Source organism: Dreissena polymorpha, chromosome 9, assembly GCF_020536995.1.
Source record: "Dreissena polymorpha isolate Duluth1 chromosome 9, UMN_Dpol_1.0, whole genome shotgun sequence".
NCBI lineage: Eukaryota > Metazoa > Mollusca > Bivalvia > Myida > Dreissenidae > Dreissena > Dreissena polymorpha.
The window spans coordinates 101353602-101477879 of NC_068363.1; the positions used below are offsets into that span (position 1 = coordinate 101353602).

The 124278-nt window shown below is 36.6% G+C and overlaps 3 protein-coding genes and 2 long non-coding RNA genes across 21 annotated transcripts; 1 reads left to right on the plus strand and 4 right to left on the minus strand.

The window, feature by feature from the left end:
- Nucleotides 1-4801: 4801 nt before the first annotated feature.
- LOC127843623 (uncharacterized) lies at nucleotides 4802-21458 on the minus strand. 3 transcript variants are annotated; one of them, XM_052373313.1, is made up of 3 exons: nucleotides 21300-21458; nucleotides 12129-12307; nucleotides 4802-9038 (listed from the first exon to the last, which is right to left on the minus strand). In XM_052373313.1, the coding sequence occupies exons 2-3, from the start codon at nucleotides 12264-12266 to the stop codon at nucleotides 5544-5546; spliced, it is 3633 nt and encodes a 1210-aa protein (XP_052229273.1). In that variant the 5' UTR covers nucleotides 12267-12307; nucleotides 21300-21458; the 3' UTR covers nucleotides 4802-5543. The 3 variants fall into 3 exon arrangements, with proteins under 3 accessions (XP_052229273.1, XP_052229275.1, XP_052229274.1); XM_052373315.1 differs by having other exon boundaries at nucleotides 12129-12323; nucleotides 21300-21423; XM_052373314.1 differs by lacking the exon at nucleotides 21300-21458 and adding an exon at nucleotides 21120-21241.
- A 2990-nt stretch (nucleotides 21459-24448) lies between these two features.
- On the plus strand, nucleotides 24449-31637 carry LOC127843676 (uncharacterized protein KIAA1143 homolog). Of its 3 annotated transcripts, none has more exons than XM_052373390.1 (4): nucleotides 24449-24608; nucleotides 25920-26085; nucleotides 28619-29745; nucleotides 29780-31637. In XM_052373390.1, the coding sequence occupies exons 1-3, from the start codon at nucleotides 24507-24509 to the stop codon at nucleotides 28819-28821; spliced, it is 471 nt and encodes a 156-aa protein (XP_052229350.1). In that variant the 5' UTR covers nucleotides 24449-24506; the 3' UTR covers nucleotides 28822-29745; nucleotides 29780-31637. The 3 variants fall into 3 exon arrangements, with proteins under 3 accessions (XP_052229350.1, XP_052229351.1, XP_052229352.1); XM_052373391.1 differs by having other exon boundaries at nucleotides 28619-29711; XM_052373392.1 differs by having other exon boundaries at nucleotides 28619-29677.
- Nucleotides 31638-34473: 2836 nt separating this feature from the next.
- On the minus strand, nucleotides 34474-121301 carry LOC127843675 (hydrocephalus-inducing protein homolog). 10 transcript variants are annotated; one of them, XM_052373379.1, is made up of 46 exons: nucleotides 121170-121301; nucleotides 118148-118328; nucleotides 117632-117783; nucleotides 116845-117117; nucleotides 115851-115895; nucleotides 112346-112528; nucleotides 110596-110715; nucleotides 110198-110357; nucleotides 109615-109787; nucleotides 107656-107857; nucleotides 106648-106747; nucleotides 105525-105624; nucleotides 104616-104867; nucleotides 103395-103562; nucleotides 100247-100318; nucleotides 98175-98246; nucleotides 97183-97230; nucleotides 91861-91950; nucleotides 89790-89912; nucleotides 83306-83438; nucleotides 80408-80578; nucleotides 77950-78210; nucleotides 75660-75677; nucleotides 74094-74327; nucleotides 73822-73912; nucleotides 73356-73619; nucleotides 72710-72984; nucleotides 71853-72145; nucleotides 70947-71213; nucleotides 66294-66518; nucleotides 65030-65168; nucleotides 64192-64357; nucleotides 58184-58331; nucleotides 57231-57441; nucleotides 50161-50382; nucleotides 49172-49341; nucleotides 48390-48588; nucleotides 46978-47247; nucleotides 44366-44535; nucleotides 43633-43768; nucleotides 42812-43111; nucleotides 41528-41691; nucleotides 40397-40547; nucleotides 39390-39620; nucleotides 36574-36798; nucleotides 34474-36080 (listed from the first exon to the last, which is right to left on the minus strand). In XM_052373379.1, the coding sequence occupies exons 2-46, from the start codon at nucleotides 118262-118264 to the stop codon at nucleotides 35595-35597; spliced, it is 8070 nt and encodes a 2689-aa protein (XP_052229339.1). In that variant the 5' UTR covers nucleotides 118265-118328; nucleotides 121170-121301; the 3' UTR covers nucleotides 34474-35594. The 10 variants fall into 10 exon arrangements, with proteins under 10 accessions (XP_052229339.1, XP_052229341.1, XP_052229343.1 ...); XM_052373381.1 differs by lacking the exon at nucleotides 115851-115895; XM_052373383.1 differs by lacking the exon at nucleotides 100247-100318.
- Nucleotides 45065-46852, minus strand: LOC127843678 (uncharacterized). Of its 4 annotated transcripts, none has more exons than XR_008032280.1 (3): nucleotides 46578-46852; nucleotides 46110-46265; nucleotides 45065-45433 (listed from the first exon to the last, which is right to left on the minus strand). It is a non-coding gene; the product is annotated as an uncharacterized LOC127843678 (long non-coding RNA). The 4 variants fall into 4 exon arrangements; XR_008032281.1 differs by lacking the exon at nucleotides 46578-46852 and adding an exon at nucleotides 46318-46432; XR_008032283.1 differs by lacking the exon at nucleotides 45065-45433 and adding an exon at nucleotides 45578-45953.
- On the minus strand, nucleotides 67566-68781 carry LOC127843677 (uncharacterized). Its single transcript, XR_008032279.1, has 2 exons — nucleotides 68326-68781; nucleotides 67566-68169 (listed from the first exon to the last, which is right to left on the minus strand). It is a non-coding gene; the product is annotated as an uncharacterized LOC127843677 (long non-coding RNA).
- Nucleotides 121302-124278: the final 2977 nt, after the last annotated feature.

Here is a 124278-nt window from a genome sequence, read left to right on the forward strand (position 1 = left end):
CGGCCTTTTTTTTCACCGATCCCGACCATTTTCAAACTCGTCTGAGATATCAATAAAACCAATGTTTTGACCAACTTTCATGATGATTGGCAAAAAATTGTGACTTCTAGTGTTCACAAGGTTTCTCTATAGCCTATAGGGAAAACTGCCACTATATACATATAGAGAAAAATGCCCTGCCCACTGGCGGCCATGTTTTTTCACCGATCTCGATCATTTTCGAACTCGTCCGAGACATCAATTGAACCAATGTTTTGACCAACTTTCATGATGATTGGACAAAAATTGTGACTTCTAGAGTGTTTACAAGGTTTCTCTATCGCCAAATAAGGAAAACTGCCCCGCCCACTGGCGGCCTTGTTTTTCAACGGATCGGAACCACTTTTGAACTCAACCAAGATATCATTAAGACAAACATTTTGACAAAGTTACATTTAGATTGGGTATGAAATGTGACTTCTACAGTGTTTACAAGGTTTTTCTTTTTTTTTGACCTAGTGACCTAGTTTTTGACCCGGCATAACCCAGTTTCGAACTCGGCCGAGATTTCATTGGGACAAAGCTTCTGACGAAGTTTCATGAAGATGGGACAAGAAAATTGGCCTCTAGAGTGTTTATGAGCAAATGTTAACGGACGGACAGACAAGACCGGTCACAAAAGCTCACCTGAGCAATCAGGTGAGCTAAAAAGTTGACCTAAACACAAAACTTAACCAAATTTTCACTTTTCCAAGTATAAAAAGGGCACATAATTCTGTCAAAATGCCAGTCAGAGTTACATAACTTTGCCTGCACAGTCCCCTTATGGTAGTAAGTGTTGCAAGTATGAAAGCAATAGCTTTGATACTAAAGGAATAAAATGGACCTAAACACAAAACTTAACCAAAATTTTCAATTTTCTAAGTATAAAAAGGGCACATAATTCTGTCAAAATGCAAGCAAGAGTTCTCTAACTTTGCCTGCCCAGTCCCCTCATGATAGTAAGTGTACCAAGTTTGAATGCAATAGCATTGATACTTTATGAGAAAAGTGTACCTGATGATGACAAAAGCTCATACTTTTTTTTCCAAAAAAAGATGAGCTAAAAATGTTCAGCGCATGTTGCATGAAGGTTTCCCAAACAAAGGTGACTTCTTCTGTTCACATGCTTTGTCTTTAGTTTGACCAAATGATCTAGATTTTAGCCCCACGTGACCCACTTTCAGACTCATCCAAGAAATCATTGTTTCCATTAAGTTTAATAAAAATATGGCAATAAATGTGGTCTCTAGGCAAGCCTTTTATTTTATCTGACATTATAACTTAGCATTTTTTTGAGAGCACTTAACCCTCTTAAGAACTAGGCTACAATACCATTGGAAAAAATGTTCCGACCAAGTTTCATTTAGATTGAGCATTAAATATAGCCCTTAGTGCTCACAAGCTTTTTCTTTTACTTGACCTAGTTACCTATTTTTTTACCCCATGTGACCCAGCTTTTTTATTAAGTTATCATTGTAACAAATATTACCACGTGTCTAAAAGATTTGGCAATAAATGTGTAAACAAGCTTTTTATTTCATTCAAGCTAGTAGCTTAAAGATTTTGACCCTTGGTTACCCAGTTTCAGACAAAACTGAACATTTGGCACTATATTTGGCTTCTATGTATTTCACGTTTTTTTTTTTTTTATAACTTTATTCAGTGACCCAGTTTTTGACTCATTTGATCACAAACGCGCACAATTAGCACATTGTGATCAGGTGAGCTAACTAGAGCTTTGTCACAGACTTTACGAATACCCCCACATGAAGAGCCGATGAGAAGTACTTGAAATAGGTAACACCATGCTGAATGTGTAAAACAAACTAAGTGACCCATTGACCTAGTTTTTGGCCCCGCATGGCCCATGTTTGAACATTGCATAGAGATCATCTAGATAAAATTTCTGACCAAGTTTGGTGAAGAGCGGATGAAAAGTACTTGAAATAGAGAGTGGACACCTTACTGAATGTGTAAAACGCATTACGTGACCCAGTGACCTAGTTTTTGCCCGGCATGGCCCATGTTCAAACATGGCCTAGAGATCTATATAAAACTTCTGACCAAGTTTGGTGAAGATCGCAAATTAACTACTTCTATTAGAGAGTGGACACCATGCTCAATATTTACAATGCACTAAGTGACCCTGTGACCTAGTTTTTGACCTGTCAAGGCCCATGTTCAAACTTGGCCTTATAATCATCTAGATAAAACTTCTGACAAAGTTTGGTGAAGATCAGATGAAAACTACTTGACCAAGCAAATTTGTTGAATTGATATCCACCGCCATTATAATTCTGGACACAAAAGTTTTCTGGACGGATGGACAACACCAATGTGCATCATCCTCTTATAATATTATATGCTCATACCAAGTTTCAATGAAATTTGTCAAAGCACTTCCAATATATGGCTCTAGACACACAAAAAAAGCATTTTTTCAAGATACAAAGGGCCATTACTCCATTATTATCTGATGGTGTACAATGCCATTTGGTGTGCATCATCTTCTCATTCATATATATACTCGTACCAAGTTTCAATGAAATCCGCCAAAGCACTTCCAAGATATGGCTCCGGACACAAAAGGGCCGGACGGACGGATGCCAAAACAATATCTCCGCCTATGTTGTGGAATAATTAGAGTGGACACCATGCTGAATGTTAACAAGAGCTGTGTTTGTGAAACACAATGACCCACCCATATCTTTGACCTTGAAGCATGACCTTGACCTTTCACCACTCAAAATAAGCAGCTCCAGCAGATACACATTCATGAAAAAGATCAAGTTGCTATCTTCAATCTTTGACCTTGAAGGATGACCTTGACCTTTCACCACTCAAAATGTGCAGGACCAGGAGATACACACGCAGGCCAAATATCAAGTTGCTATCTTCAATATTGCAAGTTATGGCCAAGGTTAAAGTTTTGAGACCCCATAAACTTCTTTGTGGGGGTATAAAAAGCATTAAGTCTGGGGAATATCTGCATGTGTTTAAGATCTGAACATGTGGACAATTAAAAAAGAATATATTGGACGTGCTCTGTGAAAAGGGGGTTTAATGCATGTGCATAAAGTGCCATCACAGATTAGCCTGTGCAGTCTGCACAGGCTAATCAGGGGAAACACTTTCTGCTTTTATGATATTTTCCTTTAAAGAAAGTCTCTTCTTAGCAAAATCAAGTTTAGGCAGAAGGTGTCGTCCCTGAGAAGCCATGCGCAAGCTAATCTTGGATGACACTTTACGCACATGCATTAAAACCCCTTTTCACAGAGTGCAGCTCATATATATATTAATGTTGAACACCATTGTCTTATACCAAAGATCACCCTATTCTGCTCCATTCAATCAAAAACTGGCCAGTAACATTACAAGTCTTGGTGATCCCAAATTAAAGTTTTGATGAACATGTTCCCGATTTGAGGACATGTGCAAGCTACCAAGGAGTGAATTGAATCTACTGAAATTGTTAGCAGTAGTGGAATTACTTTAATTCTTCTTCGAAAATGAAATAATGTAACTTTGCTATGAAGTTGTTAATATGGCATGGCACTTTATCAACAAAGACCTATGACAAATTTTGTTAAAAATTTCAGACAGATTTTTTTAAGCTCACAACAAAGACTTGTATATCAATTTCAACTAAAGCAGGTGTAAAACACTGAAGAAAATTAATTCCTTAAATTAAAAATTACTAAATTTTTACACTTTTCCAGTATTTGTTAATTTTATTTTTTTGGATGACATTTGATTTGATAGGTACCTAATGCCTGGAACACTCAGGTTTATCATTATAAGAAACAAGAGCTCTGCGGTCGAAGACAAATGCCCCCCAAACAGGGCCTTGACCCACGATGGTTTGCAACAAAACTGACCATAAGAGTTAATCTTATCATATTAAAGTGGCTTAGTAAAATAAGATTTTACTTGACACAGAATTATGCACTTATGTTAAACCATTGTGATAGTAAATGGGTTGCGAATAACTTATTATTATAATTAGTGGTGTCACAATGATGGAATAAAATGGATTAAGTGTTGTTGGATGAGAATGTCAGCGATAATCGATTCTCTTTCCAGAAAATTAATGTCGCTGATTTAGTATATAATAACTGAAGACTGAAATTGAGATAAACTCAGTTAGCACTCAGTGCTTAGCATCTGTGATCTTTTATTACACAGTTTGAAACACTTCCCTCTATTTATATTGTAATACATATCACCCATTTATTGTGATATGAATCTCATTTTTCAATATTAAGTTATAAGAAATTATGTTGGCGAGATATATTTCATTTCTTCTTCCTCTTTATAGAGCTTGTTACATTCAGCTTTACATGTGTACATGCTAATACTCTGTGAAATTATTTTGAATATTTAACAATTTAAAGCCAATGCACATGTAAAGTATCGAGCAAATTGGTCAATTCATTTAGGAGTTATTGATCGGAAACAGTTTTCACACTTATTGTAAGTGACTTTTGACCTAGTGACCCCAATTTCTATAGGGGTAATCTAATGTCCAAGGCCTACGCACATGGGAAGTATCAAGCCAATTGGCGAATCAGTTGACAGTGACCTAGACCTAGTGACCCCAAATTTAATAAGTTATCTACTGGCAAAGGTCAATGCACATGTTTAGTATCAAGCATATTGGTAAATCCGTTCATAAGTTATTGATTGGAAACAAACCGGTCTACCGACAGACTGACATCCAGCAAAACAATATACCCCCTCTTCTTTGAAGGGGGGCATAAAAAACAAGTAAGGTACAGTGCAAGTGATCAAAGTTTAATTGAGACATTCAATACAACACTAACAATCAGCAGTACTTGAAAAGAAATGATGTAGTTCTACCATCATCCGATGTAAGTTGACAAAAACATATTTACATGGATTTTACTATGTACCATATACTGATAATTAAAACTATACAAATGTAAATGTCTGGAGTGGCACATTTTACTCGAAGTGAGTACTACTACAGCTACAGATGTGTGAAAACTAAGTAACATATTGCAGATCAGATGAATAAATTAAGATTCATTAAATGGCTATTTGCACCTTATAAATGCAGAGGTTGAAATACAGAGTTTTCAGGAAAACGAATATTATACTTGCAAAAAACAGTATTGTGAACAAGTGAATGATTTGTTGTTGTTAGTTTTGTAAGGAAATACATTATTTATTCATATTTTCAAGCATTTCCTTACCAAAAAAAAATTGTATTTATGTTCAATTAAATTGAAACAACATGTAAAACAGATGTGAACACAGAGCTAGACAAGTTAACAGTAACGGCTGTAAGTGTAATGTTCAGTTATACTTAGTATACATTATAAAGTAGAAAATATTTCGAAATCGAGAACACGTAATCTATAAATACAACATAGATCATTAACCATAATATAAACAAAATATGACACCAGTTTCTCATAATAATATAAATCTTTGCATGTAAATAAAATCATCATATACAACTTTCATCCATAATCACATAATCATGAACCCAATATAAATCATTCAGTGTCCATTTTGGAATTATCAACAAAACCATCTGTTGATGAGCTGCCATCGTCTAATTTAAGTTTCTTTGATTCAGCACCAATATCTGAAGACGAGCCATCTTCTGACATTTTTCTTTTCATCAACATTTGCCCTTCCTCAGTACCCAGTAATAAGTCCTCATCTATTTCTTTCTGGACACTGCCCTGGCTTTTCATGTCTGTACCAATGTTTTCGTCTATAAAATCCTCATTGTTATCATTCACAACTGCGTCTGTATTTGCATCATTTTTAACTGCAGTCGCTGAACTACTTTCAGCTTTTCCTTTAGGAAATTTCTCATCAGAAATGTCAGTTAAATCTTCATTGAACTTTTCTGTGTCCCCAGTAGTAGATTTACTTATGTCAATTGTATTGTTGTCCTTAGTGTTTTGCCCATTTTGAGACTGAGACCCCACTATTTCTTTCACTTCTTTACGATCTTCATTATCGATTTCAATATTTGAAATTTTGTAAGTATTTGAATTAATCTCTTCCCTTCCTGATTCTTGATTATCATCATCTTTAGCTTCTTTTGTAGTATTAGTAACTTCCTCTTTGGAATCATTAAGATCTTTTGTATCATTTTGATCAGCGCTCTCGGCCTTTTCAGCACTCTCCCCCTCTTTTGTGTCTTTACCCTTCCCATCAGGTTCATCAGTATCCACGACCTCAACATCAGAATCTTCAGAATCCAGACTTATAACGGCCGGTTTGTATTCTCGCTTCAACTTCTCCTTGGCATCATCAATTTGATCTTCAGACATATTTAATATTTTCACGTGGCTGGGCTTGATATGTCGCTTCAAATGCATTGCATAGCTGTCTGGAGTCATGTTCCTCAGACCACAGATGCTGCACTTCTTATTTGCCTTCATACAATTGGCATCATGGTTGGTGAGGAAACTCGCATTTTGTACCACCATTCCACAGGTCTTGCATGTTGCGTGCTTTTTCAGGCAGTGTACAGTAAGCTGAATGTTATCCGGAAACTGAATTTCACAAAATACGCAGTAATTGATCTTTCCTATGTTCTTTGCTGTCTGAGGCACACTGGGTGAAGGAGTTTTTTGGGGAAGAACTGGAACAACTGTTGGTGGGGCATTGGGCGCATTGGGTGCCTTGTCAGGTACATAGTCACTCGTCTTGATAACGATCCCGTGAATGGAAGCTATGTGCTTTTCAAGAGCTTGTCTGTCTGTGGAAGTGGCGCCACACATGATGCATTTCTTCATGAGCACTAAGTCTTTCATCGTCATGCCATGGGTCTGTTCCACGTGGGTAAAGATGTTGCTCACCTTACGAAGGCACATGAAGCACTGATTGGTCGCTATGTTTATCTCTGTGGCACCTGTTGGGGCAAAGTGGCGACTGGTTGTCTTATGCTTGGCGAGTCCTTGAGTGGTCCAGAAGTTCAATTTGCACACCTGGCATGAAAGAGGGGCATTCTCTTTGAGAAAAACCGCCAGGGGCAATTCGACTTTATGGGCGTAGTAGAAGTGGATTCGTAGGGCCTGTCTGTCTTTGACGTACCCCCCACAAAGCTCGCACACTTCAAAGCCAGCCATTTCTGGTCTCGGTGGTCTAGGAGCCTGCTGTGGCGCTGACAAACGCATGGCCAGGTTTTGTGAAAGCATTGGTCTGGTCATAGTGGGTCCTGCAAAAGTCGGTCGGATGATGTTAGCTGCATGATTTTGTAATGGCGGTGGAGATGGAATGGTAATGGCAGGCCTCTGTTGTGGTCTAGCAACAGGCACTAATTGCCTAGCAACAGGAACTGCCATTGGCACCATGCCCTGCTGGCGAGTATTCATCGTCGGAGATGGCTTTGGTACCACTTTTGGTTGTGCTGGTGGTGGAGGGGGTGGTCTGACCACGGGTTTCTTTGGCTTGTAGTAGACCGACTTCATGCAGAAGTTGACGTCGTGGTAATACGGCTGGAGATTCATGTTCAGTTTGAAATGCTTCGTGCATTTGGTCTGATGCTTCTCAAGCTTGTTCTTCGTGGAAGCGTTCATGGGACACAGGGGACACTGAAACGGAGGATCACGCTCCATAAACTTTGCCTGTCGTTTGTGCATGTCGTTCATATGAAAAACAAACTGGGCAATTACTTTAGTCCTATATTTGCAATGTGTGCACACCATCCAGCCTTTGTTGACATCCCACTCAGGTTCAAAGTGTGGAAAATCAAAGTGATTTTCCAACACAAGGTTTGATTCAGACTGAAAGTCACACTTTTCACAATTTACTTTTCCCAACTCCAAATGTTCCACTTTCTTTCTGGTATTTTCATACACTGTCTTCATTTTCTCCAAACTTTCGACTTCTTGGTCCTTCAAGTCCCCATTTTCCTTCTTCTTGGTCTGAATCTGAATAATGTCTTTATAAACCTGCTCTTTCACAACATCACTGCCAAGCTCAAGTAGAAAGTTTGTTACCGAGCTAAGCTCCTCTTTCTTTTGGTGAAAGGCTATGGACCAGTTCCAGTTGTCCGCTATCCTGTTGGCTACCTCCCATCTCATCATTTCCATCATCTCCCAGCTAGATTTCGGCTGTGGAAAACCCTGATTGATGACAGCCTGAGCTTTTCCAGGCTGCGAGCTGACAACCTGCCCAGACTGTTTTGCCACCTGGGACAGCTGACTCATAATTGCACTGCTATTCTGCAAAGTCGTATTCTTGATATTTACTGCCGCAGACAGTGGCACAAAGAGCGTCTGATTGCCGATCTTAGTGATGTACCCCAACTGCGAGCCTTGCTGCACCACTGGGGCTCCATTAACCGTGGCACCAACTTGTTGAGGAAGGCCAGTTCCAAGGCCTGAGCTACTGACAAGCATTGGCATACTGGATACAGGGTGTACGACCATATTGCTGCTCCCTGGCAACCGCACTGTCATCCCTGAGGCTGTAACTCGCACCCCTGGGGCGGGAGTCAAAGGAGGTGGGGCAGGAAGGCTGCCAGCAACACTGGATGCTTTTGAGGAGTTATCGGCATTAGAAACACTCTTCTTTTTACTTTCATTTGTTTCCACATCGGTGCCTGACACATTCGCTTGTTTTTCAGCATTGTTATCCTCGTTGAGAGTTATCAAAATATCTCCACCATTCTCATCCTTAACTGTGTCTAGCAGTTTATTGGTCTCGCTTGAATATTTTTCACTTTGTTTCCTATTATCCTCAAGCTTTCCAATATTCAAATCTATTGAATGTTCATCATCACCTTTATTTGAACTAATTCCATTTTTATTTTGATCTTCATTCAATGACCCTGCTTGCTCGTCATCTATTTTGTCATTATATGACTGAGCACTCAGTTCAATTTCTTTGGTTTTCTCAGAGGAATTCGAAGAGTTCATGTTTGCTTTCTCATTGATGTTTGTGACAGAGTCTACCTCCATTTCTACATCCTGGTTATCTGCTAACCCGTTGGCAGATACCTCATCCACGCCATTGACCTTTGAGACCTGAAGGAATAAAGACAATAATATCAGAATACAAGTAGCAGTAAATAGCTCAATATAAATAGTTAACCATATTACAATTGAACGAAACAAATTGAAATGATTCATTTAATAATTTTTTATTTGATTTATATAACTGTTCAGAAAGAGGGAATTTATAGCTTCAAACAATCTCACACAAATATTAAATTGTTTATGATGATGAAGACTTCCAAAGAAAATTGGATCTTTTAAATCTTTTAAGGGGTGTTGCGGCAGTTTATTTAACCGAGGATATATTTATAGCAACACCGATGCTATTATCACAACCCAATAATTTTGTTATCAGAATCATCACAAATTAATGACCGAGTAGGTTCATAATAGGTACTCAGTGGTTCGATCCCAGGTGCGGTTAACTTTTTTAAATTCTTTTTTTTCTTTCTTTTATTTCATTATTGTTTTTTTTCCTTGAGCTCTTTAGTCCTGTTGTTTACATTAATCAATTTAAAGTATTTAATCAGAAACTTTAAAGCATGCCGAAATCTGTCAACAAGTCCCTGTTATTGATGATTAAGGTTCGAGTTTGATACTGTATGGTCTTATGTTTGTGATTAAATATTGTATTAGTGTTGTTGTTTTTTAGTAAGCCGTTGTGATCCCAATTAAGATTGTAAACTATATATAATTTTTTTCATATCTCTAACAGTCTATGTACCGGTACTTGAGTTTCGCCTAATTGCTGTATTGTATGAAATTTGACACAGACGGTAGGGATAGTTAAAAAAAAAAACTCTGTTAAAAGTACGGTGACCCCCTTTTTTTATTTTTGTTTTAGGATAAAAATACGTAGATGAACATATTTGAGCAGTTTCGCAAAAAGTTATTAGATAGAACTTTTTAAAATTCCATTTTTGTGGTTAAAATAGTTAAAAATTGATGTTTTTTTGGGTGACATAAACATTTTAAAAATTAAATTACTTCAAATTTAACTTGCGTTCTCCATTTTTTTGGTTGTTTGTGGTTTAATTAAATGGTATATGATATATATTAGCTTATATAATATCTACATGTTGCCAATTTCATAGGTTATTAATTATTTTTATGCAATTAGAGATTTTTCAGTTTTAATGAAAAAGTACATGTTATATAATGGTGAATAAAATCAAAACAAGGCCGGTGACCCTATGTTTTTATTTCATTTTTCATATAGTATTTGTATGTAGTACTTGAATAAAAAATTTGAGCAAAAGTTATTAGATGGAAAAAAAATCAGCAAAACTGCAGCAACACCCCTTAAATCGATAAAATGGCAAATTTGAGCATTTTTTATCAATAAAATGGACCAAATTGGAATGGTTTTATCAACAAATATTGACACAATATAGATACATGTACATCAGGCCTTTTCCTCTCCATTTTGGGAGAAAACTGCAATTAATGTGAAAAGTCCACTGATTTGGGAAAAACTATTTAAAAATAACTCTTTATAATAATTCAAAATAATATAAATTATAGCTATACACTTTGTGCATAACATAAGATTGGTTAAAGTAAAAACATTATTTTATACATGGACAATTTACATATATCAACAAGGGCTGTTTGTGAAACATGCATGCCCCCCATATGGGCTGTCAGTTGTAGTGGCAGCCATTGTGTGAATACGTTTTTTATCACTGTGATCTTGACATTTGACCTAGTGACCTGAAAATCAATAGGGGTCATCTGCCAGTCGTGATCAATGTCAATATGAAGTTTCATGATCCTAGGCCCAAGCATTCTTGAGTTATCATCCGGAAACCATTTTACTGTTTTGAGTCACTGTGGCCTTGACCTTTGACCTAGTGACCTGAAAATCAATAGGGGTCATCTGCCAGTCATGATCAATGTACCTATGAAGTTTCATGATCCTAGGCTAAGCATTCTTGAGTTATCATCCGGAAACCATTTTACTATTTTGAGTCACTGTGACCTTGACCTTTGACCTAGTGACCTGAAAATCAATAGGGGTCATCTGCCAGTCATGATCAATGTACCTATGATGTTTCATGATTGTAGCCATAAGCGTTCTTGAGTTATCATCTGGAAACTATTTTACTATTTCGGGTCACCGTGACATTGACCTTTGATATATTGACCTGAAAATCAATAGGGGTCAACTGCAAGTCATAATCAATCTACCTATCAAGTTTCATGATCCTAGGCATAAGCGTTCTTGAGTTATCATCCGGAAACCATTTTACTATTTCGGGTCACCGTGACATTGACCTTTGACCTAGTGACCTGAAAATCATTAGGGGTCATCTAAGAAATATGATCAATGTACCTATGAAGTTTCATGATCCTAGGCATAAGCGTTCTTCAGTTATCATCTGGAAACCATTTTACTATTTCGGATCACCGTGACCTTGACGTTTGACCTAGTGACCTGAAAATTAATAGGGGTTTTCTGCCAGTCATGATCAATCTACCTATCAAATTTCATGATCCTAGGCATAAGCGTTCTTGAGTTATCATCCGGAAACCATTTTACTATTTCGGGTCACAGTGACCTTGACCTTTGACCTAGTGACCTCAAAATCAATAGGGGTCATCTGCGAGTCATGATCAATGTACCTATGAAGTTTCTTGATCCTAGGCCTAAGCGTTCTTGAGCTATCATCCGGAAACCATCTGGTGGACGGACATATGGACCGACATGAGCAAAACAATATACCCCCTCTTCTTCGAAGGGGGGCATAAATATTATTTTTAGAAAGAAGTGTCTAATGCGTATTTTATCTCAATCTTTATTCAATTACATCTAACAAAGTATTATATGATTTTGTTCGTTTAATTTGAATGATTATAAAGAGTTATATCAAATTTAGTATTTCTCTAATCAGTGGACTTTTCGTGTGAAAAAAAAGGCTAATGAATTTATTTTCCCAATTTCATGAAAATGACAATAAAATTCCCAATTCCAAAGCCATGGGCTATCTTCCCAAAAAGTGAAGAAAAAAAACAACCTGGATCAAGTTGTTAAGTTTGCTGTTTTCTAATAGTTAAGAAATTAAAATAATGTTCAAACTAAATTCAGTTGATCAGCAATCGTTTTGAGAATTACAATACCTTTTCATTGTCAATGTCATGCTTGGCCGTCAATTTGTCCGCGCTGGTAGGTCCTTCCACTTCCATGGACTCGGCAGCAATGTTCTTCATTTCTGAAACCATGGGGCTGCTGACGAAAGGGGCTGAATCGCTCGACATTACAGGAAAAGGCTTCCGGGCCTCACATTGTCAGTTGTGTCCTGAAGAATGCATGGACTACATAAATTTAATACAAACCAAAAATCGAATTCTATACAAGAGCTCCGAGGTGTGTTAAACACACATATGAATTGTGTCAACTGTAACCAGATCTCAATCCTTAGTCACCTACAAGAAGAAGCACTACAGAAACAGTTATTTGATACAAGAAATGCTTTGTTTATTTGTAAATACATTTGCAATAAAATTTTATAATTGACATTTCCTAGGGTTAGCGTTTTGTGTGTCAATTCATCTCCAGCTTTAGTCCATATAAACGTACTCCCAGAGCCTTTGATAATTTTTAATATGGCCGTTCTGTGAGTACATATGCACCCCTTCAGAAACACAATCACAGTTTTGCGCACAGATTTAGTGCGCATCACTTAACAGACGTTGTTGGTTACCAATTAAAGACAGCGATGATTAAACTTCAAAAACACATTAAATTCACCGGATTGTCAGCCTACAGCCGTTATCAATTGCATGCAACCTAAAAAACATAACATTTCAACACACTATTCACGTGACATTTTCATTTTGAAATTTCAAACACTGTTCATATTCGATGACTGTTTGACATCCTTATGGACTTGGTTACATCAAATATCGTGATGTGCGCAAGATTGTTGTACTGCGACCTTATAATAGCGAGACTTTTAAGTTTTGTCAGCAACATTACAACAGTTCCCATTGTGGTGGATAGTGTACAAAGAATAACAAAGTAAACTAGAAATGGCGCGGCAGAGGCCAACGCGTATCCACACGTCGCATGTTTGACCCAGGGGCGCCCCAGGGTTGGTTATGGGGCCATGCATAGTTGAGATTGACCGTATTGTCATAAGAGAAGTTCAGTATCAATTAAGAGTGAATCCGTGTAGAAATGAAGAAGTTAAGTAAAAGGCAATTTTGGGTGGGTGAGACCTATGTGGGCAGGGCGCCTCAGGGTTGGTAATGGGGCCATGCATAGTTGAGATTGACCGTATTGTCATGCATAGTTGAGATTGACTGTATTGTCATAAGAGAATTTCAGTATCAATTTGAAGTGAATCGGTGTAGAAATGAAGAAATTGTAGAAAAAGGCAATTTTGGGTGTGTGTGACTGTGGTCTATGTGGGCGGGGCGCCCCTGGGTTGGTAATGGGGCCATGCATAGTTGAGATTGACCGTATTGTCATAAGAGAGGTTCAGTATCAATTTGAAGTAAATTGGTGCAGAAATAAAGAAGTTAATGTAAAATAACATAAAAAATGAGTGAAATTCTCTGACCCGGCCCCGCCCCAACCCCCATAACTTTTGACACAGGGGTCAGATTAAAATTCCAAATAGTGCAGGATCGCACATATGCTCATAGCTACCATGTGTGTAAGTTTCAAGGTTCTAGTGCTTATAGTGTAGGAGGAGATAGTGGCCAGGACGGACAGACAGACGGCGGAGATCAATACAATATCCCCACTTTTTCTCCGAAAAACGTGGGGATAATAAAAAGCAATTATTTCTTGCTTTCATGGTACCATTTTAGACAGGCAAACGTAGTATCAGTGTTCCTAAGCTTTTGCAGTGGCGATAAAATTTTGCACCATTGGACAATAGACAGCGCATTGCATCTCTCAGCAACCCTTTGGGTTATACAGTTGAGGGTTGACATATTGCAACTATCCCAGCTTAAGCGAAAGCATTGTGTGGCGAAATAAGGTCAATTGTCCTGTATTGTACAACAACAGCAGTTTGAAAAGAGAATTCAAAAGTTTTGTTAGCCCAATATTTTATACCATGACAGTTTGATGTGCTGTTTGTAAGTGTATGCAGCAAAATCCATCCCCAATCACATCTTTTTTATTACAACTGTAACTTTATATCGTACGATTCCCTAATTTCAAGCATAAACTAATTTCGATCACTTTGTTTACAATAAGAAGGCAGCTCTCGTGATTACATCACAGGCATGCGCTCGGAGTATTTTGTTTTACTTATATTACTTCGCTTGAAAATAATTACAGACACGACTAAAATAAGGAAAAAACCAGTTTAATTGTATTTACAAATCTTACTCTAAAATAATCCAAATGTATGCCTATTTCGTGCATGCTTTCAGTACTCTTCATTAAACTTGCACATAAATTGAAGACCACTGCCCTAGTTTAAACTTAACTCTTTCATGTATTTTATTTATTTAAATGAAAATTCTTTTATTTTTTCACGTTTTTCCTTAAAATGTTGCATGGAACGATCTGTGTAAACACATCGTGAAAATAGGTTACATGACGATATACACACGTTCAGAGAGTAAACCCTGTCCCGATTGGATGATTATTTCATCAAATCTTTTAATAGTAGAGCTGGACAAATCACATTCTCTAATAAACTTAACAAAATTCCAACAGAAATAGAACTACTTTTCTGGCTCGCGACTTCAGTTGTTGCACTTGTGCGACCTCTTAGTCTTGCTAAATCAACGTTATGTTTGCGTTTGACATGTTGCATTAGATTAGTGGTTGAGCCGGACTTAGCGTACGCCACATCCGTGGAGCACAGTTTACACTTTGCTTTATCGGTAGGGCAACCATCCTGAAACCCAAAATACTGCCACACTTTTGATTTTAGCTTCTTAGGCGCATCTGATAATTTCAATTTGTCGGCAACAACTTGTTCAGCCATTTTGACGCTTTTTCCTAAAGTAGACCGTAACGCGCTTATTGATTGGATGACTTAAGTAATAAGCAACCAATCGCGCGCGTCGTAATTACAGGTAAAGATTAAACCTTCATCTTCCCGTATCAATAGTCAGAATACAGCGTGCTTTACGTATCTATGTATATATATGTATATATGTTAAAGAATCGAATCAAATTTGGTAGGTTTGGCATCGTAATCGAATCGAAGCATTTCGAATCGATTTTCGATGAATCGGATCGAATCGTTGCAGCTCTATTTAATATTAGCATATATATGCCAAAATTTTATTTGAACAAATTGCAAACGTTATTTCTTGTTCAACTCTTGAGCACTATTTTGTGTCAATGTTGCTCAAAAGAAGATCAACCAATAAAACAGAAACTTGTTAAAAGGTAAATAGGAGTTATGAAAAGTTAAATTAATCTTTCAGTTTCTCTAAAATTGTTCAGTGAATCGAATTTTCGACGTTTTGTTGACCTCCTGCCTATTGCTTTCGAGTACTTTTGCTTTTCTGATGTGTTCGCTGGACTAAAGGTAAACAACGTGCGCAGTGTATGTCATTTGCGGGTGTGTTTGGAACTGTCAACTTTGCGTGGTTAAACACGCTGTAAACAAACATTTTGACATGAGTTGAACAGGAATGAAATAAATCTTTTAAGGTAGAACGTTTATTGCGGCATTGTTTGAATTAATCACAGGAGTTTGAAATTCTATCAATATAACCAATCTAATGGCTAAATAATTTTTTTATACCCCTATATAGTATAAAGACTACAGGAATGCAACGCAGCAGACCCCGGACCCGCCCACTTTCCAGTATACAAGGGAAATTACTGGAAAAACAGGGTACCCTACATCGACCCATGGTATAATAATCAAAAAGCCGGTGAAAGAAACTACGAACACTGCTTACCGTTAACTACCTTCCTCTTAATTCACAATAAGTCAACACTTTCCGCTCATCGTCGGATCCATTGCGTGTTGTTGTTGTTTTTTTAGGCTAGATTGCACTGTACCGGTACGCAGTTGTTTGCCACTATCGACCAAGCGGGGGTTTGGGGCGATAGCTCCCGATACTAAGGAAATATATAGGATAAAAAGGATTATTAGGTGTTGCGTTAGGTGTTAGGTATTGGGCGCTCAGCAACGATACAATTATACGCTTTTCCATTTTTTTTACGTTCCGGTAACGTGCAATCGTCCCGTTTTTTATTCACTGCGAATCTGCCATGTACTTTCACTTTGATAACAAAAACAACAAGAAATATATTCTTTATTTTATATGTTATAATAAATATTCCTATAAATTAATAGAATGTGTTTGTTTTTATTTGTCAGTTAATTAAAATGTTTATTTTATTCGAAGATTTGTTGTTGATGTTGTATTGACGTAAACAAAAGACACGTAACCCAATGATCATGAAGCGGGAAATTTGAAAATTGGAAAATTTCCTAGCGAGTGGTATTTTATCATGGCCAGTCATCTAAGCATAGCGATATGGTATGTTTTCTATGTGTTTTATGTCAAGTTATGTGTAAAACTGACCACTTCTGTGTGAAACACAAAGATATGCCATAATTGGGTCACACTCTATGACTTAATTCCGGGGGGGGGGGGGGGAGGCGAGAATGGCCACCTTTTTTAGCGTTCCCAGGTATATGAATAGCTTCTTTTTTAGACTAAAGAGGCCTCATTTTCTTATATGGGTGCCTGATTTTCACATTTGGCAAACGATATGAATCGCCCAACTTTCGGACTCGGACTGGCTGCGACCTTGGTAGTCTACTAGAACCACCGACCTTCCGCCGCTAGTCACATGGATGTCTTCAAAGACCACTTCGGCTTGGCACATTTTACTTGACTGTATTAACTTACCTTATGATATGTCACGAATTTGATGATTAGTGACTGGGAAATGATATAGTTATTTTTAAGTAAATAATAACGAACACCCTTAGTAAATATCACCACAGCTTTAATGATTACTATACACGCAAATACTTTGCGAACATACTAGTACTCGTATTCGTGTACATAATGCATCATCAACATATAGAGTATATCCTGTCCAACAAAGCGTTTATAGCCACTAAACAGTACATGTATATTGATGCAGGAGTTTGAAATTCTATTCATAAAGTTTGTGTAATGGCTAAATAATAACAAGAGCACCGCCTTGCGGGTGCAGACCGCTCATCTATTTTCTTTTTAAAGGTGAAGGGACTCTCATTTTCAATCACAAAGGAGGGAGGAGTGGAGTGAAGAGGGGTGTATAGTGTGGGGTTGTGGACATTTATTACACTATCTTCCAAAAAAGCGAAAAAAAAAAAAAAAAAAAAAAAAAAAAAATGGGGGGGGGGGGTATAGTGTGAGGGTGTGGTGATAATTTGTGAGATGATCTTAAAAAAAAAAAAAAAAAAAAAAAATCAAAAAAAAAAAATTTGGGGGGTGGGGTGGGGTGGGGGGGGTGGGGTGGGGGTATAGTGTGAGGGTGTGGTGGTCATTTGTGAGATGATCTTAAAAAAAAAAAAAAAAAAAAAAATTAAAAAAAATTGGGGGGGGGGAGGGGGGAGGGGGGAGGGGGGGGAGGGCACGGGGGATGGTTTGGGTGAAGTCTATAGTGGTATGTCAGGTAAGAGTAGTTTCATCAAAGTATCAATCAAATCTAATCATAAATAAAGAAGTTATGGCAATTTTAGCAAAATTTAATAATTTGACCTTGAGAGTCAAGGTCATTCAAAGGTCAAAGTAAAATTCAAGTTGCCAGGTACAGTAACCTCATGATAGCATGTAAGTATTTGAAGTTTGAAAGCAATAGCCTTGATACTTCGAGTGGATCGAAACACAAAATTTAACCATATATTAAAAGTTACTAAGTCAAAAAAGGGCCATAATTCCGTAACAATGACAACCAGAGTTATGCAACTTGTCCTTTTACTGTACCCTTATGATAGTTTGTGAGTGTTCCAAGTATGAAAGCAGTATCTATGATACTTTAGGGGTAAAGTGACCAAAACATAAATCTTAACCAAATTTTCAATTTTCTAAGTATAAAGGGCCCATAATTCCGTCCAAATGCCAGTATGAGTTACATAACTTTGCCTGCACCGTCCCCTTATGATAGTTCATAAATCTTGCAAGTATGAAAGCAATAGCTTTGATACTGTAGGAATAAAGTGGACCTAAACACAAAACTTAATCATATTTTCGATTTTCTAAGTATAAAAAGGGCACATAATTCTGTCAAAATGCCAGTCAGAGTTACATTACTTTGCCTGCACAGTCCCCTTATGATAGTTAGTAAGTGTTGCAAGTATGAAAGCAATAGCTTTGATGCTTAAGGAATAAAATGGACCTAAACACAAAACTTAACCAAAATTGTCAATTTTCTAAGTATAAAAAGGGCACATAATTCTGTCAAAATGCATGCCAGAGTTATCTAACTTTTCCTGCCCAGTCCCCTCATGATAGTTAGTAAGTGTACCAAGTTTGAATGCAATAGCATTGATACTTACTGAGAAAAGTGGAACTAAACGCAAAACTTAACCAAAATTTTCCATTTTTTAAGTATAAAAAGGGCACATAATTCTGTCAAAATGCACGCCAGAGTTATCTAACTTTGCCTGCCTAGTCCCCTCATGATAGTAAGTAAGTGTACCAAGTTTGAATGCAATAGCATTGATACTTTCTGAGAAAAGTGGACCTAAACGCAAAACTTAACCGGACGCCGACGCCAACGCCAACGCCAACGCCAACGCCAACGCCGACGCCAAGGTGATGACAATAGCTCATAATTTTTTTTCAAAAAATAGATGAGCTAAAAATAGACCCCCCCCCCCCCCTATATAGTCTCTATAGACTATGTAGGCTAACTCCTGTGGTATTATTATTGTCATATATTGTCTTCAGAGGATATAATTCCAAGCACGATCGGACATTTCCCTAGAACCGCTGATCGTTCAGCTTGGTTACACCAGCACTTAAACCAGATAGACACAATCGTAAGGTCTACATCATCGGACATTGTACTAATTAATTAAGCAACATGTATGTTTAAATGCATAAAGTAACGACACATCTAAACTGCCGAAGACAAACTGATAACTAACTGCTGTGGTCAATCATTATAGCCTTTACTGGGATCTGGTCAGGTTCCAAGCAGTTTGACGATTTAACAATAATTCTTCTGAATTTAGATAACTTGGAAAAAACTTAAAACATAAATCTTAACACATTTTAGAAGAAGACATGGAGTTGATTAACACATGTATGACGACACACTGTGATATATGTATAAATATTACGATGGGAATAAAAAATGGGACGATTGCATTTTACCGGTACGTAAAAAATGGAAAAGCGTATAATTTTATCGTTGCTAAGCGCCCAATACATAACACCTAACGCAACACCTAATAATCCTTTTTATCCTATATATTTCCTTAGTATCGGGAGCTATCGCCCCCAAACCCCCGCTTTGTCGATAGTGGTAAACAACTGCGTACCGGTAGAGTGCAATCTAGCCTAAAAAACAACAACAACACGCAATGGATCCGACGATGAGCGGAAAGTGTTGAATTATTGTGAATTAAGAGGAAGGTAGTTAACGGTAAGCAGTGTTCGTAGTTTTTTTCACCGGCTTTTTGATTATTATACCATGGGTCGATGTAGGGTACCCTGTTTTTCCAGTAATTTCCCTTGTATACTGGAAAATGGGCGGGTCCGGGGTCTGCTGCGTTGCATTCCAGTAGTCTTTATACTATATAGGGGTATAAAAAAAAATAATATTTAGCCATTAGATTAGCTATATTGATTAGGGCTGTCACGATTCACCGGTATACCGGTATATCGCGGTGCATGTCGTGAAAAAAATCGCACCGCGGTACGGCGTTGCCGCACCGGTTTTTTTAATATTATTATATTAGCACAGATATAAATACATTACATAATTATTTTGATATAGATATCGTTTTGAAAACTGTAGAAGCGATTCAAAATGGCTAAATAAATAATCCGTTAATATCCAGGTCAAGCAAGCGCTTCCACTGGTAGATGTTTAACTTTCACGTTTAAAATACGGCGATGTATGGGTCCGTACCTTTTTTGGAATTTGGGACAGATTTCCTTTGCAAATAAATTCATAATTATCCAAAAGATGTTTACTCTATTTTTTATTTTCTTTCTTTAGTATATCGATCGTTCAAAGCATGCCACTTCCGAATCATGTTATCTTAAGATTATGAATAAGTCGAGGAAGAGTCAGAACGCTGCGGATTTTCAATACTGGGCCTGCTGACTCCGCATTTTAAACATGCCCTTGAAGCGTTCGATTTACACAGATTGTAGTCACAGCTATTGTAGACAACATGGCGGACATTTTAGAAAAAGACGCGAATAACAATAACAATAACAATGACTACTTCTATCAAGTTTATTACAGTTTCTTTTACAGTTTCTAGTCAAACTATGATACCAGTGTTTTCTGATTATCGAGTTTAATAAAGTTTGTAAAACTTGTTATTCTGCTGTTTTCTTCACAGATACATATTCTGTAAAATATCGCGGTACGTACCGCGATACAGTGTTACCGTACCACGATATACCGCGGTACGCTCATGGCGTATCGTGACAGCCCTAATATTGATAGAATTTCAAACTCCTGTGAATTAATTAAGGAATTATTTTAGTTGTTTCCCTAACCGCTCGACTCAAGGTAATTTGAGGATATTCTTATAGCTTGACAACACACCAGATCCATTTTTTTGTAAAACCCCGACATGTTTTCTATTTAACCAAAGTGGTCTAATTGTGTATTTTTTACATGCAATTTACCTCAACTACAAACCACTTAAATTAGGTACAATTTATATTGGACACATGACATTAAATTGCTTTACATACAAATTTGTCCAAAAGTACCCATAATTGTGAAATTACAAAGACCAATCCTACTTGAAACCAGAACATAGCAAAAATACCACATTACCCCACCCACTTTACAACACTGTTTCTAATGAAAACTACCGCCAATTCCAATACACAGTTTTCCCAATAAAACGAAAGTAACTCTCGTTGTTGTCGATCCTGTGTTACGTGATTATGTTAAAGATCACAATAGAATCGACAACCGATGATTACCATTATCAAAAAAGACACCTAAATCTGCGAACCCAAGGGTCGGCACGGACTCAAACTCAACCAGACCCAGCACTTCCTCTTGAACAAACAATCGTGTTCGGGTTTTCCAACAACCACAATCAGCCAAACAAACCAAAAGCGAAAATAAACAAAACATACAAGTTCTCATACAACATTTACCTGCACAGTATGTTGTTTGGTGTTTAATTCTGTGATTTTGGCAAACAAAAGTGGAAACAATTTTTATTTGAACCCACACTCGGCAGCAGTCGGGAACCTACGCAAAGCGCCCTCTATGTCACGTGACCGCTTGGTGTGACGCAGATTTCCGTATACATTTACCGATTGTAGAGCGCGACGGGGTCTACATCTGCAAAATCACGGCGTTTTCAGCTAGCCAATGAAAATTCCTTTAATTTGCACAAAAAGTTTGACGGCAAAGTGTGCCGTCCGCGATGACGTCAAAAGTGAAACATATATTTTGAAACATATGTATATGTATAAAATTCGTCTGCTGGTGCAACGTCTTTTCTGTATTTTAGTCATTTAAGTAGCCTGTGCAATCCCATACACTAAGACACGTGTATTTAACTTACAAACCCCTTTTAGACAATTAAAATAGACGTTAAGCCCATGTGTTTTATATTCTGATCTAGATTTACGAAGATTTTATACATCGTGCCATGCGTATTTCGTTGGTACCCGTGGCTTTTCAAAACAAGACCACTGATAACCATTGCACATGGTTGGACCATGTAATATTATTTCAACTTCAGTATGCAAATAATGTCAGAAATAACGTGATTGCAAAGATGATATAACATACAACTTTGATATAAGTCGAATTCCAAATACTACTTATAATAATAATACAAGAGAATACTATGAAATTATTGTGGAGGACGTACTATCTTTGTAGAATCTGCATGAGAAAAAAACACGTCCATAATGCAGATCCTTTTAATAAGCGTATATCTAGATACTAAAATCTATAGTTTTACTATATTTTTTCTCTATAAATAGTTAATTACTTTCTTTATTTTCTCAGGAGTCATTGACCAAAACACCATTCGACGAATTATAACTACTTTTACAGTCACTTCAATGTGTGTATATATTAAGAACTGTATTTGTTCACGAAAAACTAATGCACGTCTGAAATGATGCTATATTTGTTTATTGTACATATCGAACATGTTGATGAATAAAGATTTTATTATGTACATGTATTATAAATAATAAAAAGTATCGTAAGAAAGCTGAAAGCGTCTATATATATAGTTGCTAGGTGTTTACATATATTACGCAATCTGTATTGGCGTTTTAGACGATAAACATGACAATTATATTAGTGATTTTCATGACTGGTATTCAAGAGCAATTAAATGTTGATTCGATGATATTAACAAAACATTACAGCTTGAAAAAACATATTATTATTATAACAGTTCATGTCATAATGAAATGACATAATTTTGATACATACAAGTAGCCTTACACGCCTATATCGTGAGGTTTTAGACCGTTTCAAGACTTTTATATTCTATAACTACTGAATCGCCAAAGGACATTTAGGTACGATGCCTATCAAAACTGGATTTGTTATTGTTAGTTATTGTTAATAATCAGCCTTGTGTTCGTTATTTACGCGTTGACATAAATGTCTTCATCATTAGCCTGGTGATGCCGTCTACATGTGTTCTCCAATATAAACTGTTTAAATAAAGCTGTCAATGGAATTACATTATATTGACATAACTTTGCCCTTTTCAGTCAGATTTATTGTTACATTTTTGCCAAGATATCGGCTACATTCCTACGGTCCGCCATCAGTTTACTTGTTATGAAAAGACACCAATTCTTAATCATAATCCCGGTGGATACAGGTAATTGCTAAAATTTATCTCTGTTTTGTCATAAGTTTAACCGACAAGAGTAAAGGTTACTTGACCAAAATACACTTAGGTTTACGTGTTATTTTATTTTTATATATATTATTATTGTATTTTTCATAATACAAATAATTGTACATTAGATAAACAATCAAATGCATAAATTAACATCAGAAAACATTTTGACAACAATAAATAAACAAAGTGTTTCCAATTTTTTTTTTATCTTATTTTCCTTTTTGACCTTCAATTGTGTGATGATAGAGAACTTAAAATAAATAGTTTCAATATAATACATGAACAAAATCATTTACATTACATTTACAAATATGAAACTTAAGCCAGTAATCTTGGTGGCATGTTGATATTTTGAAATGTTGTTTCATCTGACAAGCACAGTGACTTGTAACGTAAGTATACAGATATCTAATGTTGTCAATTTGAAAATTTGGCAGCAAAAAAAACAAACAACACATTTCTTTCTCTATTCTTAGAAAACATATTATACTGTGTATATATATCGAACATTATATCATATTTTGTATTAAAAAACACTTTGTACATACTTTCCGATTTTGAATATTTTTTACCGTGATATATATATATAAAAAATATATATAGGAAGTTTCGGATTACATTGGTACACATGGTACCCACTTAAAGACAGTCCTCGAATTATGTATTTATAAGCGTTTTATTCGATAAGAAGATAATGGCGTGTATGCCATGGAGTAATTCCCTATTTACACGTTATAAAATGCGATTAATACTTTGCACTATCTACAGATTGAGCACAACAATTTTACAAAGTTTCTGTTTCAACTGGTGAACTATACGCAGTTTTCGCTGTAACACTTTTCGACGACGCTTGTCTAGAATTTTCAACCATTGCCATAACTATTCCACCTGTTATCATATGCAATATTTACAGAGAAATATGTCTTGAAGCTAGTGTTTAAATCATACAAAATATTTCGTGTTAAAAATGACTCACGCGGTTTTCGAGGACAATTGAAGGCATATTTCGTCAACCAACAACTTTTTATCGTTGTGTGTTAAGTAGAGTACATCGAGTGAACCGAAATTTCGCATGTGGCCCTTGTTCATTGACCACTCATAATTGGAGTTTCAGGGATAGTGCGAGAAACAGGAGTTTTTGAGTGCTCAAGTGTGAAGCACTCGGTACCTGTACACTGCACCTTATGCACAGGACGAATAAGTCGGTAAGGCTTGAGTATTGGATTGAACGTGCGATTCCAGATTTATGGCGTTATTGGTTTAACAGCTATACCACGGATGAGCAAATGCGCTCTGTATTTATGCAAAATAAATTCACGGCCTGGAGTAACATGCAGAAGGAACCAGCATCCAGCATGTTCAGAACCAACGGGATCATAATTTTACCGCAGTTCGTCTGTTATTCCATTACTGTAATGTAACCAGTGTGCATCGTGCACAGTCGTCCCCCTTAGTATTTTATTCGCCAAACAAAATAATGGCCAACAAGATAACATATGTTAAAAATGAAGAACCGGCATTTATTAAAGCATTCAAGCAGCAGACGGGTTACACAGAAGGCCCTACAGTAGACTCTAAGGTAAAACGATACGGACGTTTAGTCATAACGCCAAATACTACTTGTTAGTAATAATTGACATATATTCGGATAGAGATTTCGGACATGTAGGTTTAACTTGACTATCGATTACGTCGAAAAAGTAAAACTCATCGACATATCTTGTGACCATTTCCTGATAAGAACGAAAGGTCTGTTAATAAGTAAGTTGTTCAAAACTATGATTACACTTTAAATCCAAGATAATGCGCTCCGTTATAATGCAGGTGTTTCACTTCATTGTTATTTGTAGACAATATATATTTAAATATTTTCTGATAAAATGCAATTGAAAACGTAACAGGCAAAGATAAAATAAGAATATACATAGTTTTTTACAAATTTAGGCAAACATTTTCTCATAGCGGAAACGCCAGGACAAACACTAAAAAATCATGACTATCCCTCTAAGATCAGGACATCTGGCATGTATGGTAGTATTTATATAGGATTATCAGATATATGATTATGCACATTAGAAAAGTGGTATGTATACAGTTATCAATATGGTAGCAGCGATTTTTTTGCCATATTGGGAAAAGTACCTGTACCAGCCTAATTGGGAAAATTGTGCGCGAAAAAACATGAATTTGCGGAAAATTTGCGTTTTGAAGTCTTCATATTGGGAAATTGGTGTATTTGAGTTTAAAATTGGTTTATCGGCGTTTTTGCTCCAAGCTACTTTAAAAAATTTATGTTGTCAATATTATATTTACTTAGGTTCAAGCCATAAAGCTGCATAGGGAAAATAACTAAATATTGCACTTAATTAAAAAACAACAACAAAAAAACAACATTATTGGTTGTTTTTTTTACAGCCATTGGGAAATTTGAAGTTATTTCCTCATTGGGAACGTGCTGTTTTCCCGTAATTTATAAAGAAGGAAAAAAATTAATGGGAAGGTTTTATATGCATTTTGTACTGGCAAATGATATTACATTCTTGCAAAAATTTATGAATGAATGAGCTCAGAATATATAACGTGAATACGTTTATAACGCTGTCTTGTGGCTCAGACTCCGTCATTTGCGTTATATTGCAGATGCAGTGTATCATATTTTGTCTTGACTAGTCAGTTACATGTAGCAACGTAGGAAATTGAGTTTCAATTTAATTTAATGTATCAAATATATCACTTAGTAATTTTAATTTTATTATTTAAAATAAATTGTTAAAACAAATTACATGTTAATATCATTACATAAGTAGTTTATACAGGTGTAATAACTTTGATCTATGAATATTTCATTTTGTTATGTCCTTACAACAGTTTTTCTCATGACATGATACAGCGTGAAGAACTTAAGTATGAGGAAGATGACCGGTCTGATACAGAAGAAGAGAAGCCCACAGTCGTTGTGCTAAAGAGTGGTGACCTTACTGCAGAGGAAGCTGCAGAGCTTCTATCGAAATCAGGCGATGAGGAAACAAGCTCATCTATGTACACAACTGACCCAGGTATAAAGGGCATGACTTTTTCAGAGTCTGGTGATGGAGCATGGGCCCTAGATTATACGAACAACTATTCAAGGGTCCAGCCAAAAATCTTGGAAAACTTTTTATTTATGATTTTGTCAAAAATTTGAGTGTGAATGATGCTTTTGTTAGGCTCCTGTTATACGAGGCAAAACCTATCTTTTGGTAGGTATTCATATTGTGGAGGTCAACATTAAATACTGAATAATTGTATCTGTTTATCCCTTAAACTTTCCATACACAACGTTTAAACTTCGATATTTTCACTTTAACATAAATCACTCAGTTAGTGTTTAGATTCAAATTGTACGTAAAGCTTAATCTTTCACATAAATATATTGCTTTTATTATGTGTAAATGCGTTATTTTTCTGTTTAGTGCTATCATTTTTAAGCTCACCTGAGCACAACGTGCTCATGGTGAGCTTTTATCCGTCGTCCGTCGTGTGTTGTCCGTTGTGCGACGTCAACATTTGCCTTGTTCACTCTCTAGAGGCCACATTTATTGTCCAATCTTTATGAAATTTGGTCAGAAGATTGGTTTCAATGATATCTTGGATGAGTTCAAAAATGGTTACGTGTGCTTTAAAAACATGGCTGCCAAGGGGAGGTGCATTTTTCCTTATATGGCTATATATGGCTATACTAAAATCTTGTTAACACTCTAGAGGCCACATTTATTGTCTAATCTTCATGAAACTTGGTCAGAAGATTCATCCCAATAATATCTTGGACAAGTTCGAAAATGATGCCGGTTGGTTGAAAAACATGGCCGCCAGGGGGCTGGGAATTTTTCCCTATATGGCTATGGTAAAACCTTGTTAACACTCTAGAGGCCACATTTATTTCCAGATCTTAATGAAATTTGGTCAGAAAATTAGTTTTAATGATATCTTGGATGAGTTCGAAAATGGTTACATTTGCTTGAAAAACATGGCTGCCAAGGGGCGGGGCATTTTTCGTTATATGGCTATATATGGCTATAGTAAAATCTTGTTAACACTCTAGAGGCCACATTTAATTGTCTGATCTTCATGAAACTTGGTCAGAAGATTTATCCTAATAATATCTTGGACGAGTTTGAAAATGATGCCGGTTGGTTGAAAAACATGGCTGCCAGGGGGCGGGGTATTTTTCCTTATATGGCTATAGTAAAACCTTGTTAACACTCTAGAGGCCACATTTATTGTCCAATCTTGATGAAATATGGTCAGAAGATTTGTCTTAATGATATCTTGGATGAGTTCGAAAATGGTTACGTTTGCTTGAATAACATGGCCGCCAAGGGGCGGGGCATTTTTCCTAATATGGCTATATTAGGCTATAGTAAAATCTTGTTAACACTATAGAGGCCACATTTATAGTCCCATCTTCATGAAACTCGGTCAGAAGATTCATCCCAATAATATCTTGGACGAGTTGAAAAATGATGATGGTTGGTTGAAAAACATGGCCACCACAGGGGCGGGGCTATTTTCCTTAAGTAAAACCTTGTTAACACTCTACAGGTCACATTTATTTTCAATCATCATGAAACTTGGTCAGAAGATTTGTCCCAATGATATCTTGGATGAGTTCGAAAATGGTTTTGGTTGCTTTAAAAACATGGCCCCCAGAGGCGGGGCATTTTTCCTTATATGGCAATTTATATGGCTATATATGGCTATAGTAAAACCTTGTTAACAATCTAGAGGCCACATTTATTGTCCAATCTTCATAAAATTTGTTCAGAAGATTGGTCTCAATGATATCTTGGATGAGTTCGAAAATAATTATGTTTGCTTGAAAAAAATGGCTTCCAAGGGGCGGGGCATTTTTCCTTATATGGCTATAGTAAAATCTTGTTAACACTCTAGAGGCCACATTTACTGTCCGATCTTCATGAAACTTGGTCAGAAGATTCATCCGGATAATATCTTGGATGAGTTCAAAAATGATGCCGGTTGGTTGAAAAACATGGCTGCCAGGGGGCGGGGCATTTTTCCTTATATGGCTAAAGTAAAACCTTGGTAACACTCTAGAGGCCACATTTATTTTCCGATCTTCGTGAAACTTGGTCATAAGATTCGTCCCAATAATATCTTGTTATCTCAGGTGAGCGACTTTGGGCCTTTCAGGCCCTCTTGTTTATTACTTATTAACATACTAATATAACAAAAATGACATTCTAATGTAATTGCTATGTGAGACAGTATTACCTACAAATTTATTAGAATTTCCTGCCTAATCAGATTGAGGAACACACATAAGCCTTGTCAAGTCCTAAGGTAGGTCAATGTCAAAATTAATTTAGGTCATGTAGGTGTGATGAAAGTATTTATAGATAGCATCCATGCAAATATCAAAGCTTTAAAGCAAGTGGTTTTGATTTTAGAAGAAAAACGTCATTTTGGGTGGACCAAGAATTTTGACCTTTTAAATTAGTCTGTGCCAAAAGTAGGTCAAGGTCAGCATTGTCAGGTGATGTGGGTCTGTTTACAGTGTTCAAAGACATTGTCTATTTTTCATGTTTTTAGTTTCAGAAGAAGTCGGAGAGAGCAAGATAACCTTTAAGAAACCCGTGAAACGTGAAGGTGAAAAGTCAGAACTTAATGTGAGCACCAGCAAAAAAGCTAAACAATGTACAGAAGAAACGACGCAAAAGCCCAAATTGATAGGAAAGAAAGTTAAGAACGCTAGTTTGTTGTCCTTCAATGTAGATGAAGAGGATGAAACTTGAAGTGTCTAGCTTTAGGTTCAGGGGACTATTTAGTAAGTTGCATTTGCTTATTGACAAGCACTTACAGCGTTAACTTCTTTTTCCAAAGTATGAATGTGAATTTTTTTTGGTGGCAAATAAACATGTAATTTTTAAATTAATTTTTTTTCTCGAGTATTTTTGAAATTACTGTTATAATGTATTAAATGGGTTCTTATCATGGCATACAGCTCAATTTGCTATTTGAGTTATTGACACCACAATAGAAATGTTAGTTTCTTAATACCAGGTGGTTACATTTGTTTCCACGAGCCAACTATACATTACTTTCATCATCTCCTCTGTCAGAACTGTGTTTCAGTTTTGTTGTCATCATCTCACCGGCATAATCTAATGTTCCTGTTGGATCAATCGATTGTGTTTTATGTTTATGTTTTTTTTGTATTTTGTCTATATATTAAAACAGTTTTTCAACAGGGTGAAAATCCTGGTTATTAGATTTGAGTTTGGCAGGCAGGTGTGCGAGCTGGCAGCATAGAACCGGTGGTCTCCGGTTGATAACTTTAGTTTGCACTGAATTATCTAAATTAACCTTTGGATATAGCAAGCTTGCATGGAGGTCTTTCTTGAATGAATTGAATTTGGGTTATGTCAGTTAATTTGGGGCAGCTGGGTTAAGGTCACAGTCATTGGTACTATAAAAGGGTATCTGCTCAATAACTGGATTTGGGAAAAAGAAATTGCGTTGAATTTTGTGTGTAGAAGCATACATGTATACCTAGCTTTGGATTCTATTAGGGGCCAGTTGGGTCAGAGCTTTGGATTCCATTAGGGGCCAGTTGGGTCAGAGCTTTGGATTCCATTAGGGGCCAGTTGGGTCAGAGCTTTGGATTCCATTAGGGGCCAGTTGGGTCAGAGCTTTGGATTCCATTAGGGGCCAGTTGGGTCAGAGCTTTGGATTCCATTAGGGGCCAGTTAGGTCAGAGCTTTGGATTCCATTAGGGGCCAGTTGGGTCAGAGCTTTGGATTCCATTAGGGGCCAGTTGGGTCAGAGCTTTGGATTCCATTAGGGGCCAGTTGGGTCAGAGCTTTGGATTCCATTCGGAGCCAGTTGGGTCAGAGCTTTGGATTCCATTAGGGGCCAGTTGGGTCAGAGCTTTGGATTCCATTAGGGGCCAGTTGGGTCAGAGCTTTGGATTCCATTAGGGGCCAGTTGGGTCAGAGCTTTGGATTCCATTCGGAGCCAGTTGGGTCAGAGCTTTGGATTCCATTAGGGGCCAGTTGGGTCAGATCTTACGATTCCATTTGGGGCCAGTTGGTTCAGAGCTTTGGATTCCATTCGGAGCCAGTTGGGTCAGAGCTTTGGATTCCATTTGGGGCCAGTTGGGTCAGATCTTATGATCCATTCGGGGCCAGTTGGGTCAGATCTTATGATTCCATTTGGGGCCAGTTGGGTCAGAGCTTAAGATTCCATTCGGAGCCAGTTGGGTCAGAGCTTGGGATTCCATTTGGGGCCAGTTGGGTCAGAGCTTAGATTCCATTCGGGGCCAGTTGGGTCAGAGCTTGGGATTCCATTCGGGGCCAGTTGGGTCAGAGCTTGGGATTCCATATGAGGCCAGTTGGTTCAGAGCTTAGATTCCATTTGGGGCCAATTGGGTCAGAGCTTAGGATTCCATTTGGGTCAGAGCTTAGGTCATTTCGGGCCAGTTGGATCAGGTACAAGGTCACTGTCTCTATAATACAAAAAATGTTTCCTCTCATTTGATGAGTTCATTTTTAGCGAGGCCGTTTTCGGAAAAATAACACGAGCTATTGTCATAGCCAGCTCATCATCCGCCGTTCGCCGTAGGCGTCGTGCTAAAACCTTAACATTGGACATAACTTTTTAAATATTGAAGATAGCACCTTGATATTTAGCATGCATGTGTATCTCATGGAGCTGCACATTTTGAGTGGTAAAATTTCAAGGTTAACATCATTCTTCAAGGTCTAGGGTCGAAAAAAACAAAGACAAGGGAAGTAATAAGCTTTAAATGGACATAGTTATCTGACCTGCCCACGTATATATTTTTGTTAAATAAATCAAAGCGGCGCAGTAGGTGGCATTGTGTTTCTGACAAACACATTGTGGTAAAAGTTCAAGGTCATCCTTTACGGTCTACGGTAAAAAATACAAATTTAAGGGAAGTAATAAGCTTTAAAAAGGGAGAAAATTATTCAATATTGAACATAGCCACTTTATATATTTGGCATGCATGTGTATCTCATGGAGCTGCACATTTCGAGTGGTCAATCACAGTCATGGTAGTGGCTTTTAATTATTTGCTACTAAAAATAGAGATTTGTTAGAGACAATTATTTTCAAGGGAAGTAATTTATATAATTATAAATGTCATATTATATATTTCCTTACCAAGAATTGAAGTTCTTATCACAGTTACTGTACATATTTTTTATTTTGATTATTTATAACTCAAATGATTGATTTGTCAGGTTTTTTTTTTAATGATATAATTATAAATTCTTTGATGTTCATTACATACCTGTGGACACATTTCCATAGTTTTATAGGGAGATGATTTCTATACTCCTGCCAAATAATAAATAGCAATTTTATTTCAAAGCGGCGCTATAGGGGGCATTGTGTTTCTGAAGAACACATCTCTTGATATAATTATCATTTCTTACCTGTTCTAATTTGTGAATGCTAGTTTTCATTAAATACCAGTGGACTTATGTCCATACATACATGATGAACTCTGGCTATGATCTCTTTGATAAACCACAGGACTTGGTTGTTAGTGATGTCAGACCCCCCCCCCCCCCCCCCCCCCCCCCCCCCCCGGTTGGATTGGACAAAATCGAAGGGAAGTAATAAAAGTTTAAAGGGAGATGATGTCTTTACCTGCCAAATGATAAATAGAAATTTTATTTCAAAGTGGCGCAGTAGAGGGCATTGTGTTTCTGACAAACACATATCTTGTTGGGTCACTAGGTCAAAGGTCACTGTGACCTCTAAAAAAAAAAAATCTGACAAGCTTTTGCAGCCGAGCGTGGCACCCGTTATGCGGTGCTCTTGTTAAGTATAGTACTGAAATTGTTATGTTAGTTACTTAAATAGAAAAATTGTTTTCCACTCAATAACTTAAGTTTAAATGGTCATTTTGTGCTGAAATTGTGTATGTAGGTAGCCGAAATTTGTACACACAGACCTAGCTTGCAGAGAACATTTTAGACCTATGTTTGTAAATGTATGCAGTTATGCGTATATAAACAACTTCCCCAAGCCCCATACCTGCATAATATTATTAGTTATGCGATATATAAACAACTTCCCGAAGCCCCATACCTGCATAATATTAATTTTCAGACACCCATTTTTTAGCAAAAATAATTATTTTTCATGACTCTTAATTTTGGGACACACGAATTTCCATCCATAATTAATGTTTCTAAGTTTTTGGACAGTATATTTTACAGTGGTATTTTACCAAATTTCGGTCCCTATTTCGATATCTAATGACACTTTGATCGTGGGGTTTTACAACCAGATTAACATCATAAAACATGGCAGGTGCATGCCTGAGGGCAACAGACCATTACATTTGCGTAAATAACCTTGTAAACCGGTATTTAACAATGGTTTCACCCGATAGCATAAGCGTTATGACAATTACGAGGGGTAGAGCCAATTAACATATCAATTATCTACCGCAATGGTACTACCCTTTCTCAGTAAAATAACTGTGACATATACTAAACGCTTCAAAGTGTGATGCAACCTATTGCAAAGTTTATGAATTAGACAACAACTATCGGAAATGAACATACAAAGAATGCATAGTTTGCTTTTTTTATTGCGTTAATTACAGGTTCATGCTATATCGAGTATCGGTACATCACATGCTCATCTTTGAACTTGTTGGTCAAAGTACAACCTTGTATTAACTTTCTGTCAAATAAATTAAGTATTTAAAATTATTTAAAATGCAGTGCAAACATATATAATTGTAATTTATACTATACGGCATGGTATTTTACAAGTGAGGCTATTACCGGGAGTCGTTGATACAATTGACGCTATTTTCGGACGCTTCAATTTTCCACTCTTGAGTTTTTCGGACACCTGTATTTTGTGAATATTTTTCGTATCTAAGTTTTCGGACACGAAAAAAAAATTTTTAAGTGTCCGAAAACATAGAGTAATTACGGTATGTATTGTATATGAGTGCCTATTATTTTTCTGCCACCAATATTAAACATTTGAATACAAGACTGTATTCTTGTTTGGGTTTTCTTTTTTCCATGTCAATCAAGAAGCCCGACTATGTCAAAATAATAGCTCTTGAACTTTATTGTCTTTAATGTCTTTTTTTTTTAATGTTCACTTTATATATAGTATTCTAAAAGATATATAGTTACATATGTGTGGTGTTTTATTAAAAGTTTCAATCATTCTTGTTGGCAGTGCCCCAGATAAGCTGCGTATCTGCGTTTTTCATCCTATTAAAATGTTTTAAAACGCAAAGAAATACAAAATCATGCGTAGTGAAAATGCAACTAATTTGACTTTTACGCAAATTCATCAAATTTAATGCGTACGGTACAACAGCTTCAATCAAATGCTTTGCTCATTTTCGGTATTTTTTTTGGGGAATTATTATTGTAACGCGGCGACGCTTTCATTTAGCAAGGCCTGGATGATGACAGTCGAATTGATTCGAATCCTCTGCGGACTAGATCTCATAGTTGAATGAAGCGTCGGACCAAATTTATTTACGACGACATACATCATTTTTAATCTGACTTAATCCGTTGTTTATTGTGCATATATTTGTAAAGCTTCTGTACTTTCAGTTTCTATTACAATGCCTAATAAATTAATAATGTCCAAGAGTGGTTGTAAGACGTGCACGATAGTTGCGCCAAAATATCAGTCGATCGCAAACTTTTTCGAACCAAACAAGAGCAAATAAGTGCCGAATCATTTGTGTTATCGATTTTTTTAAAGTTTACATGTATATTATGGACAGTTTCAAGGGTTAAAGATATTATGAAACATCAGTTTATGTAAGTTAAGTATGATAGTTTACAGTTTTACTGAATCAATACAAGTGTGCCTCTTAAACAGAAGTAAAACAGACATGATTTTACAGTATGCATTTTTAGAACTTAATTCACCCTAGGTATTTCAAGAAAGAAATCACCCTATTTTTCAAAATCAATGGGTGAAAACCCTATTTTCAAAATAATTATCTGGGGCACTGCTTGTTGGTTATGTTAAGTTGCATACAACTTTTAGTTTTTCCTCTCATCAGAAAAATGTCTGTGAACCATGACTGATGTGATATCCCTATTGTACTTACTAGAATATCTATTTGATTGTAAATTGTAGTTCTATATTGCAAACAGAATATCGATCGGGTTAGAAGTTGTTATGTTAGAATTAAGTGCACTGTACAATTATTTAATCAAATTTAATCTAGCAGCCTGAATTATTACTCTAAAATGTTTGATCTGTTTGCTAAAAATTATTAAGACTGAATAGAAATAAAACAGTTTGCCAATAGAAATGTTGTGTCGTGCAGATTTACAGTCACATTACCTGCTCGTTTATTTACTGTACCCAATATGTAAAAGATACTTTAATAATGGCATAAAAATAACAACCACTTTGATGAAACACATTTATTAAAAAACTGACAGTCTTTGTTCTACCATTGAAATCCAGCTGGAAATAAATATGGGATATCACAGAAAAGTTTCATTAAAAGATACATCTTTGGGACATTATCACATCCATACACATATTATATCTCAACAAGCATAAAATCAAAATTGACACAGAATTCACAGCATTAATCAAATAAGGCATGCAATAGCACACACATTCATGGTATAATAAATGTTTTGTATAATCGGTGTTGTATAATTTAAATTGATACATAACCATGTAAACATCATAAAATATACCAGCTAATTAATCCCTTTGTTCCACGTTAATGGTATTATGCTGGTGGTCTATTAATCCTACATACTCGATGGTTAACATAATGCAATTCAACCTACATTGTCACAGCATAAGTGGGAACTATATTTAAAAACATAGAAGTAGTTGAAAAATATATAAACATATAATAAATTATGTAATAATGATTTGTACATTTGGACGGCTCTGTAAGATTTTCTGCAGCACTTATATTGCATAGTTATAAAACACAAAGGTCATTATTACGAAAGAAAAACAGCTTTTAGTCCTTCCACATGTCTAGTGTATCATTTTTTATGTTATACACTGGTATCGTAGTTGTCTAGATTAGCAATATGGCTAAACCATACATACTTCTTGCCTTTGTAAATAAGAGCTTTAGTAATTCTGTATATTATTGAAATCTGTATCATTTTTGGTTCAGAATTTACCATGAAGTTGCCTAAATATATACTGCTAGAGTAAACAACTGTTCAAATGCATTTTAACCCTCATGGATATTAGCTTTAACTTTAAACATGTGTTCACAGAAGCGGTAATGCAACTTTTTTTAATAATAGGCAGTAATAAACATTAATATGAAAATCACACTTGAACATAAAGAAAACTAATTAACAACAAATAACAAGTTCATAGAGTTATATAAATAATATCACACACACAAAATTAAAACCAAAATATAGTTTATTTTAACTAATTAAAAAAAATGCTTCTTTCACAAATTTATCTATCACAAAACATTCTTTAACACAAACAACTTTTTAATTTTTATATTGAAATGTCTTTTCAGTCCATCATTTTTGTTTCACTGGGTGACACCTTTCAAGTAATACACCCACTGCACATTGGAGCTCCCACCAGCCGACCTTGGACATGTCACGATCAGTTTTCCCATGACAGCAGCTTTCGATCCTGAGTCGTTTCCATCAAAGCCCACAGAGATTCTGTGGTCCTTTCTAGAGCGAATATTCTCGCTGGATTTCACCAGATGGAAAAGTGGGTTGTCAAGTTGGAACATGAAAGCCATTGTGCTGCTGAAAACATTCCGGAAGGTGATGGTTGTTGTTGAGCCAGATTTTATCAGGAACGGGCCCTGAGGCTTGGGGGCGATACATGTGCCGAACAGCGGGAAGCTGTATTCACCTCCTAGTGGAGAGCTAACGACGAGAATGGCGCGCTGTTCTCCGAGGCGAGACGGCTCGAACGTGACGTCGAGACCCACTTCTGTGCCGCCAGTGGAGCCTGGTGCGGCGGCCACTGCCTTGTCTACGTGGAAGTCTAGATTGTCGACCTTTGATATCAAATAGGAAACAGATACAATAACAATACCAACATGAACTGTCTAGATTGACAAAGGTCAATGTGACATAGGATAGATATAAAAATATCAACATGAACAGTTCAATACATTAACACTTGCACTGACATGTTTGTTTTATATTACACCTCAAAAGTTGATTAAGTAGTTGAGCATTGTCTGTCAATTATACGCTTTAAAATGAAATGACAGAATTATCTAGACTTAAATGTTTGTTCTCATGGTTGTTTTGTATGTGTCTTTGACTGACAAATGTTTTGTGATTTAACATAGGCAAACATAAAATATGTTCCACTCAAGTTACCAAACCAGTAAACAGCATTTTTTTACACAATTCTCACATTAACAAAACAATATATGTAACAAATAAAAAAAAATGGCATTACAACTTTGATAGCATTTTCACCCATTACAAAAACATGCTACATTATTGTGACATTAAAGAACACATTATAATCACAGTTACCTTGCAAGTATAGTCAGTCTTCTGTTTGGCAAAGTTCAAGAACTTTGCGACTTGCACCTGGTTCTGCCCTAGACATGTACGGAAGTAAAGTGCCCTCTCTGGGCCGGCTGAGGTCGCCTTCAGATTTAGATCATAGTAGTAGAAGCCCAACTCGTTGTTACTGAACTCTAACCTTGCCACACTCTCCCCAACCCTAAGCGGTTGGTACTCCAAAGTGAAGTCAGCCTTTAAATAAAGGATACAAAAACGTATTTTATTTGCACAGGTTATACATATTATGAAGTGATCATTATTTGTTGCACACGTTAAAATTTGTCTTTTTTTTTTGCTATATAAGACATCACCCCCACTGTGAAATTCCTTTAAATCACGTATTTTCCTAAAAAAAATACATCAATGCATTCCCCTGCTATGACATTTTTCACCAAATTGCAGAAATAATGGTGATGTATATGAGCCCAAAATGATTGCTAAATACCTCAATCTGAAGAGGTGAACGAAGGCCTTGACCGACAGAAGAATCAGACAATTACTCAGAATCTCAGACAAGAGGGCCATGATGGCCCTGAATCGCTCACCTGACTCATTAAGATCAGATGAAAACTATGACCTCTATTGTCTACACAATGTTTTTCTATGATTTGACCTAGTGACCTAGTTCCTGAATCTAGATGACCCAAATACAATCCCAATCCAGATTTCATCAAGATAAACATTCTGACCACAGTTCATAAATATTGGATGAAAACTGTGACCTCTATTGTCATCACAAGGTTTTTCTATTTATTTGACCTAGATTTTTACCCCAGATGACCCAAATACAATCCCACCCAGATTTCATCAAGAATTCTGACCAAATTTCATAAAGGTTGGATGAAAACTGTGATCTCTAATGTCTACACAAGGTTTTTCTATTATTTGACCTAGTGACCTAGTTTTTGACCCCAGATGACCCAAATAAAATCCCAACCCTGATTTCATCAAGATAAACATTCTGACCAAATTTCATAAAGATTGGATGAAAACTGTGACCTCTATTGTCTACAGAAAGTTGTTCTATTATTTGACCTAGTGACCTTGTTTTTGACCCCAGATGACCCAAATACAATCCCAAACCGGATTTCATCGAGATAAACATTTTGACCAAATTTCATCAAGATTGGATGCAAACTGTGACCTCTACTTTCTACACAAACAAATTGTTGACGGACGCACGGGCACACGCAGGCACGCACAACGGACACCGGACATCACACGATCACATAAGCTCACCGTGTCACTTCATGACAGGTGACCTAAAAATATGTGTCGGAGATAAACATGAACAGTTGTGGTTAAAATCCCATAGAAACAAGGGCTGTTTGTAAAACATGCATGCCCCCCTATATGGGCTATAAGTTGTAGTAGCAGCCATTGTGTGAATACGTTTTTTGTCACTGTGAATGGTGGTGGTGGTGGTGGTGGTGGTGTAGTAGTAGTAGTAGTAGTAGTAGTAGTAGTAGTAATAGTAGTTGTAGTAGTAGTAGTAGTAGTAGTAGTAGTAGTAGTAGTAGTAGTAGAAGTAGTAGTAGTAGTAGTAGTAGTAGTAGTAGTAGTAGTAGTAGTAGTAGTAGTGGTGGTAGTAGTAGTAGTAGTAGTAGTAGTAGTAGTAGTAGTAGTGGCAGTAGTAGTAGAAGTGGTGGTGGTGGTGGTGGTGGTGGTGGTGGTGGTGGTGGTGGTGGCGGTGGTGGCGGCGGCGGTAGCAGTAGCAGCATTACAAGACCAATACTTAATGATACAATGGGAAAAGGTAACCTAGCACTGGCAGTAAATATGGGGCTCATTTACAGGTCAGATTTGGAATCTCTGCTGTAAAATGAGATTTTGAATGAATTAAAGGGAGGCAAATCTGTAATAAAAAGAACATGCATAAACCGTAGTTGTTTCCCTTGTTTGAACCATGCTAAATCCTTACAAGTTTGGAAAGAATTGGATGAAAAATTTGGACTTTATTGCATAAACACCATTTTCTCAATTCAAGGGGAGGTAATTCTGTACTTCATGGACCAATAATGCTCATTTTTTGTAGGGTTTGTGTCCTCATTGATATAAAGACACTGTGCAAATTTGGAAAGGATCGGACAAAAAATGTGGAAGATTTTTGAAAGTTTTCACAAAATAGGCAAAAACGAATAAACATGCTAAGTTCAACGAGCTCCTGCGGCCATGTTTTTTGACGAATCAAATTTCTTTGAACAACTTTTTCAGGGGAGCCTTCAAAGGTCATCCCTGTGAAATTTTTTGAAAATCTGATGAGCGGTTTCTGACAAGAAGATTTTTTAAGGTTTTTACCATATATGGTCATGGCGGCCATCTTGGTTATGTGATCAAATTTTTTTTAACAATTCTTTTGTCCCATGACCTAGGGATGCTCCACATGAAATTTAGTTGAAATTGGCTCAATGGTTTAGTAGAAGAAGATGTTTACAAATTGTTTACAGACAGACAGACAGACAGACGGACGGACGGACGGAAGCCGGACGGTGAGTGATCACAATAGCTCACCCTGAGCTATCGCTCAGGTGAGCTAAAAAGGTTGCTGGGGTAAAATGACTATGGAATCTGCCCGGAGACCGGGAGGTCATTGGTTAGAACCTCACGGTAGGAGCATTCTTTAGATCTCCCCCAAAGACCTCAAGTACAGGATCTACCCAAGAAAAGGACTGTAGAGTGTTTTAAAAGCTTTAGGCTTTTAATGCAATTAGTAAAAAGCCTTAGGCTTTCAATGCAATTAAGCTTATATAGATGGGTAAAATTCAATCTGTCCCAATACTCACACTTGAGTTTGGCGGAACGTTAAGCGTGCTGGGCATCAGCACTTCTGGCACGTTGCATGTGGCTGAGAACACGGCGTGTTGCGGCAGGGGGTTGTCAAGCTGGATCTTGTGGTGGATGCTCTGTCGGACGGGCGTCACCAGGTCGATGGTGGTGATCACCCCAGGGCGCGTCGCCTTGAATGTCAGCTCGTAGAACTGGTATTCTCCGGATTGCTCGTTCGTGAATGTTACCTGTAAATGCACAGACATGTGTTTAAACCCTTTAGCCCATGATAACATTTATTGACCTTTTAAAACGATAAATGTACTGTATTAACAGTCTTGCATTTTTAAATTAACTAATAATGAATACAATAAATGAAGCCTGAGAAACACTTGACCAGTATATATTTGACATAGATTCTAATAGCAAACATAAAAATGTGCAGCATATTTCTTTATAAATGCCTCCCTCACAAAAGAACGTCTCCACCCTCAATATTTATCAGTAAAAAACAAACAAAATATTACTGATGTCTGCAATGTTAATTGAAAGCACAAAGAAAATACAAAACTGGTGCAGGACACCTATTGAAATAAACCTTCAAATGAGTTACATATAAGGTAACACAAAGAACTTGTATAACACTCTCTCTTTTTGAAAAAATAAAATGCCTACAGCATTTATTTTGGAAAATTAAGGTAAATGTCATTTTAAAATATTTTAATAAAAACACAAGATACTCCCACTAAACATTGACAAAGACAAATCCATCAGTCAGTTAAATAGGACTTTGTTTTACACAAAAACATTTTTATATACACTCTAGACTTGGAAAAAAAGACAAATTGAAATCATAATTCCAGAATTGTGACATATATATCAGAGGTACAAATGCAACGCTTAATGCCTGCCACTTAATGTGTGTCATGAAAACAGAGGTACAAGCGCAATGCTTGAGTAAGTGGCGGTGGCATAAGAACAAACAGATTGGGTATATAAACATAATTATGCAAGTGCAATATACCTTCATGGAAGTGGTGCTCTCTTTGTAAGCATAGAAAGAGAGCTTGTAGTCCTTCTTGCTACTGGCAGGCACATCAACGTAGTCCATGTTCTTTATCTGGATACCTGTGTCAAACTTCTCTTGACGTACAGGCTCAATCTTGACCTTGAACCTGCACAAGAAGAAATAAAGGTTACATGGAAACCCGCATGTTTTGGGCACCAACTTGTGAAACAGTTAAAGGGCCCCTAGGATTGGGAAAAATAGCATAGTTTAGATTAACATGGGGAATTTTGTTTGTTTTTTGCTTACAAAAACTATAAAACTGAGAATGAAGGTGTTTTTAACATATTTGAGATTGTTCGACTGATAAACCTTGATAGGGAGATAAAATAAATGTTGTACTTAAAAATAAAACATCAGAGATATTTGAAGGGCAAACCTTCAATAAGGAATTTAAGGCAGTCATTGGGGAAAGTACATACTTTTTCAGATTGGGAATGAGCAGAAGTTTTGACAGAACTTTGACCATAAGAATCACTGAAGGAACTCACTGAACGTAAATGTGGGTTGTTTAAATACTGTTAACATTCAAATAATCTGTTCTTGGATCCAGTTCACACCATATTGTTAAACATGACTTTTGATTTTTTTAAACTTTATAATTACAAATAATACTTTGATTGAATATTAAGTTCAATATTCAAAAACTGAACACAGTCTATCAATGTGTCTATTGGTCACTCATTTTGTCAGATCAACACATGCATGAACACACAGATGAGGATAGGTAAAACTGTGTTCCTATTGCAATTCTTTGAACAGTGCACACATACATCAGAATGCATTAAAAATTAAATAATGCCCAAACTGTTTTTACCCTTGCATAGCTAGAAAATATTGTTTTAACACTTTCAAGCTCAGATAAACACTTATTTGGGTTTGAATTACCTTAGAAAATAAATTCACTAATATACCATTCTTACTAAATTAAAGTTTTAAAGGCTTAAATTCCAACCCTAAGATACTGTTAAGCAGCAAACAGCATAAAACCTGAACAGACTGCACGTAACTCTCATGCCGTTCTGGGTTTATGCTGGTTGCATATAGCCATTTTAACTTCCCTTATGAGAGGGAAAAGGTTAAGATTACCTCTGTGGTTTCTTGAGCCAGTTGGTTACAGGTAACATCTCATTGTACCAGGTCTTGCTTGGAATGTCGCGGTTGATTTTGCCGTTAGGTCGAGGCGCCTCCGCTGTTCCCAGCAGGTTAAACATCAGACCAGAACCATCTGGCAATGGGAAAAATATGGAGCCCTGAAATTAAAAGTAAATAAAGGAATCATGATCTATATTAAATAGCAGTCCTAATAATTTTGCTGGTCAAGTTATTATTATGTCCATCAAGAGCCCCGCATAACGGGTGCCAACGCTCGGCTGCGGGTGCAGTTTTGAATAAATGAAAGTTTGTCGGAGTTTGTTTTTTTAGCTTTGACCTAGTGACCCAAAAATGGCTGTGGCGTGTAGAACTCGTCAAGGTGCAGTAACATATGAAGTTTCAATTTTGTAGGTGGAAACACTTTCATTTAAGAACCAATGTTCAAAAGTTAAACAAAATGTTAAGGTTTTAGCACGACACAGACGGCGGACAGCGGAAGACACAACGAGCTGGCTATGACAATACCTCTGGTTTTCTCCGAAAACAGCCAAGCTAAAAATTACAGGTTCATAGCTTAACTGGACCAAGTTGCAATAACTAAGTCTGCCATTTGTTTACTGTTTGTAAAAAATTGTCAACAAGTTAAAGCTAAGTTATTTGGTTATGCCACAATGGGTTCTAATTTAGAACTTTATTATGAACTGATATATTACGTTAAAAATAACAAAATGAATCGAGTACAAAGAAGGCAGATATCTTGCTTTCAATGAGTTTTTCAAAAAGCCTTATTATCACATGCTATACCCTGTTTCCCATGTAATACAACCATTACATTTTTTTTTTATTACACATGTGTAATACAACATTTTAAAGCGTTTTTATTGGCTTAGTTTTCGTTTATTGACCAATGGAATTTTTTATTTTGCTGAAATGACGTTGCAACGTCAAATGACGTCACGAAATGTAAACAACATTCGGGATTTATCATTATGTTTGCTTAATATTTATTTAATTTGCTCATTTAAAAGCATATGATAAAAAAGATCTGACACTCGTCATATCATACCATATTTTATTAAACTCGTCCAGGAAATTCGTTAGTAAGCTCACCAAAGGCTCGTTTACTAACAAAATTCCTGTACTCCTTTAATAAAATATGGTATGATATGACAACTCGTGCCAGATCCTATATGTCTTTCAATGCAAGAAAGCTAAAATACATAGTTTAAAAAAATACACATGACATACAAATACATCAACTCTGCATCACACACATACCACGTGTTTCTTTCCCTCAGACGTCATTGTCAATGGGAAGTAGGTCAGCTCGTACAGTTTCGACTGTTGCGGTTCAACAATGAATGACACAGGTCCACTCCATTGCTCGCCTTCGATGATCGGCTTTAGGTGCCATGCCTGGTTGCTCCGGTTGGCGATCGTCAGATTCTTGGTGTCCTTGGTTCGGACGCTGGTTGAGAAATGCTGGCCCTCCCGTGTCTGTGGGTTTCCGATGCAGGTGCCTGTCAGGGTCAAGGTCACTGGCTTGTGTGGACCACCAGTGAGGAGGCAGCGCAGCTTCTGTGGAGAGATTCATACAGACTTTGTACAAAACCAACAAACAAACCCCAAAAAGTCTTCAATTTTATGGACCATACTCTGAGAAAAGGGGGTTTAATGCATGTGCGTCAAGTGTCATCCCAGATTAGCTAGTGCAGTCCGCACAGGCAAATCAGGGAAGACACTTTCCGTTTATTTTTGTTATTTTTAGTGTCAAGAAAGTCTGTTCTTAGCAAAAATCAAGTTTGGACTGCACAGTCTAATCTGGGCCGACACTTTAGACACATGCGTATAAATTTATAACATATGAAAAATATGGCATCTATTTTTAGATATGACAGTAAAACCTGTCTTAAGCAAACAGTGTCTGTGCTTATTGTTCTGTTTTCAGAGGTGTTTGGTTATCAGGTTTGGGCATAGTGCACTGTTCTTTCAATACAACCAGCCTGTTTAACATGGTTGAAAAGGTAAGACTGCAACAGTGTTGAATATTGTGAACTATCCAATTAAAAGAGAATACTTTGTGTGCATTGGGAACTTACATCATATCTGATGTCATTGTTGATCTCCTGGGGGTGGAAGAACACTTCAAATGTAACCTCCATGCCTGGAGTGATCTGCCCTTTCACGGGGTAGATGGAGAAATCAGGCTTGAAACTGTCTATGTCCCAGTTGAACCTAACAAAGAGATTTTAACTTGTTTTATTCATATACAAAATTAACAGCTTTTAGTACGGGTACTAAAATAGTGTTGATTTTGGGGTAGAATAATTTAAGTTAACATAGTTAACATGACAAATTCAGACTACAAAAGGGTGTGTGTTTTTTTAATCTAAATATTTTTATTTAGCTGGCTTAATTGTTTGACAGATCTATTTTTTAATTAAGCTTATGTTAATTTCATTACAGATATTGTGAAAGAATAAATTAATATGCTTTCTACCCTAACATTGATTAAAGTTTGTATAATAATGTATTCTTAACAAAGAAAAACTACATCAGTAAAAAAAAAGTAGCATGCAAAGCAACTTTTAGACATGGCATTTATGATTAGCCTAGTTCTGGAAAAAACTGGGCAAATTGCATTTGCGCAAAATGTAGTCCCAGATTAGCATGTGCAGTCCATCAAAAGCTGGGACTTCCTTTAAATGAAAAATTGCATAACAGCGGAAAGTGTGCGGACTTCACAGGCTAATCTGGGATGCCACTTTACGTACATGCATTAAACCCCATTTTGCCAAAGTGAGGCTTGTTGATGATAAAGCTAGGTCATACTTAGCATTCATGTCGCCGGTGTTGGACATGACAATCTTGCGCGAGGTCTGACTGCGCTGCACCACGGCGCCAAACGGAATGGCGGTGGTGTCTAGGTTGATCTCCATTCCGAGACACGAGCCCTGGATCACAAACAGAGGCTGGGAGAGGCCCCCACACTCCATCAGAACCTGCAGAGAAAAACATTTTGTTACTTTAAACTAAATAAAGGTGGAAAGTGTCGTCCCTGATTAGCCTGTGCAGACTGGGACTATACTTAATGCACATGTATTAGGCCTGCAGCAAAATATCGGGACTTTATGAATAGACTATTTGTAGCAAATTATATAGCATCGAAACTTGGCTGGTTTTGATATGAAATATCTTCATCAGTGTGTTTAGAGCATTTTATGTAGCAAAGTATCATGATTTGCAAGGTTTTAACAGCATTTTTATGTTGAATATCAGTATTTATTTATTTATTTTTTGCTTGAAATATCTATTTTGTTTCATTATATATGTTGGTATTCTTCATATTCTGACACTTGCACCTTACTACAGAACATTACCTGACTTTGGGGTCATCATTATTATAGGTTGTTCCTTACTACAGAACATTACCTGACTTTGGGGTCATCATTATTATAGGTTGTTCCTTACTACAGAACATTACCTGACTTTGGGGTCATCATTGTTATAGGTTGTTCCTTACTACAGAACATTACCTGACTTTGGGGTCATCATTATTATAGGTTGTTCCTTACTACAGAACATTACCTGACTTTGGGGTCATCATTATTATAGGTTGTTCCTTACTACAGAACATTACCTGACTTTGGGGTCATCATTATTATAGGTTGTTCCTTACTACAGAACATTACCTGACTTTGGGGTCATCATTATTATAGGTTGTTCCTTACTACAGAACATTACCTGACTTTGGGGTCATCATTATTATAGGTTGTTCCTTACTACAGAACATTACCTGACTTTGGGGTCATCATTATTATAGGTTGTTCCTTACTACAGAACATTACCTGACTTTGGGGTCATCATTATTATAGGTTGTTCCTTACTACAGAACATTACCTGACTTTGGGGTCATCATTATTATAGGTTGTTCCTTACTTCAGAACATTACCTGACTTTGGGGTCATCATTATTATAGGTTGTTCCTTACTACAGAACATTACCTGTCTTTGGGGTCATCATTATTATAGGTTGTTCCTTACTACAGAACATTACCTGACTTTGGGGTCATCATTATTATAGGTTGTTCCTTACTACAGAACATTACCTGACTTTGGGGTCATCATTATTATAGGTTGTTCCTTACTACAGAACATTACCTGACTTTGGGGTCATCATTATTATAGGTTGTTCCTTACTACAGAACATTACCTGACTTTGGGGTCATCATTATTATAGGTTGTTCCTTACTACAGAACATTACCTGACTTTGGGGTCATCATTATTATAGGTTGTTCCTTACTACAGAACATTACCTGACTTTGGGGTCATCATTATTATAGGTTGTTCCTTACTACAGAACATTACCTGACTTTGGGGTCATCATTATTATAGGTTGTTCCTTACTACAGAACATTACCTGACTTTGAGGTCATCATTATTATAGGTTGTTCCTTACTACAGAACATTACCTGACTTTGGGGTCATCATTATTATAGGTTGTTCCTTACTACAGAACATTACCTGACTTTGGGGTCATCATTATTATAGGTTGTTTCTTACTACAGAACATTACCTGACTTTGGGGTCATCATTATTATAGGTTGTTCCTTACTACAGAACATTACCTGACTTTGGGGTCATCATTATTATAGGTTGTTCCTTACTACAGAACATTACCTGACTTTGGGGTCATCATTATTATAGGTTGTTCCTTACTACAGAACATTACCTGACTTTGGGGTCATCATTATTATAGGTTGTTCCTTACTACAGATCATTACCTGACTTTGGGGTCATCATTATTATAGGTTGTTCCTTACTACAGAACATTACCTGACTTTGGGGTCATCATTATTATAGGTTGTTCCTTACTACAGAACATTACCTGACTTTGGGTTCATCATTATTATAGGTTGTTCCTTACTACAGGACATTACCTGACTTTGGGGTCATCATTATTATAGGTTTTTCCTTACTACAGAACATTACCTGACTTTGGGGTCATCATTATTATAGGTTGTTCCTTTCTACAGAACATTACCTGACTTTGGGGTCATCATTATTATAGGTTGTTCCTTACTACAGAACATTACCTGACTTTGGGGTCATCATTATTATAGGTTGTTCCTTACTACAGAACATTACCTGACTTTGGGGTCATCATTATTATAGGTTGTTGATAATATTGTTGTAAATACTAACAATTTATTCAGAATTTTATAATCATGTTTCTGTATTACTATAATATGATCACAAGACAAACTTGTCAATAATAATCAAATGATATTTAGTATTCAAGACACTTTTACCTTAACTAATCACTTTTACGACTTGTCTAATTCATTCATGTAATTTGAAAATAACCTCATCCAAGCTAAAATAACATTTATTAAATAAGAGCAGAGAAAAACAGTTATATATCTCTTGAACCTGATACTAACCTCTTCCAAGAACTGTGGAATTCTTCCCTGTGGCTTAAAGAGCACTTCCACCTTGCAGGTGCCACCCTTCCCCTCCAGCGTTATTGGGTAAAGGGGCGCTATGGACAGCACACCGGCCTGCTGAAGGGCCGGGGTTGTGGGCGTAAGAGCCAGGCTGAATGTGATCGCAGCGGGGCTGTTGTTGACTATCGGGATGTGTTGCTTCACCACTTTGCCTACCACCTGCGCCCCCAGGTTGAGGATCTTGTGTTTGGGATTTAATACCTCAATCTGTGGGTTTAAAAAAAAACACCTCATATAATGATGTTTTTTCTTCTTATTAAATTGTTTATTGCTTTGGGGCTTCTACATAAATCAATGTGTCTTGTGTTTGGGGTTGATCTGTGGAGTTTAGAAATACGACAAATCTTACATAATGATGGTGTTAACATTTAAATTGTTGATTGTTGTGGTTGTTACTACATAGCTTGATATGTGGGGTTAAAACAATAATTATAATGATGGTTTGTATATTAAAATTGTTGATTATTGTGGGGGTTTCTACATTAACAAGAAACCGTCGGAGACGGGTGATGCTCCCCAAAGGTTTTTTTGTCACAATATTGCACTATTCAGATAAAAGGAAAAGTCTTGAGGGCACAGTAGTTGGGGGGACAAGAATTTTTTTATAGAAAATTTCAAAGGGCCATAACTCTGTGAAAAATCATCCGACCAGAACACGCTGATAATATGCACATCTCCTCTTGGTAGTGAAGCTTCCCATAAAGTTTCATTGAATTCTGGTCATTTCTGCTGAGAAATAGCCCGGACAAGAATTGCACTATATGTACAGTTAATGTTAAATTTCAAAGGGCCATTTAACTTTGTGAAAAATCATCCGACCAGAACCGGCTGATAATATGCACATCTCCTCTTGGTAGTGAAGCTACCCATAAAGTTTAATTGAATTCCAGTCATTAATTGCTGAGAAAAAGCCCGGACAAAAATTGTGCACGGACGGACGGACGGACAGACAATGCGGCGACTATGCGGCGACTATATGCTCCCCCCAAATTTTTTTGGAGTAGCATAATAAATGTGTTGAAGCAATTGTCTTTTAAAACTATCGCTCCAGTAAAAGTAACATGTTTGATTGGGGTAATTCTCAAAACATTAAGGGTAAGCAAGTTTTGAGTAAAGATACGTTTTACTGATTAGCAAATTAGCTACGAATTTCAAACCTTTATACGAGAAGCTTGACAGGAAGGTAATAGGTACCTTTTGAAATTATTACATTTGCTGTTTCAAAACTTGTATTTGTAATGTACAATGAAAACAGGTGTGCTGCTAGTATATATAAGAATTGTCATGCTTGTAACCTTAATCTTTGGCCAATTAAAAAAAATTACAATTTTACTACAACTGACAAATACCTTCATTTCAGCTCCAATGCCAATGATCTCAACTTCCTGCCTGGACAGTCCATTGATTTCAAACGTGATGATCTCGCGATACTTCCTCGCCTCTCGGGGCACAAACTCGAAGGTTACGTCGACGCTCTGACCTGGCTGGATCACGCAGGCATCAAACTTGAAGCGCAAGAAGTCTGTTGGTGGGTACAGACAGTCCACACTGCAATATAGGTGGTATACAATAATTTCTTCATCACAGAGAGGATTTTTGATGGAGAAATAGATTGCTTACAATGAAGAGAACATCTTCAGAAAAACAAAATTACTATGCCTGTGCTTATATTATATACTATGCTTAAGTGTTAGTTTCAATTACTGGAAGAATGGAAACTAAAGTTGTTAGACTTGTTAAAAAAACATGGCATATTAAATTGTCCTCAGAGATTTAAACATGCCATTTTACAATGGGGAAAATGAAATGGGATATAAATTAAATGAATAACGACACCTAAACTAAAACACTTAGCATTGGTCTGGGAAAACTGGGCTTCATGCACATCAAGTGTTATTGCAAATAAACCTGTGCGTGCATTCTGCACATGCTAATCAGGAACGACACTTTTCGCCTTAACAAGATTTTCATTTAAAGAGACTTCCTTCAAACAAAAAGTCCATTAAAGTGGAAAGTGTTGTACCTGATAAGCTTGAGCAGACTGCACAGGCTTATCTGGGATGACACTTTACGCACAGGAATTAAGCCCAGTTTTCCCCGAACACCTCTAACATTTGACCTCCAAACCAACCTGATCTCCTTCTTGTCTTTGTTTGTGAGGCGGAGGGTCTTGCTGTGAGGCTGCATTCCGGCACGGTACACGAAGCAGCTACCAAAGTTGGCCGACAGGAAGGAGAAGTGGAGACCCGGGCTCATGCCCAGCCCCACCAGGGCAATGTGGAATGAGGGGCCATGATTAACCTGTATGGAGGGAAATATGCAAACTTGCACAAAAAGAGATGTACATTGATGCAATTACACTATACACCATTAGCAATGTGCACAACAAAATTAACACCAAAAGATATTTAGATTGATTTAATTACACAATACACACTTAGCGATGTGCAAAGACAAACTTACACAAAAAGAGATGTATCTTGATGAAATTACACCATATACCTTTAGCAATGTGCATGCACCTACTAACTCCAAAAGAGATGTACATAGATGAAATTACACCACAAGGGATAAGCAGAATTTCCTTAAGAGCCTTTACAACTGTGTTATGATTTTCACCATTGACCATCAGCAATTGTACATTTTTACATGTATAAAAAAAACAACATCAAAACAATTAAAATCTCAAAATCCCAATTTTGTTATGAGCATGGTGCCTGCCTTGCACCTGGAAAGTCCCAGGTTTGATCACCACCCAAGAATTTCTCAAGGTCTTTCCTTAACCCTTTGCATGCTGGGAAATTTGTCGTCTGCAAAAATGTTGTCTGCTGAATTTCTAAAATTAGCATTTTCTTTGATTTTTTAAAAAGAATACTATCAGAATAGCAAAAAGTTTGGATCCTGATGAGACGCCACTTTTTGTGGCATCTCATCTGGATCCAGACTGTTTGCAAAGGCCTTCAAAATTTGGTTCCAGCACTGAAAGAGTTAAGACACCGAGTAGTACTTTGTTTGCATAAAACTGACTCCGAGTATCTCTAGATGCGTACAACTTTCACAACTATATAGCTGTAACTAACAGGTTCAAACTAGAATCAAGCTAATAAACTGTTTACTCACCTTCAATGTAAGCTCACTGTCTTTGAGTGTGGTACGGGCAGACGGACAGAAGGAGAGGACACACTTCTGCTTGTCACCGTGGTTGACCCCGCCAGACTCGGGCGATATCTTCACCATGTCCTTCCACTTGCCGAGCATGTTGAGCTCCCATGTGTAGTCAAAGTTGAACTTGCCAGAGTTCAGGATGAACAGGTTACGGATCTGTTGCTCATGCACCTCCACCTTCGAAGTAAACAATTTTTATGTATACAACATTTTCAAGTTTTTTGTGGTGTTCAATAATTTAAGGTGAACAACAGATATATATTTCAAAGCACTGCCATATTCAATAACTGTCATTTAAAGCTTTTAAACAATACTTCATAAAAAAATTTTTTTTCAATAACTGTGTGACTTATACTGAGCTGTAGTAAAACAAATTTTTTAAATAAAATTCATTTTAATTATTAAATACTTACCTGTTATCGTATGCTTATACTTTCCAAGGGGAAATAACTCATCCGGAATTTTAACTGGGAATCCGCCACCTCAATACCGTAATACAGGCCAGGTTAAACATAGTGCAATGCAACCTAGCCAAAAATCGGTAACCAACCCTCAATATTCTTTCAATATATATTCAAAAATATTAATCGAATAGCGGGGTGGGAGGTGGGACTTACCGATAACAGGTAAGTATTTAATAATTAAAATTAATTTTATTTAAAAAATTTGTTTTAATGTCATAAATACTGACCTGTTATCGTATGCTGATTTTGCAGCTGCGGTGGGAAGGTTCGTATATATTTTCCCAACACAGTAGAATCCATAAACAGGGTTATCAGCTAATGATATCAAGTAATCTTCGTTAAAACGGTATTAATTATGACTTCTCGGACAGAGTAATATGTCTATGTCGTAAAGAAGACACTACCGTTAGTGAAACCACAACAAGCCCAAACGTATACAAATTGTATTGTTGGCACTTCAGAAAACGAAGATAAAAAGATGACAAGGTGGTCGGATTCCTCCAGTAAACAGCTTAGAGCACGTCATAAAGTGGGGTGTGATTAATATATGCCCACAAAACAGACAGAGCTCTTAATTCATGCGGTCAGATCCTAAAAAGGAATGAATCCTTAGATAGGATAAGATTAACTTTCCTTAGTCGAGGTCTAACCCCGAGAAATAGAAGCCGCAGACACATCCCCCCCCCCTTTTTTGGGGAAATGAAGAGTGTCTTTGAGAACCTCGAATGGACTTCTGACTAACACTGCTGAGATAGAACTTCAAAGCCCTGATTGCCCAAAGAAGTTTATCCTCATCTTCATGACTACCAGTTTAAGAAAACTTGGAAACTTGAAGGTAGAAGCCATATAGAGGACTTGAAATTAAGCAAGGAATCCTGGCTGACACAACAAAGTGAAAACGACAATAGATCCAACTGGAATTGGTCGTATTCAACAGAAAAAGCATGAATTTCACTTCTCCGTATGGTAAAAGCCATAATAAGAAGGAAAACCGTCTTAAAATTATATTGGAACTGTTAATAAGCCTAATGAAAAAGGTTCATAGGGAGCTCATTAAGCATCCCAACATGTTACACAAGTCAAAACCGCTTAAGAAGGTAAAGGAACGAAAAACATAGTGTTGACGTTCCATAGTTTGGATCAGTTCCAAAATAGGTAAGACAGCACAGAGTTGCGATGACTTACACAAAACAAGGTATACGAAAGCATAATCTCTATCCTTTGATGAAGAAAAGAACAAATTTCTTATCATCAAGAAAAAGATGAGAAAAACCTCTATGTATCTAGCAGAGTGATTAAGGTAATAACTATGCTCTCAATTACCCAGTAAAAAAATGAATTTCCATAGAACCTTTATACAATTCTGATGGAATTATCCTTGCACAAGTAACAAGGATTGAAACTCTAACAGAAAAACGTTCTTCTGTAGAGATAACTAAAAGTTATTAATGGCCAGACATGTAGTGGCACATGTTTGGATCAGTAAAAATATGTCTCAGTGAGATATGATATTTGACCTGTGAAGAAGTTTCCTGAAAATAATTGTACAGGAGACTTAAAAGGTCGTAAAACCATAATCCCATGGTTCATTAAGTATATTTCATGAAATTATGGCAAAAACTCAGTTATTGCAAAAACTCACCAAGAAGGCAAGATATTCCAGTTTATGTCAATGGACGAATGTATAACAATTGCACACCCTGCTGGATCGATTTCTGTGAACTGCATTGTTGACGTTGTTCAGCATACCGGTATACACTGCGATATACGATCGCATAACGCTAATAACTAGCGTTTGATGATAAACAACATTCTTTGATATACTATGTACACCATGCAACTCGTCTGCAACTTCACTGCCGCGCATGCGCAATTACATTATTGAACCCAACGGAAAAATAATTCGAAAGAAAAAAAAAAAACTGCAGGACAAAACGTCCAACAGGGCGTTGAGACGAACTGGTATGAGAAAGACGATAGAGAAAATTTGTTGTTCTTGCAAAGAACGAATACGTTCCTGATTTCCAGTTACAAGGAGTGATAATATGATCACCTCCGTGTCTGTAAGTAAACCACGACCGATGTGTGATAGTTGAAACCATCACAAAGGAATCGTGAAAATGTGTTGTAAATGAAAAACAGCTAAAAAGAATTTTCGCTTTTCAAGATGTAGATGTGCAGGTGATATTCGTTAGGATACCACATAATTGAGAAAATCAAGATACGTTGTTCTATGTGATCGTCCATAACCTTATCTGCTCACATCTGTATAAGATGTAAGGAAGGTTGTGGTAGAATAAACTATATTCTTGCCAAGATAATCTTCTAGTCTAGACACCACTAAATAGTGGTAAATAATGACAAAAAGATGGAAATCTGTGTCATTAAATAATCCCGAGATTAATACAATTATCTTAAAAATAAAGCTGAAACGGACGTAAGAAAAGACGTCTCAGCAGAAGGACCGGTGACCGGACCGGTAAATACCGACCGGTGACCGGAACCATTTGTCAAGGATGGGTGGGCAAAGAAACCAGGGCAAGCCGAACTTTCCCACTCCAAACACACTTGAAAATTGGTAGAATAGGACAGTGTTTAACACTTATAAGTTTATGACCTATCTACAGAATATAGCCTCTTCTTGAACCAATAACAGGCGCCTTTAAAATCCTGGATAATACAGGTCGCGAAGTCATCGATTTGCGAAGTACGGAAATATAATTGATAGTGGTACCTCCGGAATCGGAGGTGTGATGGCAGAAAAAGGTGAAAACCCTAGGGGTAACCTTAAGCGGGTCCACGCTTGCCGGTAGAATGCATGGAAGTCTTAAATTCTGACTTGATTAATCCATTTACTTCAAGACTTCTAACCGGGACGAATTCCGAAAGGAATACGACCAGTTATAGGAAGACGGCCTGTTATGGCCAGAAGTGTAATAGAAGAATAACTTTAAGATGAGGTCCCTCCAGATCCTAGGATCTAAGATCTGAGCTCAATAGGTCCTAAGCCATCTACAAGACTGTAGCCGCTATGCGGTCAATCTGATAGGCAATCCTATGTATCAGAACTCTTGTTGATTCCAGTAGCTTGAAAATATGCACTGCCGTAGGAGCAATAGAAAAGCAGAAGTCGATACAAATGTCGTCTTGCTAATCCTGCTAGTGTCATTAATGTGTCCCAACTGTTCCGTGACACTGACTGCAAAGTCTGTAGCCGACAGGTAAAGGCGGTTAAAACAATTCATCCTTCGGGTCTCGAACATAAATTAATAGAGGTCAAATAGTAATGTTCGACCTCAATGCTAGTCTCCGAGCCCACTTCAGCCGATCTATCTGCAAGACCAGTAGTCTGCATGTAGCCGGTTGAGATAGAAGTACAAATAACAGATATAGCATGATTTGGTAACCGTCGCCAGTAGAACATCAGTATTGAAAAACACAAAAAGTCATGTAGATTGTTGAATCCATAAAATATAGTATTCAATACAATCATAGCCAGGGGTATACAACTATGTAATGTAGACGATACCCGTGATACTAAAAATTGACCGATGAAAACACAGTGGAATACCGGTAATTGGTAAGTGGTGACCGAACCGGACCGGTCAATGACCGGTAACTGTAGCCCGGTGAACGGACCAGTCATAATATGACCGGTGACGTTACCAGTTAAAGACCGAAAAATGGTGGAATCCATATGGTCTGTTATCAATGTCAAGCACTGCTCGGAAAAGAAGATCATGTCAAAAAATCCAATCCGATGGCGATGAGACATCACTTATTCTGACCGGTGATCAGTGATCGGTGATATGACCGATGAATGGTGACCGATGTCCGGTGATTGGGACCGGTATAATATAACTGCGTCAGAATGGAAATATCTGGTGCAGAAGAATGACCATCCACGAAGTCAACTGATAATGTTAACCGGAAAACAACGGTAGATTATCAGTATTAATAGGCATAAGTGTCCTTGTAGTCGTAGTGGAGAAAAGAACAGCTTATCCCGAAGCCTGAATGTTAAACGAACTAGTGTTCGTATACAACTACGGCTCGGTGACTGCAACATGTGTGGATGCCATAAGAAGAACCATCACACGTGGAATGGAGACATGATATTCCTAAAGGAATAAAATGGAGAACGTCGATATGACCAGTAGGTTCATTAACGCCTACGTGAGAAGTGGCGACATCCATATAACTTCGATGCCGAAATATTGTTCGGCTACGCTGGAAATATTGTCTTCTACAATATTGTCTCCGTGAGCATTGACATGATCGCTTACGAGCGTATCAACGCCGAGAACTGCTCAATGAAGGAGAGGTATGTTCGATAACTATCCAGTGGTGCTCAATGCAGTCCGCTGATGTCTACGTGAAGGTTGACGACGTCCTCGTTTCCTGCGATGTCGAGATCTGGATCGGCCGAGATGTGGATCGGCTGCGATGAGACCGAGATCTTCTTGATCGCTTACGAGAGCTGCGACGATGAGAACTGCTCGACGAAGAAGAGCGTGTCCGATGTCTAATCCTTGATGAAGACGATGTATTCAACGAAGAATAGGAGAATAATTCAATGAAGAAGACCGAGTTCTTCTTCTTGACCGGTGACTGGTGTTATCGGTGGCAGGCCTAACTGATGACTGTTGACCGGTGACCGGAGCAGTGATCAATGACCGGACCGGACCGTTGACATGACCGGACCGGACCGGTGACATGACCGGTGACCGGACCGGTGACATGACCGGTGACCGGACCGGTGACATGACCGGTGACCGGACCGGACCGGTGACCGGACCGGTGATCAATGACCGGACTGGTGACCGGACTGGACCGGTGACCGGACCGGACCGGTGACATGACCGGTGACCGGACCGGTGACATGACCGGTGACATGACCGGTGACCGGACCGGTGATCAATGACCGGACCGGTGACATGACCGGTGACCGGACCGGCCGGTCAGACGTCGATCAATGGTCCGTGATCAACGTCCCCGGTGACGTACCGGTCATATCATGACCAGTGTTGTCACCGGATAATGACTGTATGGCGGATGCCAAATGGTCCGGCATTGGTCGATGTCCTTGACCAATGCCATCGGGCAAAGACCGGCTGACGGGTGTCGCCATATGGTCTGATGTTGACCGACTGTCTAAGAGACTTAGCATAGTACGGTCGCGATCGTGCCCGATACCCGGTGACTGATACTGCAACTATCATCCATGATCTGCGAAGTCACCGGGTATTTATCCACTCTTGTTTCTGCGACCATCATGTAGTCGAATATATGAAAAAGATATTCAACCATAAACTGGTCACAGACCAGATTATCATACGGCACATACAATCATTATTTTGACCATAATGAAAATTATAATAATACTGCCGTAGATCATAAATTAAACAAAAGTTTAATTCAAAACAGATGAAAAATAAAATGACGATCAATTAAATTGTCATACGGAACGTTAAAATCATTATTGCACACAATGGCAAATGATAAACAATCTGTCAATAGAAGAACACGCTTAGCACGATCTCGTAACACATTTGAAGAACATGCTTTGCACGTTCTAGCAATGTATTAGAAGAGCACGTTTTGCACGTGGTCGTTCGCGCCTGAAAACACCCAGCATGGTAGAAATAAACCATTGTTCGATAAAAACAAGCATGGCTTACCTTTTACAAATGAAACAAAATCCATTAAATCCACACAAATTAATCCGAATGAAAAATAAAAAGATAAATAACACAATTTATCTATTCAAAACCCCAATCAACCAAGTGAAAAACAATATTTTAATTCAGAGCCGTAAAAGACACATATACACCTGGTTGATCCGGAAAGAATATTGAGGGTTGGTTACCGATTTTTGGCTAGGTTGCATTGCACTATGTTTAACCTGGCCTGTATTACGGTATTGAGGTGGCGGATTCCCAGTTAAAATTCCGGATGAGTTATTTCCCCTTGGAAAGTATAAGCATACGATAACAGGTCAGTATTTATTACATTAAAATGATGTAATAAGTAGCATGGGTATAAAGATTTTTATACACTGAAAACACAATATTGCATATAATGTGTAGTTTCATGCTTTTGCCTCATTATTTTAATTACTGAGCCTCGCCCCTTGGGGTTCATAAATTTGTGAACACAAATATATAAAAACATTAAAGACAAACAATCTCAAATAGCCCGTTGGGCTTCACAAATTTGTGAACACAAAATATATAAAACATAAAAGACAAACAATCTCAAATCAAGTGAGTTTCCTGGGCAACATATATACTGTCATTGGTTGTATCAAAAAGGAAGGTGGTAAATTGAAAAAAATCAAAAGCTCATATACCCTAGAAAACCATGTATACTGTGCAACCATGTTTAATGTGCACCCAGTTTTTTTTATGCACAAATGGAGGACAAATTATTTCAAGCCCAAAAAACTAGCAAATCGAACCCAAAATGGTCAACAGTTCATTATGCATTCAAACAATCTGCTCATTGTAAAGCTTATTGTTGTATTCAAAGAAGGAAATATTTTCGTGGGATTGTACATACCTCTCCAAAGTTGATCATGTTGTCCCCACCAGACGAGGTCAGGGTCACCATATTGCCGGCGGAGTCCTCACACAGCAGCGTGCAGTCCATGCAGTACCCCTCGGCCTTCACGTTCAAGGTCACGGGCAGAGTCTTGCGGCGCACGTGACACACAAGGTTGAAGTTCACCTCCTTGTCCGTGTCCGGCTTGAAGGAGAGGTTGATGGGAAGGCTGAAAGAAATACCCAGTTAAAAAAATTGGTCTTGTATTAAAACATACCTACTGAAAATATGGACCTAAATGTTGACACACCCAATAATAAAAATCGGACAAGTACTTAAACATTTCTGGAAAAAGTCTTCAAAGAATGTAATTTTTGTTATAAATTCATTACAGCTCGCCATTTATTCTTGGGGCAAATATTTCATGAGAATAATAACAATAAAACTTAAGAAGGATATACTTTTTTTCACAGAATTTGTGTATTTTAAAACAATAATACCAACTTGTCATAAAACACACCCATCTTAAGGTCTCGATGTCAATTATCAATTTTGATAAAAGTGGGGTTAAAACTATTTCAGTTAATATTTGAGACAGACTTCACAAGCTTATTATACTTTGCCCGGAGATCTTAATCCAGTTAATATTTTAGTTAATATTTGAGGCATAATTCACATGTTTATTATACTTGGCCAAGAGATCTTAAACCGACAAATATTGTGACCAACTTTAATTATGATACAATTATTAAGTTGAGTTAAAGGGGCAAGCGTTTACTTAACAATTTAAGGGCCATAACTCAGACGTACTTTCTGCAATCTGGCTGTTTATCATACTTTGATGAGATTTTAAACCAACAAACATTAATACCACGCTTAAAGATACAATTAAGCTGAGTTAAAGAAGCAACAAGGTTAATGAGGCCCCTTTTTATTATTAAAAAATCAAGAAGTGCATCATCTATCTTTACCTCGACTTTGGAGCAATCTGACCCGCCATGGGGAAGACGGAGAGTTCTGCTGAGTAGCCTGCAGAGTGACGTGAGTCGTCATCAAAGTAAAAGTTGAAAGGTTGATCCTCATTGTTGATAAGATACACTGTCTCGTCCGCCTGGTGGCCTGAAGATGTAACAATTTGAAATTCCATAAAAGATTGCCAAAATTACCTTGCGGGAATAGAAACTAACTTTACCATTTTGGTAACTTTCTTTAGTACTTTAGTTGATGGGCAAACAAGAAAGAGCCCAGAATCAAGTACATGTAATAACGCCCCACTAGTGCAAAAAGGTACCATGTCATATTGAAATAAATAGGCACAAGAGACCTTTTTGCACCAGTATAATACTTATGTTTAAGAACACAAAATCAGATTACAATAAAAAATTGCTAACATGACTCAATGCATAATGCCCTTTTATGAGTATGAAACTATATTCTTTTAAACAAGGCTATTGTCAAGCAATATGGTCCCCTACCGGCTCCACCATTGTCAGGAATTCCACCATTTTCAGATTTTTTTGATTTTTTAAATTTTTTTGGTTGCCATATAGCAACCACAATTTTTGACGTAGGAACAAAATGAAACAAGAGCTTTGTCACAGACGTGACGAATACCCCCACATGCCGCATATCGTCTTCACAAAATACAGCGGACACCATGCTCAATTTTTTAAAAGGCACTAAGTGACCTTTTGACCTAGTTTTAGGCCCAGAAAGGCCCATGTTCACACTTGTCCTAGAGATCATTTAGATAAAACTTGTGACCAAGTTTGGTGAAGATTGGATGAAAACTACTTGAATTAGAGAGCGGACAACATGGTGAGGTTTAAAACGCACTAAAATACCCCGTGACCTAGTTTTTGACCCGGTATGACCCATATTCAAACTTTACCTAGACATCATCTAGATACAACTTCTGACCAAGTTTGGTGAAGATTGGATGAAAAATACTCGAATTAGAGAGCGGACAACATTGTGATGTTTAAAACGCACTAAGTGACCCCATGACCTTGTTTTTGAGCCGGCATGACCCATATTCAAATTTGCCCTAGACATTATCAAGATACAACTTCTGACCAATTTTGGTGAAGATTGGATAAAAACTACTTGAATTAGAGAGCGGACAACAAGGTGAGGTTTCAAACACACTAAGTGACCCCGTGACCTAGTTTTTGACCCGGCATGGCCCATGGTTGAACTTGACCTACACATCATCTAGTTACAACTTCTGACCAAGTGTGGTGAAGATCGGATTTAAACTACTTCAAATAGAGAGCGGACACCATGCTCAATGTGTAAAACGTACTATGTGACCCTGTGACCTAGTTTTTGATCTGGCATGGCCCATGTTCGAACTTGGCCTTTAGATCATCTAGATAAAATTTCTGACCAAGTTTGGTGAAGATCAGATGAAAACTACTTGAATAAGAGAGAGGACACCATGCTGAATGTTAAAAAACGCATTTAGTGACCCCATGACCTAGTTTTTGACCTGGCAAGGCCCATGTTCAAACTTGGCCTTAAGATCATCTAGATACAACTTCTGACCAAGTTTGGTGAAGATCGGATGAAAACTACCGTATTTTACCATGTATAGCGCGCTCCCATGTATAACGCGCATGCGATTTTTTAAAGCCAAAATGGAGAAAAAAAAGAATTCAAGATCAAAAACCTGAAAATTGGGCCGAAAATGGCCGCCATTCTTATATTGCGCAATCATTTAATCTGAGTTTTTCGGGTGCTTAATGTTTTGTTTTAAAGTAGGGAGCGTTTATACGATCAGGAGCATGGGTTGCAAAGCACTATATTTTCGACAATTTTTAAGATTATTCTCTCGAGAACACCGTATATGTCCTTATTGTCGCGCACTGCGCGTGTTTTTTCAAGACCCCTGCGCGTTAAATTCGAACCACTATTACCTATTCCTCACATTTGAACAGCGTAACATTTTCATTACCTGCCGCTCACAACATCGTATGACATAGTCTTCTGCAGACCTGCAACATCGCAATGTCCAATTTTACGCAAATCGTCCGTGGATCCCATTTTATTTTTCATCGACTTAAATATTTCCCCATTAAGAGATGCTCCCGATTTAATCCAGTTTGACCCGGTATTTCGCGCCGTCACTGCGTCTAGTTGATCGGTATTTATAGTGAGACAAACAATACACCCGAACGCTCAATTCCATACAGTTGGTGTTATCGGCGTAAAGCCATTAGCTAAATATCATTTGTTTGTCTCTATTGAAAGAAACTAAAATGAGTCTATATCTCTATTGTTGGTTTGTAACCTACGTAGTATACTCGCACGGTAGCATATTAATGCAGAGATCGGAAAATCATTGATAAATGTATTCGTCGTTTCAATGCTTAGGGCCGAGAAATTTCGGCAAATCGGAACTCAACTAACGTATAACACTTGCTCAATTAACCGTTTAACTCCACCTCCGTTCTCTGCAAAAGGTTCGAAGGCGGAGCTTTGCAGGTGCTATTATTTAATTGGATGATTGCCATTGAGGAACAAACACACGATTAGTTCGGCATGTTGATTGCTAGACAAAGGAAGCCAATTTTGTCGGCGAGAAACTTGTCGCTTTATTGCTTCAGACAGGAAGCGGCTTTCCTATGATGACGTCAAACTGTCAATTCACATAGAGTGCAAATTTTCGGAATTGCTAACAGTAAAGTTTGGATTAAATTATCAAAATAAAGCAAAAGCGAAGTTGAGAAATATGATTGAAATAATTAGCGTCAGTTCAAATAAGACGTTTTGCGTTGTAAATCAACGAGTTTTCATGACAACAAAATCTTAAACAAACAATACCGCGACGACGCGGGGATTGATATACCTCGATTTTTTTTAATGAACAATCAATGAAGAAGTGTGAAAACACCAACAATGACATTTTTTCATCTTTTAATTTTTGTCAAAACTGTTACTACCCCGTTCATGCCTACCCTTTCCCGCTTTTTGTTGTTTCGACAACGGCCCCTTCAGTCTATAACATAATAGGGTGTAGTTTTCTACAATAAAAAAAATGGCGGCAATTGTGAAGATTTACGATTACGAAATGGATTTTTTGCAATTTAGCAACCAGGAAAGCGTTGTGTCAATGTATTACGCGCACTGAATTTTTATTTTGAAATTTGAAGGTAAAAAACTGCGCGCTATGCATGGTAAAATACGGTACTTGAATTAGAGAGCGGACAACATGCTGAATGTTTAAAACGCAATAAGTGACCCCGTGACCTAGTTTTTGACCCGGCAAGGCCCATGTTCAAACTTGGCCTAGACATCATGTAGATACAACTTCTGACCAAGTTTGGTGAAGATTGGATGAAAACTACTTGAATTAGAGAGCGGACACTTAATACGGACCGACAGACTGACCGACCGACCGACAGACAGACAAGTTCACTCCTATATACCCCCCTAAACTTCGTTTGTTGGGGTATAATGACGTGCATAATGTCCATATTGCCATCTATCCATCTTGCAAGTTTCATGAAAAAATATTAAGAACTTTTAAAGTGATTGCAGGATCCAGAAAACCACCATTTTCAGCAGTATTTCTAGTCTACTTCGTTGCCATAGCAACCAGAATTTTTGACATAGGAACACAATGAAATGACGTGCATAATGTCCATATTGCCATCTATCCATGTTTCAAGTTTCATGAAAAAATATTAAGAACTTTTAGGCCACGACTTTTATATTTCTTGGTTTACAAAACCGCCGACCCTAATTTTTGGAAAATGGGAAAAAAAATAAAATCGGAAAATCGTCTTTTTTTTAAATATTTTATTCCCGACCGCACTGCAAAACGAGCGAAACGAGAAAAAAAAACGATCCGGTTTGAGTACGGTTGCGAATAAAATCAAGTAAGTACAATCAACCATTGGTTCACATATATTGCAGAGATCGGGATATTTTTCAATGTGACACATTATGTACCAGTCCTTTTATGGGCACTTCTCAAAATTTATTTCGGGTAAAAATTACAGACAATAAGAAAATCAGCGCCAGTCAAATGTCGACCCCATCAAAATTTATTTCCGTGTCTGTGACGCAACTATATTGTTTAACATGTTAATTATATTAAACAAACCCGATAGTATTTGATAATAAGTATAAATAATCCAATAAAACACTGCCATTATTTACGATATATGTGTTTAGGAATTTTGTAAACACGTCCGCCATAGTTTATAGGATCTGTACAGAAAGTTTGGAAATCGGAACAAATCGGTATATCTCGGAAAATCATTGATAAATGTATTTGTCGTTTCAATGCTTAGGGCCGAGTAATTTCGGCAAATCGGAACTCAACTTGTGTAAAACACTAGCTCAATTAACCGTTAAACTCCGCCTCCGTTCTCTGCAAAAGATTCGAAGGCGGAGCTATGCACGTGCTTTTATTAAATTGGAGGATTGCAATTGAGAAACAAACACACGATTGGTTCGGCATGTTGATTGCTAGACAAAGGAAGCCAATTTTTTTCGGCGCGAAATTTGTCGCTTAATTGCTTCCGACAGAAAGCGGCTTTCCTTTGATGACGTCAAACTGTCAATTCACACAGACTGCACATTTTCGGAAGACTTTAACTGACTCCTTGCTTACAATTCCAGTAAAAAAAAACACTTGCTAACATTAAACTTTGGATTAAATTATCAAAATAAAGCAAAAGCGAAGTTGACAAATATGATTGAATTAATTCGCGTCAGTTCAAATAAGACGTTTTGCGTTGTAAATCAACGAGTTTTCATGACAACAACAACTTTGACAAACATTACCGCGACGACGCATGGATCGATCTACCTCGATTTTTTTTCATGTACGATCTCATAAGTCGAGTAAGAGCAAACACATACCGGGTAATTTGTGTATGAGTAGTTTATCTTATATAAGATTTATGCAACGGGCATCGCATTGCGTAATGGTGCGCATCCAATTTTGGAAATGAAGCGCAGTTTTTCGTTTTAATGGGAGAAGAACGCATGTCATGTAATGGAGTGTTTAAAATTGCCTGATGTTACATAAGGTGCTGTTAGGACTCATTTCATTTGAAGATATAGATGTGTTTCATTGCATAATTTGATTTTTTGTCTCTGTGTTAAGGTTATAAAAGATATGTTGTCTTTGTTCTGATGTTATTAGTATTAACTTTTTTTTCCAATGATGTTTTTTTTTTTTTTTTTTTTTCGACCGCCCGATGGACCATTTTCAAAATAATTTTTGTAAACCAATAAAAAAAAAAGTCGTGGCCTAAGCATAAATAACACGCTTGTCTTATATTCATACTCGGCTTTAATCATGCATGAGTTACACACAATCATTGACAACATTAGTCAGTTTATGACCTATTCTTATTTAAACCAATTCCAGTATGAAAACAAAAATGTCAACACAGGCTTACTGTAATAATTCATGCATAAAGGCCAGTGTTAGATTACCCGGTAATGTGGACATGCTTTACTAGCACACTGATGGCCCATACCAAAGCAAAATCGCACTGTGTTTAGGCAACTGTCCCATATCTTATGAAAACAAACCTGGATTATATCATTTTATGAGACAATCCCTTTAATTGAAAAAAAAACTTTCCTAGGAGGTTCTCTTGATTAAGGAGATATATTTTTAGAAAAGATGATTTAGATTACAAACCGAGTTTCAGCATCTCTTCATGCATGAACGGCATTCTGTTTACTTTGGCTGACAAAATGTCTTGCATAAACAAATGTGTTTATATTCTAGATCTTTGCATAAATAACATGTTTATATTGTGAGTAGCATTAAATCATTTTTAATTACTCAAGTCAATAGTACATAAGCAAAGAAACAAAATGACAAACATATGATATTGATTTTTTGCAAACAAAAAAATGTTTACAATGCATTGCAAGTAGCATTAAATCTTGTTTTATTACATGTGTAAATAGTTACTAAGAGAAGAAAAAAAATTGACAAACATCTTACCAATAAGAAGGGCCTTGAAGTTCATGTGGGAGCGGTCCATGACAACATCAGGCTCGCGGGCCTGGCCGACCAGCAGGAAGGGAATGTTGATGTTCTGCTCAGGCACGTGAAACCTCCAGAACGACTCCACCACGTCCAGCTGACTTGACGAGTACTCAAAAGAAACCTGACATGAAAATATAACATGTACATATTTAATAAAGAGTATTAATATGTGTTAAAAATCTTAACATGTATATTTTTTATTATTAGTCCTGATTGGGTAATAACTTCTACTGTACCTCCCCCATCCAGGCGGGGGGGGGGGGGGGGGGGGAGGAGAAATAGCAGTACAAATAAAACAAGATATGTTCAATTTTACAATAGGTGCATATTAAAATGTATATCCTATTGTTAAAATATGCTCATTCTATCATATTCATGGAGAAGTGAAAAAGAGAAGCTGAATATATATTTTTCTGAATGACTTGGTGCAAGAATATCTAGCTATATAGGGTTTTCATTCCTCATATTCTCAAGCTATTTTATGATGATAATGAAAACCTTTTTAATGTTATTTATATATTTTTGAGCTGAACAAAAAAATGGACCATGCTCTGTGAAAAGGGGGTTTAATGCATGTGCTTAAAGTGTCGTCCCAGATTAGCCTGTACTGGATTTTTGCTAAGAAGAGACGTCCTTTAATTAAAAAATACAATTAAAGCAGAGTGTCATCCCAGATAAGCATGTGGGGACTGCACAGGCCAATATGTGATGACACTTTAGGCACATGCATTAAAGCCTGTTTTTACAGAGTGAACCGCGTATGACATTAAATGGCAACCAGGCTTGTTCTCACCGTGGTTTTCTTGCCGCTGCGTATCTGCCCATTTGGTGTGAGACACTGGAAGGCAGATGGCTTCTTGGCATCCACTTCATCCTCACAGATCCACTTAAAACTGTACAGCTGGCTTGTGGGGTTAACGATGCTGAACGACCTGAAAACCAGAGTCGTGAACATGTTCAAATCTGTTGAGTTAAAACTCCTTAGACAATCAAAACATCATACCCCTCTTACTGGCTTCATCAAAGCTGTTAATTTTGTAAAAGACACATACAAGGACACTTGAAAGTAAGAAATCCCAACAATGAAAGATTGATCTTAGGATGTGCTGGGGATTTATAAGGGTTAGCGATATGCCTTGAAAACACTGTGGTATGTAATTTTTTACAAGACATTAACGTTTGTTAAGGATATTTGTACTAGATTTTTAATTACTAAAATAAAACAAGATGTGTTTGTGAAACACTATGTCCCCGTATATGATGTTTGACCTTGAAGGATGACCTTGACCTTGACCCTTCACCACTCAAAATGTGCAGCTCCATAAGATACACATGCATGTCAAATATAAAATTGCTAGCTTCAATATTGCAGAAGTGACATTACATGAGCAATTTTGACCAATATATTTGACCTTGAAGGATGACCTTGACCTTTCACCACTCAAAATGTGCATCACCATGAGATACACATGCATGCCAAATATCAAGTTGCTATCTTCATAATTGCAAAAGTACTCATCAAATGAGCGATTTTGGCCACATATGTTTGACCTCTGACCTTGAAGGATGACCTTGACCTTTCACCACTCAAAATGTGCAGCTCCATGAGATACACATGCATGCCAAATATCAAGTTGCTATCTTGAATATTGAAATATTGCAAAAGTGTACATTAAATGAGCGATTTTGACCCATATATTTGACCTTTGACCTTGAAGGATGACCTTGACCTTTCACCACTCAAAATGTGCAGCTCCATTAGATACATATGCATGCCAAATTTCAAGTTGCTATCTTCAATATTGCAAAATTAATTGCAAATGTTAAAGTTTACTATAGTGGGGGACATAAAAAATTCAAGCAAATCTAATCACAAGGGCAAAAAGCAGGTACCGACAGATACCCGCAAAAGTGATAATGAAATTATTAATTATCTTCTGACATTTTTAATTATGGTTAACCAGATGCTGCTTTCTTACTTTTTTACTTCTTCAACCTTTCAAAAGTGATTCACAATTGTCAACACATTTACAATGAAAATGTAAAACCGCCCTTACTTTGTGCATTTCACGGCAATTCCAGTTGTCTTGAACTCGATGACCCTGGTGTTTGGGTCAAGGGTCGTGCCAGGAGGCGATCCGCCTGGACCTCTCATTTCTGGATTGCGGCGCGCATTGGTGATGTAATCAGAGTCCTCGAGCTCGAAGTGACAGTACGGCATCAGGCTCTTTCCCTTGATCCCAATCACTGGACCCTGCTGTGCTTTCTCTAGATTTGCAATTCTAAATAACAAAATTAAAAGAATGATTAGGCTAGTTAAAACCCTTTACCACTTAGATACGTATTTTCACACATTTGTAGTCCCTTAGAAAGTTATATTTTATTGATGACGTTTCTTACTAGAATCAAGTTTGTAAACCTTCATCTCCAAACCTTAGGTAATGATGAACAGCAAACAGCATAAAACCTGAACAGACTGCGAGTTACTCGCAGGCTGTTTTGGTTTTATGCTGCTTGCAAAGGCTATTTTCACTTTTCTTCTTATGGGGGAAAAGATTATATGGAGTTTATATACCAGCTTGTAAGTCGACATTGGCCAGTCTTAGTGTTTATCATTAAAATCTGTACATATTGGCTGCTTTCAGGGAAAAAGGGGCTTAATGCACGTCAAATAAGATTAGACTGTGCACACTGATTAGCCTGTGCAACGCGCACAAGCTAATCAAGGACGACAACAGCGAACAACTGCAGTGCCTTCAGCGCTTTAATGTTAAGTAATGGATTTGTGCCTTTTTCTGAGACAGATACAGTGGAAACCCTCTAAACGGAATCCTCTTTATACCGGAATCCTCTCTAAACCGGACAAATTGTCCGGTCCCATTTTTTTCCCTATGAAACCATGCGTAAAATATCTCCTCGAGACCGGAATCCCCTCAATTCCGAATACTGGTCATTCTTTGGATCAAAATTGGGTCATTCCATACGTAATTGTACCCCTCTAAACCACTCAGGGCCGGTTTATGGCACCTCAGACCTAGTGTCGAAAGGTTGTGAATAGCTGATAAAGACGCATGAAATTAATAAAGGTGGTCGAAAATTTGTAAACTGTAACAAGAGTGCCAAACTGTCACAAGATACGCCCGTTTGAAGGTTTTGGACAACTTGATAACTTTACCATGACCCATATTTGAACTTGACCTACATATCATCTAGACACAACTTCTGACCAAATTTGGTGAAGATCAGATGAAAACTACTTCAATTAGAGAGCGGACACCATGCTTAATGCTTGAAATGCACTAAGTGACCTCGTGATCTAGTTTTTGACCTGACATGACCCATATTTGAACTTGACCTAGATATTGTCTAGACACAACTTCTGACCAAATGTGGTGAAGATCGGATGAAAACTACTTCAATTAGAGAGCCGACACCATGCTAAATGCTTGAAATGCACTTAGTGACCCCGTTACCTAGTTTTTGACCCGGCATGACCCATATTCGAACTTGACCTAGACATTGTCCAGATACAACTTCTGACCAAGTTTGGTGAAGATTGGAAAAAAAACTAATTCAATTAGAGAGCGGACACCATGCTTAATGCTTGAAATGCACTAAGTGACCCTGTGACCTAGTTTTTGACCCGGCATAACCCATATTCGAACTTGGCCTAGATATCAACTAGATGCAACTGCTGACCAAGTTTGGTGAAGATCGGATGAATACAATTTGAATTAGAGTCCGGACAAAGTAAAATGCACTAATTGACCCTTTGACCTAGTTTTTGACCCAGCATGACCCATATTCGGACTTGACCTAGATATCAACTAGATGCAACTACTGACCAAGTTTGGTGAAGATCGGATGAATACAATTTGAATTAGAGTCCGGACAAAGTGGCGCCGTTGAAAATGCACTAATTGACCCTATGACCTAGTTTTTGACCCGGCATGACCCATATTCGAACTTGGCCTAGATATCAACTAGATGCAACTGCTGACCAAGTTTGGTGAAGATCGGATGAATACAATTTGAAATAGAGTCCGGACAAAGTGGCCCCTTTGAAAATGCACTTATTGACCCTATGACCTAGTTTTTGACCCGGCATGACCCATATTCGAACTTGGCCTAGATATCAACTAGATGCAACTGCTGACCAAGTTTGGTGAAGATCGGATGAATACAATTTGAATTAGAGTCCGGACAAAGTGGCGCCGTTGAAAATGCACTAATTGACCCTATGACCTAGTTTTTGACCCGGCATGACCCATATTCGAACTTGGCCTAGATATCAACTAGATGCAACTGCTGACCAAGTTTGGTGAAGATCGGATGAATACAATTTGAAATAGAGTCCGGACAAAGTGGCCCCTTTGAAAATGCACTTATTGACCCTATGACCTAGTTTTTGACCCGGCATGACCCATATTCGAACTTGGCCTAGATATCAACTAGATGCAACTGCTGACCAAGTTTGGTGAAGATCGGATGAATACAATTTGAATTAGAGTCCGGACAAAGTGATGCCTTCCGCCCGCCGCCCGCCGCCCGCCGCCCGCCGCCCGCCGCGGGGTTTCACATAATACGTCCCGTATTTTATACGGGCGTATAAAAATCGCAAACCAATTTAAAGATACTTGTCCTGTGATGAATATATCGATCAATAGAGGTGATAATACTGATTATAATTACTGATAACTAGGGATGGCAAAATTATTTGAATATTCGAATATTCGATTGAATGGTCAGCATTCGAATAATACAAATATTATTCGCATATTCGCATTTTTTTTCAAACGTAATTTCACCAATATTTAATGACCTGCGAACCGCTTACTGAAAAGCAACCGAAATCACCCGGGAGTAACATGTTTGACGTGACGTGTCAAACTGATAATGCGGCCCGTATCAGTGTTGATTGCGCAATGCAATATACACGCTCTAAGAAAGGCCCCGTCTGTTGTTTGCCAATGGGGTGCCAATTAACAGTTTCAATTGACTGGCGAATAATAATTAAATTTTGTGATCACAGTATGTACAGCCATTAAAATGTGTGAATTACTCAAATCGCGCAAAACAATATACTTACTATAAGAAAGGGCCCGAACTGTTGTTTGTCAATTAGGTACCAATTTAGGGATTCAATTTACTGGCGAATAATAATTTAGTTTTTGCGATCACAGTTTGAACAGACATTTAAATATGTGAATTACTCAAAAGTAACAGATGATATAAATTAAACAATCATCAAGGAATCATAATTCAAATCTGAAAATGCCACCAGCCCTTTCTGCAGTATGGAATACTTTACATGGTCTGTGGATAAGAAGACCGCAACGTGTAATGTGTGTAAACTTAGTTTTACATATGCGCGGCCTGCTACAAATCTGTGGAATCATTAAAAAATAAAATTCTATGACACGATGTTTTTCATTCTATTTGTGCCCGATCACAGTATTGGTCATAGTATTAGTCGACAGCGATACAGTTATTCGATAGCAACGTTAATAAACAGCCTCGTATTAAGCAAACGGATTTAACTTACAAACCAATGGAAATTAACACATAACAAGGTAAAATCAATCCAGCCGTTTTATGCGAATATTCAAATATTCGATTGAATGAATTTGCGAACATTCGAATATCGATATTGGTATTTGATGCCATCCCTACTGATAACAAACATATAGTTCTTTAGTGTGTTTTGTTGTTGATGTAGGAAGCCTTGTAAAATTGTAATAATCTTAATGCTATTATATTTTGTGTAGTTTATTAGAAATTCTAATTTAGTGTCATATAAAATGGTGATTTGCAGAGTTCTTGAAGCAGTTGCATTTAGATATTCATTTAGATTTTCAAATTGGTAATTAAGATAACTAAGACTAAAAATGTCCTAACCTCCTTCTAAGCGAAGGCGCGTGGAATTGTCTCTAGAAGACAAAATCAAATTGATAAAAGAATCAGAGATGTTCCCTAAACCTACATTCAAGACTCTGTCAGAGAAATATAGGGTAGGAAAGTCGACGATCGGGGATATCGTGCGAAAAAAGTCTGCGAACATATCTCATTGGGAAAACAACTCTTCAACAAACAAAAGTCGGTTCAACAATGAAATGAAATTTAGAAACATCAACAAACTTGTATGGGACTGGTTCTGTATTTTAAGGGCTAAGTCATTGCCGATCTCTGGTCCGATCATACAGGAAAAGGCACGGAGCTTTGCTAAGGAACTAGGAATTAGTGACGTTAAAGCGTCTAATGGGTGGCTGTGTCATTGGAAGATGTTATTCAGTGTAAAAAAGAACTAAATTCACCTAAATAATGCATACATGTGTAAAATTGTTTGTTTTTCAGGTTGCACTGTTTGTTTTATGTTGTGAATGATATTGCTTTCGAATCAATAGATTAAGTGACATGTGTTGTTCTTATGTGATGCAGTATCAATAAATGTTATATGTAAATAAACTATTAAATTTTGCTGAAAGTGTTTTTTCCACATCAGCTATGTAATTGAGCTTCTGAAAGTAAAATAGACGATGTCCCCTCTAAACCTGAATCCTCTCTAAACCGGAATTTCCTCTTGGTCCCGGGGATGTCCGGTTTAGAGTGGTTCCACTGTATATACATATACAGGAAACATTTCCCAATTAAGTATAATCATTAATTAGTTAACAGATTATCATATATTAATAAAAGGATAAATTGCTTACGTGCAGACTAGCCTTCCCTCATAGTCATTAGCATCTAGGGGAGAGAACTTGACAGTGATACGCGTCTTCTTTCCTGCAGCTATGGTCCCGAAATCGGGCTCAATGGAGAACGGGACGTAGTGGGTGTTGACGACATCTACCCGTGATTCAGGCCGATCGCCCTCGGAGATGAAGGTCACGGCCCGCTGAATGGTGGGTGTGAAGTTCTCCATGACCACCTGCCAGCTGTAGTCCATCTGGACCGCTCCCTCGTTGCAAAGGGAAAATCTGTGGGCAGAGCAAAGTAAGGTATATATTTGTTAGAGACAAAAATAGATAAAACAAGCAAATTTGTTGAATTGAAATCCCCCGCCATCATACTTCTAGACACAAAAAAAGCATTTTTTCAAGATACAAAGGGCCATAACTCTGTTATTATCAGATGGTGTACAATGCCATTTGGCGTGCATCATCCTGTTATCCATTTATATACTCATACCAAGTTTCAATGAAATCCGCCCAAGCACTTCCAAGATATGGCTCCGGACATAAAAGTGTCGGACGGAAGGACAGAGGGAAAGACGGACGGATGGACGGACAACGCCAAAACAATATCCTTCCACATATGGCGGGGGATAATTAGGGAACCATTCAACTGTGTGACTGAAGTACAATTGGCCATAAAAATACAGAGTTACAAATTGAAATTGTATGATTGTGTTGTTTAGTATAGGTATATATTTAATAAATTAATTAATTTTTGACGGCATTGTCTGATTTTTATTCATCATACAATTCTTATAATTATGATTTGACAAAGCTAAATTGAACAAAAGTATGACAAGATTTACAGCAAAATTGTAGTTAATAATTTATTAAAACACTACCTGATACAATTTTCATGCATATTTGACAAAAACTACATACTCAAAAACTCGAGTCTGGAACATAAGCGTTTCTCGGAAGCTGATTGACTCGACCTTGCACTTGAATTTGCTGTAATCCGCTACAGCATTGACAAGCATGTCCACATTACGAGATGTCTCTGGTAACTCCATGTGTGAAGGCTCAGGTTCGATCTCGACAACCTTGCGTTTGGCAGGTCTAGGCGTGGTGGCGGTGGTTTTCGTTGCACCAGCCGTGCTGCCTTCCCCTGTGGACGGGGAAGTAGGCACGTCAACCCATTTCACTGTGCGGATTCTGTCGTCCCAGTCCCCAATCTGAATTGCATGCAAAGATAGACTCATTAGGTTGTTACATAATTATATGCAAAAATAAAATTATTATCAAAAGTGGAAGTAAAAAGTGAAACTAAATTTGAAATAAAAATTAGATTGTAAGTGCACAGTTAAAGTTTTTAATCACAGATAATATTTCTATCTGTACAGAAAGATACTTTGTGTAGGCTACACAATAAATATTTTAAAATAAATGGTTTCCTGTTTTTTTTTTTATTTCCTTTTTATTTCATGTCACTGTCATCTGGTTGTTTTGAAAATACATGATGTGAAAGATTGTACATAATACCTTTATAATTATGAGATAAAATGTATCCACAGCAATATGCAGAAACGTATCTAATTTGAAATTTGGGTTAAGGAAAAAAAAGAAAGTAAAAGTTTTTGAACCCTTTTCTGTTATGTTGTAACTTGCTGAAAGCCAATAGATTTGAAAGTTGACCCAAATTTCTGGGAACAAACTGGAGCTTGTCACAGAAGTGGAAAATACACATATGATAACCTTATACTTTTTATGGGGGCATTAAAAGACCTTAAATGGCTTACCATTCCTGGCTTCGGGAATGTGATTTTGGTCACTTTGCAAGGCACGACTGACTCGGTAAAAGTAACCGGTTTCTCTGACTTAAACGCGATCGTGAAATCCTTCGAGGCATTTGGATGCAGATGGCCAATGGTTGGCAAAAACTTCAGTTGCGGATGATCTGCTGGCCACTGGAAGCGTATGCAGTCAACTTTGGAGTGGTTAGTCATTGCAAACGACAAAGTCCGCGGCTCGTTGATGAAACAGTCCCCGAATCGGATCAGGTTTGGTTTTGCAGCTGAAATCAATAATGTTTCTTTTTTTTTAAAGACTTTTTTCTTAGAACTAGGTACATTATACATGTATATAGAGTTTTGAATGATTTGGATTTGTTTGTAAATGTTGAAATTAGATGGATACAATGCTTTGTTATAAAACTTTCAAATTAGCATTCTCAAATCTAAAGATTGGATCAAATCAAGTGCTTAGTTTGTAGTTTTCTTCTGAAAGCAGCATTTAAGTCTATATAAACACTTCAACAGGGTTAAACTGTTACATTATTTCCCATGGTTGATCACTCTTATTCTATATAAGTTGCTTGTACAGGAGACATACAATTATCTATCAGTGGAAGCTTGTTCTCAAATCTTAACAAAAAAATATCTGTACCAGAAACGTCATCGTCTGCCATATTTCCTTCTTCGTTCTCTGGATCGACGGGCAACTCCACACTGCTAATCTTGTCCAGCGTTATCTCGTCCTCGTAGCCTTCGCCCACGAGTTGAATGACAGAATCTTCATACTGGTTGTCAATCACGGACACCCGCACATGGGCCTGAGAGCGCTGGATAGACGTTGGGCGGAAGTTGACATAGAAGGACACTGTCTCGCCCACATTAACATTCACTGAGGCTGTATGAGGTCTGCGACCATCTGGAAACAAGTTTGGTTTATAAGTTTTGTTCAAATCATATAAATTATTCATCTGACCAAACAGTTAACTTGAAACTTTCTGAATTACTTTAAACATTTTCCAGTAATAATTTGTAATTGTTCCAAAGTTTGAAACAAAAATAAAATCATGTTTTCTTGTTATTCACATTTTTTTTTACAAATTATTTTTTTGCAGACTCACCTTCTACATCCTCGTCAGCCATAATGGCATTGGTACCTTCAACAGCTTTAAGCTGGAACACGTTGTCTGGGTCTATAAGGTCAATATCAACCTGGAACAAAGCAGATACTTGTATCCTTCAAATGTCATGTTCTAAACGTGTATGTTCTAACTTGCATGTTCTAAAGCTGCATAATCCATTACAAGTAATACACATGCAGTAAGTATTGTAATAGTGGATTTAAATTATTTAAACTATTTTTAGACTTATCATATTCATAATGGTAATTTACTTTGCTTGGTAGTGTTCCATCGTTCACAAGCACCAAGGGAAGTGACTCAGTGCGGCCAACAAGATTTTTCTTAAACAAGAGCAAGGGTTGTCCTCTCTTATTTCTCACAGTTGGTTTTGTTATCGAGATTCTCGGAAGATTTCCATCTCCAGAGATTTCGAACGTAAGCGTCTTTCCACGAGCCTGGTTTGGCGACAAACCATCAATCAGGGCCTCGAAAATAGCACTGAAATTCTGAAAAATAGAGAAATTAATACATTTGAGCAAGTCCACAAAAAAACACAAAGTCATAGAGGATATTTGTTCATGTCAGTGTAAGATTGTTTGTTATTTCACTACTGATCATAGCAAATATAGTTTTAAGAGTGGCGCAGCCACGAGTGAAAATATTATTTTTCTATGATCTGAGTGAAATAACAAACAATCTTACACTGACATGAACAAATTTTCTGTTTCTTTTATGCCCCTTTTACAAGAAAATAATTAACATCTGTTTCCCTTTTGCTGAAAAGTAACCCTTTCTCGGAGTTTCTCCCGTGGCGTGCCTCAATACATTTTCAAAACACAAAATGACGTCATTAGTGTGACGAAATGACGTCATTATACCAGCGAAATTCTCCATTTTAACTCTTTTAAAATGTAAATAAATGGTGAAAAAGCATAAAATAAAAATACAATTTGTTAGATTCTGTAGAATGTCGATTTTAATTCACTCAAGATCATAGGAAATATATATAGAATTATTTATGATAATCTAAAAATAGAAAAGGAGTTCCGAAAATTGTTCTTTTCACCGGTGAAAATAACAATTTGTTCTTTTCACTGCTGTTATTTCATTGCAAAAATATCATATTTTATCATTAGGCATAAAAAAAATTCTCATATTAATATAATGTATACCGATAATTGTATTTTTTGTTTCTAATTTAAAGGTATTTATTTAAAATAATGTTATGCTTCTTAATTGTACAGTGCTATGAAAACATTATGAATGTGTAACTTTAAGAATTATAATGTAGAAGTTAAATTTAATTTGATGTAAAATGATTCAATCATAAGTAACTTGGAAACCTATTTTGCTTATAACAGCAGCTGTTGAACTGAAGTAACATTGAACATATTAACAAAAAAGAAAGAAAACTTAACAGTTAATGAAGAATTTAAAAAAAACAAGATGCTGCAACAATTCTCTCAACAAATTCTCTCAACAGGTGAACATGAGAGGTATATATTTGTTAATTTAATTATGCAGCCTGCACAAGCTGTATGTGCCAATATTTTAAGTATCAACTTTTTAGTATGACCTTGACCTTTGAGCTTGCAATACATGTTTTGCACTCAACACACTCTTCAAGTGATGAATTTATCTTGGCAAGTTATTGCAAATTTGAATTTTTTAAAAATAAAATTACAATCTGGACATTCTCTATAATGCCCAAATGTGACTTTTAATTTCTGTATGACATTTATCTTTGAACTAAGGAAATGCTCTTATGACAGCTAAATTTAGTTGACTGCAAGAGGACTAAACAAACAACAGGAAACAAATGATTTGTTTACTCTTACCAGCATGTTTGGTCCGTCCTACAATAATTTAATAATTTCCTTTTTACATATACTATGAAGATTTTTTCTGATTAGCCTTAACTGCATGAATGATTTGTAGAAGGAATAACCTGATATTTTAAACTCTGTCTTACCTTTATGAAATGTCTGAAAACCCACATGGTTTATTTTGTTGGTCCTAGCAGCATTAAAAGTTTTTTTCGAAAAAAACAGATGGTTTATTTTGTGAAGCCTTACCTACATGACCAGTCCTTTCTAATGAAGACCTGTTTTTTATTGGCCTTAACTGCATCAACAATCTTTTCTTAGGAATCACTTTATTTATTTTGTTTGGCCATAGCTGAATGAACAGTCTTTTCTAAGTAAACAATTTATTTATTCTGTTTGATTGTAGCTGTATGAACAGTCTTTTCTAAGGAAACGCTTTTATTTTGTTTAGCCTTAGCTGCATAAATGGTTGTTCCTGAGGAACCACATGCTTTACTTAGTTTAGCCTCAGTTGCTAGAATGGCCCATTTTTAACAACAATGTAGTATATTTTGTTTTGTATTTTCCTGGTAGATGATAATTGGCAAGTAACCGGAACCAAACTATTTATTTCAATAGGCCTCACCTGCATGGATGGCACTTACAATTAAATGATAGGAACCAAATGTTTTATTTTCTTTGGACTTGCCTGTATTGATGGAATTTCTTAACAGGTTATATTACACTAAATCCATTTCCCATTGGGTCCCATTATGAAACTGCCAACTTTCAAAGCATTTTTCTTGTATCTCCTATACATCAAATTTTGCAAGACCGGTATCATTTTAAAGATAAATTTGTCCTCTTTCAATAAATGCAGTCAAAAATATATGGTCTTGCAACTTCTAAGAAAGAAAAATTGGCCCAAAGGCAAGCACCCTCGGAAAACAAAGTTTTGAAAGTGAAATTTCAACAAAAGCCCCGTATTTCAATAAACGCACCCCAAACAGTCATCTTTCAACGTATTCCCAATGAAATGCGCCAAAATGTTGCAGACACACACAGGATGCAGGAGATAATCACAAAAAGCATGGGGGCGATCGCTAAATCGCTTTTAATACCGAAGAGAAAAGGAACTCTTTAGAAATAGGCACTACTTTCGAATGGACCACGGAGGGATACAAAATGATTTAGTGTAATGTAACCGTAAAGAAAACTTAAACTTTAAGATCATGGAAAAAAACTATCTACAGCATAATTAACATATTTGTACTACAAATACAAAATTTCAGGTCGATCTGACAACAACAAATACCCCAAAAACGCCTTTGATTATGACACCTGATAAGCCATCTGGCTTGCGTTTTCTGTACTTGGATTCCGGAGGCAAAGCAACCACAAATCGCATGTAAATCATATACAAACTACAAAATAAACAGCCCATTTACACGTATTTGCATGTCGTGGACATAACTGACACGTTAAAAGTGTTATAAGTTTCTTAAAACACGATCGGATGGGCAGGTCCAAAAATCTGGTTTCCGTACTTTTTTGACCCGAAAAATCCCATTTTCCTTTAAAAATCGTAGAAAACACATACGCAATTATACTGTTCACGTTTTCTCGGTAAATGTTATCCAATCAATAAAATAACACAGCTAAATAGTGATTTTCTAAAGATATTGTACCTGAAGACCCGGTATGTGCGTTTTTTTAAGGTTATATAACACTTAATCCATTTCCCATTGGGTCCCATTATAAAACTGCCAACTTTCAAAGCATTTTTCTTGTATCTCCTATACATCAAATTTTGCAAGACCGGTATCATTTTAAAGATAACTCTGTCCTCTGTCAATAAATGCAGTCAAAAATATATGGTCTTGCAACTTCTAAGAAAGTAAAATTCGCCCAAAGGCAAGCACCCTCAGAAAACAGAGTTTGAAAGTGAAATTTCAACAAAAGCCCTGTACTTCAATAAACGCACCCCAAACAGTCATCTTTCAACGTAATCCCCAATGAAATGCGCCAAAATGTTGCAGACACATACAGGATGCAGGAAATAATCACAAAAAGCATGGGTGCGATCGCTAAATCGCTTTTAATTCTGAAGAAAAAAGGTACTCTTTAGAAATAGGCACTACTTTGGAATGGACCACGGAGGGATACAAAATGATTTAGTGTAATGTAACCTAACAACAGTCTTTTGTATAGAATTACCTGCGTCGACGGTCTTTTGTAATATTATTTTTCAATAGGCCTTACCTCCATGAGGCATTGAGAAGTAAGAACTAGGAACCAAATGTTTTATTTTCTTTGGACTTACCTGCATGGATGGTGGGGTGAAGGTCACAGTGGCATATACATGACTGTGGTTCATGATTTGGGCACGTGGTGGATCCACCTCAAAGATGTCCTGGTTTTTGGAGGATCCCTTCAAGGCTAGGGGCTTCACAGAGAACAAGACATCGCATGGGACCTTCTGGTTGTTCGAGATCTTAAATCGCGCAGTTGCCTTGCGACCAACGATGACGTTGTTGAAAACAAACTTCTTTTCGTCTTCAGCGTACACACCGCTGCTTTCAAACTGGAAAATCAAGTACGCTCTTTGAGATCTAGTGAAATGAGAACTTCCAATGTTTTGCTTGAAATACCCTCTCATGCTGCATTGTCAGAGGACATATTTAATTCAGTTTTAAGACCTGGTTTAGCAACAATCAAAGCTTCATACCTACAAAGTACCTACCATCTATTTGCCTTGATTCCTCATAGAAAATTTAATATATTCCTTAATTTTTGTGACAGCATTAACATTTCTGAGAAATGATGAAAATGAGAATAAAGGCTCTTAGGACCTGCATGTCCCTTCATCGAGATCTATTTATCTATGAAATGTCGGGCCCTGCATGTCCCTTCATTGAGATCTATTTATCTATGAAATGTCTGGCCCTGCATGTCCCATCATCGAGATCTATTTATCTATGAAATGTCGGGCCCTGCATGTCCCATCATCGAGATCTATTTATCTATGAAATGTCGGGCCCTGCATGTCCCTTCATTGAGATCTATTTATCTATGAAATGTCGGGCCCTGCATGTCCCATCATTGAGATCTATTTATCTATGAAATGTCTGGCCCTGCATGTCCCATCATCGAGATCTATTTATCTATGAAATGTCGGGCCCTGCATGTCCCATCATCGAGATCTATTTATCTATGAAATGTCGGGCCCTGCATGTCCCTTCATTGAGATCTATTTATCTATGAAATGTCAAGCCCTGCATGTCCCTTCATTGAGATCTATTTATCTATGAAATGTCGGGCCCTGCATGTCCCATCATCGAGATCTATTTATCTATGAAATGTCGGGCCCTGCATGTCCCATCATCGAGATCTATTTATCTATGAAATGTCGGGCCCTGCATGTCCCTTCATTGAGATCTATTTATCAATGAAATGTCGGGCCCTGCATGTCCCTTCATTGAGATCTATTTATCTATGAAATGTCGGGCCCTGCATGTCCCATCATCGAGATCTATTTATCTATGAAATGTCGGGCCCTGCATGTCCCATCATCGAGATCTATTTATCTATGAAATGTCGGGCCCTGCATGTCCCATCATCAAGATCTATTTATCTATGAAATGTCGGGCCCTGCATGTCCCATCATCGAGATCTATTTATCTATGAAATGTCGGGCCCTGCATGTCCCATCATCGAGATCTATTTATCTATGAAATGTCGGGCCCTGCATGTCCCATCATCGAGATCTATTTATCTATGAAATGTCGGGCCCTGCATGTCCCATCATCGAGATCTATTTATCTATGAAATGTCGGGCCCTGCATGTCCCATCATCGAGATCTATTTATCTATGAAATGTCGGGCCCTGCATGTCCCATCATCGAGATCTATCTAGGTACGAAATGCTTGGCCCTGCATGTCCCATCATCGAGATCTATCTAGCTACGAAATGCTTGGCCCTGCATGTCCCATCATTGAGATCTATCCAGCTACGAAATGTCGGGCCCTGCATGTCCCTTCATTGAGATCTATCTAGCTACGAAATGCTGGGCCCTGCATGTCCTGTTATTGAGAACTATCTTTCTATGACATGTCGGCCTTAAATGTCCCATCATTGAAATCTATCTAGCTAAGAAATGCCTGGCCCTGCATGTCCCATCATCGAGGTCTATCTAGCTAAGAAATGCTTGGCCCTGCATGTCCCATCATTAAGATCTATCTTGCTAAGAAATGCCTGGCCCTGCATGTCCCATCTTTGAGATCTATTAAGCTAAGAAATGCCTGGCCCTGCATGCCCCATAATTGCGAACAATCTAGCAATAAATGTCCAGCCCTGCATGTCCCATAATTGAGATCTATCTAGCAATAAATGTCAAGCCCTGCATGTCCCATCATGGAGAACTATCTAGCAATGAAATGTTGGGCCCAGCACGTCCATCATTGAGATCTATCTTGCTATGAAATGTCAGGAGCTGCATGTCCCATCATGGAGATCACAAACCCTAAACGAAGCTACCTATCTATGAAGTTTCAAGTTGGTTCCTCTTAAAGTGTTTGATATATGCTCCAAACAAAATGTGAAAACAAAAAATAACAAATGACTATTATTCTTTGCACCTAGATTTTAGTGGAAAATGGGAACAACATAAATCTTTTAAGTTTAAATAAGTTTTTAGTATGTGCTGTATATGCACATTTTTCTGAACCAAAAAAAATCCCATAAAAAATTAAACCTTATTAAAATGCAATAAAAAAAGTACCGAGTTGGTGTGCTGCCAGACACTCAGGTTCTTGCAGATTCGGTGTTCCTCAAAGATGGAGCCAAGGTCATCGACATTGATAGAAGGAATACATGCTTCTGCAAGCAATTTGTAGGGGATACCACCGGGGTTGTCAGTGGGATCGCGATCAGCTATGTCAATACTCAGTTCCTTAAATGAAAAACATGAAAATATCTATCTATGATGAACACAATGCAATTCAACTTAAGGTGAAAAATGTGTACAAAAGTATTAATAATTTTAAACCTTTTTATCAATCTTGATAGTAAATGACTTGAAGTATACCTGCCAAGCAGAATGTCAAAAATTGACCTGATTTTTTTTGCATTAAAATATAATTAAATACTGTTCACAGGGATATATTTGTTTCCATACCAGAATTGAGTTGAGCAAATCAAAGCGTAAGGCAATACATATATTGTAATGACATCATGGTGCCCAATTTATTATTATTAAATTGAGAATCAGACTAATCTTACAAAGAAGTCATACCCAATCTTAATGTTAAAGGGGCCTTTCCACAGAGTTTTGCATGCATTGAAGCTTGTCATTAAATGCTTTATATTGATAAATTTAAACATTTGGCCTACAAATCTCCAGTAAAAAAACAAGAACACAATTAAAAAAAAAAAGAAAACAAGAGGGCCTGAAAGGCCCAAAGTCACTCACCTGAGATTCAAAGTAACTGACCTGTTCTGTGCCGCCAAAGATGTCATTAGAACAAAATGTTCTTACCAACTATCATGAATAGTGAACACCCTGGAAGCCAGGTTTTTCAACAGACCAGAACCATTTTCATACACATTCAAGATATCATTTAAACAAATATATTGATAAAGTTTCATGAAGATTCATAAGTCCATATAAGGAAAAATGCCCCGGCCATGTTTTTCAAGCAACTGGAACCATTTTTGAACTTGTCCAAAATATAATTGGGACAAACCTTCTGACAAGGTTTCATGATGATCGTACAATAAATATGGCTTCTAGAGTGTTAACAAAGTTTTATTATAGCTATATAAGGAAAAATGCCACGCCCCCATGTTTTTCCACCAACCGATACCATTTTTGAACGCATCCAAGAGATCATTGGGAGAAATCATCTGACCAAGTTTCATGATGATCGAACAATAAATGTGGCCTCTAGAGTGTTAACAAGGATTAAAGCATGATATATAGCCATATTAGGAAAAATGCTGGCCTGCTGGTGGCCATGTTTTTAAGCAACCGAAACCATATTCAAACTCATCCAAGATATCATTAGGACAAATCTTCTGACAAAGTTTTATGAAAATCGGAAAATAAATGTCGCCTCTAGAGTGTGAACAAGGTTTTACTAAAGCCATATAAGGAAAAATGCCCCGCCCCCTGGCGGCCATGTTGTTCAACCTACCGGCATCATTTTTGAACTCGTCCAAAATATTATTGGGACGAATCTTCTGAACAAGTTTCATGAAGATCGGACAATAAATGTGGCCTCAAGAGTGTTAACAAGATTTTACTATAGCCATATACGGAAAAATGCCCCGCCCCTTGGCAGCCATGTTATTCAAGCAAACATAACAATTTTCAAACTCATCCAAGATATCATTGACACCAATCTTCTGACCAAATTTCATGAAGATTGGACAATAAATGTGGCCTCTAGAGTGTTCACAAGGTTTAACTATAGCCGTATATAGCCATATAAGGAAAAATGCCCGCGCCTTGGCAGCCATGTTTTTCAAGCAAACGTAACCATTTTCGAACTCATCCAGGATATTACATAGACCAATCTTCTGACCAAATTTCATGAAGATTGGACAATAAATGTGGCCTCTAGAGTGTTAACAAGGTTTTACTATAGCCATATTAGGAAAACTGCCCTGCCCCCTGGCTGCCATGTTTTTTCACCGATCTGGACCATTTTCAAACTCGTCCGAGATATCAATGAAACCAATGTTTTGACCAAGTTTCATGATGATTGGGCAAAAATTGTGACTTCTAGAGTGTTCACAAGGTTTCTCTTTAGCCATATAAGGAATACTGCCCTGCCCCCTGGCGCCCATGTTTTTCAACGAACTGGAACCATTTTTTAACTCAACCAACATATTATTTAGACAAACATTTTTACAAAGTTACATGAAGATTGGGCATCAAATGAGACTTCTTCAGTTTTCACAAGTTTTTTTTTTTTTTCACCTAGTTTTTGACCCAGCATGACCCAGTTTCGAACTCAGTTGAGGTATCAATGGGACAAATATTCTGACCAAGTTTCATGAAGATCAGACAATAAATGTGGCCTTTAGAGTGTTCACAAGGCAAAATGTTGACGACGCATGACGGATGACGCACGACGGACAAAAGGCGATCACAAAAGCTCACCATGAGCACGTTGTGCTCAGGTGAGCTAAAAAGCAACCCTCAAATGGGCTCAAACCACTGACCCCTGGAGTAAAATGTCTCCCACTTAGACCACTGGACCATCCGTGCTCATGCTATGAGCGGATGTATTTTTTACTTATATAAGTAATCCTCGTTGTTTCACAAAATATAACGACAACAACATAACTTTCCAAATTATTCAATCGTTTCGTGTTGCAACGCGTTATAATTTTCAGGTTTTCAAATCGTCTAAAGATGCATATAATGGATATTTTAGAGCATGGTAAATGTTCAGTATTACTATTTCCTCAAAAATATCATAACTAAAACAAAAATTTGCGAATCTGTAACAACTTTTTTAATTTTCAATTTACCAAAACGTGAAAAGGCCCCTTTAATGACTCAGAGTATGTTTTACAACAACAAAATACATAATTGTGATTACCAATCAACATTATTCATGAATATCAGGAGAGAACATTTTGATCGTTTATAAGGACAAAGATATCTAACCTCATCAAATCGGCCCTGCGTCTCTGCCACACATTCTATGTTGACCATCTGATGACCGTTAGGCAGTATGATACCAAACGCTGGGTAGATTGTGAACGCGCCTAGCTGCAGTTTCGACTGACCCATCTCTTGTCTGAAAGAAAACATCACCCTTACTTATCACATTGTAATTATCCCTATACCACTTATTTACGTATTTAATGAATTTAAAAAAATCAGTTTGAGATCGAATAACAAGAGCTGAACCAAGACAGCTGGCCTGCATATTATTCTGCTTTGGAAGTATAACGTAAATTTTATTCGCTGCCCTAAAATAATGATCCTAAACAACATAATTCGAGTTTCAATTGAATTTTAGTTTTAGTTGTAGAATATATTTTTTAATCAGATATTTTGAATACAATAAAATGATTAATGTTGCTCAACAGAAGGTCCTAGATGTGGACCTTGGTAAGTGACCCCATGCAATGACACTGAAAACATGTGCACATTTTCTGTGGAATACATATGGGAGTAGATACGAAGATGTATAGAAATTCCATGCAAATATGAATTATAGCATAACGCTGATGGACTTGTGAGTAGTACAGCTTCAATAATTTGATTTGAAGTACAACTAAAATTTAAACAATTTAGGCACATGTGATTTATAAAAGAACTACTACAAAATAGCATTACTTCATAGTAGTAAAATATTAATTTTGTATAGGAACAAATTCTAAGTAAAACTAGCACAATTTATTTTTCCACTAATAAGGCAATTACATATTAGAGCCCTCAGTAAACCATTTTGTTACATTAAAATTAAATGTTAAAACTAACAATTTTTTTATTTCAATCTTGCATGATAACATAAATAAGTTGTATCAGCTACAAAATTCTGCACATGTGAACACTACAACTAGCTACCAATAGAAAATCATTACATTAATGTGGCAATGTAAAATCAATATCTGTTTGGCTAAAAATATTAAAAGAAAACATATGATGGCTTATGTCAATGTAACATTATTTATTTATTACTTTATGAAATGTTATTCATATGAAAGTTTTGTTATGTAACATTATTTATCAATATGAACGTCAACAACTACAGTAAACAATTCAAACAGAAAACAGTTGTTTTCATGAAAACCCGGGTGTACATTGTCCAGGGTAATCATGGAACTTAGGCTGGAAATCCATGGTATAACATGGAATTCCATGGTAATCCCTGGAATTTGAAACAGTTTCCAGGGTTTTCCAGGGTTTTGTTCTAGAAATGTCCATGAAACGTGGACTTTTTTTCCAAGCATTTTCCAGCCTTGGATGGAAAAGCATGGAAAAGGAATGGAAAACGCTGGATTTAGGCTGGATAACCCTGGAAAATATTTCCAGATGGCATGGAAAGTGGAACATAGAATTTTTTAAGCATGGAAAAGACTCTAACATTTTCAGCTAACCCTGGAAAAAACTTAGACTTTATAAGAGGAGAAAATAACTTATAAAAATGCAACACATTTTATTCAAAGTAAATCAGAGTTCAACAATTTACACAATATATGAATAAAACATAAAACAATGTGCATAGTTTGGGCAGAAATAGTAGTAGTTATAGTAGTAGTAGTAGTAGTAGTAGTAGTAGAAGTAGTAATGCTGGTGCTGGCAGTAGAATATGTTGTAGGAGTAGAAGTAAAAGTGGTTGTTGTATAAGTTGTACAAGCAGTTAAACTACTGATAATTATACTATTGGTGCAAATTTAAGTGACAGTAGCAGTTACTATTGTGTTGTTGTTTTAGCATTTACAGGAATAGTAGCAGTAATGGTAGCAATAGTAGTATAAATAATAATAACAATACTAGTAGCAGCAGTAGTAGTAGTAGTTAAGGAAGTAGCATTAGCAGCAGCAGCAGTAGTAGTAGTAGAAGTAGCAGCAGCAGCAGTAGTAGCAGTAGCAGCATCAGCAGCATCAGTAGTAGTAGCAGTAGTAGTAGCAGTAGTAGTTGAAGTACTAGTAGTAGTAGTAGTAGTAGTAGTAGTAGTAGTAGTAGTAGTAGTAGTAGTAGTAGTAGTAGTAGTAGAAGTAGTAGAAGTAGAAGTAGCAGCAGTAGTAGTGGTAGAAGTAGTAGTAGTAGTAACAGCAGCAGCAGCAGCAGTAGTAGTAGTAGTCGCTGCAGCAGGAGTTGTAATAGTAGCAGCAGCAGCAGTAGCAGTAGTAGTAGTAGCAGCAGCAGCAGGAGTAGTAGCAGCAGCAGCAGTAGCAGCAGCAGTAGCAGTAGTAGTAGTAGTTGAAGCAGTAGTAGAAGTTGAAGTAGTAGTAGTAGTAGTAGTAGTAGCAGTAGTAGCAGCAGTAGTAGTAGTAGTAGTAGTAGTAGTAGTAGCAGTAGTAGATGTAGTAGTAGTAGTAGTAGTAGTAGTAGTAGAAGTAGAAGTAGCAGTAGTAGTAGTAGTAGTAGTAGCAGTAGTAGTAGTAGTAGTAGTAGTAGTAGGTAGTTGTTGTTGTTGTGGCTGTTGTAATAGTAGTAGTAGTTTTGCAGAAGTAGTAGTAGTAGTAGTAGTACTAGTAGTAGAAGTAATAGTAGTAACTTTCAAAGCAATGTCTACAAGTTTAAATTCCTTAACCCTGTTCAAGGTGTATACACACTCAATATTTAACTACAGTCCAGGTTTGCAATTAACAAACTATCTGAGATGCCTGTGTGTGAGTCAGATGTGTCTGCGGCTAATCTATTGGTTATAAAATATCACAGCCTTTTCTGATTGGCTGAGTTCAAATACAGAAAGTTTACCTGTTAGATTGAAATTCTGGAGAAGGCGTATTGAAGAAAAAATGCAGGTTAAACTTGTTGTTAAAATGAAGTTTATGTAATTTCACAAACAGTAGAGTTAATGAGTTTTTCCATTAACAAGAATTTCTTAAAATAATAATGTATGGATATCATTTGGAAAGTGACATGAAATGTTGTTAAAAAGTGATGCATACAAGTGTTTCAGAAGTCTGTCTAGGAATAGAACAACAACTGAAGGTTTGTGCTTTTCATTATTTTTAAATATTCCTTTAATTTTATTCTTCTTATGTAATCATTGTAGACCTTTTTTATGTGACATTTTAGGTAAAAGTATGGCAAATATAGAAGTTTAAAAGCAGCTGTCACACACATTTTCACTAAGTGCAGTTTGCAGCTTGATAAAGGAAGTCCTATGTGGAGATATTAATAAGCTTGAATGTAGTATCGGAAGTTTATAATGCATGGCTAGGGAACTGAGGCTAAGGGAGTTATGTGCTGTGCATGATAAGAACTCAATGCTCATTAATGCTGTTAATGTTTATAAATAAATTAATTAAACCAATAGCATTGTTTTTTAGGTTTCACTGTGCATTTTCATACCAATAGAATTACACATCTTTCTAATTATAGCAATAATAAATTTGTACTAATCATACCAACAAATTTTGTTATGCTATGCTTTGTGATGTATTAACTTCATTGTAAGTTATTATTAAAAGACCATTTTACTAAATATTTAAAACAATACTTGAATTCTTTTCTATATACATTTTCATTATGTGCTTTAACTGTAGCTGACCAGTTGATGGAAGATACTGCAGAGTTTGGCAGGGAAATAACCCAAGATAACTTTCATATAGCAATATCTGAATATAAAATTCCTATATATGTTTGAGTTTCCAGAAACATGCTAGTGTACCCCGTTTTGGGGCATTTAAGAAAACAACAATATAAATTTCAAAATAAAAGAGAGTCATTATAAAAATATAAGTTAAATCACCAATTTATTCACTTTAAAGTCTCAGTTTTCCTGTTTGCAAGTAGATTAAAGCCCGCTTGCAAACTACTTAGGATCGTAAATGTTCGCTCGAATACAAAAAAGCCAGATGTACAGAATTGAGCAGTGATATGAAATATCTAAAATAGATAAAAATATGAATGAGCATTAAAGTATAGATATTCAATCATATGATTGCTGCACATTTACTTTTACAGATGAATGTAAAAAACTTATGACTTTCTTGTAATATTGTTTGCTTTGTTTTTCTTTCAGAGATCATGCAGGAGCCCTACAGTATAACAGCAGTACAAGTTCTATAAAAGATCCACGACCTACTGAAGCCCAGCTAATTAACAAAAAAGTTTTTAAAAACTGTAATTTTATCCCACCTGGGTACTTATAATTTACTAAGCTGCCTACACAAGTTTTAGATTTGCAATTATATTTTAAATTGTCACTTGGAAAGTAATACATGTACATCTATTATGTTCTGAATTTCTTTGAACAATAAAATTATATAAAAGTATTTTAATGAAATTAAGCACCTAAATTGCATTAAAGTGAAAGTAGCTGAGAACAAGATGTGTTTGTGAAACACAATGTCCCCCTATATGACGTTTGACCTTGAAGGATGACCTTGACCCTTCACCACTCAAAATGTGCAGCTCCATGAGATACACATGCATGTCAAATATAAAATTGCTAGCTTCAATATTGCAGAAGTTGCATTACATGAGCAATTTTGACCCATATATTTGACTTGGAAGGATGACCTTGACCTTGACCTTTCACCACTCAAAATGTGCAGCTCCATAAGTTACACATGCATGCCAAATATCAAGTTGCTATCTTCAATATTGCAAAAGTTTTCATAAAATAAGCGATTTGGGCCACATATATTTGACCTCTGACCTTGAAGGATGACCTTGACCTTTCACCACTCAAAATGTGCAGCTCTATAAGTTACACATGCATGCCAAATATCAAGTTGCTATCTTTAATATTGCAAAAGTATTCATAAAATAAGCGATTTGGGCCACATATATTTGACCTCTGACCTTGAAGTATGACCTTGACCTTTCACCACTCAAAATGTGCAGCTCCATGAGATACACATGCATGCCAAATATCAAGTTGCTATCTTCAATATTGCAAAAGTATTCATAAAATGAGCGATTTTGGCCACATATATTTGACCTCTGACCTTGAAGGATGACCTTGACCTTTCACCACTCAAAATGTGCAGCTCCATGAGATACACATGCATGCCAAATATCAAGTTGCTATCTTCAATATAGCAAAGGTTATTGCAAAATGTTAAAGTTGGTGCAAACCAACCAACCAACCAACAGACCAACCAACCAACAGACTAACCAACAGACAGGGCAAAAACAATATGTCCCCCACTACTATAGTGGGGGACATAAAAATATTATCCTTGTGCTCATGTTCAGCTACATATATTGTGACATACATGAAGCAGCTAAAAATAACTTAAATTTTTCATTTTGTTTCTTGTATATCGTTTGTACAGGGTTCGTGAATTGTTACTGTATATTACTTGACTTGCTTGTATTTTGTTACTTTGAATACATGTTGTGAAGGTTGCATTATACTTTTTAACTTTTAAAGGCGCGCTTGTTCTGTTATGTAAGGGCCTGATTTATGATTATGGACCTAGAGGCTTTGTAAGCATGTATTAAACAACACTTGTTTGATCTGAATAATTTGTTAAATAAATGTAACACAATTTGTAATCTGATGTTATATTTTGATGAATTGTGAACAAAATAATACATCGAAGAAACTAAGGCATTATGTTGATTTTTTGTTTTGTTTTAATCTAACCTTAAATTATGATTTACTTAAGCTGTGAGTATTGTATTCATTTAATACATGAATATTGTTTTTAGACCAGAAATTTCTTTTTCTATTCAGTGACCATGGTAAACGCTGGACAATTTTCCATGTTATACCAGGCATCCATGGAATATTGAACATGGAAAAACCCTGGAACATTTTCCAGGGTTTTCCAGCCAGCATGGAAAAAATACCGTCCGAATACTCCATGTAATCTGGAAAACCCTGGAAATAAATCCATGGTTTTCCAGATTACATGGAGTATTCGGACGGTATTTATTCCATGCTGGCTGGAAAACCCTGGAAATTGTTCCATGGTAATTATTCCAGGGAGCCTGGAAAACCATGGAAACTATTCCAGGCTATTTCCACATACCATGGACAATTTTCCACCCTTTTTTTAAAATATTGACGCTGGAAAAGGCTGGAAACTTAGTCCGAATACTCCAGCCTCATATTTTCCATGGATTTCCATGGAAAACCCTGGTACAAAGTACACCCGGGAATGGAACTGATAAACCATTAAGAGAAAAATAAATATATGGAATTTTGAACACTATGGGTATAATGCATTAGACAAAATATTAAACAAAAATGGAACAAACAGAAAATGAAAATATTCTGATACACTTCATTATTATTAAATGAGATATAAAATAATTATTTTCATTAATTCTTTAGTTTACAAAACATGCCATTACATACAGAATGTATATATATTTTAAACTGTTTTCGAAAACAATTAATGTCAGCAACTCTTATAACAATTCTTCTTTGTTTTCAAAAATATATCAGAACATTGTAAACTGTATAAATTGTTATTTTGTTGAAAACATTCCACCTGCAAACAGTTACCTATTGAAAGTAAACTTTCCCTTCATTCCGCTACTGAGACCCCCATGAAAATCTTTGCTGTATTTTTTCCCTATGGGTGTTTTACTCACAGCACTTTGGAGGTGACCTACTGTACCATAGTCACTACACACAGCAAGCAGGAAAAGGGAAACAAAAGGGGTTAAGGTTAGTAGGGCAAGCAGTCTATACACACCGTTAGTTTAGCCAACAACCAGGTAGGCTTTAGAATGGTTTGTAACCTCATTCACTTTGCTGGCATTCCTTTTATATGGTTGTGTGTTCGCTTCACTTTTATTGTTATTTCTTTACTGTTTGAGCCGCAACTTCAGCTGTCATTTCGAATGTTTGTACCAGATTCTCGAGTTACTGAAGATTTTTTGAAAGACATCCAGAGGAGATGCTTAGTTATATTTATGGTTTAAGATTATAATTATCCTGAAAAGCCTTAAGTTGAGAAGCTTGAAATGCCAAGTATTGTGAATGAAGCTACTTTTCTAGTTTCGGAGGAATGTAAGCAATTGATCATACACATTATACAAAAAAAGAATTACATATTACATATAAAATTGTATCTTTATGTCATATAAAACAGAGAAAATATTATTCCTTTTATGTTAATCAAAGAGGTAATAGAAATATTAAATGTATTTTATTTCAGACACGATCTACATGAGAACTGAGGATTACACAAAAAATTAAACAAAAATCATACAAGGACAATAAAATTACAACTTCAAACTAAACTTTTTTTTTTAATGTTTTACAACTGCATTTTTGTTTATTTATTTAGCATACAGGGCAAAGCCATAAATCTGTCGGCATTTAAGTCTTATAAAAAAAACACAAGAACACCCACTATTTCTAGCTGCTAAGTTGAGAAATTTATATTTGATAAATGAAAATTATTGTGTTTTCTTATATATATTAATTAAATATAAAAACAAAAGAAAACTTATACCAAGAGTTATTGAAGATGACAAATGACCAGGAAATAGATCATTTGACGCAGGTTCAAAACTGGATTATTAGTACAATTATACTTAAAAAAAATTGTTTTCACATTGATCCCAATGAAAGAAAAAAAGCTTTGCATTGATTTATTGACTACATGTAGTGTGCCTATGCTCAAGGACATTAACTCTTAACTCTTGTTCAATGACACTATTAAATAGCGTGAACAACACAAAAATAACATCTTGCACTTCTATCTAGTATTATCAATGTATCTGTAAAGTTTCATGTTGACACATTTTAGGCAAATAACTGAACAATTATGTCAAGTATAAAATGTTTTCCCATGTTCAAGGGCATATAACTCTGCAAATTATATTGTTACATACATGCAAATTACCTCCACAACTTATTCATTGTATAAACAGCAAATCAATACAGTTTCATGTTAACAAGTTTGTGACACAAGATCACATGCAGCCTGACAGACCAACCCACTGACAGGGGAATTCCGGTATACCCCCGCAGAAACTTTGCTTGTTGGGGTATTAAATAACAATGTTTTCAAAGATGTTTCTAGTACCTGTAGTTTTTGTAGCAAATCTTCTATTCAAATGTTAAATTACATCACTGATTGAGATGTATTGTTTATACTTTGAAAATGCACACACAACAAAACTATTGTCAAGCAATATGGTCCCCTACCGGTGAAACTCCACCATTGTCAGAATTAATATGTTGTTGTTGTTGTTGCCATAGCAACCAGAATTTTTGGTTTAGGAACAAAATACAATGACATGCATAATCTCCATATTGCCATCTATCCATGTTTCAAGTTTCATGAAGAAATATTAAGAACTTTTAAAGTTATCGCAGGATCCAGAAAAGTGTGACAGACTGACTGACTGACGGACACAGAGCGCAAACCATATGTCCCCTCCGGTTTTACCGGTAGGGGACAATAAAAGCATTTAATATAGCATCTATAAAAAGAAACAATAAAAGAACTTAGTCACATCTATCACTTCAAGAGGTTACAAAAATTAGAACAATAATCACCATCATGCTCTACAATAAAGTTAAATGGTTGCAAACAGGTCACATGCTGCAAAATACAAACCTATTTAACTCGGCTTTCTTAGGTTTGGCGACTGAACGTCCCGAACTTGACCCGTCCCGAGACTTGGCACGCTTGTCTCCCTTAACTGGCCTAGATTCAAGAGGATAGAGAGGGTTTCAGAGCAAGGGCCACACACCTTGTTAAAGGAATTGTAGGTAAAATTGTGCATTAATATATAACCATTGAGCATGTGATGGGAATTTCTCGCCTTGATTGTATTGAATTAAATATTTTAGAAATTGAGATAATCTTATAAAATGCAATATTTTGTCTGGAAGGATAAATTTTAAGCACATTAATGAAATATTTTTGCATTAAGAATAACCAAGGCAATATTATATGAATTTGGTGTTCTAATGGCTTGCATGACATTAGGCAATTGTTATTTATGATTTAATGACTTTTATATTTCTGAAATGTTCTAATTAACAAGGGACTTTTTATTTTAAGTACTGCTTAATGCATGTTTATTTTAAACAGCGTCAGACAAAATGATCCCATCAACTGCTCATTGAATTTTTGTGTAATATTCTGGTTGTAATACCTTTCACTATAGGGTTGAATAGCTTAGAAACGAACAAACACAATCTATGAGAGGCCAACTGGTATATATAAGCTTTGCAACACACAATGGCACACAGATACACTGTACAAATACATTTATAAGCATGAAATATATGCAACACTTGATATGATGAAGTAGTTTATTGAACCTGTTTGGTAAGCTCTTATTCAAACAGCTCATTTGAACACATTTGAAACCATGTAAGATGTAACACATAATATTTACAGGTAAATACATGTATTACATAACAATATAAAATATATAAATACAATATGCTTCCTATGTTTATGTTTATATTAGTTCTGATAAATGCTGTGAGGTTATGGCCAAAAATAAACAAAAGTAACGAGTCTTTACAGTATTATGTATATTTTACTTAGTTTTAATTATATAAAAGAATATTGTCTCTTTATCTGTATAAAACAATCACCATTATAAAAAATTGTTGACCAGCATTTGTATTTGTCTTGTAAGTGTAAAGAAACAATAATTATTTGATGTATGGGTGAATAAGTTACAAGGGCTTTTACATACAGCAATATTAGGAATCAGCATGCATACTCCTGTTGTACAATATGTTCACCGTTGATGAATTGTGACAAATATTGTGATTTGTATACAACTGTAGATATACTGGCACATGCTGAGTCATATAGATGAGCTGTGCTCTGGAAAAAATCAGGGATTAATACATGTGTGTAAACTGTTGTCCCAGATTAGCTTGTGCAGTCCGTATCAGTGAACACACTCTGCCTTAGATGTATTGCAGTCCGTATCAGTGAACACACTCTGCCTTAGATGTATTGCAGTCCGTATCAGTGAACACACTCTGCCTTAGATGTATTGCAGTCCATATCAGTGAACACACTCTGCCTTAGATGTATTTCCACAATCCGTATCAGTGAACACACTCTGCCTTAGATGTATTGCAGTCCGTATCAGTGAACACACTCTGCCTTAGATGTATTGCAGTCCGTATCAGTGAACACACTCTGCCTTAGATGTATTGCAGTCCGTATCAGTGAACACACTCTGCCTTAGATGTATTGCAGTCCGTATCAGTGAACACACTCTGCCTTAGATGTATTGCAGTCCGTATCAGTGAACACACTCTGCCTTAGATGTATTTGCAGTCCGTATCAGTGAACACACTCTGCCTTAGATGTATTGCAGTCCGTATCAGTGAACACACTCTGCCTTAAATGTATTGCAGTCCCTATCAGTGAACACACTCTGCCTTAGATGTATTCCAGTCCGTATCAGTGAACACACTCTGCCTTAGATGTATTGCAGTCTGTATCAGTGAACACACTCTGCCTTAGATGTATTGCAGTCCGTATCAGTGAACACACTCTGCCTTAGATGTATTGCAGTCCGTATCAGTGAACACACTCTGCCTTAAATGTATTGCAGTCCCTATCAGTGAACACACTCTGCCTTAGATGTATTCCAGTCCGTATCAGTGAACACACTATGCCTAAGATGTATTGCAGTCCGTATCAGTGAACACACTCTGCCTTAGATGTATTTGCAGTCTGTATCAGTGAACACACTCTGCCTTAGATGTATTTCCACAGTCCGTATAAGTGAACACACTCTGCCTTAAATGTATTGCAGTCCGTATCAGTGAACACACTCTGCCTTAGATGTATTGCAGTCCGTATAAGTGAACACACTCTGCCTTAGATGTATTTCCAGTCCGTATCAGTGAACACACTCTGCCTTAGATGTATTGCAGTCCCTATCAGTGAACACACTCTGCCTTAGATGTATTGCAGTCCCTATCAGTGAACACACTCTGCCTTAGATGTATTTCAGTCCGTATAAGTGAACACACTCTGCCTTAGATGTATTTCCAGTCCGTATCAGTGAACACACTCTGCCTTAGATGTATTTCCAGTCCGTATCAGTGAACACACTCTGCCTTAGATGTATTTCCAGTCCGTATCAGTGAACACACTCTGCCTTAGATGTATTTCAGTCCCTATCAGTGAACACACTCTGCCTTAGATGTATTGCAGTCCCTATCAGTGAACACACTCTGCCTTAGATGTATTGCAGTCCCTATCAGTGAACACACTCTGCCTTAGATGTATTGCAGTCCCTATCAGTGAACACACTCTGCCTTAGATGTATTGCAGTCCCTATCAGTGAACACACTCTGCCTTAGATGTATTGCAGTCCCTATCAGTGAACACACTCTGCCTTAGATGTATTGCAGTCCCTATCAGTGAACACACTCTGCCTTAGATGTATTGCAGTCCGTATTAGTAAACACACTCTGCCTTAAATGTATTGCAGTCCGTATCAGTGAACACACTCTGCTTTAAATGTATTGCAGTCCCTATCAGTAAACACACTCTGCCTTAGATGTATTGCAGTCAGTATCAGTGAACACACTCTGCCTTAGATGTATTTGCAGTCCGTATCAGTGAACACACTCTGCCTTAGATGTATTTCCACAGTCCGTATCAGTGAACACACTCTGCCTTAGATGTATTGCAGTCCCTATCAGTGAACACACTCTGCCTTAGATGTATTGCAGTCCGTATCAGTGAACACACTCTGCCTTAGATGTATTTCAGTCCCTATCAGTGAACACACTCTGCCTTAAATGTATTGCAGTCCCTATCAGTGAACACACTCTGCCTTAGATGTATTGCAGTCCGTATAAGTGAACACACTCTGCCTTAGATGTATTTCCAGTCCGTATCAGTGAACACACTCTGCCTTAGATGTATTTCCAGTCCGTATCAGTGAACACACTCTGCCTTAGATGTATTTCCACAGTCCGTATCAGTGAACACACTCTGCCTTAGATGTATTTCCACAGTCCGTATCAGTGAACACACTCTGCCTTAGATGTATTTCCAGTCCGTATCAGTAAACACACTCTGCCTTAGATGTATTTCCAGTCCGTATCAGTGAACACACTCTGCCTTAGATGTATTGCAGTCCCTATCAGTGAACACACTCTGCCTTAGATGTATTGCAGTCCGTATTAGTAAACACACTCTGCCTTAAATGTATTGCAGTCCGTATCAGTGAACACACTCTGCCTTAAATGTATTGCAGTCCCTATCAGTAAACACACTCTGCCTTAGATGTATTGCAGTCAGTATCAGTGAACACACTCTGCCTTAGATGTATTTGCAGTCCGTATCAGTGAACACACTCTGCATTAGATGTATTTCCAGTCCGTATCAGTGAACACACTCTGCCTTAGATGTATTGCAGTCCGTATCAGTGAACACACTCTGCCTTAGATGTATTGCAGTCCGTATCAGTGAACACACTCTGCCTTAAATGTATTGCAGTCTGTATCAGTGAACACACTCTGCCTTAAATGTATTGCAGTCCCTATCAGTGAACACACTCTGCCTTAGATGTATTTCCACAGTCCGTATCAGTGAACACACTCTGCCTTAGATGTATTTCCAGTCCGTATCAGTGAACACACTCTGCCTTAGATGTATTGCAGTCCCTATCAGTGAACACACTCTGCCTTAGATGTATTGCAGTCTGTATCAGTGAACACACTCTGCCTTAGATGTATTGCAGTCTGTATCAGTGAACACACTCTGCCTTAGATGTATTTCCACAGTCCGTATCAGTGAACACACTCTGCCTTAGATGTATTGCAGTCCGTATCAGTGAACACACTCTGCCTAGAACACACTCTGCCTTAGATGTATTTCCAGTCCCTATCAGTGAACACACTCTGCCTAGAACACACTCTGCCTTAGATGTATTTCCATTAAGAAAAGACTTCCTTATAACATGAAAAATACTATAACAGCGGCTATTCTGAGACACCACTTTATGCATTTAGCCCTATTTTCCCAGAGCGCACCTCATACATTGCCGAAGTATGGTATATGGACAGTCATGAAACTAAGAAAAGCAAAGAAAACATAGTTTCATGACACTCTATCTTACATGGATAAATTAGAAGGCAGGTTGTTTTTAGATTAACAATATAAGATGAACTATTTTTTCATGTTGAGATACCCTTATTGTGATCTGTGAAGAGGTTTTTATTTAGTTGGTCATCCATAATCAAAGCACTGACAATACTTGTGAAAACAGAAGCTTTTTGCTTCTAGATGCAAGTGACGTATGACTGTATTTCATTTTATGTTGTGAACGATTATGAAAATAAAAATAATTAATTGAGAATAATTTGAAGAGTAATCCATGTGTAAAAGCAATTTTACAGTATCAGTCTCATTAGTTTACACTCAGCTCAATAAATTATTCAGCTTGCTTTTAATCAATGTTTTTTTCTCCCAGATTTGTATGCACAAGACACTCACCTATCAAGTGGTTACTATGGTTACTATGGTGCTTTACTATATTAAAACAAAATTCAGCAACATGCAGTAAGTCGTATATTACTGGGACATTGATGAATACAGTTGAATTTCGGGAGGAGTTTTATATGCCCTTCATATAGTATGTCACCATTTTCAATAGTATTTGATCGTAATATCATGGAGGTTACTTAACATACACTTTTCCTGGGTAAACTGGTTTACCAGTACTAAGTGCACATAATGGTGCAAGTAACTAACAACTGCCCCACTAGGAAAAGAATAGTTGTAGAAAGGATCTTATGAGTAGTCCCCACACAAGTCATGTGACTAGGTCAGGATTGAAGTTTGAACTTCTGGGAATAACAGACCAGTGCTATACCAACTGAGCTAGCTTGCTCGAAATGAAACCAGGTTTGAATATCAGTACCATCAGTTACTTACTGTGGACTCAAGTCTGGAAAGTCAGGAAGGGTGGAAAAAGCTCTAGACCTGGAGAATGGGTTTAAGAAAAGAGGGAAAAACAGATGAGTAAATACAGAGAAAAGAACAAAGACAGGTATACAACAACAACACAATCTTAAGAAGTATAGAAAATGATAAACATGTGAGAGACAGACATAATGATAACAACAAGAGCACCGCATAACAAGGGGCCAAAGCTCGGCTGCAGGTGCAGTTTTGAATAAATGAAACATTGTCAGATTAAAAAAATTTTTTTTTAGAGGTCACAGTGACCTTGACCTGGTGACCCAAAAATGGGAATGGCGTGTAGAACTCATCAAGGTACATCTACATATGAAGTTTCAAAGTTTTATGTGGAAGCACATTGATTTTAGTGACAAATGTCAAGGTTTAAGCATGACGCGGACGGCGGACGGTAGACAGCGTATGCCGAGCTGGCTATGACAATACCTCTTGTTTTCTCCGAAAAAAACGAGCTAAAAAAAAGACCGCCCAAAGGAACAATACTTGTTTAATTTACAAAAAGTGATTAATAACCAAGAGATATAACATTCCCAAGTGAAAATCTGTGTTTATATACTACGGATAGTAAGTCCTTTAGCATGTCAGTTAAATGTTTTCTCAGCCATGATTTTATATCACACTAAAATCCTGTACTATGAAAACAGTAAACATTATTTGTAAACAAATCTCTAAATGACATGTATAATTGCAGTTTTTATAATTTTGAAAAAAAAACACTCAATTTATGTCAATACTGTACTTTGTATTTGAATAATTAACGATGAGCATTTTATGTACAACAGCCAAACATACTTGGAAAACTCAATTTAATTTGTACCAGATAATTATGTTAACGTCTGACTCAGTAATTAGCATTCACTTTATTTTTTACAGAATAATTGTCAGTGGGACAGCATGCATTTATTAAAAAATGTGATTATGTAGGCTAATGATGTTGTGGAACTTACGGTCTTTTACTATGGCCTACTTTGGACACATTTTTACTGCGACCAGATCCAGATGTAGTTACAATGAGAGAGCTAGAAAACAATCATACACAGACGGTAACATTAGACAACATTTAGACCAAAATATAAATTAAGAACAGGCAATGCAAATTATTAAAAACAAGAAAGGAATGGAAAATATTATGATAAAGAAATAAAACAACGAATAGACTGTTTAGAATAAGAAATAAATAAAGAACATGTAATAGGCAAAAAAGAGCAAGAAATCAAGAAAGATCAAGGAATTATTAATACTGAAAAAAACAATAATATGTTGTGATACATAGAAAAGAACGAAGACAGGTATACAACAACAACACAATCTTGAGAAGTATAGAAAATGATAAACATGTGAGAGACAGACATAATGATGTCAACAAGAGCACCACATAACGGGTGCCAAAGCTCGGCTGCGGGTGCAGTTTTGAATTAATGAAAGATTGTCAGATTAAAAACAAGATGCGTTTGTGAAACACAATGTCCCCCTATATGACGTTTGACCTTGTAGGATGACCTTGACCCTTCACCACTCAAAATGTGCAGCTCCATGAGATACACATGCATTTCAAATATAAAATTGCTAGCTTCAATATTGCAGAAGTGACATTACATGAGAAATTTTGACCCATATATTTGACCTTGAAAGATGACCTTGATCTTGACCTTTCACCACTCAAAATGTGCAGCTCTATGAGATACACATGCATGCCAAATATCAAGTTGCTATCTTCAATATTGCAAAAGTATTCATAAAATAAGCGATTTGGGCCACATATATTTGACCTCTGACCTTGAAGAATGACCTTGACCTTTCACCACTCAAAAAGTGCAGCTCCATGAGATACACATGCATGCCAAATATCAAGTTGCTATCTTCAATATTGCAAAAGTACTCATAAAATGAGCGATTTTGGCCACATATATTTGACCTCTGACCTTATAGGATGACCTTGACCTTGACCTTTCACCACTCAAAATGTGCAGCTCCATGAGATACACATGCATGCCAAATATCAAGTTGCTATCTTGAATATTGAAATACTGCAAAAGTGTACATTAAATTAGCGATTTTGACCCATATATTTGACCTTTGACCTTGAAGGATGACCTTGACCTTGAGCTTTCACCACTCAAAATGTGCAGCTCCATGAGATACATATGCATGCCTAATATCAAGTTGCTATCTTCAATATTGCAAAAGTTATTGCAAATGTTAAAGATGGCGCAAACAGACAGACAGACAGACCAACCAACCAACCAACAGACAGGGCAAAAACAACATGTCCCCCACTACTATAGAGGGGGACATAAAAAATTAAATTTTTAGAGGTCACAGTGAGCTTGACCTAGTGACCCAAAAATGGGAATGGCGTGTAGAACTCATCAAGGTGCATCTACAGTTGAAGTTTCAAAGTTTTATGTGGAAGCACATATATGTTAGAGACAAATGTCAAGGTTTAAGCATGACGCGGACGGCGAACGGTAGACAGCGTATGCCGAGCTGGCTATGATAATACCTCTGGTTTTCTCCCAAAACAGCCGAGCTAAAAATAAGACTGTCCAAAGGAACAATACTTGCTTAATTTACAGAAAGTGATTAATAACCAAGAGATATAACATGACCGAATGAAAATCTGTGTTTATATACTACGGATAGTAAGTCCTTTAGCATGTCAGTTAAATGTTTTCTCAGCCATGATTTTATATCACACTAAAATCCTGTACTATGAAAACAGCAAACATCATTTGTAAACAAATCTCTAAATGACATGTATAATTGCAGTTTTTATAATTTTGAAAAAAAAACTCAAAATTTATGTCAATACTGTACTTTGTATTTGAATAATTAACGATGAGCATTTTATGTACAACAGCCAAACATACTTGGAAAACTCAATTTAATTTGTACCAGATAATTATGTTAACGTCAGTAATTAGCATTAACTTTATTTTTTACAGAATAATTGTCAGTGGGACAGCATGCAATTATAGAAAAATGTGATGATGTAGGCTAACAATGGTGTGGAACTTACGGTCTTTTACTATGGCCTACTTTGGACACATTTTTACTGCGACCAGATCCAGATGTAGTTACAATGAGAGAGCTAGAAAACAATCACACACAGATGGTAACATTAGACAACATTTAGACCAAAATATAAATAAAGAACAGGCAATGAAAATTATTGAAACAAGAAAGGAATGGAAAATATTATGATAAAGAAATAAAACAACGAATAAACTGTTTAGAATAAGAAATAAATAAAGAACATGTAATAGGCAAAAAAGAGCAAGAAATCAATAAAGATCAAGGAATTATTAATACTGAAAAAAACAATAATATGTTGTGATTTCATTAGAAAAAGAATTATTCAAACTAGAGCTTTGTCATAGACGTGACAAATACCCCCACTTTCCGCATTGACACAGAATATTTTGCATGTTGTCCTCACATAAACAGCGGACACCATGCTAAATATTTAAAATGCACTTAGTGACCCTGCATGACCCATATTCAAACTTGGCCTAGACATCAACTAGATACAACTTCTGACCAAGTTTGGTGAAGCTCGGATGAAAACTACTTGAATAAGAGAGAAGACACCATGCTCAATGTTTAAAACGCATTAAGTGACCCCGTGACCTAGTTTTTGACCCGGCATGACCCATATTCGAACTTGACCTAGACATTATCTAGATACAACATCTGACCAAGTTTGGTGGAGATCGGAAGAAAACTACTTGAATTAGAGAGCGGACACTTAATTATAATACAGACCGACCGATAGACCGACAAGCTCACTCCTAAATACTAAACTTCGTTTGTGGGGGTATAATTATGGTCTCAACTTATGAGGTGGTTCATGAAAAAAGTGGGGAAAGTGTCGTTCCTGATTCATCTGGTATGACACTAAACACACATGCATTTAACCCCCTTTTCACAGAGCTTGGCCCATTTATATTCCTCATTTGGCCCTTGATCAACAGACCATGTTTCCCAACCTCAACCTTCATCCATCCAGATTTTAGTTTTCACATATTTCTGTAGCAATCACAATGTTTGCCTTTATAAAATAAATGCAGTAACATGCATATTCCCTGTATGGTCCTCTATATACCAACTGAGTTTTATCAACCTACATGTAGCTTAAGTTATTGCAAGATCCAGATTTTTGGGACACTCAGACAGACGTACAGATGGACTGGGAGCGAACCTATAGGTTGCTCTTGGTGAAACTGATAGGGGACCAATAATGAGCAGTGTAGTGTACAGGAAAAACAGTAATTAAAACAAGAACAAGTAATGGATTAAGAACATGACAGGCTAAAAAAGAAGAAAACTTGACAACACAATGTATGAAGTTTCTTTGCACTGAGTCTGCTTAACATGTGACAATATTTGAATTTGAAAATTGGAGTGCTGCTGGAAAAAAAAGAGAGGAAGACTTAAAATATTCATTTTAGTATAAAATAAATAATTATGAATTTGACAATTTATGATTTGCCATTTAACTTATGTGAATTTGATTAAGATGATGCTAAGAAAATTATGATAGACATTCTGAAAAAGTGGATACTTTGTTCATGATTTTTTGAACGTGTATCAATTATCATGTTATAACACTTACATGGATCTTAATGCATAGACAAGCTGGCTTTGAAGAAAGATACCCTAACGCAAATTATTATGTGACATTTACAGAAGTATGACATTTTTTAGAAAGAACAAAAATAATATTGTCAATTAAACTAAAATTATATTGATTAATCAATGATGATTTTAAGACAATACAGAAAACAAAACAAGTGGTGTAATTTTGTGAAGAATCAATTACAGTAAACATATGAAGAATCAATTACAGTAAACATATCATAATAATTATGTGCTACTGATTTATAAAACCATTTGTATTCTGTGATGAAAATGCAATACAATACAATGACTTAATAAACCACAGAAATCAGGGCTGGCTTATCAACTGGTTAAATTTCTTTTACTTTTTTGGTCTTAAAACAAATTAAATCAGTTAATACTTTGACCAGATAAATTTCCCTTGTGACAAGTGTTGATGTTTGATTTATTCCAACCCTGAATTCCTCTTGTTAATAGATGAATGGTTGACCTGATTACATATTCCTAAAGCACACACAGCCTAAACACAATAAGGACTTAAAGCAAGGAGACTGGGCTGCCACTGAATTTTTGAAGTAATATTCCAAGATATTTTCTATGAACAGAAAGTTATTTTTCCCTCACATGTAACATTAAATATCAAATAAGCTTGAAAATAGCATAGATTTGCTATTCCAGCCATAAACCTGTTAACTTTTCTTTCAACACAAATTCAATAACAAAATGCTTCATTGTTTCCCCCAACGGAGGTTTTGTCAATATCAAATAATAAATAAAAGTCTTAGTCTAATATTAGATCAATGTCAATGTAAAAATGAGGTCAAGTGTTGCAAGTGTGAGTGTAGCTTTTAATATAATAGTATCGATGTTAGTCCAGCAGTCAATTTGGTTAAACTAAGAAAATTTACCATTTCAATTAGTCAAAAAGTAAGTAAATGTTGAGGTAAAAATGTCAGGTGACGATTGTGTGGAGAGTTTTCATGGACACCCTCACTGGCATTATGAAAGTTTGCAGCAAGCATTAATGACATAAGCCAAAACAAACAAATCATTTTGGGGTAACCATGACTTTGGACCCATAAGAATTAGTCAAAGTCCATTTGAAGGTCAATGTCAAGGTTTAAATGAGGTCAGGAGATGTGGGTGAGTAAAAATGCTTAACGGTTAACTCGTTCCAACTGATAGATGATTGAAGAGACAGACAGGCCATTCCTTACTGCCTTTCAGCATCAGTAAATGCAAGGGGCATACACATTATACTGTGTTGTTCTCCACAGCAAGCTTATCAAATTTTTAACTTTACTTTTTTCTTTCTTGCAATAAATTTTTAATTCCACTTTAAGGCATAAATTTATGGGAATTTTTTTATTTACTAGGTTGTTTTTGGCAAGGATTTTGTTTTACACATACACAAACTTAAAGTCTTCCTTGAAGGAGTACAAGAAACACAAACAAGGCCCCAAAACAACCCCCACAAGCATTACAGTCTTGCCCAAGGGGTTACAAGAAACACTATTAATAGCCCCTACCAAACCCCTCAAACTTACGGTCTGGCCCCTCGGGCGTTGGTTTGCGGCGAAGGCTCCTTGATCATCTTCGACACCTGGTACTTGAAGTCAAACTCCCCCTTGTTCTCTATTGTGAACGCGCGACTCTTCTTGCTGTTCACCAGCAGGGAACCAAAGTTGATGTCACTCATGGGCAGAATGTTGTATCTGATGTGAAAGGCAGAATGTTTTACCTGATGTGAAAGGCAGAATGTTTAACCTGATGTGAGAGGTAGAATGTTTTAAATGATGTGAGATGCAGAATGTTGTACATGATGTGAGAGGCAGAATGTTTCACCTGATGTGAGAAGCATAATGTTGTACCTGATGTGAGACGCAGAGTGTTGTACCTGATGTGAGAGGCAGAATGTTGTACATGACGTGAGAGGCAGAATGTTGTACCTGATGTGAGAGGCAGAATGTTGTACCTCATGTGAGAGACAGAATGTTGTACCTGATGTGAGAGGCAGAATGCTGTACCTGATGTGAGAGGCAGAATGCTGTACCTGATGTGAGAGGCAGAATGCTGTACATGACATGAGAGGCAGAATGCTGTACCTGAAGTGAGAGGCAGAATGCTGTACCTGATGTGAGAGGCAGAATGCTGTACATGACGTGAGAGGCTTAGTGTTGTACCTGATGTGAGAAGCAGAATGTTCTACCTGATGTGAAAGGCAGAATGCTGTACCTGATGTGAGAGGCAGAATGCTGTACCTGATGTGAGAGGCAGAATGCTGTACCTGATGTGAGAGGCAGAATGCTGTACCTGATGTGAGAGGCAGAATGCTGTAGATGACGTGAGAGGCAGAGTGTTGTACCTGATGTGAGAGGCAGAGTGTTGTACCTGATGTGAGAGACAGAATGTTGTACCTGATGTGAGAGACAGAATGTTTTGTACCTGATTGGATGTTTTACATTAAGTATGGTTCTTTGCAATAGTGAATAACTTTGAAGCAATTGAATAAACATACATTTGATATGTTTCATATGTGGATGGGGGTATAATTACTGGGTGGATGTTAATTATGTATGCAGCTTTTTATATTTTTCTAAGTAATATAATATTAATGTTAAGATGCGTATTGGATTGATTCTGTTCACTGGCTGCTGAGTCTTATAAAGGCAAAATTTTACGTACAAGGAATAGCTTAATTTATTGTGAAACAGCTTAGAGTATTAGACAGTAAATTTTAACCAGACGACCTCACTTTTCTTACTTACTTGTTAAACACTGCTTTCACGGAAACCTTGACAGGGATTGTAGCAATAAGAGTGCCGCCTTCAGAAATGTTGGGTTCAATCACCTGACATTTCAGAATCGGCATTTCTTTGACCATAACTTCCTTTGTTGACTTGAAGATCACCTGCACAGATGTCTGACGATCTTGCGGGTTGAGGGTACCCTTTGAAGGGATCACGGAAAACAGGCTTGTGACATTGGGATTCGATGGGTCACAGTTCTCAAACATGAAACTGAAAAAGTAAGTGAGGCCTGTGATATGCATGAGTAGAAACCAACAATATATTTATCGGAAATAAGAAGAAACAACATTTTATTTGCATTATCATCAATTTAGGAAATCTATTTATTTGTTTGCAAATTTATCATGTTCAATAGCTTTTTAGTCCCAAATAAACTGAAAAAAGTAATATATTCAATGTGAAACATTTAAGAAAACAAAAGTAAATGAGTGCTGTACATATAATTCCAAAAATGTAAAACACTGAAAGCTTCACAACTAGGCACTTTAATTCTTGGTATTAAGCTAAAAGCTAAGTTACTAAACAAAATGTAATAAATCTATGTAAAAAACGTAAAATGGGAGTCGTGTTCTGAGAAAACAGGGCATAATGCATGTGCGTAAAGTGTCGTTCCAGATTAGCCTGTGCAATCCACACAGGCTAATCAGGGACGACACTTTCCACTTTTATGACATTTTTCATTTAAATTAAGTCTCTGCTTGGCAAAAATCCAATTTAGGCGGAAAGTGTCGTCCCTGATTAGCCTGTGTGGACTGCACAGGCTTATCTGGGACGACACTTTACGCACATGCATTATGCCCACTTTTCTCAGAACGCGACTCATAGTATTTAAGATACAAGACAACCCCTCTGACCCCTCCTACTCACTTGAAGGCGATGTCATATTTTCCCTTGTTCTTAAGTGTGCATGTCTGCTTCACTTCATCCATCACTTTCATTGTGCCGAAGTCAAGACATCCGTCCGTGCCTGGTTAGGAAATAATCTTAATAGATATCATTCTGAATAGCTTTCAGAAGAGCTGACAAACCATGTTTTTCTTTCGCCAAACCTTTATTGCGTATGTATGGTTTTATAGTTATAAAATATTTCAATTTGCTAATAATTCAAGAAACATAGATCTAAAATGAATCACAAACATCAGCTACTAAGGACAAATGTTCCTATGATTATTAATTTTAAAGCCTTGTACATTTGTTCTAACATTATTTTAATCTGTTCTTTTTAGTAAGACATAAAAATAAAAACGAGAAACTGTATCTTGTTAAATCTAAGATACCACATCTAGCGCTGAAATTTTGACTATTGCTAGAAGGACCACTGAATTATTATTTCACAAAATATTTTACAAAATATTCATTTATATTGTATGCTTATGGGGATTTAAACGCTTAATAAATTTTTTAAGATTGTACAGTACACAAATACTGGTGATTTAAAACGAAACATAAACATGCAAACAATTTGTTACTTAATTGATGAAGGTCAGCATCCATTCATTTTACAATAAGACTGAACAACAAACATCATGTGATAGGATAGGACACGTGTCCTGTGAAAAAAGGCCAACAGCTGTGTAAAAACAACATACAATTGTGATCCACAATACTGATACATGTAGTAACCTTGCTCAGGATCATTGTTAACTACGGACACTAAATCCCCTAATATTCAAAATTAAAACAGATGTTAAAGACAATTTCTTATCAATGACTGCCTACGAAAATCAATTGATTGCAACAGACAAATAATCTTGTAATATTCAAAATAAATACTCTTTTAGAGATCCTGAGATTCTTAACAGTTTCTAATCAAAGAATGCAAATAAAATTGCAATACAGTTGAAATTGAGTATGAACCACAAAACTGTAGGCTCTATAATGTTCTCAAGATCTTGCAAAACACAGCTTAATATTTTAACCTAAACAAATCTATGCTTTACTTATGCATCTTCAATAATCTAATTAAAACTATACCAAACTGATGTGTTACCTTTAGGGAAGGCGATGTCAACTGCAACATCGTATGCCTCTGCAATTACTTGAATAGGGTCAGTACGTATTACACCCATTGTTTCCTCAGCATCAGAAATCTGTAGAATAATTTATGAGATTTTAATATCAGAGATGAGACACATGTATCAGATAGTGCAAATTAGTACGAGTAGTTTTTTAAGTTAAATTATTAAAAAAAAATTAAAAAAATAATAATCTAAGATGCTTAATTTTAAGCAAATAAATGAAATTAAAAAGCAAAAACAGGCGCACAAATGCAAACAGTAATGTATACAACAACAGATTCACTCAATTGTTTCAAATGAACTATAGAATGGTCATCAGAAAGAAACAAAAGAGCATAAAATCATCTAAACCCTAGTCAAAATTTCAAATGTCAAAATCTCACATATAACACATATGAAGTAAATGTACCATCCAAAATAAATATGCAGAGTCTGGCTCTGGGACACAGGGACTTAATGTGCATGTGCCAACTGTGTTACCCCAGATGAGCCTCTGCAGTTTGCACAGGCTAGTCAGGACCGCCACTTTTACTGCATTTTTTGTTTAAAGGAAGTCTCTTCATAGACAAATAAAGTGTACAGTGAAAGTCTGTTTGGACTGCACAGGCTAATCTGGGACTACACTTTAAGCACATGCAATCAGCCCACTTTTACCAGAACAAAACTAACAAGAGAAGGCCAAGCAATATTGTCCCCTACCAGTGAAACTGCACCATTGTCAGTAAAATATTTTTTTATTTTATTTATTGCCATAGCAACCAGAATTCTTGACATAGGAACAAAATGAAATGATGTGCATAATCTTCATATTGCCATCTATCCATGTTTCAAGTTTCATGAAAAAATATTAAGAACTTTTAAAGTTATCGCAGGATCCAGAAAAGTGTGACGGACAGACAGACAGATTGACAGACGGATCGCAAACCATAAGACCCCTCCGGTTTCACCAGTAGGGGACAAAAAAAATAACGATGACTTACATCCAGTCTTATGGTTTTCTTCATGGAGTTGATGGGCTTCATGGCGCGGAAGTACATGTGCAGGGCATACTCAGACTTGGGCTCAACAATGCCACTGTCCGCTTGCACGGTGAAATCTTCACCCAGGAGGTCAAGGCCACTCAGCTTCCAGTGAACGGGGATCTGTGTGCTGTTACGCAGGTAAATGGTCTTCGTGTCTTTGCTTCAATAATACAGACGCAATTGGTTAACAAACAGTTACAAAGATAAATTGTGAAGTGTGTAAAATGCAAGTTTCCAGTTAAATGGGATAAGCTGATGAACAGGTGAAAGGTTTTTGTGGCTTTGCTAGAATACTGCAGACAAGAGTACCAATATATAACAAATTCCGCCAATTTAAAGGCCTGGGTTATATTTATTTGCGAATAATTTTTTAATCTGTGAAATAAAAATAAGTCTGATCATGATTTGAATCATTGGCCAGATTTGATTAATTAAGGAATATAATTAAAAAGTGGTCCAGACAATCTGGCTTGTTATCCAAATTGGTAAAGATTATATACCAACAAATGTGATCATCAAGTTGGATGGTCATACGATTAAAACTATTTTTGAGTTTGAAAGGGGACAAAATAAACTTGGCAAATGTTAGATTATTCTAGAGCCATAATTCATAAGTGCTAAAGGCAATATGGCTGGTTGTTGTACTTGACTGAGATTTTGTTCCACCAAAAATTGTGACAAACATTCCAACCACAAATGATAATGATTTAAACTTTTGAGTTAAAGGGCTGACAAGTATAATTGAGTCATGTTTTTATAATGCAAGGTCCATAATTCAGAAGTGCTTCGGACAATCTGGCTAGTTTTCAAACTTGACAAAGATTATATGACAACAAACATTATCACAAATCTGCAGAAAGAAAATGGTTTCATTTATTTCTCCCTGAAAGCTTAATTAATTGTTTCAACAAAAGCAAATATAACTGATCAACTGGGCCCATATCCACCAAGCTTCCACTTGAAAACTTCCAGAAATTTCTTAAATTGATAAATTCCTTAAGCCTCCTAGTTTGTGTCAAGGTCTTCTTACATAAATAAGCCGCACTTTGTGAAAAGGGGGGTTTAATGCATGTGCATAAAGTGACGTCACAGAATAGCCTGTGCAGTCCGCACACGCTAATCAGGGACAACACTTTCCGCCTAAACTAGATTTTTGCTTAGAAGAGACTTTCTTTAAATGAAAATTAAATACCATAAAAGCAGATAATGTCGTCCCTGATTAGCCTATGCAGACTGCACAGGCTAGTCTAGGACAACACTATACGCACATGCATTAACTCTTTCAGTGCTGGAACCGAATTTTGAAGGCCTTTGCAAACAGTTTGCACCCAGATGAGATGCCACAGAACGTGGCGTCTCATCTGGATCCAAACTGTTTGCTATTCTGATAGTTTTCTTTGAAGAAAATCAAAGAAAATGCTAATTTTAGAAATTCAGCAGACGACATTTTAGCACAAGACAAATTTCCCAGCATGCAAAGGGTAAAACCCCCTTTCACAGAGCATGGCCCAAATATATCTCAAGTACACCTTGTATGATAGAATATTTTGTCCTTTCATAAGCAGAAATCTTTCAAATTTCTTAATGCATATTGGATCTGAAATGTTCAGCACAACTTAACCCTTTCCCACTCAGAAGCAAACTGAAAATGGCTATATGCAACTAGCATCAAACCTGAACAGCCTGCAGGTAACTCAGTCTTTTGTTCAGGTATTATACTGTTTGCTGCTGCTCAGTACATAACGGTTAGAAATGAAGCCTTTTAAGCTTGAATGTAGTAAGAAAGGTCTTTAATTTAATTTTATTTTCTAAGGGACAACACACACATCAAAAAAGGTATCTGAGTTGTAAAGGGAGAAGTTCAGATTTCCCACAGAAGCTTGGTGAATAGCAGACCCTGGTCCTTAAACCAAGTACCGATGGAGAAGCACCCGGTCAAAATGCAGCTGCTTCCGATCAAGGTCAAGTTCCGGTCTGAATGCATCGCAGCAGACCTTGAAGACGATAGGTTCCGGGTTTTCTCGCACACAGCACACAATGGAGTCCTCATAGTGGTTTGGAACCATGGGATAGGCCCAAATGTTCAGATCCTGCAGTCACAAAAACAAAACATGGTTAACAAGTTTTAATACTTGTATCTTTATCAAAGTGATGAGGCCAAGGGTCTTCAGAAGTCTCTGTTTGTACAGTTGCTATTTGTATGTGTTTTTTTTATTGATAAAAAAATGTATGCGAGAGGTTTTGTCATTAATCAATAAACTTGAGAAGTGCTCTGGGAAAAAAGGGCTAAATGTATCTGTCTAAAGTGTCGTTCCAGATTAGCCTGTGCAGTCCATAATTTTGGCTATTGTGGTATTTATTATTTAAAGGTATTTTTCTTCGCCTCTGATTAGCCTGCGGGCACTGCACAGGCTAATATGGGACCACACTTTACACACCTGTATTAAGCCCAATTTTACCAGAATGCAGCTTATTACAAAAGTAAGGGCAAAAAACTCACAGCCTGGTCACCAGGTTTCAGCATCATGGTTGGAGGGTCTAGCAGGAATGTCTCCCCCTTGCTGTCATGCAGGAAACAGAAACTGATGTCCGCCTCCAGGGGCGACGTGTTCTTGATGCACAGCGTCTCCATGTGTTCAGGGAACCTGCCTTCTTTGTACCTAGATGATAAGAAACAGGCGTTAGTTTTAACAGACCTCCCCTAAAAATTTATGTTAGGTAGGTAAGTCAAACTTACATTATATGAACCTTTTTAGTGCTTTTTGTTTTTTAAATAGTTCCCCACTTAAATACGGATGTTCAATGGCATGCATCTTAATTATCTCTTTGAAACATATCTTGATTTTATGCACACAGTGTTTGTGAGTTAATGGTGCAAAATATAAATTCTTATTCTACCGATCTCTGTTCCTGCCAACAAGGAGTGGTCCAAACTCGAAGATCTCGGAGGTGAGAATATACTTCTTGTGTACTATCTCTTCAGCCTTCTTGCTCTTCTTGCGGTGAGGGAACACGATTCTGAAAAACAGGCACGAGACAGTGTTTGAGGCCAAATGACGGTGTTATCCACAAGAAATAGCGGATTGAGTGTGAAGTTATCATATCTGGTACAGAAGGGTTGAGCACATACAATAGTTCTAAAAATCTAAACCATCTCATTGTTTTTGGCTGAGAAACAAATAACAACTTTTTGTAATAAATTATAGACTTTTGTCATGCTGTAATTTCACGGGCTGTTATCAGATCCCCGCTTTGGAAGGATAGTGCACTTCGTTCAGACTGAGCTCCAGCCCACAAGGAGAGGTTCTGTCTGATAAAAGATTTCACTACAAATTCCTTTCAAAACTAAATGATTACAGATGATAAGTTCAAGCGTTCAAAATTAAATTGTAATATACATTTGTAGTTAGATGTTTTGCAACACTGACTCAATATCAACACAAAGTGCCATTGTCACAAAAAAGCCAAAGTCTCAATTGGTTTTTTTAATTTAACTTTTTAGCTGAAACTGTAATCTTGACCTCTAACCAAGAGATTTGCCGATAATGTGTGCTACTGTACTGAGTATGCTTGTAACTACTGCAAAGTAATTTAAAAATGCTTCATTTGCTCAAAACAATGTTTTGACCTTTGACAATGAATTTCTACTTTGACCTTAGACCTTGTGACCAGGTTCTTGTCCTATACCTTGAAAACTTCTACCAAGTTGATCTGTGACCTTGACCTTGAACCTAGGAACCTTGTTCTTGCAAACAACACAGTGTCTGGTCATGCTGATTCCTTAGGGCAAGTTTTATGTAAATGCATGCATCCTGAACCAGGTTATGCTCCATACAAAGTGTCAAGTACAAATTTCCCAAATTTGACCATGGACGTTAAATTGTGACCTTGACCTTAGACCTAAGGACATGGTTATGCACAAGACATTTTTTTACCTGATTATGCTGATCAAGTAAGTTATATGAAAACCTGTCCATGCTGGACAAATGTATGCTCCAAAAAATTGAAACAAGAAACTGTCGGAGACGGGTGATGCTCCCCAAAGGTTTTTTTTGTCACAATATTGCACTATATATTCAGATAAAAGGAAACGTCTTGAGGGCCATAACTTTGGACAAAATAATACGATGGATGGTTTAGCAACTTAAAAATTTAAAAGAGCCAAAACTCTCTAAATAAATCATCTAACCAGAACCCACAAATAACATGCGCATCTCCTCAAGGTAGTTAAGCTTCCCATAAAGCTTCATTGAATTCCAGTCAGTAGTTGGGAAGAAATAGCCCGGACAAGAATTGCACTATATGTACAGTTAATGGAAAATTTCAAAGGGCCATAAGTCTGTACAAAATCATCGGACCATAACTGGCTGATAATATGCACATCTCCTTTGGTAGTAAAGCTTCCCATAAAGTTTCATTGAATTCCGGTCATTAGTTGCTGAGAAATAGCCCGGACAAAAATTGTGCACGGACGGACGGACACATGCACGGACAGACGAAGTGGCGACTATATGCTCCCCCCAAAAATTTTGGGGGAGCATAAAAACACAATTTGACATTTGGCCTTGAATGTGACCTAAATTTAGACCTATAGACCTGATCTTAGCACGCCAAACCATCCGCATGAAAGCCAGGGCCCAGATCTTACCTTGGTTCCCTGCTGATGGTTGGGAAGGCACAGATGCCTCTACAGTAGACCTGGTACCGGCGTCTGGTGCCAACAATCTCGAAGTTCATTGTCTGGTCAAATTGACCTAGTTCTTCTGACTGGAACCGTAGGCGCAACGTTTTCTCACCGTTGGCCGGAATAACCCAACGGAATATTGTGAGTCTGAAAGAATATGCATTGGGCTTAATTAATCAATGTCTAATCTTACATGTTGGCAAATTTCATACACCTGCAAAATTGTCTGTCTGAAAAAAACATGGCATTTCCATTGGTGCCATTATTCCTTGGTTATCATAATAACATAATGGTATGAGTAAGTAATGTAGTATGGTGTACATGTTTAAACTACTCTACTTCAATGTTGGATGAAAACTGGTAGAGGACTTAAACATATATAATTTGATAAACATTAATTTCCCGCATGTACAAACATTTAAACAAGAGGACACAAACATATATTATTAAATTATCCTAAATTTGTCACATGTGCGAATATTTAAACAAACATTTGTATGCACCTCTGTCTGTATGTCTTACACTTGTCACAACAAATACAGCTTGAAAATAAACACAAAAAGTTGTTACGTCTAGGCAAAACAAGAGCTGCGTTTGTGAAACACAATGCCCCTTACTGTACTTTGAAGCTGCACGGTAGCAGCTATTTTATAGAAAACTCTGTAAAACAGTTATTATAGCCAAAATTTCTAAGTCCAAGGACCATTTCTTCTCCAAAAAATAATGGACCAGAACACATTTCACACTTCATCTCAAGGTTATGACTCACATACCAAAAGCAGCTCTGAAAGCGTTGCATAAATAACCTCCAGAAAAAAGTTATTAAAGTGAAAATTTGAATGGACAAATCAATGGACCTTAACAAATTTCACACTTCATCTGTAGGGCATGTATAATATGTAGACTCATATACAAAAAACAAGCTCAATATCTGAAAGAGTTGCGTAAAAAATATACGGAAAATGGTTGTTATGGAGAAAATTTCTTCATTCACTTTTGTCTCAAATCTCAATGCCTTTTACTTTCTATTAATCAAAACTCCTACCTTGGATTATATCCCTTTAACAAATATAAATTCCCTTGTCAAAAATAGACATTTTAACAGACAAATGAAAAACAAGACTATTGTCAAGCAATATAAGTCCCCTACCGGGTCCACCATTGTCAGAATAAAAAAAATAAAATTATTTGTTGCCATAGCAACCAGAATTTTTGACGTAGGAAGTCCCCTACCCGCTCCACCATTGTCAGAACTATATTTTTATATTTGTTGCCAAAGCAACCAGAATTTTTGACGTAGGAACAAAATTAAATGACGTGCATAATGTCCTTATTGCCATCTATCCATGTTTCAAGTTATATGAAAAAATATTAAGAACTTTTAAAGTTATCGCGGGATCCAGAAAAGTGTGACAGACTGACTGACTGACGGACACACAGAGCGCATACCATAAGTCCCCTCCGATGAAACTGGTAGGGGACTAATAATTGTTTTCTCCCTTTAAAGCTTACATCTTCCCTTAGCAAAAATTTAGATCAGTCAAAGGCCCGTATCTTTGTCAACAATCAACAGACCAGAACACATTTTACACTTCATCTGCAGGTTATGTAGGTAGACTGACATACCAAAAATCAGCTCAATATCTTTAAGCGTTAAGTATAAAACGTCAAGAAAAAAGAATGCCAGACGGACAGACAGAAAGACAGACTGACAGACGGGATAATGCGACTGCTATATGCCACCCTTCCGGGGGCATAAACAAGGTGTTCTGAAAAAAGATTGTCCATTAAAATGAACTTCTGAGATTACAATCATCAAAACCTACATGTCACACATGTTGTATCAATAACACAGTGTTCATCGCAGCACTATACAACAAGAGATACAAGTATATACAATACAACATAACTGCATAAATATAATTGCTAAATTATATATACCCATACACAGTTACATTGTTTATCACCAATATATCAAAAGCTGAAAACTGAGTAATCACACAGACCTAACTACTATACATTGTAGCTCTAGAAATGGCATGAGGAAATGATGGCACCACAATACTAATTGCCCAAACTACTGGTATGCCTTAGGTCTATTGGGAACACAGTATTAAAGCCCCATAAACACAAAAAATCAATGAATATTTTGTAAAATATTTCGTAAAATAAAGTTAAACCAATAAAAAATCAATGTCTAAATTTTAAGGCTGGATGTGGTCTGGCTTATGAGAACTACATTGTGCTTCCAACGCTGCCCAAAGCCCATCTTGTGTTTGCTTGTAAATGTTAGTAAATCATTGCAGGAAATTCACATGGAATATATTGTCACACAAAAAATATAAACAAGCATTTTCTATCTTTTTAAATCTATGAAACCAGACCACATCTAGCATTGAAATTTTGACAATTGCTATAAGGAACTTTATTTTACAATATTTTTTATGAAATATTTGTTGATTGCAAATGTTTATGGGGCTTTAATTTAAAAAAGAATAAGATTTCAAATGAACTTTATTTTTATGCATTTCTTACATAAATCTATTTTTTTAATGTATTGTTATTATATTCTGTCAAAAGTTTTGTTTTATAACATGGAAGCACTGTCCAATGACTTTTCCATGATATATAAGTTTTAATTATTTTTACGGTATGTCTAAACCTTATTCCTGTACACATGCACATTATTTTCATTTTGTGGGAAAAGTTTTGTAAATATGTAAAATATCATTTGATGATGCAGATTTTTGTGTGCATGTTATTATAACTACTCAACAGAATTCATAATTAAAAATGGTAATACTGCATATATTAAAAGAATTGCTTAACAAAGATTCGTTATTCTTAAGTTGATGTCTTATTCAAATTTCACATATAAGTGCTTAATATAATGGGCTACTATCTACTTGTTTCTATATAAGAACTGTGTGCCTATAATGGCATATAAGACATTTTAAGCTAAAATATCTATCTTACTAGGCAACTAGAAAACGTGATCAATGTGTGGGAAAGATTAATCAAAATGAACATTAAAATGTAATGGTGTAAATGTTTGAGCAGTTGAATGAAATTCATTATTAAACTTAAGTCTTTAAATTTTCTGATATTCAATACCACACTTGAAACAAGCTTATTATGAAGTACTCTTGTTAAGCATCTTTGATTAATTAACAGACTTAAGTTTGTTTGTTAAACTGGATCCATAACTAAGGTTATTATGTTACAATAATCATCTTGCTATATTTTCGACCAGCAATGAGCATGCTTAAACTAAACTGGTGTTTCATAATTATATTATAAAGGAGTAATGAATTTCTGTTACTTTTCAAGGAGGGGGGAAAATGGCCAACCCATTTCAATTTGTTTACAAAACAAAATTAGTACAGTTTTCACAATTATAGTTAATAGATGATGAAGTCTTTCAAAGCAGGATCAAGTGTGTTAGCAGCAAACTCACTTCCATACTTACTTAAGTGTTTTACTGTCAGTGGTAGACATTGCATCACCTGCGGTACTGTAAATTACGCCAAAACCACACACATTTCAGTAAATTCACTACTTACATCTATTTATCAAATCCCACCAATCAGCTTGCTTCATGTATATTAAATAAACCAATCACATCAACCGACATGATAGCCCACCATCAATCAGATTCAAAGAATTGTTTCAGCCAATCAAAATAAATAGCAAATCACACATTTGTTAAAAGCATCCAATCAAAATCTTAATTACACAGAACTGAAATCAAACTCAATTCATAAAAAGAAAAAAAAGAACTTTAATGTTTCCAAATGTTAAGGTTAATCAATACATCATATTTATTGATTGAAAAGGCATATTATAATCTAGCAATTTACAAATGGTGACCAACTCATTTATCTGTATATCAATGAAAGAAAATAATAGCAAACAACTTATTATTCCATGGCAACTAGTCATTTATCCATGTGTCAATTTTGAATGATATTCTATTAATCTTCTACCAGGGTCTAACTAAACTGTTTGTTTCTGGAGTATGGAACTAACGATTACCACAAATGGGTGTTTTCAGATTACACAGATAACATGCATACTGAACAACATTGCTTAAAAATTCATGCAATAGGGCGTTTAACATTTACATGCAGGTGAGTTTACATGTGATATAAGGAAAATATATATGTTATTTTAATTGACAAATTAATTTGAATAAAAAGTTAAGATGCACACACAAAATGTCAATAGTGTTATGCACATAAGCCAAAAAATTGCTAAAGAGATATTAGATTTAAGACCATGAACACATTTAGAATCAAATTGTTAGTAACATTTTAAAATTTATGGAAAAAATAATTTAGTGCAGAACAATGAGAAATAAACATACAACAAATTTAAAGTTAAACAAGAAATACCCCTCAAACCTTGTAAAAAAACTAAAAATAATTTAAAGCATACATAGGAATGAAAAAAAATCAACATACCTCAGGGCATCTCCATCAGAAATGGGTGTGGTCTGACCAGGAGGGGGAGATGGTGGCCCAATCGAGTTACGGCGAGATCCCTTAGAAGCTGTCTTCCTTTCAGCACTTCTTTTTCTTTCCTTCTCTTTTGTGTCTTTCTTATCTTTGTCCTCCTTTTTATCTTTGGCTCCCTTCCCTTTTGTTGGGGTTGGATGATCATCTTTGACTTTGTCAGGGGTCATAGATTTCTCTTCTTCTACTTCAGACTCTTTCGTTTCGATCATGCCAATATTTCTGCACAACCACATAAAATAAAATAGGCCTCTAATCTAAATAACAGTGACCCTGTTGTTACATACACAGGTCAATAAATTTGAAAAAATAATATCATTAATTTTGAATTTCAAAAATCCCTAAATGGCAAAATAATTTGCAATATAAACATAATACATTTATTTTAAATTCACAGTTTCAATGTTAATAATTATTGTTCATTATTAACGAATAAATAACAAACAAAGAAAATGTTATGCTTGATAACAAATTAATCTCAATATCAAAATAAATAAATTAAACAAATTAATAAATTTTTAATTAACCCAAAGATGAGGGCGAGTTGTGGCAAATAAACCAAAAGTATCCAATTTGTATGTCATGCAAATATAGTGATGAAATGAAATAATAATATCTTCTGCAATAATTTTTTTTAAATACAAAACATGTATGCAACAAATTTATATTTGTATAAATTGCAATAAAAAACAATTATTTTTTAATATATTTATATCAGAAACAGCATCAAACATACGGATCATCTGGAGATGTAGCGATGAACAAATATCGACCTCCGAACTCTGACACGGGTGGTGCCCGGCGTTTGACAGGGTATGGAACCACACTGAAGTTGGCAGGTGGGGGAATTGGGGGGCCACGGGGTCCAAGTCCCAGGCCGTCCAAAACCTGGTGGGACAAAAAAGGAGCTATGTCATGTGTGGCAAATAAGAAGTTTTATCAAATCATATCATCCATATCCATCTCAGCTCTTCAACAAAACATCAATCGCACAATAATGAACAAAATGTTTTCCAATCACATCATTCACACAATCCATTCTCTTCAACAAATCATAAATCACAAGTGATTAACAGAGATTTTGTCATACATATCCACAAACCTGTTCAACAAATCATCAATTTTACAAGGAATTCCACAAAAATGTTCAATCAAATCATCCAAACCATACACATACAATGTACCTCCAACAAATCATTTCTGCATTAGGATCAGTATAAGAATGCCCAATAACATCAACACATTAACAAACCTCCTCAACAGTAGGTAGCTTGCCAGATTCCTGGAGTTTCACGCTGGGCCAGGAAGTTCTGTCTGTGACGTCGATGATGATGTGTGGGACCCCAATGACATCTTCCTTCTCAGGCATCGCGTCCGGAACGTCCTTCACCTTCACCGCCCTCCTGTGCGGCTAATCGCGCCGCCTCTGCCGCCTTATGATTGCAAAATAATTGCTAATTTACCACATAGATACACATTTTGATGTGTTTGTAGTCCCATAGAAAATCAAATTCAATTAAAAACCTTTCTTACTAGAAGAAAGTTGTAAAGGCTTCATTTAAAACCCTAAGATACTGATGAACTGCAAACAGCATAAACCTGAACAGTCTGCCAGTGACTTGTGAACAGACTGTCAGTGACTTGCAGTCTATTTTTGTTTTATGCTGGTTGCACATGGCCATTTTCACTTTTTTTCTGAGCAGTTAAGGGTTAAAATCTGTGAATAGTTGAAACTGCTTCATTTGTCAAAGTGAGTGTGTACCATGTCTCAAATAAAACTTGCATGTGTATTTATACAGAAGTTGCGCTCTATGAAAAAGGGGTTTAATGCATGTGCTGAAAGTGTCGTCCCAGATTGTGTATGAAGTCTGCACAGACTAATCTGGGACAACACTTTCTGTCTAAATAGGATTTTTGCTAAGAAAAGACTTTCTTAAAACAAAAATATCACAGGCTTATCTGGAACAACACTTTACACACATGCATTAAACCCCTTTTTCACAGAGTATGGCACATATAATTGATGTACAAGAATTAGTGCAGCACCACCAATGACTGATGCCAGCCAAGAGTATGTAGACTGGCATCACGCTTTGGGACACACAATAAAAATGGCTGCAATGTGCAATCCTATAGTCTTTGAAAACCTATTGCTAATTTCTGGATAACAAATTTGCTCATTCAAAACAGTTAAAAAATTAAAATGCCAGTGCAATCTGTACACCATGTACAGTGTGAATAGCACATTTTGAAGAATAAATGTCAATACATATTTCCAGAGTAGAGTGTGAAAAGCATTTTGTGGGTTGTGTGTGAATCAACATTTTGAGGGTTGTGTGTGAATCAACATTTTGAGGGTTGTGTGTGAATCAACATTTGAGGGTTGTGTGTGAATCAACATTTGAGGGTGTGTGTGAATCAACATTTTGAGAGTTGTGTGTGAATCAACATTTTGAGAGTTGTGTGTGAATCAACATTTGAGAGTTGTGTGTGAATCAACATTTTGAGGGTTGTGTGTGAATCAACATTTTGAGGGTTGTGTGTGAATCAACATTTTAAGGGTTGTGTGTGAATCAACATTTTGAGGGTTGTGTGTGAATCAACATTTTGAGGGTAGTGTGTGAATCAACATTTTGAGGGTTGTGTGTGATTCAACATTTTGAAGGGTAATTGGGAAAATTTAATATCTACTTAACACTTTCTGAATCCATTCGAGTTTGTCCATCACAAAGATGTTATTTAGTGAAACAATTAAAAATAATAATTTACCCAGGCTAATTTTTTTCTAGACCAGTGAAATTATTACATCTTAAAATAATAATTTACCCAGACTAATTTTTTTCTAGACCAGTGAAATTATTACATCTTGATGACTTTGTTGCATCATAAACAATATGTTTCCAAGTGAAGTTGATATATTTGGAAACAACCAAAGAGTACGTCAAGAACAAAATTTGCCCCACCCATGCCTGAAATTCATTGTTTTAATGTAGAAAATTTTGGTTGCAGCAATTATTCTTTACTTTTAAGGTAATCTTACACATTAAGATTTTTAAGCTGTGAATTGTGTAGTACATTTTTAAAAGTACAAAAATATAAATAACAAGGGACAAAATTGTCACAAACCAGGTTTTCATTGTGAAAATAAATCTGATAAAGGGAGACAACTCAAACTGAACTTTTTAAATGAACAAACAAAATTAACACCCTTTGTAAGTTTGTTTTAAAATAAATCTATTTTTAGTCGTGGCGACCTTGACATTGGAGATATTGACGTGATTCTTTTGTGCAACACACCGTCCCATGATGGTGAACAAATGTGCCAAATGATTTTAAAATATCATAATGAATGACATAGTTTATAGCCCAGACAAGCTCATTTATGGCTATTTTTTACCTTTGAACTCAAAGTGTGACCTTGACCTTGGAGATATCGACGTAATTATTTCGCGCGACACACCGTCCAATGATGGTGAACAAATGTGCCAAATGATTTTAAAATCTGACAATGAACGACATAGTTATGGCTCGGACAAGCTCATTTATGGCCATTTTTGACCTTTGAACTCAAAGTGTGACCTTGACCTTGGAGATATAGACGTAATTATTTCGCGCGACACACCGTCCAATGATGGTGAACAAATGTGCCAAATGATTTTAAAATCTGACAATGAACGACATAGTTATGGCCCGGACAAGCTTGTTCCGCCAGCCCGCCAGCCAGCCAGCCAGCCCGCCCGCATTCGCCAATCTAATAACCAGTTTTTTCCTTCGGAAAACCTGGTTAAAAAGTCAAGTCAACACATTTTTTGGACAAAAATAACTTTTAAAGGGCAGATCAGTGCACTTCTTAATGCCAAGCAGCGTATGTGGCATGAACATTAAAAACAAAGGATGTGTTTGTCAGAAACACAATGCCCCCTATTGCACCGCTTTAAAATACAATTTCAATATATCATTTGGCAGGTTTAGAAATTATCTCCCTTTTAAAGCTATTATTTCCCTTGGATTGTATTTTTTGACTTTTGACCTTGAAGGATGACACTGACCTAGACCTTTCACCACTCAAAATGTGAAGCTTCATAAGATACACATGCATGCCAAACATCAAATTGCTATCTTCAATATTGCAAAAGTTATCGCAAAACTTTAACCAAGGTTAAAGTTTTAGGACAGAATGACAGAGAGACAGACAGGCCAAAAACAATATGCCCCCAATAATTCGATCCGGGGGCATACTATCCTATAGAATTAATAAGCAAATATTAAATTACCTCTCTTGCCAGACGCTCTGCATTTTCTTTCTCTAGTTGCTTCTGTCGTTCTTTTTCGGCCTTTTCTTTGTCTTGTTTCTCTGCAAGAAGAAGCACCAGAAATTGAGAAATAGTAGTAATGATGGTTAACACATTGTACTCGCTGACCAATATATCTATAGCCTTTATCAAATGTAAGTATATTAGCAGCGTTCAGTGAAAACTTAAAGCATGTGCGCAAAGTGTCATCCCAGATTAGCCAGTGCAGTCAGCAAGGGCTTATCAGGGACGACACTGTCCACTACTGGACTTTTGTAAAAAATAGACTCCCTTTCAACAAAAAAATTCAAAAAAAGTTGAAAGTGCTAGCTTGTGAAGACTGCACAGGCTAATCAAGGATGAGACTGAACAAACATGCATTAGGTCCAGTTTTCACAGAAACATGCCTAATATGTACTGCCAAATTCAAAATGAGCATAATGTGTCTTCCTGAATATTAGCACACAAAACCATGATAGTCCAGTATCATCATTAACTGCACATTTGTGTTTCTGTTTTAGAAGCTTATTGCTTGTGCGTGATAATCATAATGTTATTTTTACACATAGCAAAATAAAAAATATATATTTCTGCATTCTGCAGTTTAAAAGAGTTTAGTCATTTCTACAGAGAAATTACTCTAGGAATAGGGTTTTAAAAAAAGCAAAAAAGGTAGTGTTTTAAGCCGTGCAATGGAAATACACATTTTATAAATATTATTGACACTGTCAAACGTTTTTCTATAAGCATATGCAAGTACAACTTGCATTATCATAGCTAATCTCATAATAACACAAAGAATCATACAACAATTTTCAATGACGTATTGCAACAAAAATTAAATTTATTGCAAAAAAGAATTGGTTAAGAGAATCCTGCTTCTGTTAGTTTTATATACAGAACATTTTTCATACAAATACTATCAATATAGAGTGGTTTATGACCTCATGTCCACATAGACAACAAGAAATATTGAAAACGAGATTTAACCCTTTCCCACTCAGAAGGAAAGTAAAAATCGCTATGTGCAAACAGCATAAAACCAGAACAGCCTGCAAGTAACTCGTAGTCTGTTCAAGTTGTATGCTGTTTGCTGCTCATCAGTATCTAAGAGTTGGAAATGAAGCCTTAAAACCTTAATCTAGTCAGAAAGGTCTTTAATTAAAATTAATTAATTACCCTGTAAATTGAACTTTCTATGGTACTACAAATGCGTGAAAATACATATCTAAGTGGTAAAAGGGTTAAAGTTGCGCTCAAATAATTCTGATACTCCTGCTGGAAGACTTGTTAGTATTATTTAATTGGTCCATTGGAATAAGTGTAAGGCCAAAATAAAGTCAATGTGAAGGTAAAAATGTGGTCAGTTTATGTGAATACGCTAAGTGTCGAATATTATATGCAACTTGTCATTCAGGGTTTACCTTGTACAGATGGACAGAGAAAAGTACCACGGGACAAACTTAATGTTTCGTGAATCTCAGTATAAATAAAATCCAGGGGCCAAAAATAAAAACAAAAACAAAAAATCAATTATAATGTACAAGTACGTGTAAAAGAAGACATGTTTATAAAAAATATTTAAAACAATATTATGCAATACCGATCATATTTATCTAAACCACATAAACGTCCATATACGGCAAAAAGTAATTAAATCTGGAACAAAGAAACACAGATAAACCTGTAGTTCTAACAAGATATATTTGTCTATTAATCTCACCAATATCAATCTGACACTGTTTTGGTATGAATATTTGAAATGCATTTACAATAAATATGAAAAAGTGCACAAATAGCCTGATCAAAGAATAGCACTGTAATGGTGTCATTAAGGTAGAAGCCATTACATGTGCACACACATAAAAATGATGAATATATTGAAATCACAGTTATCAGGTCAATGTTTGCGGGCTCCACAACTTTAAGTACAGTAACTATGTATAACTGTAGAAAATAAAAAATCTGGACCATACGCCGTAACAATTAAAACTTTATGAAAAAGGTGGATGCATTGGTAGATTGGCAGACTGGCAGTAGAAAGGAATTCAGGACGCATCGGTGTTAAGTGATCGTGATGGAAAGGGAACTGCAAAAGACTTGTAGTGACATAGATTGGAGCTAGACATGCACAAAGATATGGCACCAAGATATGGGGGTGGGGCTTGGGCCATACAACAAAAAGTAGAAAGAAATAAGAACAGAACAGGGGAAGATAAATGATTGAAGAATGAGAAAGATTCAAACATGTGGGCCATAATGGCACTTAAGCGTTCAATTAAGTTCAAGACACCAAATGCTGGATTATCTAAAAACATTTACAACCCCTGACCCAGATTCAAGCATGGCATTCATAATATCAAGACAAACATGCTGACCATGTTTATCAAGGGCTGATGCATAAATGTGGCCCTAGGCTGGCAACAAGTTTTTTTTTCAGGTTTGATTTGATAATCCAGATTCAAACTTGGCTTAGACATTGTCAAGCTAAACAATCTGACCAAGATTCATAAAGTTTGAGTCATAAATGGTGTCCTAGATTGGTAAGACTTTTTCGAAGATTTGATAGGCTGATTTAAATAATATACACAAGTGACCCATATTTGAAATAGTCAAAATAAACATTCAAACCAGGTTCAAAAAGATTTATTCATAAAATGTGGCCTCTAGAGTGGAAACAATTTTTTCACAGGTTTGAATAGATTTGATCAGGTGACTTAGTTGGTTATGCACATGACCAGATCAAATACAGCCTATGATTTGCAAAATTATAAACATTCTGACCAAGCTTTATAAAGATTGACTAATACAAGTAGTCTTTAGAGTGGTTACAAAGTTTTTTCAAGATTTGACCTTGAGACCTAGTTTTTGGACGCACTTAACCAAGATTCAAGCTCGGCCTAGAAATTGTACATATAAACATTCTAACAAAATTTCATTAAGATTGGACGATGTGGGCTCTAGAGTTATTGCACACCCAAATGTTGATGACCACACCAGGACCCCCCACATCACACTACACCAGACGCCGGACATATAGGCTGATCACAATAGCTCACCTTGAACACACAGGTGAGATATAAATAGATTA

Bases quoted from the DNA above. Each gene is read 5' to 3' on its own strand.
- LOC127843623 (XM_052373313.1), bottom strand. From the start codon at position 12,266: ATGTCGAGCGATTCAGCCCCTTTCGTCAGCAGCCCCATGGTTTCAGAA. The intron at 9,039-12,128 runs GTATTGTAATTC...TTATTCCTTCAG, and splicing joins ATGACATTGACAATGAAAAG to GTCTCAAAGGTCAATGGCGT.
- LOC127843676 (XM_052373390.1), top strand. From the start codon at position 24,507: ATGGCCAACAAGATAACATATGTTAAAAATGAAGAACCGGCATTTATT. The intron at 24,609-25,919 runs GTAAAACGATAC...GACATGATACAG, and splicing joins GCCCTACAGTAGACTCTAAG to CGTGAAGAACTTAAGTATGA. The intron at 26,086-28,618 runs GTATAAAGGGCA...TCATGTTTTTAG, and splicing joins TATGTACACAACTGACCCAG to TTTCAGAAGAAGTCGGAGAG.
- LOC127843675 (XM_052373379.1), bottom strand. From the start codon at position 118,264: ATGCCTGAGAAGGAAGATGTCATTGGGGTCCCACACATCATCATCGAC. The intron at 117,784-118,147 runs GTTTGTTAATGT...TTGTCCCACCAG, and splicing joins AGCTACCTACTGTTGAGGAG to GTTTTGGACGGCCTGGGACT. The intron at 117,118-117,631 runs GTATGTTTGATG...GTGGTTGTGCAG, and splicing joins GCTACATCTCCAGATGATCC to AAATATTGGCATGATCGAAA.